Source organism: Acipenser ruthenus, chromosome 3 (assembly GCF_902713425.1).
Source record: "Acipenser ruthenus chromosome 3, fAciRut3.2 maternal haplotype, whole genome shotgun sequence".
NCBI classification, from domain to species: domain Eukaryota; kingdom Metazoa; phylum Chordata; class Actinopteri; order Acipenseriformes; family Acipenseridae; genus Acipenser; species Acipenser ruthenus.
This window is the reverse complement of record NC_081191.1, coordinates 36259680-36364532: the sequence shown is the minus strand read 5'-3', so window position 1 is coordinate 36364532 and position 104853 is coordinate 36259680. Positions and strand designations below refer to the sequence as shown.

The 104853-nt window shown below is 38.2% G+C and overlaps 2 protein-coding genes across 4 annotated transcripts; both read right to left on the bottom strand.

Moving 5' to 3' along the window:
* Positions 1-10314: 10314 nt before the first annotated feature.
* On the bottom strand, positions 10315-18561 carry LOC117394829 (maturin-like). The gene is made up of 3 exons (XM_033993454.3): positions 17955-18561; positions 15544-15666; positions 10315-14994 (listed from the first exon to the last, which is right to left on the bottom strand). Exons 1-3 carry the CDS (start codon positions 18120-18122, stop codon positions 14884-14886), a joined length of 402 nt encoding a protein of 133 aa, XP_033849345.1. The 5' UTR covers positions 18123-18561; the 3' UTR covers positions 10315-14883.
* A 10412-nt stretch (positions 18562-28973) lies between these two features.
* LOC117394294 (endonuclease/exonuclease/phosphatase family domain-containing protein 1-like) lies at positions 28974-81216 on the bottom strand. Of its 3 annotated transcripts, XM_033992417.3 has the most exons (7): positions 79778-81206; positions 49210-49261; positions 41091-41201; positions 37434-37568; positions 31274-31409; positions 30586-30780; positions 28974-30305 (listed from the first exon to the last, which is right to left on the bottom strand). In XM_033992417.3, exons 1-7 carry the CDS (start codon positions 80632-80634, stop codon positions 30109-30111), a joined length of 1683 nt encoding a protein of 560 aa, XP_033848308.3. In that variant the 5' UTR covers positions 80635-81206; the 3' UTR covers positions 28974-30108. The 3 variants fall into 3 exon arrangements, with proteins under 3 accessions (XP_033848308.3, XP_033848311.3, XP_058868821.1); XM_033992420.3 differs by lacking the exon at positions 30586-30780 and having other exon boundaries at positions 79778-81215; XM_059012838.1 differs by lacking the exons at positions 28974-30305; positions 30586-30780 and adding an exon at positions 30802-30907 and having other exon boundaries at positions 79778-81216.
* Between the last annotated feature and the right edge of the window lie 23637 nt (positions 81217-104853).

Genomic DNA, 104853 nt, shown 5'->3' with positions numbered 1-104853 from the left:
CTCCTACCTGTAAAAGTCTGTTGTCCCGTATCATCAACAAGTGGGCCCAAAGAGACATCTCTGTCAGGTACTGCGTGGAAACGACAGCTGCAGTGAGCATTTCTGTCATGACCAGGGCCAGACTTCCAAGGGCACCTTGATGTCATCCAAGTCTGTGAGATCGCACATCCCTTTACAGTAGCAGGATTGGCAAACTCGCTCCTTGACAAGAGCTAATAAAAAAAAAAAAATGGCGCTACGTATGTTGCTTTGGAGTGGATTGCAAGCACTAAAAAAAAAAAATAAAACACTGTTTCTTGGTTATTATTGTGGATGGCAGTAAACAGCTAATTTGCTGCATCACTGGAGGTAAAAGTATTTATGAAAACAGCATGCAGAGTACAATGTGTTTAAGAACTAAGATGATAAATCATAGGTTCTGATCCCTGGCATTAATGCAGTTTAAATAGTTACCATAGCCATATAAAGCATTGGGAGCTCAGAAGCTGTAAATTAATAATTGTAAATTATGATGTGCCACTATAAGTTAAAACAGTGTCTGTCTATCACAAGGAGTTAGAGAATTTTGAATTAGTTAGTTAAATGTACAGAGAGTGAAATATTATCAAGCCCTTGACAGTAGAAACACACACGTTCCTGTGGCCTAAAAACTTTGAGGACCACTGGGTTAAAGTCATGTCGATAAAAAATTTGGAAGAAAAGTCTTTATCAATGTTTTCATTTGACATGCTATCTGAACAGCCCCCTGGTAACCTGCGCTGTCGTGTGTACAATGCTCTTCTGCCTCAAATTCACAGAAAAAAATGCCTTTACCAACCCACAAACTCTTATTTACATATATATATATATATATATATATATATATATATATATATATATATATACAGACGTGCTCAAATTTGTTGGTACCCTTACAGCTCATTGAAATAATGCTTCATTCCTCCTGAAAAGTGATGAAATTAAAAGCTATTTTATCATGTATACTTGCATGCCTTTAGTATGTCATAGAATAAAGCAAAGAAGCTGTGAAAAGAGATGAATTATTGCTTATTCTACAAAGATATTCTAAAATGGCCTGGACACATTTGTTGGTACCCCTTAGAAAAGATAATAAATAATTGGATTATAGTGATATTTCAAACTAATTTGTTTCTTTAATTAGTATCACACATGTCTCCAATCTTGTAATCAGTCATTCAGCCTATTTAAATGGAGAAAAGTAGTCACTGTGCTGTTTGGTATCATTGTGTGCACCACACTGAACATGGACCAGAGAAAGCAAAGGAGAGAGTTGTCTGAGGAGATCAGAAAGAAAATAATAGACAAGCATGGTAAAAGTAAAGGCTACAAGACCATCTCCAAGCAGCTTGATGTTCCTGTGACAACAGTTGCAAATATTATTAAGAAGTTTAAGGTCCATGGAACTGTAGCCAACCTCCCTGGGCACGGCCGCAAGAGGAAAATTGACCCCAGACTGAACAGAAGGATAGTGCGAATGGTAGAAAAAGAACCAAGGATAACTGCCAAAGAGATACAAGCTGAACTCCAAGGTGAAGGTACGTCAGTTTCTGAGCGCACCATCCGTCGCTTTTTGAGCGAAAGTGGGCTCCATGGAAGAAGACCCAGGAGGACTCCACTTTTGAAAGAAAAACATAAAAAAGCCAGACTGGAATTTGCTAAAATGCATATTGACAAGCCACAATCCTTCTGGGAGAATGTCCTTTGGACAGATGAGTTAAAATTGGAGCTTTTCGGCAAGTCATATCAGCTCTATGTTCACAGACGAAAAAATTAAGCTTTCAAAGAAAAGAACACCATACCTACAGTGAAACATGGAGGAGGCTCGGTTATGTTTTGGGGCTGCTTTGCTGCGCCTGGCACAGGGTGCCTTGAATCTGTGCAGGGCACAATGAAATCTCAAGACTATCAAGGCATTCTGGAGCGAAACGTACTGCCCAGTGTCAGAAAGCTGGTCGCAGGTCATGGGTCCTCCAACAGGATAATGACCCAAAACACACAGCTAAAAGCACCCAAGAATGGATAAGAACAAAACATTGGACTATTCTGAAGTGGCCTTCTATGAGTCCTGATCTGGATCCTATTGAACATCTATGGAAAGAGCTGAAACTTGCAGTCTGGAGAAGGCACCCATCAAACCTGTGACAGCTGGATCAGTTTGCTCAGGAAGAGTGGGCCAAACTAGGTGCAGAAGTCTCATTGAGAGCTACAGAAAACGTTTGATTGCAGTGATTGCCTCTAAAGGTTGTGCAACAAAATATTAGGTTAGCGGTCCCATCATTTTTGTCCATGCCATTTTCATTTGTTTTCTTATTTACAATATTATGTTGAATAAAAAATCAAAAGCAAAGTCTGATTTCTATTAAATATGGAATAAACAATGGTGGATGCCAATTACTGTTGTCAGTTTCAAGTTATTTCAGAGAAAATTGTGCATTCTTCGTTTTTTGTGGAGGGGTACCAACAAATTTGAGCACGTCTGTATATATATATATATATATATATATATATATATATATATATATATATATATATATATAAAGCTAATACCTATTGCAGGGTTTTTAGTTTGGAATTTAATATTATCATTTTTTACAGTAATTATATGTGAATAAATATACGAACACATTTATGTCTAATTTTGTTGAATAATACAGCACTTTCTGTGGGCTTGATCTGTCATGACCCCCTTGCAACCGGAGATGTGCTTTTCCCTGGCGGTTTCCAGCAAACATTAGCATTCATAGAACAACGAGGAGACTGCCTCAACACACATTGGTTCAATGCAGCCACTTCATTGATGGATGCACCAACCATCACTGAGATCCTTCTCTTTTATCATTATGGTTGCTGAATTGTTGCACATAACTTTCACCCAAACTGAGCCATAACAGTTTCCATACTGTAGTTCAGAGAGAAGTATTTCTGAACTACATAAGACATGTTATGCCCTACCCAGCAAACTGTGAGATAAACTACTCACTTCACAGAGGAACTGAAAAGGTGCAGCTAGATTAATTTGTTTTTAAAGTTATACGTTACATTAGGCTAAGAGGAAAAGCAGGTGGCTCATGTATCTGCCCTTATCTGATGTCACAATGCAGTTCCTTCCTGCATTGTATTATTTGATTACAACAAAGCTCAATAAGACCTGCATGTGGTTCTCTGAGGGACTAGAACCTCCCTTTGTTGAAACTGCTTTTAACATGTTTCTTCCTTTGTCCTCACAGTTTAAAATGTAAACTCCAGGGGCAGATGGCCCTAAACTTGTCATTTAGAAGGGTATTCGATCCACATATTTTTTTTTCCATGTAATGGTCATACTTTATTCAGTATACTGTTCTCAAACAGATACACCAAGGCAAATACAGAACTTAAGCCACATTGCGATGATACCTTTGTATGAAACAGAGGTAAACAAGGCTTTAAACTGAGACTTTATCAACGGCCTCTGTTTCTTTGCTTTTTCATGGAGTATTCTGGGGTTTTTTTCAAGTTCAATAGTACAGATAAAAAATAAAAAATACAATTAAAAAAAACATTATACTGTTGCTTGCTGGTATTTATTAATTTCCTGTGCCAAAGGCCACATGGTCTGATTGGAGCTAGTCCATTGGATAAAAATGGATATATAGCACAGGAAGCACATAGGGACCAGGAGGAAACCGACATTTATAATCCTATAGTGTTGTCTTTGAAATATATGCACCTACCCAGTTATAGTATAAAACAAAATATATTTAAAAGAAAAAAGATACCAATGATAATGTTGCTTTTGCTTAGTGGTAAGACAATTGATTTTAATTGTGACTGACTGAGAGGAACATACCTACAGGGCACATGTATTACACAGCAAGTATTAAGTAATCAATATAACTATTTTATAAATGTTTTAGTGTTACTTGGTAACAACTTAGTAATTAAGGGATAAGGATAACTTGGTTAATGGGCACATACCAGTAGTTACCATTAATGCTACAATACCTGCACAGATTATATAGTAGTATACAGTGCAATATGTAATACAGTGTGTGCAGTGTCGTTTGAAAGTGTTACTTTTTTATATCAATTACTTTTTTTTTTTCAAATGCTTTGTTTAGTCAAGGAATGTTCTGTGTTGAAGCCATTTTTCTTTTCAACAACTCTGGTGGCTGCGTCTCTCCTGAGTTGTTAGCTGTGAACATGCCTCAATACCTCCAGCTGGCCAGCATTGATAACCTTGGGTTACAGCATAAGCTTTTACCCACTGCAATTAATTACAAAAAAAGGCCTAACATGGAATTACTGAAGAACCTTTGCACATCAGAGACCACCTGGGTTTTCAATCAAGTGAAATGAACAGTGAATAGATGCCATGGTTACTGAAAGGATCTGGGCTTGACTAAGAGACTTCACATTATGAAAATAGGCCCTTAGGGTAAATTCTTCCTTTGTTAAATACAGTGGTTTTGTACACAAGGCTGTGGAGTAAGCAAAAGTCTTACATGTGTTCAGTTAAGGAAAAGACAACAATTTGTATACTTACGTGTCCATATTCTCCAATAAAGGTGTAGTGCCCCAACACTGCTGAAACAATATTTAATTTACATATTTAAGAAAGGTTATTACACTATCATTTGGTTTCACTGACCCCAATTACCACTAATCTTGGGCATGCAGTCTACCTCGTATGATACGTTATATCATCTATATTTCAGAAAATGTAATTTTTTATACGTTCAATATTGGATTATATGTGTTTTCTATAATTCTCTTGTGCTGTTTCTGCTGTTTACTATGTCTTTTTTCAAAGCCAAAATGTTTGTTTACTTAACTTCATTTCTTATAAATTTTACCTTTGAATTTTGATTGAGAATTTTTAAAGATGGCTTATATCTACTTTTTCAACCAGAATTGTTGCTTCAGAAAAGCTGAAGTGAGGTGGTTTTAGAAATATCCACTCAAGGTGTGCAACTATAATGTATGCCCCCTCTGTGAGTTAGTACATGGAAAAGTTCTATACAGAATTACAGTTGGGGACTAAAATGATAGCAGCAGACTCTTAATAATTTTTCAAACCAACAGACTTCAGAAATTCAGAAGCAGACCCAGTTTTTGAAAAAAACATGCTGGAGTAGTACTTCCAAGTGCTCAACAGTGGGCAAAAGGTTTATTATCCCCCACTGGGAAAGAAACACCCTGCAAAGAGTATATGGTGAAGACAGTCACACTTTTAAATATACTGTATCTGGAGAATTGCTTATCCAAGTGTCATGAAACATGGTATTAAGTATCAGATTCTAGGGGGGGTTGGGAGTTTTCTGTCTGTCCATTCATCCATCCGTCTGTATGTCACATTTACATTTTTGCATATATTGAGAATCACTTATCAAAGCGTGATTAAACATTTGATTGCCGATTCTTATTCTATGCCATTGTGCCCATACTGTTTATATATGTCATGATCATCATCATTTTAAATTTACCAGTGTGGCTGGGCATACTTGTTTAATCCATTGCATCCATTCCTGATCAAAAACACTTTCGGAAAGAATAAGAATTAGCAGACAATAAAACGTCTATAATAAAGGGGAGTATTGAATGCAAGTAAGCTTAATACTGTGCAATGACAGCTGAAAAATTGAGAGTAGGTCTACCATTGTACAGCATGCCATGTGAATTCAGATGTGCGTTTCATGTTGATCTTTTTCTTCTATACCAAAATCATTGTGTGCACTTACAATCTTTCAGCTGTCATCATCTGATACAAAGCTTACATGCACATTTCCTTTGTATACTATACAGCATGTTTGCTTTTTACTGTAGACTTATCCTGCATTGCTCTTTCAAAAGGCTGTAAGAATTTCCATCCTTTTTGTATTGAAATTAAAGCAGTTTTTTCATTGACTTGGTCACACAACTAGCGGTTAAATCATGGGACACACCTGTCAAAAAATAAAAGTGTTCTAATGTTCTGATCCAGAGTAAACAAATAGTTGGTGACTGATTCATTAGTCATGATTTTTTTTTATTTTTTATATTAATCAGATGACATGTATTATTGAAGACAGATATAAAAGGGGAAAATGTCTGGTGAAAATAAAATTATGGTTAATATATTACAACAGTATTTGTTTAATTTGTGAGTGAATGTAAACATGAATTTATATTTTGGTTTTGCAAAGTAATTAACACATAAGTTACTGAATTTGGAGAACATCTGTAGCTTGAAATTATTCTATATTTTATAAATAATGATCATTGGTATATCATGTGAATTTTAGTATGCATTACTTATCAGACTGGTTGGCCAAAATAATGTCAGATTGGGTCTGTTTGAGAACTTGTTAAATGTGTCACACAGCAGTGATACATACATTTGCTGCAGTTTACAATGTAAGAAGTTCAGTCTGTTTTTATTAAGTAGATTAACAACAGAAATGTTCACATTAAAATCTGATATCACGCATACTGATTATAGATATGCTGTTCATACAAAAGAAAAAAAAAAAAGAAATTGGATCCGGACTAGGATACCTTATCTTTGGTTTTAAAAATGTAAGATGCAAGGTAAGGTCAATTCTTGAGTCACAGTTAAAATAAGTAAAAAAAAAAGGTGAAAGATGTGAGAATTTGTGGCACACAGTCACTAACCCACCTCTCTATGAACTCCATATGATGTTGCTTGTGTATTATGGAGGGCAGGAGAACACTTTGGTAGCAACAGTTTGTAGAGTAAATACATATTTCATAGAATATACAGAAAAACAAAAGAAATGTCTGAAATCGGCTAAAAAGTTGGAAACTTCCCACCTCTGTATATTCATTCTATGCCAGGAAGCTAACATCCGGACTTGAAATTTGACACTGATTGTGTAGCGCTCACACCAATGGCACAATCACATTATTAGCTGAAACAAAGCCTTGGAATAGAAACAGAATACAGAGCAGCAAGGCATAATGGGACCTGCCAATCATGCAAAGGGCTGCAACAGGTGCTGCTTGGAGCTGCCAGTGGGGAGTAATGTGTTAGGTCTGCCTTTTAAGATTTCAACATTTTGACTCTTGTTCTGTACTAACCATTTCCAGAAAATGAGCAACCTGGAGAATAACCAATGAGACTGCTTGTTTGCTACAAATGTTTCAGGCTGTCGTTTTTTCTATGAGGGAGTTGGGTGTGTTTGTGTTGTGAACTTTGTCCTTTATTTTCTTGTGGCATGTTGTTTTTGAAGACGATTGTGTTGTTGTATACAGTAACACGTCATACAATGGGAATTCCTCACAAGGAATGTCATGTGAACCTACCTGTGTGTCTGTTTCAGCACATTTGAGAGCGAGCTTTCCAATGTGTTTTGAAACATTCGCCAACTTCATAGTTTCATGTGCCTTAGCCAGTAGTTGAGTTTCTGATTCTTGTGACGTGTTGAAAGAAGCATAAATCCAGGCAGGAATTAAATGGTAGTTTCACCCATTAATGATTTCTGGTCAGGTAAACCTTCAGACAAGTCTCAACGTGGTACTCAAATCAGACAGTAAATATGTCAGTGCAACTCAGCATTGTGTTGTACGCAACTATCTGTAAGCAGTATTATGTCTGCAAAGGATTTTTTTTTTGTTGCTGCAAATATTTTTAAGGGGCTATGTCTTAAAAAAACCAAAAAAACATTTGTGATGTGTTTGTTACCAATATTCCTTTGTTCACTGCTGTTGGCAGCACTTTTTGAGCTATTCACTACTGCCCTCTGCTGGTTCAAACTGAACTGCATCAATTAAGTGCTTTATTAAAACCTCACTTTTGATAAACCTGATATAAAATAGAGCCCTTGGGCCTGGCATTATACTGGTAAAATAAAATATTTACAAAATAAATTCATTAAAACAAAAAAACAAAAAGCTGCACCTGCAAGAATAGAGGGAGGATGTGGCTTCCTTCTTAATAAAGTGTCTGTACCTTTTGATCCTACAAACTCAAAGGCAGCACACGAAGAGGAGGCTTGCTACCTGTTTTCTCTAGCTTGTTCATTTTGCCCACGCTGTACATTTCATCCTGAGTTGAATGCTGCCAGTGCTGAGACAGCAGCCTTCATCAGCACTGCAACCTGGGAATTCCAGTACGGCGATACAATGGGCACAAATGAGAGCACATTTTTCTGTTTCAGGCTATTGCACAGGGTGGACCTCGATCTTCAACAGATATATTCCCAGAATGCCCTTGGGATTGAAAAGTAAAGCATCCCATAGGAAAATAATATTGTAGCATACCATAGTTCTACTAAAACCCCCAGATTTAATCATATTTATTAAGGAAAACTTCATGACAGTGATGTTCAAACTTTTATCCCCAGATTTGTTCTAGACTGGATGGCCAAGAGCAGCAACTTCCAAAAATATTTTAATGTATAACCACTATCAATATGTAGATCTATTAAAATATAATTTTTACAAGCAGAGGTAGAACTGAAAATTGGTAGCTGGCATGTGGAAAACCATGTACAGTATGTTGCATTTGTGTAAAATCTATATGTACCATATAAGGGATGTGGATGGGTCAGGCCAAACTGGGGCTCCCTAACTAGAATATTGGGTTTGAGATGTTCACTTATTCAGGTTGGAAATGATTAAGCAGTTTAGGTTACTCAGAGGGGACTATTTTAAAAGGCTTGCTAGTGTCTTCAAGAAGAGCTCCAGACATAGAAGCTGATGAAACTTGATGTGGAAGCATTACTGCCCCTATACACTAGGTAGGGATCCCCTATTTGGGATACCCCATATATCTGCCATCCCTTATACAGCATTTCTACACACCAGTTACCATGTTTGTGCTCTTACCGCTGAGCTGCTCAAATCGTGGTGTACAATTCCCTAGGTTGGGGCTCTGCCTGGTTTAGGAAGTAATCCTGCAGATATCACCTCCTTTGTTTGCTGAGCGTCGCTGTAAGCAGAGTCTGTCATGTACAATAAACAGTTCATTCATTTCAGCTGAGGCAGGCAGCATGACTGAATGTCCAGCGAGTTGAAACATCAAAAAAGTCCCCTGCCTACTCAAAGCCTAGTCTGTAAATGTCAGAAAACCGGTATGAAGATGAATAATAATGGATTTGGAATGGAAGATCAACCCATTTTTAAAGGTACTGTAACTCTGAATCACCACGCTCCTTGCAGCCCAGAGCTGTCAGTATTTGTCGGTAAGAGAATCATCCTTTGCACAGCCTTGATATATGTAGCCTACTCACTCAACCAATCAAAATGTATTTATTTTTTGGCATTGTGACTTAATTCCATTGGATGGGTCTACATGAGAAATGACAACAGATGGCCTCAGTCTAGTTACTTTGATAGTGGATATTATGACTAATAAGCCAGTGCTGTAGATGGTAGTAAGGCATGCCTACCCTTTCATTCTCTCCAGACTGGCAGTTATATTGTGGTTACTTTGTGTCTATACTAAGCAGTTTAAATGTGAATTGCCCCAGTTTTATGATCATCATGTAACAAACTGTTTAGAAGACAGACTAAACAGGTAATACATTACATATTACGAACATGTTTCTATAAAGTACTTCTTTACCAAGCTTTTTGGCCTATCATTGGCATTCTGTAAACCAATCAATATTCAACTTTAAGATCCGATGTGTTTTGTTGATATTTTACAACTATTGATGAAGACAATCAGTCCCTAGACATATTGCCCTCAATCATAAAATCATTCCTGTAGCTTTAGACAGGGCCTCTACAAAGTGTTGAATGTGTTTTTTCACTGTCTTTGAAGCCGCCATGATAACAGATCTTGTCAGGAAGTCTGAATATCCAATTTAGTTGAAGAATCGTCAATGTTCACGCTGACTGGTTGACAGGTTTCAGTGACATCATCTTTTTGTTGACACAGCTGGTGCCATTTTATTATATCAAATGTTTTGCTCATTCATAGTCCCACAAAATAAAACATGAAACATTTCCTTTGAATATGTATTGAAACAATTTTTTTTGTTTTAAAGACCCTTTTTTAAATAGACCCTTTAAAAGTTTAGAATTGTCAATTTTGCACTTTCCCCATGCTCTTATCATGGTTTAATATGCTTTTGGGCTTTACAATGCTTACCTATGCTTTGCCATGCTTTCACTATTATAAATTATAAATACGTTCTTTGTTTAGTAGATCTTTAGTAGTAAGTTCCTTGTCTCTGCTTTCATAAAAATTAACAGCTGTTTTTTTATTCCTTCCAAAAGAAGATAAAACCTGGTGTGAAAAGTATGCCCCCAAGTGGGAAAATGTTCTGTAGAAGCAATGCATATAAAACACACAAAAAAATCCCCAAATCAGAGCCCTGTAGCTGAATTTAATCAAGTTCATAAAAGCCATAAGCAGGTCCAATGTTCAGTACTTTGATCAATATTAAAAACACTAACATGTATACACCGAGGACAGGTAGGCAGTTGCTGTAAAACAAAAAAACACAATAAAAACAAACAAAAAAACCCAGTAAAAACATATCATCACATAGATCTGGGTCACACAGTGAGCACTGCGAGAACCTTCAGGTTGTTGCCTGCAGAACGGATCAGTAAGGTCAGGGGTGGACAATTCAGGTTCTGGAGGGCAGGTGTCCCTCCTGGTGTTTGTTCCAACTGACCAATTAAGCTTATAATAAGCACTTAATTGGTGCAATTAAGTAACTTAGGGCACAGTTGGAACAAAGGACACTGGCCCTCCAGGACCGGAATTACCCACCCCTGAGTTAGGTGCATGAGGCTTTGTTAATGATAGCGGTCTAGCAACAACTGATGAAATTACATCCGACTGAGCTAGCTTACCAGCAACCCACAGTGTTATTTCTTTAATTTACATACTGCGATGTGCAAGTTTACTCTAGTAGCTCAATATGCATAAAACATAGGTTAGAGGTCAAGTTCCCACTATGGAAGAAGTCAGAGTACATTAAGTTTAGCTCATTAAGGCCAGATTAGCATACTTCTAGTTTGTTCTAGTTCAGCATTATCAGAGAAACAATTAGACAAACTCAGCAGGTTGGTTCCATGCATTTCCTTCTTTAAAGTGCTTCACAGGTTTTTGTTTCAACAGGAACCTAATTTAGAAATGTTAGCTCTGTGAAAACACAATCAGCTGGTTTCCTAGATCCTGGTCCACCCTAACCCTAACATTACCCTGGACTACATTAGCCAAGGTAACATTACCCTGGACTACATTAGCCAAGTTAACATTAGGTAATCCAAGACAAGTCTAGGAAAGCAGCTGAAAAAATCCAGCTATTGCTGTTATGAAAATGTTCCACAGTTGTGCTGTACTGGTTAAATAAGAATTTACCTTTAGAATTCTGTCTTCGCTGAAAGATTTTGTTTTATCAAAAAGTTTGGCGTCCCTTCTGGGTTATGATAACAGAATCGCGACGGCATGCAGTCATTTTAAAACAGCCATACTGTAGCCTTATAGTGCACACACATTAATTATCACAGAACAGCTCTAAGAGGGAACACATCGGTAACACAAGTATTGGGTAAACGTGTGTTTTCGTTTTGTAGCATTAGTCTGAGCACTTCTGCGTTTAGATTGCATATCAGTCGTAATTTCCCCTTTAGAGCTCAGGTTTTACAATAATCTTTGTGTTCCTTCACACTCTGTGACTGATAGATCTGTAAATGTGTACACTAACTGTAGTAAACTAAAGTGTACCATTTACACTCAGGGGGATATTTTATAAAACTGGGAAAGATGATTTTGAGTAAATCTACTCCACTCCTGTATTTTATCTTCCATTTATATCATGCTTATCTTAATTAAGTGAAGCTGAATAAAAATATGATTTGCTTTATTGACAGACATTTGCTCCACATAAGTTACCAAGCTTTGAAAATAAGCCCCCTTAAAGAGCTTAATGGTTTTGCCAAATTCACAAAGAAACATAATCTGGACACCAACTGAAGCAATGGAAAAATAACACTGACATTCAGAAATAGCGTAGCTGAACTAGTTCAAACAAAACTTTCCATTGACTGTAGCAATACAGAAGGGTACTACAAACTGTACAAGTACTGTAATAGCACTGCAGATTAGTAATGTACTAAATTAATTTAGTACAAGAGATCTCAGAGTTTAAACTTTTACTAAATGTAACGTAGACTGACACCCCTACTAAAAATGTAAAATGCATCTCCGTTGTGCTCACATAACAACGCGAAGTGAAGTCAAGCGTCTCAGCATGTTTCCCCAAAGTGCCTTTTAGCAAAATACCAATTAAAAAATGTCATGTATTTGTTGTTACTTATATTATATCAAAACTCCAAAACAATCAATCTCATCTCTAAAGGTGCACTGAAAACCTGTCCCTCCACCAGGGTGTCAGAGAAAGCCCCATAACTCCCTGGAAGAACACCACTGTCTGAAAGAAGAGATCCTGTCATCACAAGGGCCAGTAACAGATCCTGTTGTCTCTGAAATACAACGGTTTGAAGGTTTTTTTCATCCATACACAATTACTGATAAAAACCCAGGACTACATGGTTCTATCTGTATGTGAGGAGTGATTAAGACCTTTTAAAAAACAAACAAAAAAAAATACTTAAAGTAATTCATGAAAACATTACATTACATATGCCCCAGCAAAAGGCATACGACAATTTAAAAGCTTTCAGCATTACCAAGAACACATTACATTATTTTAAGTTAGTATCTCCTATGTAGGTTACATTTCTACAGCGTCAGGGGTAAAGTGAAGGTGTCCGTAGGTCAAATTTGTTAATGATAACGATCTGAAAGGATGTTCCTGTGAACATCGGGGTGTCCCTGTGAACGATGTGCTTGCCTTTCAATGGACTAAACCTAAACACATTTAAAAATAAAATTCAAATAAAAAATGCATTTAACTAAAGAACAGCTTTTTATCTTAAGTTCTTAGGAGTATCAGAATCTGCTATATCTAGATAACTACGTTTCCCATTGTGATGAAAACTGATGTGACAAATGGCTATAGAGTATGAATCTGGGGTTATATGGAAGTGCATATCTGTCCATACGTACATAGTCCTAGGAAATGTATGTTACTGGCAAATTTACTATGCCCAGTATTAGGGGTGTGCTGATACTTATACTTGTGATTGCCTTTAAGAAGTATTTATCTGCAGGTATTAAATACATCCGTTCGTTAACGTGTTCTTCCATGAATACTTCTTAAAGGCAATGCCGATAAACTTCTTAAAGGCAATTACGAGTACTGGTATGGGTATTGGCAAACCTCGACCCAGTGTACATAATGACTCCTACATCTAGCAAGCTACATCCAATGTGTCTAGCTTGAACAGTTTTACAACATTGTAACTCTACAAGGAAGGAGTGTACCTTTTACTGTACGTTAGATAACCTTTTTAGTGTACATTTTCAAATTGAATTGCCTTAAACTCGTCTTTAGCTAACTTTGTTTGAGATAGATTGTAACAGTATATTCTCGCATGCAAGGCAAAGCTAGTAACAGACAGCAAATCCCTCACATTAACTACAAGACACACAGATCAACTTCTACACGGAACACTTTGTAAGCTGGTCTTTAGACTGCGTTTTACATTATTGGTGACATCTCGGGTTACTGTCCTGTTCAAGGTTATGTGCACTTCAAATACTCCAACAGTTTATGTTCCAAATCACTGTTAATTGGTAACTTTCTCAACATTACTGTAGGGGTCTAACAAAAACCAAAGATTTAGATGTAAACTGACCACTATACCGAGAAGCAGCAAGCAAAAATTGCCTACAGTACCAATGTTTTAGCTGGTTGACAGTGCACCTTTAAACAAGATAAAAACTTCAGCAGAGTTAGGTGGTGACTATTAGATTTAAATTACCCTATAAGCAAGTGGCAAACACACCTTTTTACAAACAGGCTGTAATGAATGGTCTCCGAGGACACTACATAGTTTTAAATGATGTAGATTTTGAGTTTTTTGGCAACAATATCTTCATTCGTCTAGTTTCTTTCCGTGATGTCCTGAGCAAATTTGCATGATGTTTATTCAAAACGAAAAAAAAAAACAGAGCAACTTCTTTGTGGCCTTAAGACATTTTAAAATAATTACAGATCAAATGATTTTCTATGAAATTGATATACAACTTTTCCTGATTTTTTTTTTTTTAAAGTTGTGCAAAACCTTCTCTTTTTTGTTGTTGTTGCTGTCAACAGTGTTCTAGCTTTGTATAACGTTTTACTTTTCAATGTTGGAGTGAATATTTTGGAATCCATCTCGCATTAAATCAAATCGAACAGCAGAATAACTGGACAAATCACAGCGCTCCAATGCTGCGTTGCTGAGCTTCATCTAAGTAAAATTATTCTCACAATTCACCCATTTAATTTAGGTTTAAACATACTTTCTTTTGTATATATTGTAACAGAAAATAAACAGAATACTCCATGAAATTTCACAGAGTGCCATATGTTTTCCACTCGCTAGGATGGCTGCAAAATAGCCATCTCAACTACAACACTCCATGAATATCCACATTGTAAGCATCCTACAAATTTGCTCAGAATGGTCTTCAGGGAACATACACATTACAGTGCTGCCAAACATTTGGGCAGACCAGGTAGAGTAGATTTTAAGGTGAACCAAATCCAGTTTCAGAAGAAATCTGCCAAATTGTTACTCTGATAATACATATGCACAACTAAAACTTTCAGGACTCCTGGAAAATTAAGCTTATCGATACCATACTACTTGGAAAGCATTGTTGTTGAACATTTAAAGGAAAGGGTGTGTGGAATGCTCCCGATTATCCTCCACCGAATCCCTGCAGAGGTGTGTTCGAGTCAGTGGGTCTGGGAACAGCTTCACAGAGTATTCTTCTCCCCCACCTCTCCCCTTCCCCTCGGCTCGGCTGTGTTACTGCTGACTGACGCCTGTCTGTTGGTGGTCTGCCTCTGGCTCCTCCTCCTCCATGTCAGCTTGGTAGTCCTCAAATGCATCGTCATCTACATCTGGAAGCCCGAGCAGCTGGAAAGAAAAAGAAACACCACACTAAATTCACATCTGAACCTCAGACCAACGCTGACACAAATTGACAAGAGTAAAACAATAAAATAATGATTTGTGGATCCTGTTTTCGGGTGAGGCTACTGCACTAGACAAACTAAGCCAAATGAGTCACAATGCAGGCACCAGAAACATAATATTTCATTAATTAACTGGGACACTGACACAATTAACAACACACAACATAATTAAGTCCTACTTTAATGCTTTCCAAGCAGCCAAAAAACAGAAATGTTTTTTTTAATGCAGAATACACTGTAGTTTATCATTGATTCTTTATTCTCATGAAACACAAGGCAACTTTCAGCAACGTTTCTCTGGAAACTTTTCATACACCCGGCTGATTTCCGGGAATGTTTTGCCCGGCATGAACTGTTTATCAAAAAACATTAAAACTATTTAGATTTGAGCAACTTGGTGACAATTTCTTAAAAGAAATGACATTAATTCATCTTGCTGATTCAACTGTAGCCTGGAAGTTGACTCATATTTCATGCCTTCTGCACTTACAGGCCTAAAGGACTTGAAGACCTTATCCAGTATCTCAAGGAGGGTCTTCTTGCCACAGGAGGAGATGTAGTCCTGAGCCAGCTGGAGAAACGGCAGGCAGTCCTCACTCTCGCTCCACACGTGCTTCAGGAGCGAAACACACAGTCACTTAGATAGACACAGCAATAGAACCAGCCATATGGCACAGTGACCAGTAACAATGTGAATAAGGTGAACCCTTTAGAAATTTTTATTATATATTTTAGGGGTGCGCATATCCAGTCCAGTTTCTTCCAGGTTTTATACGGTAGATGTTATTACATAATGAACTGATTAAGACCTGGAAGGAGGTTACATTTGTTCAATTAAGTAGTTTAGGGTACAGGTGGATCAAAGACCAGGAGGGACTGGACTGGAGTTGTGCCCCACTGGAATGGAGTTTTAAAGGTGCTTGAAACTCACACTGGTCATACACCCAGTCCTGGGAATCAGTACTACCCACAATTAAAGGTTACTGTTCTACGATGCCAATTTGTTACATTGGATAAGTCATGAATATTAAGACTACTGGGAAATCCAAGACTTTCTGAATGACCAAAACTATGTGCATTAGGATAGAGCCATAACCCACAGAGGAATCACTCTTTTCCCAGCTCTTGCAGAGTCTCTGTTTTAAAAATCTCAACTAGAAACGTTCTTGTTCTATTTCACTTTTGAATCACTTTCTCAGAAAAAGAGTGCGTGTTGTCATAGTAGCTGTAACATGCTTATTATGGGTGGTCACCAAGCCTCTACTTGGCACACTGCATCTTGTTTTCATAGATATCCCATTACAGCAAGTCCTAGATGCATTTTAACAGGGTACTGCAGCTGCAATTATCTGCCTACCAAATGCAAGCACTCTTGAACTCTATCATTTGTTTTATCACAATCTTTTACAAGTGTCTATTTTATAAGGCCATTAACTATTCTATGACGTTTTTTTCTGCTATATTGCCTTTTCCTTTTAAAGTAATTTATCAGAATACAAAAACATTATAAACAAGACTGATACAAAATAAATATCATCCATCCTAGTTAGGACTCTGGTTTTATAAAAAAGGTATTATTCTGCATAAGATAAAATGCCATATTATAAAAGAGTACTGACTATGACTGAGATCAGTAAGATGGGAATTTTTGCCTCCTACCTCTCCCTGTGTATTGTTGTTTATTTGATTTGATTTGTACATTTTAAAAGATACTGAATATTTGAGATGAACGGACAGTATTTTATTTCCCTCCAGAATATATTACGCATCTGGAGAGTGTAGAGTGTGGTGCAGCAACACTGAAGAGGTTTCACAATTCTCCCTGACCAGCTGCCATATGGGCATACAACACAAAAATAAGTGCATATTTCTTTGTATTTTATGCTACAGGATACATGTATACCTTCTTCAGCTAGTTGTAGTACACCAGATGGATGCGATCTATAAATGTGTAGTATAAGTATTGTACCTATTTTTCACTATGCTTTATTACATTTTGTTATGTTTTTACAATGGTAAATGTTTAAAAAGGCAGGCATCTTATTCTGGTGTCCATAATACCATAATATAAAATGTAGGAGACCACATGACATACTGTACCGACCTGATCCCTTAACATAGAGACAATATAAAGACTTGCATTTTCCCTGAAACTCTGGTCCAATAAAGCTTGAAAACCACTGACATCCTCCCTCCGAATCTTTGCAATAATAACACTGAAAACTGTCCCCCATTTCAGAGATGTACTGTAAAGTACACCCGATTTATGCCTGATTTACAGCACCACCAATGACTGCACTGACAGACTCCAAGCCCTTTGATAAAACGGGAATGACTGATATTAAATCTCGGACCTGGGCCTGTGCTATTATTACATTCCTACAACTCTTACCTGTCTAATCTGATGTAATCAGCATCAGTGCTTCTGATGCATGTGAAATCAAGAGGTATAGAGCACCCTACGGAAGAAAAAAAAAAAGACTACCCGGTATACTAACGGTATACAACATGAAAAGTGATGTATAGATTGCAAAACGGACAGAACATATTCCACTACCAGCCATACCTGCACACATACACACTTTTCAACATACAATTGCATAAACACACACACACACAGGGTAGAACCCTAATGCAAAACTCCAATTATTAACATAAGAATGTTGTCTGGCTGAAATATCACATTTTCATTCAGATTTTAATGAAGTGCGTGCAAGGTCGTATACAAAAGCAAAATTAGGTTATGATGACATCATTATTTTATGTTACTGTAGCATACGATGCGGAACGGACTCGTTACGAGAGCTAGATCTTATCGGTTATAACCGGAGCCCAGGCACCAACCAAAACCACCCCTTCCCTTCCCCCCACATTCTTCTTCACAAATCGGTATTCACTTACAAAATTATCTGCACCATTACTCAGATCAGGGCACAAGACGTAGAATGAAAGTCCGGGTTCTGCATAGAAATCCAGCCGTCTCTCGTCGCTCTCCTCTGCAGCAATCAGATCGAAGGGGGTACCGGAGCACCACTTCTCTCCAATATCAACTAGCTGTTTGAAATCCATCCTCAGTCTAAACTGGCTTGACAATGTACTCTGTGTACACCTGGAGAAGGAGAGGTCGGAGCTAAGCAGCAGTGGCTTTACAATACAGCCAGTGATATAATTTGCAGACCCTTGAGTTTAATTCACGTCGACAGCTTTTATTTTAGCACCTCGTCCGCATGGCTGTTTATTATTATTATTATTATTATTATTATTATTATTATTAATACTACGCTATTTCGCAGTGTTGCGTGTCGGCGGCTAATTGATACAAAATGACACCTCTGTAACCCACTGTTTCTCCAGGGAAAGAAATACAGCTGATGTGTTGTGCTTCAACACACTCACTGCACACTGATTTGGAACGTAACTCGTCCTTCTCTAACGCGCTGACGAAGGCAGCAATTGGCCAATCGAAACGCAAGGTTGTCTGGCAACCGGTATCCTGAGGATGTGTTGTTGACTTATGGTAGGATGCAAAAGTGTATTGCTGCTGACTGCAGGCTCATCCAGCATACAGCATCAAAGGTACCTCGTATTTGCGAGCGCAGCTTCTAATTACGTCATAATGAAGCCGAGTTCGAGGGTAGCTCATCCAGCACCCCGATCACATGACAATTTCATGCACGAAAGCATCAGGAAAACGAACACATAATTCAAGGGATAATACACACACACACGTATTGAACCTTATTATTATCATTCAACCCAAACGTAAATCCTGAATAGGAATAATGAACATTTATATGTAGGCGGTGTACACACAGAGATGGATGGATACGGCCAGTCCTTACAGATATCTCTATATTTTCAACTCCTGAATGCTTAGAAAGCATTTTCTGCTCCGATCTATACCTGGGGTCTACTACTTCAATCCTCATTGGCCAGGTGGTCATTCTTTTTTATTACATTCTTGCTCTTAATGATTTAATTGAACAAGTTTCTTTATGGAACTAATTTAACATTTTTCTAAGCCTAAGTTTAACCCATATGATAATAATAATAATAGTAATACTGGAAGCACTGCAGAGACATAACTCAGCACACTTACTACTAGAAATCATTAGGATATTTTTTAATGCAAATTAAGCTATTTACAGCATAAAACATTAAATAAAATACATCAAATATAATCCATTATATATACAGAGAGAGAGAGAGAGAGAGAGAGAGAGAGAGAGACAGACACACACACACACACACATATTGCATATTATTTATATATTTAGTTACACAGTTGGCCAACGTGGAATAACCTGTGAGAGTTTATGGAATATTTGTAGGCAATCAGTCTGTAAAGACAACTTTTCAGAGTCTGCTTTTGTAAAATTTAAAATAAAAATGCCAGAATCCTTTGTTCTGAAAACACTTGAAAGAGTTCCCACTTGATCACTATCTCTGTGTGACCTCAAATAAACAAACCTGCAAATTCAAGAACTTTAGCTATTAATTTTAATTCAAAAAATGAAATATAGATATTTAGTATCAATGTTTAAATAGCTAATAAGACAGGGTTCAAACAGAGAGACCTAAAGGAGACCACATCACAAAGAATCATATCAGTAACACAAAGGAGTTGGGGAAAATTAAACAGTGACAAAACAATACAAATAAAAATTCACACGAAAAACAAAAACAAAAACAAAAAGTGCTCACACCAAATTTTTTTTTTATAAATGTTACTACTAAGTTCAAAATATCAAATATAATCAAAGTGATAAAAAAAAACAGTGAGAAAAAAAGAAAGGTGTGTAACACCTCCCTGTCTATGTCAATATTCTCTATTATCATTAACCTATAATGACATCAGGTGTGTTATTCTATTCATTCTTTATTAACTTAACCCCGTTACTTTGATTATTAAGTGGCTTACTTAATAATAAATCAAGGAGTTAACGCCAAATAAACAATTTATTTGTCTGTGTGTGTGTTGGTTCAGAGCAGAAACTGGGAGTCACAGGTTTACACTTAGTTACATTCCATGAGACATTAACCCCATAAAATCCCACTAACCTATTCAGTGCACTGATATCCCCAGTAAGCCTTATCATTGAAAGAGAAATTACATTCAGAGTTTCACTTGTTTAGACTGTTTCCTACTTGCAGCTGCCCCTATGAAACACAATTTTTGTTCCTGGGTAGTAAGTGTTATTTCCTAATTGCTTATGCCTCAGAAGTATAGAAAATAGCTATTATTCCCCACAAACTTTGCTTCTGTGACCAGGACAGTGATATTTTGAAATTTACCTATTTCCAATGAGAAAACGGGCGAATTTGTGTCTTTTCGTTCACATAGTCAGAAAAAAACAACATATGAATCCAAATTAACATGTATTTATACTAAAGTAATATAAAAATGACTACAAAAGATTTAGAAGTGAGTAGTCTTTTTGGTTGGGGTAGTATGGGTTTCTCTCCTCAGCTCCACCTCTGAAATTGTCATCTGGATCTACAACGTCTTCCTCGCTCTCTGACTTGCTGCTCTCTTCTAAAGACGGCTGCTCTCTCTCCGGAGGAGTGGGTACGGGGAGCTCATGGCAGTGTGGCACCGGGGCAATGGATGAAGGAAGGTCCGGATACGTGATAGCAGGTGCATTCTTGCCAGTCCGACGTTTGGAAGGGTCCACTATGCAGAAGTAGCAGTTGCTTGAGTGGTCAGTGGGTTCCCGCCAAATTCTTGGGATAGCGAACTTCATGGCTCTCTTTTCCCCTCTGTACCATCCTACAAAAATATATTTATTTCACCCATGACTAACGTGCAAGAGATTCTCGCAACATTTTTCATATATGATATATTTTTTCAATAACATTGAAAATTGTAAAACATTTTAAAATTAAAAACTTTTACAATTTTAAAAATTAACAAATTTTATAACATAAAATTCCGAGCAACAATTGTCCATCTTACCTTCCAGAGTTTTTTTGCAGTGCTCGCAGGTGAAACGAGGTGCCCAGCGTTTGTCTTGATCCCCGACAGGCATGCCGAAATATGCCTTGTAGGCCTCACACATCTTAGCAGATGCTTCCACTGAGTACTTTTTCGCTCTTGTCTTGATAAATTGTCCGCAGACATAGCAAAATGCATCTGCCGGATGCTTGCAGCCTCTTGATGCCATCTCAGAAAAATGCAGATATGTATCCACTTAGGCAGCTGGAACTAAACTGAACTGATGGGCTTAAGGCCCCTGTATTTATACTACTATTTATATTACTGGAAAGTTCTAGAAGTTACTCCAAGTTTACTCAGCACTGAATCTATCTGGAATGTTCTGGAAAATTAGGTAAATTTCAAAATATCACTGCCCTGGTCACAAAAGCAAAGTTTGTGGGGAATAATAGCCATTTTCTATACTTTTGAGGCATAAGCAATTAGGAAATAACACTTACTACCCAGGAACAAAAAAAAAAAAAAAACAAGGGAATAAAGGAAATGTGAAGGGAATTATTAACTGACAGAATCCATATAACCCATCTCCTCTCAGGAAATCTATTTTTCATTTAGACCTAGCTTTTCTATTTGTTTGATTTATAATAAGTTCATAACCAGTGTGAAGTTTCTTAATGTACAAGACATGTCATCTCACACAAGGACCACAAAGCATAGCTCAACAGTTCAGGCTAAGCAAACAGCGCAATGATATCTCTGTTTCTGTTTTTTTCCTTTCATCTACCAGCAAGTCCATCTCCACCACCCCTGCCTCAGGTGTCTACTGGAAAGATTATTCAGCCATGGTGAACAGCTCCTGCATAGATACAAACAGTCTGCTTCATCCAACAACCAAGCAGCACATATCTAGGTATGTGAAACACCTGGCAAAGATGAAAAACACCAGCTCATCCCTCAACACCAGTCATGAAAAGCTCCAGGAGACTCAGCTGCTGTGGCATAATTTAACTGAAGGCAGTGCCACTGTACAGGTCCCAGTGGTAACCGTGTCTCACCTGCAGCTGTCAACCCACCTGCACTGCTGTTAACACCTACTGCTCCATCCACTGCCTTAACACCCGAGTCAAGTGAAAAAACTGTGCAAGAAATTATGGACAGACAACATCAGCAGCAACAGCAGTTCAAGAAAACCAAAGAAGAGACCATCAGGTGCTTTTACAGCTCTACAAAAGTGTTGATGCCACAAAGCAAAGATTAGAGCAGAAAAAGAGGTCTGTCCGGACCAAACAGAAAAATACCTCTATTGTCCTGCCAGGGTGTTTAACCTTTACAAAGATCAGGGGATGACACAGGAAATGACCTGGTCTGAACTCCAAGCATGGAAAAGCGGAGATGGCAGAGAGAAAAGGGAAAATAAAATTGGTTGGACAAAATAGGACTGCAAATACAGTTGTTGCTTAGAAATATCAAAACACTACTGTAGGCTGTTATTTGGACAACATAAAAAAAAACTACTGTAAATCTAGTTGTTTGGACAACATATCAAAAACAGTACTTCAAGTGTTGCAGGTGTGCTTTTGATTTATTTGTATTATTTTTGTTCACATGTATTATTGCTTATTTTACTTTAATCACGATATGATTTTGTATATTCACTCTGCACTAATTATTTATAGCACTTCTGTGTTCAGCTGACACCTCTCCCTCTAGAAATGTTGCAGCCTGTTTGAGTCCATAATATATTCATTTAAAAGTAAAAGCTTGTGCTCACTCACCCACAGATAGATTTACAAAAAACGTACAAATGGAGATTCTACAGAAGTGACTGGAAAGTTCTTGAATTTGCAGTTTGTTTATTTGAGTTCACACAGGAATAGTGATCAAGTAACTAAGTAACAGAAATATAATTGTAAGTCGCCCTGGATAAGGGTGTCTGCTGAGAAATAAATAAATAATAATAATAATAATAATAATAATAATAATAATAATAATAATAAGCTAAGTATGTCGTGCAGCAAAAGGTTAAATAGTTAACAATAAAGGAGTGTTTATTCCAGTCTCCTAGTGCTAATGATGTGTAATGCCCAGGGACAAAAAAAAAAAAACCCAAAAAACCTGAAAACAGGCTTCTGCCGCTGGATTCTCTGTTACACCTATTCTCGACTGGACCGCGCGAGGCAGACGCCAGTAGGGGTCATTCATTAAGACAACAGGTTATGTTTGATTCATCTTAAACGCGCGCGCGTGTGTGTGTGTGCTCCTTCTGATAACAACAGACAATAATCCACTGTCACGTGGCAGTTACTGCGAGCAGGCATATACTTAAAATTAATACAGTATAGTTTAGCTGTTATTCTGATTTTAGACGTTCTTCGTAGGCCTTAAACTATCAAAACTCCGAAATAACATTTTTGGGTAATACTATATAGAACCAAGCCATTGTTTTTTGTATGTCAGAAAATATGAAAGCAGGGTAGTTCTGTCACAGGTCTTTTTTATTGTACATAGCACTTAAACAATTCAGCCAGCAATACCAACAATGTCCAGAAGATGGTGACAAAGCACCATTCACAATACTTTTTTGGCAAACACGCATTCCTTTATATTGAGCCATAAGCTAGCAGTAGTGCAGTAGGTTTACATTAGACACTTCTCTTTCAAACGAATATAACAGCTACATAGAGGAACCAAAGGAGCAGAAGTACAGCTGGCTTTTATCTACATTGTAAAGGTCAGGGAAACTGGTGTTTAACACATCATTTTCACAGGAAAACAAGTGAAGATTTTGAAATGCTTATTGGAGCTACCTTTTCTTTGTGCTTATAGTCTGACAACTGCTAATAAAGGGGATGTTAGTGGGTCCTACCCTAATCCGGTAAACAGTGATTTCACCAGACCCAGATCTTGGCATTTCTATATTTTAAGTACAGTATACACGCATCTACTGTAGAGGCATATTCTTCCTTACATGGTCACATTCATTAATCAAGTTGGAAAACTGCTGCATGTGCAGACTTGTTCGATGGGCAGCTGGCTAAAAGAACACATTGCTCCACCACTGAATATTGACAAATTGCTAATTATTACATCATAAGCTATTTATATTGCTGGAATGCTACTGTATGGTGTTGTTTATGTTGAACTATTGCCAACTTGTGCAACAACTTCTTACCAGTGTCTTGTGGCTTTACAAGAGTTTTCATAATCGCGCAACAGCCAAAAAACAACTATTACCCCTCAGTATTGAATCAAGTTGTTTTTTCCACTGCAAGATCATTTGGTGCGTAAGTAGGATCAGATAAGTAGGACTAAATAATATATTGAAGCTCACAGTCCATGAAATTTAAACTTAAATGGAGACCATTTTGTTACTGAAAGATTAAACACTGCTGGAACATATCTGAGCTGAGCTGCACCACCATTCACACTTGCCCTTTGACAGTATTTATTAGAAATTGATGGTGATAAAATGTGGGAGGTTTGAATTTATTAAGTATATATTTCTGGATCTACTGTATATATGCAAGTGAAGATTTAAAACGACATGGAAACATAGTTACAAACCTAAGGTTAAGTAAAGGCACTTGATATGTCTTATTTCCTTATTAAGATGTCCCCAGTATCTCTAAGTGTTAAAAGTGAGTGGCCAGGACCAGGTCTGAGAGTACTTGAATGAAACCTGCATACATATTGTACGGTTACATCAGATCTTATTTTAAAGCTTGATTTCTCTAAATTCATGCTGGCGGGGGTAGAGGTGGGGGTTACTATGGAAACCACAGCGGAACAGTGCATGATGTAGCTCCCTAAATAGATCCCCTTTCTGGTCCTTCTTGCTCTACTAAATTAGAACTGCATTTATTAGATGTGTTTTCAGTTTCAATGGTTCTTTCTGTCTTACTTTACATTTGAATTGATGCTGGAATTACTGAATTTGAAATCTATTTTTCTTTACGCAGTCCAGTACTTCTTGTTATACTTTTCACACAATGAAGATCTTACCTTGAGTGCTAAAGAAGTCTGAGATCATTCAAACGTATAGTGTATTGTACTACTCCCTGGTTTCCTACCTCATACAATTTCCTGCTTATGTTAAAATGGAAGTAAATAATATTAAATTGCCCACAACTGACCAATATCTTTTAAATACACTCATTAAGCTTGAACATTAAACTTAAACACTGTTAACATATCAAATGTACCGATTCACTGCACAGACCAATTGATGTTTTCTGGTAACTGGAGACGGTTTCATGACAAGTTGAAAAAATAAAACCCGGTACAAAGTGTTATTCCTCCTCTCCATGGAATTTCATCATATTGTTAGGTCAGCAAGTTCACCAAGACTATGGATCATCAGCATGCTGTTCACTTAGACTGAAGCAGATGGTGGTTGTGCATGAAAAGCAGGAACACTGGCCCCACTGCCCTTGTCAGATGAACCCCATAAAACCCCTTTCCCATCAGTTGGAGAACAAGGACTCTGACAAGGTACATAGGAACACATTGAGGTGAGCCAGTATAAATTAGAGCCTTGCAGAATCTAACAGTGTTGCATGTAACAATGTATATGGGACTATTCATATACTGTATGGAACCTGTGACTATTCATATACTGTATGAGACCTGTTACTATTCACATACCGTATGGAACCTGTGCTGAAGTAGCACAGTCCCTAATATACGATACACCTGGCTTACACAATCCACAATCCTGGCTTTCATACACTTCTATTGTTCTCTGAACCCTTAATATTTGAGTCAATGTTCTTATGCCCATTTTTAACAACGAGAATGTGTGCTTTCTGGTAACTGGAACAGTACGGCATCATACAGTGTCAAAAGCATCTGTTTTTAGGACTTCTATTTGGTATGGAAAGTCTATATATTAGCTTACTGTATATGCTGTGAAAAATATTTCACAAAAATAAATGTATACATGAAAAAAAGACAACATATCATGATTCAGATTGATTAATTTACCAGTTCACAGCATTTCTCACAATCTAACAATAGTGTGCCATGGCATAGACAGTATCCATGGTTATACTCTACATTTTGAAGTTACAATTGTCTGTTGCTTTCCTGGAAATACACACTTGCACGTGTTAGATAAAGCACTTCAGCTATTGCTCCTTGACCCATAAGCCTGTGTAAACTGTAACTAAACCAATAACTATTGCAGTACCTATTTGCTTCAATGCAAAACAACAAAGCAAAAAAACAACATGAAATACTTATTATACATTAAAAAATACTTATATATTAAATCTATAATTTCTATAAAGTCCTCTCTATTAACAGCCCGTGCAAGCATGTGGGGCAAACAGTATTTTTCAAGGTACTTGCTTCCTTGGCCATCGTTCCTGAGGCATGGCTATGTCACACCCAACCACTGTTTTATTGATAGGATGCACCCAATGACCCTTATTAGTCATCAGATTTACTTGGGTCTGGCATTAGTATAATGAATGAGACTTTAATAAAAAATAAATAAAAAAAAAGAATCAATAAAAAAAAAATTGTGACTGACCTCCTCCCTTTAGAGCAGGGGTTCCCTTACTTTTTTTTTCTTTATTTAGAATCACCAATTATTATTTTTTATTTATTTTCCCCCCAATTTGGAATGTCCAATTATGTTTTGTTTTTTCTCCTCACCGCAAGTGAGTCCCCAAACAGCACAGGCGTTCTTAGGGCATCCTCCGATCTCACAAGCCTAAAGCCAGAATCGCTTTTACACCGAGCAATCCAGAGCAGAGGTGGGCAGGCTACCGATCCCAGAGAACAGAGATCAGCCCTGCTTTTTATCCACATCGGAGTCCCCAGCAAAGTTTGGCCTCTTTGCACAGCCTGGATGCAAACCGGCACCATTCAAGCTGTATGACTCATCCTGCGCTCCCAGAGGCAGCGCTTTAACTGGATGAGCCACTCGGGGACCCCCACCCCTACCACTCTTTTTTAAGATGGGAACCAGCTTGGAATTTAGAGATTTTTCCCATGGATCACTAGCCACAAATAACTTAAAAACATGATTATTTATTCTACAAACTAAAAAAAAAAAGAATGTTAGATACTGTTGTTAAAAATTACATCTTTAACAACTGCAAAAACTTTCCTTTGGGAAAGTTGTTTAGAAGTACAGAGCTGAGATGCTGTGTAGGGCAGAAGATTAATGAACTTTTATGAAAATGGGTAGACGAGGAATTATATAATGAACAACAAGTGGTCCCCAAATGAGAATAAATATCAGCCATAATCTTCATATTTTTTGCTAATGAGACAGTGGGCTTTTCATTGGTCATAAAGTGCAGTGAGCCCCAAGCTTGGCCATTCTGACAGTAAATTGTACATTAACTATACTGTATAAGCAACCTTCCATAATTCCCTGTTTTCAACATTTAAAATATGTTTGATGTGCAAGTAAGATAATAACAAGGGAGCACTGTGTGTGCAAGGTATCAACATTGTTTTAGTCTATCATACTCCATTTGCTGTAAGATACTACTAAATGCCAAATAATTAAAAAATATATATTTACAAAGCTCTGGATATGTTCCAGATATGAGAAGGTAATACAATTAAAATGTACAGCTCATGGCATAGCCACAAATAGAAATAATGATAGTTATCTCGAAAAGCAGTTTTCATTTTACTTCAATCGAATTAACTGTCAAGGCTCTATTGATTTCACCGTGTAACAATTATTTTTTTTTTTTTGGTTCCTGGGTAGTAAGTGTTATTTCCTAATTGCTTATGCCTCAAAAGTATAGAAAATGGCTATTATTCCCCACAAACTTTGCTTTTGTGACCAGGACAGTGATATTTTGAAATTTACCTATTTCCAATGAGAAAACGGGCGAATTTGTGTCTTTTCGTTCACATAAAGTCAGAAAAAAACAACATATGAATCCAAATTAACATGTATTTATATTAAAGTAATACAAAAATGACTACAAAAGATTTAGAAGTGAGTGGTTTTTCGAGATACTGTAAATCACTTTCATGAATCAGCCCCCAAATGAAGTCTCCCATCATGTTCTCGTTATACTGTCCTTGGTAGCGGCGTTCAAAGTCCAGTATATCCTGGTGGAAGCGCTCGCCTTGCTCCTCCGAGTACGCTCCCATGTTCTCCTTGAATTTATCAAGATGAGCATCAAGGATATGGACTTTGAGGGACATCCTACAGCCCATTGTGCCGTAGTTCTTCACCAGAGTCTCAACCAGCTCCACATAGTTTTCGGCCTTGTGTTTGCCCAGGAAGCCCGAACCACTGCGACAAAGCTGTTCCAAGCCGCTTTCTCCTTACTAGTGAGCTTCTTGGGGAATTCATTGCACTCCAGGATCTTCTTTATCTGTGGTCCGACGAAGACACCGCCTTTGACCTTTGCCTCAGACAGCTTAGGGAAGAAGTCTTGAAGGTACTTGAAGGCTGCCGACTCCTTATCTAGAGCTCTGACAAATTGTTTCATAAGGCCCAATTTGATGTGCAGTAGTGGCATCAGCACCTTCCGGGGGTCCCAGCCGTACTCATCATACTTCAAGGCGTCCAGCAAGGTCTTGATGCTGTTGTAATCCTCTTTGAGGTGCACCGAGTGAGCCAGGGGAAGAGACGGGTACTTGTTACCATTATGGAGCAGCACGGCTTTGAGGCTCCTGGATGAGCTGTTAATGAAGGACAGTATAACGAGAACATGATGGGAGACTATATTTGGGGGCTGATTCGTGAAAGTGATTTACAGTATAATCGTAAATCTCGAAAAACTACTCACTTCTAAATCTTTTGTAGTCATTTTTGTATTACTTTAGTATAAATACATATTAATTTGGATTCATATGTTGTTTTTTTCTGACTTTATGTGAACGAAAAGACACAAATTCGCCCGTTTTCTCATTGGAAATAGGTACATTTCAAAATATCACTGTCCTGGACAAAAAAGCAAAGTTTGTGGGGAATAATAGCCATTTTCTATACTTTTGAGGCATAAGCAATTAAGAAATAACACTTACTACCCAGGAACAAAAATGGTGTTACATAGTGTTTTCAGTGGATGATGTTCCAATTTAATCAATATAGATATCATTCCACTTTCAGTGTTATTAAAACAAAGCTATAAAAAGTTGATTGAAATAGATCCAACCTTTTTAAACGTTGTGTTCCTCTGGGGAATGGATGAAGGAAGAGCATTTAATCTATGGTAGAATACAATTAGTAACTTAGAGGGAAGTTTAATGTTAAAAAAAGTCTTCGAAATGTAACATGTATTGAATCACTAAGTGTAATAACCTGGGCGGCCTAGCTGGGTCTGTATGCTTAAATAATTACAGCCTTATCAATATAAATACTGTCTCCATGACAGCTGACTTCAACCATTTATAATGAAAGCAGCAAAGGGTCAGGGCCTCAAATACTAGTTCCTGCATTGGAACTCCAGCCTTCTCAAAGAAGAGCACTAGATTCTTGACTGACAGCGATAGGGTCCTCCCTGTCCCAAAGCATCATTAGCTTCCTGAGAAATTCGAAGAGAAGCTTATACAGTTTCAGCGTTTTATTATTAGGCTCAGTTCTAATCAGACCCCCATATTTTTCTTCTTGCCAAGCAATTCCACAGTTCACAAAAAGGGAGAAAAACAGGCGTGAGTTATCATAACTGAAAATGAGAAGCAGCACATAACTGTAATGCTCTGTGTGACAGCAGACAGCTGCAAACTGCCTCCATACGGCATTTTCTTACATGAGTAAATGCATCTTTGTAAATGCATCTTTATTTGATTTTTTTTTAAATTCGAGGGAATACGATGTATATATATATATATATATATATATGTATGTATGTATGTATGTATGTATGTATGTATGTGTATATGTATGTATGTATGTGTATGTATGTATGTATGTATGTATGTATGTATGTATGTATGTATGTATGTATGTATATATATATATCCAAAACAATAAAATAATTGTTATTTAATCTTTGAAGCACAACACCCAAATTGGATTTGAAGACGAAAAAGAAAAAGGCAGACTGCTTTTCACATTCAATGTTGGTACACTTCATTCATGCTACCTTGAATAGAACTCTAAAAGAACAGTATCCCTTTTTTTCAGTCTGAATCTTGTCACCGTTCGTGATTGGGATTCGCTTCGCTGTGTTCAACGACAGTCACTCCATTTCCGTTGCGAACTGGCTCCTTCTTGTGGGAGTCTGCGTAAAATTCAGCAAACACTGGGCAGTGGTCTGAAGCTACTCCACCCCAAGACCAGTTATCTGGGATCCATGGATTGGTAAGGCCTTCCCTCATGACAACCCAGTGACCTATATTCCAGAGAAAAATAAACATTAAGATAGAACTAAATACTTCAAACATTATCCATTCAATGAGGTATACATTGAGTCTTCCTTGGTAATTAAACTGGAATTTTAAGAGAGAATTAAACTTATTCCAGTAGAAATGCAAAGTTTACCAATGATCCTACATTAATCACTATAACGCTATCTGTTTTGGTTGTGGATCTGAACCCGATATATAAAATGCAGAAAACCTGAATACATAGCAACAGTATGAACACACATTCATGCACACATACACACAAACCTGTGTGAGCCTTCTTAAGAGAGCGGCTGACCCAAATGTTGTCAAGGGACTTGGACCCCTGGGGGTTCTTGGTGCTAATGTTAGTGAAAGAGCTTGTGGGGACCAGCGGAGAAAACTTCTCTTTTCTTAACACGTCAAACTCACTGCTATCTGGAGGCAGACTGAAGTCCCCAAGGATGATCAAGTCTTTTTCTCCTGAACAAATCAATATTGTCAGATGTGAATAACTCAGTTCCTTATACAACTACAACTTAAATATCCCTGTTATTACCATATAAATCCTTGCAGAGGCACAATAGTATTCTGAAGAGGGTGACAATCCCTAATGTAAAATAGAGCCAGTTCATCATTATTAGAAAAAATAAATCTAAGCACAAAAGAGTCGTACAACCAACGATTATATATAATAAAACAGGCAACAGATTGAAGTAATTGACATACATTTTCTTAATAATTTAAATTGTAAGTTTTGCAAAGAATTGTTGAATTATGATAAAATGCTTGCAATGACTAGTTGAGATACAGTATCTTCAGTTTTCCTAGTATTGTTTCACAAGTACAGTATTGTGTGTACTGTAGGCAAATTTGCATCCTGAAGCATATGCAGACTCCTTTGTACCAACCATTTTTATTTAGATTTAAAAGGAGCCCAAAACCCCCCAGAACAGAACACAGTAAAGTACTGTACCTTTAAGTGTTTCCTGTAGAGTCTCAGTAAAGAGTGACAGCTTGTGGTTTTCAGTGTGATTCTTGTCATTGGCTTCTCCTCCAGCAGGTGGCAGTGCCAGGTGTATATTTACTAGTGTTACTTCAGACACTCCAATCTGTTAGAGAGCACCATAGAGAACAAACAAACAAACAGAAAAAAATGCTTTAAAACAGTGTAACCAGTTTTATGTAAATGGGCTATAATCCATGCTATGGTATTATGTTTTTTCTACCACACAAGGGAATAGAACATTTTTTAAAATTTTTCGTCTTTAAGGCAAAATAAAGTTTGATATCTAGTGTCACATGATCTCAGATTAAATACACCTTTTTCTGGAAGGCCCCAGAGTTTGTTAGAGAGCATATCTAAACAAACAGCATCATAAAGACCAAGGAGCTATCAAAACAAGTACGGGATAAAGTTGTCACGAAATCCGCGTGTTCATATTCTTTTATGTACTCTTATTATTTGCTCAGCACACACTCTTATCTCAGGGGAGACGTTAGGAGGACAGAGATGTTATTACTCCTAGTGGGATATAGTTCGTGCTCTGGACCCGCAGTATATTCGGATGACCAATATAGTACCCAAGAAATTGACAGACTCATGTATCTAAAGTGTTTTTACGAATCAGAGTATGATCAGTACTCCTTCGGTTTATTAACAGTTAAATATTGGATTGAGTAGCTACAGGCTACTTCATATCCCCAGCTGACAGACGTTCTGGGCAGTCCAGTGTCTTAACAGATATTAACGTTAACACTTTAATACATCTTTATGTATTCGTGCAGCCGGCAGGCCTGGCCACGACCACGACACTAAATACACCCAGTAGCCTCTTTTCAGCACATTCAACAAATGTTCTCCTATCTTCTAAACATAGCGTGAGTCCCTTATAGCAATACATGCAATACATGTGAGATAAAATAATAATTGATTAATGCTTACCCTTTAATATAGATCATAAAAGGATATGACTGTCTTCACCAGGCAAATTAAACTGAGTTAAATCAGTTCAATTGTGTTTTTGGTTTGCAGAAGATGGACCTTACCCTGTCTGGGATGAGTGTGGTACTCCATTGAAATTACTCTGGAGTTTTATAGGTTTTTCGTCTCATTGGAATACATGGGACACCTCAATTAAATCCAATCATTAATCAGGTGGGACAGTTCTTATCCATTTTACAAATAATAGTTTTCTAAAGATCCGGACTAACTTTTCAGAATTAATAGGTGTCATGTACTCAATAAATTCAATACTTCATATTTGTCTAACTCCAAACCTATGATCTAATTTCTTTGCTTTCCTCCGAGCCCCTCCTTTATCTGAAAAGATAAGTGAACCAAGGTTCCCAGGATCTTGGTTTATAACATAATATAAAAACACTACTGCATGCAAAACACAAATTTTATATGTGTTATATATGAGAGATGTTCTTAATATGTGACATAATCTTCTAAGTGATTATATTATGCTAAATTAAAGGTATGTGTTTCTTTTAACTTCATATTGTTTCATCATTTTGTTAATGAGTCAGTTTTGATTCCATATACTATTGTCTAACAGAGTATTTGACAAAAGTTTGTCTCATACAATATTCAAGTCATTTAGTTTCACTAAGTTTAAGTGGTAATAGTTTTCATTACAATTATTTATCCATTAAGAGATGCACTGACCAGGCTCTGACCTGTACCTCTCTGGGAATAGGAAACTGCTAGCAGTTTCCACAGTCTCTTGTTTTTTTCCAAGGTCAGAGTCTGTGCAAAGCACTTTATTAGATATATGACCTGACCATTAAGCCATGATTTGTGCATATTATTTCAAGACATTTACTTATCAATACTAAACCACTAACTCCATAAACCTTAACACTACAAGTCTATGAGATTTGCAATTTTGCTGAAGTGGAATGTAAGATGACCCCCTCCTTTCTCTACAGCCCATATGAGGCCCTTTTTCACTGCAGCAAAGTCATGAACAAGCAATAATACTTGTTAGTTTTAAATAATATGTTTTCTCATTATAGCAAATACTTAAAACATATTATTAATCTTATGAAATCAAATCATTATTTTTAGTTTCAAATATCATGCTGTCTACAAAAGGGGTTAATCATTTATTTTATTAATTTATAATAACTTTGTGTCTAATTATTATTTTTTTTAACTATTATGAACTATAAACAGTACCAATTAGCACTGAACCTGTTTCATTATAAGATAATCTTTCAATTAATTTACCTCTGTTTATCAGTTGCTATATTACTTTGGTGAATCCCTCTTAAGATTTAAATCCAAATATAGGCCAGTATAACTGCATTCAACTAGGCTTGACCCTTCTCTTTGTTCATACAAAATCCAGCCGAGACAGGATTTTTTTCTCAAGACCTCTGGCTTGTTAGTTAATCTTTTGGTCATAAAGAGTCTCTTCTTATCTTGTGTTTTTAAAACATAAATTTGTAGATTAACGTTCACTTTTAGCCGGAATGGTGCTTTTTTATCAAGCGTCATACTTTCTGAAGATAAGATATACTAATGGTAAATCGTTCATTATATATATTTTCTTAGGGATTCTCAGACTACTAAGTATTTAATTGAATACATGGGTAATTCCAAACAAGAGAGGACTGACCTATTTCATGGAGCAAGAGAGCCACCTACTAGTGGTACAAGGATACTCTTTCTTTATCCTTCCTAATATCTTTGACACTTCATTTTATAATACATCCCATATTTGAAATTGCCTAGTCCATGTCCTGCATATCCCAGCGTTCCCAGCAGGATTCAACTTCTGTGACGGGTACAGCTCTGGTTGGTTCCGCAAAAACGACAACAGGCCCCTTTATCCAAAGTTTAGCATCACAGGTGTGAGACGCCATCTTCCTCACTTCGCACCTACAAGATACTTGGACACGTTTAGCTGGGACACCTTCTACACATTCCAATTTACCTAGATGTGCCCATTTCACTAAATGACCTCCTTCACAATTTATGCATTCAATCCTCTTAATATCCTTTGGATCTACATTTATATGAGAGAAAGAAATTCCTTCAGAATCATTACATTCAAACAAGATTCTACAGTGTTTAGCTAAATGACTACAGGCTGGACAAAGTTTGGGCCCAGTCACTGATGTCTTGCTTTGGCACATATTACATGCACACATAATAAGAGGATTATGTTTCAATTTGTGTGTCAGGGTTAATTCTGCACCATGTACAATAGTTCTGGATCTGTACACATTGTTACTATACATTCCCTTCTGTTCGTACAGAGTCACTTTGCGAGGTACGCCTTCCATCCAGAACACTGAAGGAGGCCAAAACTCACTGTTATTCATATTTTCTGGTATCCAATTACTGTTCTGCCTCACATCATCAGTTGGTAGACACAATACAACTGAATCTGATTCAATTGATGAACCAACAGCTGTAGCTACTGAGATCCTCCATGCAAAAGGAGTCAATATTTTACTGACCAGCCTAGCTGATTCAGCGTTACTTGCGACAAAGTTCTGGAGAAGCACCAATCAGGGTTGGGTTATAAAAAAATATCCCAAACTTTGAACATCCCCCGGAGCACCGTTAAATCCATTATTAAAAAATGGAAAGAATATGGCACAACCGCGACTCTGCCTAGAGAAGGCCGTCCACCAAAACTCAGTGACCAGGTAAGGAGAGCATTAGTCAGAAAAGCAACCAAGAAGCCAATGGTAACTCTGAAGGAGCTGGAGAGATCCACAGCTGAGATGGGAGAAACCGTCCATGGGACAACTATAAACCGGACGCTCCACAAAGCTGGGCTTTATGGAAGAGTGGCGAGAAGAAAGTCATTGCTGAAAAAAACCCATATCAAATCCCGTTTGGATTTTGCCAAAAGGCATGTGGGAGACACAGCAAACATGTGGAAAAAGGTTCTCTGGTCTGATGAGACCAAAATTGAACTTTTTGGCCTTAGCGCAAAACGCTATGTGTGGCGCAAAGCCAACACTGCTCATCACCCTGAGAACACCATCCCCACGGTGAAGCATGGTGGTGGCAGCATCATGTTATGGGGATGCTTTTCATCGGCAGGGTCTGGGAAACTGGTCAGGATTGAGGGCAAGATGGATGGAGCCAAATACAGGGAAATTCTAGAGGAAAACCTGTTTCAGTCTGCAAGAGACCTGGGACTGGGGCAGAGGTTCACCTTCCAGCAGGACAATGACCCAAAACACACAGCCAAAGCTACACTGGAGTGGTTTAAAAACAAGAACCTGAATGTCTTAGAATGGCCCAGTCAAAGCCCAGACCTCAATCCGATTGAGAATCTGTGGCAAGACTTGAAAATTGCTGTTCACCAACGGTCCCCATCCAACTTGACAGAGCTTGAGCAATTTTGCCAAGAAGAATGGGCAAAAATTGCAGGATCCAGATGTGCAAAGCTGGACTTACCCAAAAAGACTCACAGCTGTAATTGCTGCCAAAGGTGCTTCTACCAAGTATTGACGACTCAGGGGGGTGAATACTTATACAACCAACAAATGTCTTTTTTTTTGTATAATTAACTTTTGTGTCACAATAAAAAATATTTTGCACCTTCAAAGTGTTAAGTATGTTGTGTAAATCAAATGGTAAAAATCCCAATTAAATCCATTTTAATTCCAGGTTGTAACACTACAAAATGTGGAAAAGTCCAAGGGGGGTGAATACTTATGCAAGGCACTGTACATGCTTCCCTTTGGTCACCTCATCCGCCAACACAGCCTCATGTTTCACTCCTATGCTGATGACACCCAGCTCTACTTAAAACTCAACCCTGGTAGCTCCTCTGCCATGGTCCGGCTCTTGGCTTGCATTCAAGACATCAAGGCCTGGATGTCTGCCAATTTTCTTCAGCTGAACACTAGCAAATCTGAACTCCTTCTAGTAGGATCTAAAACTCAACTTAAGAATCTCAATATAGCTGCCCTGAACCTCAGAAACTGTCTGCTGCTGCCTTCCCCCACAGTATGAAGCCTTGGTGTACTTCTTGACAGCAACCTCTCCTTTGATGCCCACATCTCCTCCGTGGTCAAATCTTTCTTCTACCATCTTCGAAACATCTCCAAAGTCCGTCCCTAGCTTTCCCTCCCGGATGCGGAGATACTCTGTCATGCATTTGTCTCCTCTCTACTTGACTACTGCAACTCTCTATATGGCGGTCTCCCGGCACGCACCATAAACCGACTGCAGCTAGTCCAGAATGCCACTGCCAGGATCCTTACCAGATGCAAGAAACATGATCACATCACACCCCAGCTGCACTGGCTACCTGTAAAGTTCAGGATTATTTTCAAAACTCTCCTGCTCACCTACAATGCCCTTCATCACACAGGTCCCGAGGACCTCCTCAACCTGCTGACCCGCTATGTCCCTGCCCACAAGCTGAGGTCCTCCGACTCTGGCCTGCTTGTTATCCCCAGCATAAGTGCTCCACACTTGGAGAACGCTTGTTTAGCTTCATGGCTCCAGCTCTTTGGAACTCTCTCCCAGCTTTGGTGCTTGTTGCTACCACCGTCGCTCGCTTAAATCAACTCTCAAGACCCACCTGTTCTCTCTTGCTTTCCATGCACTTTAAGCCTGATATCTGGTATTAGCTGCTGTGTTGCTGCAACTATTTATTGTATTATGCTACTATCATGTATTATGCACTTTACACTGTATTTAATGTATTATGCTTTTTTTTTTTTTTACTGTATATCATGTATTATGCATTTCTCTGTATTTAAAAGTATTATGGATTTTCTTATGTGTTACTGCATCTTGTAAAGCACCTTGTGTTGGTGGTCCACTATGAAAGGAGCTATATAAAATAGATTGATTGATTGATAATTACATAATGCAGCACAAGTTTCAATAATGGTGGTCAGGACAATGCTTTTTTTTCAGAGGCAGTTCCACTGAGGTCCAGTTTACTGCAAATTATTTTTTTTGTAATTACGCACATTATGTTATTTGCTAGTTTATTTTTCCACAACAGACCCAGTAGGTTACCAAGGTTTATATCCAGCATAAAGGTGACAGTTATTTAAATAAAGCCTAACCTGAAAACCCCTGTGTTTTGCAGTTTATTGGCATGAAAGTAAAAATGTAATGACTACTGTATGAAGACACTAACCTTAAACTGTGCAAGGTATGGTTTAGGGTAAGTTTGCTTTCCATTGCCATTGGCTTGTGGACTTTCTAGCAGGGTGGAATCCTTCAGCTCAATTCCAAAAGTACTGTCCCACAGGTATCCAGCAAACTCTGAGCCCTGCAGGAAATAGGAGGTCAGGAGTTATTGCTTATCATGCCAGCATCAATGTACATGCCCCTAGGGAAGACTATTGTTACCTCCAGGGTGCAGCCCTCAGCCTGCTGCTTCAGGCACTACAGCCCCCTGTCAGTAACAACAGTCTTTCCTCGGGTCAATAATTTTATACTATAGCCCTCCTCTCCAGTTAATAACTAATATATATTAATAAATATATAAAAAAAAATGAAAATGGCATGGACAAAAATGATGGGACCGCTAACCTAATATTTTGTTGCACAACCTTTAGAGGCAATCACTGCAATCAAACGTTTTCTGTAGCTCTCAATGAGACTTCTGCACCTGTTAATAGGTAGTTCGGCCCACTCTTCCTGAGCAAACTGCTCCAGCTGTCTCAGGTTTGATGGGTGCCTTCTCCAGACTGCAAGTTTCAGCTCTTTTCATAGATGTTCGATAGGATTTAGATCAGGACTCATAGAAGGCCACTTCAGAATAGTCCAATGTTTTGTTCTTATCCATTCTTGGGTGCTTTTAGCTGTGTGTTTTGGGTCATTATCCTGTTGGAGGACCCATGACCTGCGACTGAGACAAAGCTTTCTGACACTGGGCAGTACGTTTCGCTCCAGAATGCCTTGATAGTCTTGAGATTTCATTGTGCCCTGCACAGATTCAAGGCACCCTGTGCCAGGCGCAGCAAAGCAGCCCCAAAACTTAACCGAGCCTCCTCCATGTTTCACTGTAGGTATGGTGTTCTTTTCTTTGAAAGCTTCATTTTTTCGTCTGTGAACATAGAGCTGATGTGACTTGCCAAAAAGCTCCAGTTTTGACTCATCTGTCTAAAGGACATTCTTCCAGAAGGATTGTGGCTTGTCAATATGCATTTTAGCAAATTCAAGTCTGGCTTTTTTATGTTTTTCTGTCAAAAGTGGAGTCCTCTTGGGTCTTCTTCCATGGAGCCCACTTTTGCTCAAAAAGCGACGGATGGTACGATCAGAAACTGACGTACCTTCACCTTGGAGTTCAGCTTGTATCTCTTTGGCAGTTATCCTTGGTTCTTTTTCTACCATTCGCACTATCCTTCTGTTCAATCTGGGGTCGATTTTCCTCTTGCGGCCGCGCCCAGGGAGGTTGTCTACAGTTCCATGGACCTTAAACTTCTTAATAATATTTGCAACTGTTGTCACAGGAACATCAAGCTGCTTGGAGATGGTCTTGTAGCCTTTACCTTTACCATGCTTGTCTATTATTTTCTTTCTGATCTCCTCAGACAACTCTCTCCTTTGCTTTCTCTGGTCCATGTTCAGTGTGGTGCACACAACGATACCAAACAGCACAGTGACTACTTTTCTCCATTTAAATAGGCTGAATGACTGATTACAAGATTGGAGACATGTGTGATACTAATTAAAGAAACAAATTAGTTTGAAATATCACTATAATCCAATTATTTATTATCTTTTCTAAGGGGTACCAACAAATGTGTCCAGGCCATTTTAAAATATCTTTGTAGAATAAGCAATAATTCATCTCTTTTCACAGCTTCTTTGCTTTATTCTACGACATACCAAAGGCATGCAAGTATACATGATAAAATAGCTTTTAATTTCATCACTTTTCAGGAGGAATGAAGCATTATTTCAATGAGCTGTAAGGGTACCAACAAATTTGAGCACGTCTCTATATACACACACACACACACACACACACAGACACAGAGAGAGAGAGATAGAGATAGATAGATTGTTGGGAGCCATAGATTTGTTGGGTTCCGCCTTATAACGAGAATGACTGTGCAGCCGTATACATGTATAGCGAAAAACTACATGGGAGGCAAGATGGCTTATGCTATATTTATGTTGTGCTGTTTTGAGTTGACTTACTTCTGAGAGCAGCCGATGTTTAAGCTTGTTATGTTTACAGCTGCCGTATTGTGCAGCATGACTGTGCTTGGTTGCTAAGATACAGACTGCCTTTGTATCTCAGTTAGTGAAAGCAAAATAAAGCGGTGTTGATTTTTCAGTGAACTCTTTGTTTTGTGTGCTTTCAATACTTAACAGCTTACATGTTCAGGTGGTCAACTCTGGTTTCGACTACACCAGCCGGCATGTCACAGTGGAGTTACACAGCTCCCAAAGAATGGGGTGATGTATTTGGGGGCTGTGTCACTGACCTTAGACGCTGTAGAGTCGCAGGGGGGAAAGGTTGAGAACCACTGCTCTATTTCATTCAGTCACTGAGACCTAGAATCACCTTGACTGTCACTGCTGCTTTAGGACTGCTCGGCTGGAAAATGTGGTCCGAATGACATATTCCTCAAACCTCCATCACTTCGCAATCTACTCAAGCACTGGGAAGTACGAGCTACACTGTTGATCACCACCAGACAAACCCCAGTCTACAGTGACCTTGCAGTTTGATCCCATCATGGTATTTGGGGCCTTGTAATATCGGTGGTCGTTTTGATGAGATGGTAAACCAGATCTCTCTACCCTGGATCTAAATGACCCGTGGCTGTATCAGCAATAATGACATGCAATAAGCCAGTTCTCATACATAAATGAACAAACTTTTTAAACTCAATAAAGATAATTTTATAGGAAATATTTTTTTAGGGAGTTGTTTTGCTGCTGTAGACTCCTGTTCCCTAGGGATTTTTGTATGCAGTATGCTTAGCCTAAGAGCTGAAACACTGTATCAAACTTTCCTAAAACGCAGACGGAGAACTTACTGTTAAAATCATATCCATTATCCAGCTGCTGCATTCTAAGATTTGAGACACCCTGCACCACAGCACAGCTGCATTGTCGAGGATTTAGTTCTGTACATCATGTCTGATTCAATTGTTTTGTTCTCTATTTTGCTTCATTACAATGCTGTCAAACAATAAATTCATCCATTGATATATTTTGGAGGACCCAAACCTGTACATAGCTTCTGTGTTTTAGTATTGTATATATGTGTATTGGTTTAGTTACTCTGTCTAGTAAACCAAGGCAGGTGGAGAGAGGTGGAAGGAATAAAGAAATACATATCATGGTCAATAGGGGGCGGTATATATATATATATATCTATATATATATATATATATATATATATATATATATATATATATATATATATATATATATATATATATACCTGTATATATATAGTATGTAGCTTTTTTGTTTGGTAAAGAGCCTCTGCAATTCATTTTTATTGACAAATAAATATGTTTTAATGTTTACTGGCTTGTAAGAGCAGGTGACAGGTTAGCTCATACAGTTATTATTATTATAAAATTACAAAAATTAAAAGTTAAAGTAAAAAATACCAGTGTTAAAATTATAGGCTGAAAGGGCAACCAATGTGACAACATTACTTTATGTGGCTGAAACTCTGCCAGACAAAGCAAACATTTTTGTATCCCACCCTAAAAAAATAAACAAACATTTTAAAAAAGGAAGTCAGTGTAGCCAAGACAGTGTCCCGGAACGCAGAGTGTATTTTGCTCATGTTTTAGGACTTGCCTAATGACTCTACCTTTTGTGACTGTCCTGCAGGCCTGTCCGAGACGGCACATTTCCAGGATCCTCGGGCGCCCTTCCACTTGCGGACGCTGGGCAGTGTCGACTGGTTCAGTTCTGCACAAAGCTGCAAAGCAGATGTTTCAGTTCAGTTGTTATTCATCCTCACCAAAAGGGCATGAAGGTTCCCGTACAAGTGGACAATATGCTTCATGTAGTCATGCCTCCTGTGAGCACCATGCACTGAAGTAACTCTGCTGTAACTAAGGCTAAAAAAACCCCTTCAGTTTAGTTTTCTGTTACACCGATTTGTATTACCTTGCCATTAACTCAAATGCTGCGTGTTACATCACCGAAACTTAATATATTATTACAGTATGTAATGTAACAATTTACATCTCTTATTAATGAACATTTCCTGAATGAAACGTTACCTAACACTGTCAGTTAATGAAAAGAGACGTTAACCCTAACAAAACTGTCCAGTTGTCTGGCTCAATATTGGTGTTTTTATTTGTGAATATTTGGCTTCCACATGCTTATCCTGTCTAAATGTCTGGGTCAGTTAAATAAGTTCTTCCATCAACAGTATAGTTAACTATCTTCCACATCAAGTGCTGAGTGGTTGGGACTGGAGTCAAGCACAAGCCTTTACAATGCAGATTTCGAGAATGGCAAAAGTGTTTGATAATAGGGACAGGGGCGTTATAATAATCTCCAAAATCAGTGATTTCATTGGTAGGCGTTAAGTCTGTTTAAAAATAGGTACTAGCACACAGAACAAGGCTGTCTGTTCTACAGTACAATATCTGAACATTTAAAACTTAAATATTTGGTTAGAAGAGTAAATTCCATTAAGAGCTAGTAGCAAGTACAATAAATGGATAAGAACGATTTCAAATAAGAGCAATTACAAAAAACATGAATACGGTTACCTTTAAAAGTAAAATGAAGTACAAGATACAGAAAATAACATTATGATTGAGAGCAGTAGTAGAATACAGCAAAGTGTGGAGCAGTTCATTGCAAGTGCAAGCTGATGCAGGTACTGGTAAACTGGGTGCCATATAGTGCAGTACAGTCCAGAGTTGTGAGGTTTATAGATGCTGTCTGATGCTGTCTGGGGCAGAAAGGTCGAGACAGCGATAGGCAAGTACAAGAGTTCTGAATTGAATGCGAGCAGCAATAGGGAGCCAGTGGAGGGAGCGGAGCAGTGGAGTAGCGTGGGAGAAACGAGGAAGGGAAAAAACAAGGCGAGCAGCAGAGTTTTGGAAGAGCTGGAGCGGATGGATAGCGGAAGCAGGGAGGCCGGCCAGGACGGAGTTGCAGTAATCAAGGCAGGACAGTACCATGGCCTGAACTAGGAGCTGAGTGAAGTAGTCGGTGAGGAAGGGGCGAATCTGTGTATGTTGCTGAGGAAACAGCGACAGGCGCGTGTCAGAGTAGAGATATGCTGAGAGTAGGAGAGGGAGGGGTCGAGGGTGACACTGAGATTCTTGATGGATGAGGAGGGAGAGAGGATGGTAGATAGAAATAGAGAGATCAGTGGTGGGGGAGGAAGAAAAGGAGGTCTGATTTGGAGAAGTTGCATTTAAGATGATGCAAGTGCATCCAGGAGGAGATGGCTAAGAGAGAGGTAGAGATATGGGATGAGATGTGGGCATCAGAGGGGGAAAGGAGAGGAAGATCTGGGCATCATCAGCATAGAAATGATACGAGAAGCCATGGGAGAATATGAGGGGACCCAATGAGTAGGTGTAGAGAGAAAACAGGAGGGGTCCCAGGACTGAGCCTTGTGGGACACCTGTAGAAAGAGAGCAAGAGGCAGAGGATGAGCCATGCCAGGACACCTGGTACGAGCGATTGGAGGGGTAGGAGAACCAGGCAAGAGCAGTGCTGCAGAGTCCAGGTCAGTGAGGGAGGACAGGAGAATAGAGTGGTTGACTGTGTCAAAAGCAGGAGAGGTCAAGGAGAATTAGGACAGAGAAGAGGGAGGCAGCACAGGCAGAGAGTAGAGAGTTAGTGATGGAGAGAAGAGCAGTGTCAATGGAGTGTGCCGGGCAAAAACCGGATTGGATATATGTGTATATGGATGTATGACAGGAAAGCAGAGAGCTGGTGCTGTACCGCTCGCTCAAGGGTTTTAGAGAGGAAAGGGAGAAGGGAGACAGGACGATAGTTCTGGAGGGAAGCGGGATCAACGGATGTTTTTTTTTTTTTTTTAAGATGGGGGTGATGCAGGCCTGTTTGAAAGCAGAGGGGAAAGGGCCAGAGAGTAGAGAGGTGTTGAGGAGAGGAAATGAAAGGGAGTAGAGAAGGGGAGCAGCCTGGAAAAGGTGAGTGGGAAGGGGGTCCAGAGCACACATGGTGGGTTTGTGGCCCTGGATCAGGGAGCAAAGATCAGTCAGAGAGAAGCGAGAAGGAGGGTAAATTAGTAGGGTAAATTAGTAGGGTGATGGGGAGTGAGTGAGCAGAGGACAGGGGGTGGGTGTGGAAGGAAGGAGGCAAGGAATTGAAAAGTTTGCGATGTCAGTGATTTTGGAGAAGGAGGCAAAGTCGTCAGCTGAGATAGAGGAAGGTAGAAGAGGGGGGAGGGCTAAGGAGGGAGGAGAAGGTAGAGAAAAGAGATTTTAGTAGAAGACCGAATGATAGAGGGCTCCTGAGTGGCGCATCCAGTAAAGGCGCTCCACGTGGAGTGCAGGATGCGCCCTACAGTTTGGACGTTGCTGGTTCGAGTGCCAGGCTATTCCTTTGCCAACCGAGGACGGGAGCTCCCAGGGGGCGGCGCGCAATTGGCCGAGCACTGCCCAGGGGTAGGGAGGGCTAGGTCGGCCAGGGTGTCCTCGGCTCACTGCGCACCAGCGACCCATGTGGTCTGGCCAGGCACCTGCGGGCTTGCCTGTAAGCTGCCCAGGGTTGCGTTGTCCTCCGACGCTGTAGCTCTGGGTGGCGACATGGTGAGTTTGCTGTGTGTAAAGAAGCGGGAGGCTGACGTCACACGCTTCGGAGGACAGAGTGTGTTCGTCTTCGCCGCTCCTGAGTTAGCGCAGGGGTGGTAGCGGTGGGCAGAGCCTTTAATATCTAAACTGTTGGGGAAAAATAAATCTTACTTTCTCCACGTCATGCAATAATTTTGTTGGGCCAAATGCTATTGTAAGAATAAAAGGTTGTAGGGCTGTAATGGGTTACAGTACTACAGAGAAATTTAAACTTACAGCAACTGTCTGAATAATTACTGGTGCTACTGTTCCTACAGTAAGAAATGTAAGAGCTGAGAGACGCAGTTTGGGTAAGCAGTAATCAATCACAGAGAATACTTGCGACAGCAAAACATTCATTGAGTATGAAGGCAGTGATTTAATCTGAAGGGAAACAATGCTTTAAACTCCCTTTTTATTTGGCATTTCAAATAAAGGTCTTTTCAAACGATTACTCATTTGTGCAGTACACATAACAAATCACTTGAAGCATGAGCAGTTGCCCTTCATGACTTTCATACATACTGTACAGAACCCTCTCCCATACATGCAGCCCCTCTGGTTTACCGCAGCAAGACAACCATTCAGTTACAGGCTCTGTGTTTCTGAAGGTGCCTTCAGGCATACAGCCCCCGAGATGTAATGGATATAAATGAGATACCAATAATCATAACGGAGGGGGAATGAAAGTATAGATCTCTGTCCCACTTGGATGCATGGACACTGCAGGAGAAGGTGTTCATAAGAAAGAACATGCACAGTCAGTTGTGCTCCCTCCTCTCCTCAGATGACTTAAATCTGTCCGATCCTGATAATAAACCTTAGCTAACTTCCTTGCTTCGGTATAGGAAGTGTTGATTTGGATTGGATCAACCGGATTTCAGGGAGGGATTTCATACTGGAAACTACTGCATTTTGAAACAATATGCCATACAATGGGAGTCTTACTTGCATTCCTGCAGCAAAACTAAAATGTAAAAGTACAATTTTACAGCGACTTGAACTAACAATTCACTGCCTCTTACCAGCAAGTAAACTCCATAACAAATTGAAGGTATTCTGACCTCTTTGAATACTATCAGGATATTACTTACAACTCTAAAGAACGTCTCTGAAAATACATCTAAAGTATATTATTTATAAACATAACTATGGTCTAAATATATCATAGTAAACAATATTTCTATAAAAAATGTATACAAATCTAAAACTTAAATCAAACACGTTGCATTTAACGAAACATGTCTTCCAATTAATTTTACATGACCAAGTCTGTCACTGAAACATCTTTCCAGATTGCAGATCCAGGATCCCTCTTGATCCCGGGTTAAAAGAAAGCTAAAGCAGACCATGGGAGGGCTGTGGTACTGAAGCCCAGTAATCCAGAACACAGTGCGTTTCCTTCAAAATGCAGCACGTCCGCTAGAAGCATTAGTCTGGCTGGGAGGCAGAAGAGTTGAACCTCCTAACAATTCTTCATATGGCATTTTTTAAAGGCAAGTTTTTTTTCCAGCAGATGAGTATCACAGTAGACTTTAATGGTGGTTTAGCACAACCAGTCATTGCGGCTATAGTTACCATTTATAGTTACCATTTATATTCATGACTGTTTAGAATGATTAACACTGAAAAGTATGCAGACTGTTTTCCATTAGGGATCAAGTAATTTGTATTGCTGCACCACTAAACTGACAACAAGGTTTTCCTGCATATTTGGTTGTGTAAGATTTTGCTGTCAAAAAAAATAAAATAATAATTGCTTGTTAACAAATTTTCAAAAGAATGTATACAAAAAAGTCTTAAAATCCCCCCCCCCCCCCCTTCTTTGCCCCTCCCCCTCAAGCCCACCCTTGATTTCGCCACTGCAGTCAAATACCGAGTATGTGAAGTAACGTTGTACTGGGAAAACCTGTACTGTCACTTTAGAACTGGCTACTGAGGAGTTTGTCAGAGTTGCTGATATTTTGGAAATGCTCGTCACACCTGACAAATCTGATGGCAGTGACAGCTTGATCTTGAGAAAACTCAACCGCTGGCTACAGCCCCTTTGAAAATACAACAACTGGAGACAGAGATGTAATGCTAGTGATTACATAAGTGTAGCCTGAAGAATCTCATCTGGGCAGAAACTGTAAAATGGTGTTTTATAAAGTGGTGGCGCCCAGATATTATGCAGATATTTCTATAATTGCTATAATGGTTTTTCTCAATAGGTGGATCATGCCACAGCAAAATCACTTTCAAGAGTGTCAAATAATAAAATTAGTAGGGGCTCCCGAGCGTTGCATCCAGTAAAAGCACTCGCGTAGAGTGCAGGATGCGCCCTATAGTCTGGACGTCGCCGGTTCGAGTCCAGGTTATTCCTTTGCTGCCCGAGGACAGGAGCTCCTGTAGTTGGCCAAACTACAAAAAAAACGAATTGGCAACTACTAAATTTAAAAAAAAATAAAATAAAGAAATACAAATAATAAAATTAGAGAACAATTAGATCTGACTGTTGTTCAAGATGTCGGTTATTAAAATGTGAGCCAAGTTAAAGTGTATAAATAGGGCTGTACTTTGTTTACAGTAAATAATGGCTTTTTTCATAGAATTTCACGGTCTAAAACCAGTCATAAAAAAAAATGTATTATACAAAAAATGTTCCTAAATATTTAAATGCTAACCTGAACAGTAAAAGCTAAAAATTGCAGAATATTTAGTTTTTTTATGTCCACTTTTTAACAAAATAAAAACATAACAAAATGTCAAAATAACAGACATATGAAATGTCACTTCTTGTACTGGACAGAACGATCTTTAGCAGAAATATTTCTGATCTTCATTTGATTTAAAAAAAAAGAAATTGTGCAGCTCTGTGCAGTGTGTTTAATCAGTAAATGCAGTGTAATATTGTATTGTGTCAAAAGGCAAACATTTGCTGTATTTATTTTATATGATAAGTGATATGTATATTTACACTAGTCTTTCAGAAATGGGAATTTTCATGGGGAACTACATACCGGTATTACAAGGCAATGGGTACATTTCACAGAAATTGTGAAATCTGTGCTAACCATGAAGAGAATACAGTCTTGGTAATAAAGCATAGTGAAAGCATGGTAAAGCATTGTAAAGACCAGCAAGGTATGGTAAAGCATATTAAGAAACATGACAAACCAGATATATAAATAAATAAAACACAGGATCCACACAGCAGCTCATGAGCCTCTATTTAAAAGTTTGAGACAACAAAAAGTAAACAAACCAGATTATGCGTGCGCACACATAGTGATCTCTATGGAAAGCCATCTGGGACAAAAACGCGTTGTGCTGCTTTAGAGCAAGTCAGAATCTCATGGGACAGAAAAAAGGCAAGCACATCATTCTGAAATTCCTTGCTTAAACAGTACCCAACTTCCTGAAAATGTTGTGCAGTGATTTTTATATTAGTTCTGGGACAAATATCCGAATATTGGAAAAAATATATTTTTACATGTGTTCGGATACAAAAATCTGATGTTCGTATTCGCTAGGAATGACAAAAATACCTTACACTTATTTACCGCCTCACCAGAAGTTGTAAGGTCTTGCTGTAAAATAAAGGCACACAGGCAGGGGCCATGGCCACACCCCCTGCCCCTGCTGCTATGCTGTCTCTGCCTGTGTTCAAAGCAATATAATGGCTTTTATTACTTTTTGAAAAAAACAAATATTGTTACGAATATTTAAATTATGAGCGAATATCCGAACATGAAAATCCTGTGTTGGTCCCAGCACTACAATAAACATGAAACAGATAATGTACATGACAGGAACAGCCTAATCTGCATATGGCAACAAACCTTTTTTTGTGTGTGTGGACTTTTCTAAAGGTCGTAAGATATTGCCGTTTTAATCCTAACAGAACTGTTTTTTGTAATGCTTTTTCTGACTATAGAGTTGAAAACAGCAAGATAAATAGCCGATTCAACATACATTAATTTTGTTTTCCATTAATGTCTGTCTCAAAATGTTCTAATCCCATCTGTTGAGCACCATTGTGCCAATAACTAAGAGATGGTATTAGGAAATCACATTACTGTTTCCATGGAAATCATAAACTATAACTTTTTAAAATGCAAATTGTATTAGCTTGTATAATGGGTGTGCCTTCTGTGGTCTGGTTGAGTCCTTGTTTCAGATGAGGTAGAGTGAGACCCAACCTGTTTAGTGAGTTTGTTAATACTTCCAAGGAAAAGATAATGCATTAACAACAACTTTAACAAAAGATAAATTTGCATGGATATCGTGCAAAGGTTTTTTTTTTTTTTTCACGTGGTGGGCTGATGGTTCCATGAATAGAGGAAAGATAAAAAAAAATTGAAAAGGTTTCCATTCTCGCAAGCCAACACTTGGACATTTTCATTTTTAAATAAAGGATGAACTCCTGAAAAAGGGAGCTGAGTCATCCATGAAATGAAATCTAAAATGCTATGAAATTATACTAGGCCTTTAGACTACAAAATAAAACAGTTGCCTTAGCCACCATAATCACATGTACCTTGAAATGTAATATCTTCTGACAGAGAACATGTCAAATCTACACAGATATAAATTATTGGGGATTATTAATCCCTTTCTGTTTTTAATAAACAGCTCAAGCTGCCTGCTGTGATTGCGTTGGACTGGCAAGGACTGAAACAGACTGTTACATCTAAACTAGCAGTTACACGTAATAGCTTTCTGGGTACATTGCAAGAAAACACTTTTTATTACCTGTAGAAATGTTGGACAGGCAGGTACTTTCAGCATTAAACTACTGCAGGCCAATACTTTTTGGCTTTGGATATATTACCACATTTTACCATATCACACATTACCATGGCTACCAGACAACCAGTTATTAATGACTGATAAATTATTATCAAGTGCTGGTACATACTGTACACGAGTGGTATAATAGACTATACTTGTCTGTGTTGAATCGTTTCCACAGAGTACAAGGAAGCCCTGACTGCCGCAGCTCCAGTTCTTGTGTGCTGATTTAGCTTTAAGTAAAAGACTGTGCTCATCTGAATTGAACATTTTCACTGGCCTTAGATGTTTATTGATGGTTTTGGGAAGCACTGCTTACATGAAAGCTTTATTAGCTGAGCATTGAATATATGATGTACTGAATAAGTGAGAAATCAATACCTTTTCCAATGCGTCTCTGTCAGCCAGCTCCTGAACCGCCAAAAGCTTGATGCTGCAAATGGGGGAAAAGGAGATGTGAAAATGAAACCACTGAACTGAAAGGCATTGCCTTTTTCTGTAAATCCCAACCCCTTAGTTCCACCATCAAAACTAAAAAATGTTCATGCTTTCAACACATTGGGCTGATAATGTCCTAAGAAACAGGATTTACTAAAGCAGTAGTTTAATTTTTAATTAGAATAAGGTTTTCCTCTTAGCTGAAGGAGGCACCAGACAATGGGTAACAGGATTTCAAGACTACAGTAACACCACGGGTCACAGGGGGCGCTGTGTTTGCCATTTGTCTCAAGGAAGACTACAATGGTTGACAGAACATCAAAAACAGTCGAAAGCAGCATTTTCACACCTCTTCCAACTCGTTTAGGATTATTTTGGCCATAAAACCTGCTATTAACTTATATAGTAATGTATTGTGTTGAAACAGTAATACAATATAATTACTGTTCCACGTTCCAGTTTATTCCGAATTTTACAGAACTGGACATCGGTTTTTACCCGATTTTTGTCTAACTCAATATTTTTCTTTACTATTTTCTAGGACATATACAATATTTAGATTGAAATGCTGTTTTATTTTGACTCCAATATTGTAATAAGGAGCCCTACACTGTATCCTAGGATACAGCAGACGTTTAGACGTCAGAGGATCAAATAACGTTCAAATGTGGTTCTCTGTCACTTCACAAACACATTATCACCCGATTATGTTGGTCAATCAAAGTCTGATTATTGTGGCAATTGCTGGGTGTAGTAACTATTAGCTTCATCAAAAACTAAATAGAAATACTTCCACTAAAATATAATATTTTTAGTGGATGAGGAATGGAGAGAAAACATAAATCAGTTCATGAATATTCAAAAGAAAACAAATGTTTCAAAGTATACAAAAAGCAAATATAGCAGAAATGGGTCAGATGAGGCAGAGGATGCATAGCACTGCAAATACTGCTGCATTGAGGTACATGTTCGTGCTGACAATAAAAGAACACACTGAAAAATAAGTGACGTATTAAACTAAAAACAATAAAGTCGACTGACAGACAAGCAATCAATTTATGCAGCTTTTACACGCGCTTTAATGACTATGTTAATGAGTTTGTCTGAGCGCTGTGCTTTGTTGGACAGCCACTGTATTACAGAAAAGTATGTATTGGTGAGTTTGTGCGACAGTACTGTCAGCTAAAACTGCCCAACGCAGATAATCTTTTTTTTTTTTTTTCTCATCAAGGTAGCAGTTGATGATAAGCACTGGTATGCAGCCTTTTGTTTCAAATCAAGACCGACATAATCAAACAAGGGAAATGTGGCAGCCGGGCTTGAGCAGCAATCTGCAGTCTAAAGGGATATTTGAATTGAAATGATCAAGTATCACTATTATATTTGTAAAGGCTGGACATCTACATTAAGGCTTTCTAACTTCTCTCGATTAAATAATATGGTAGCCTGTCAATTCACAGCACACAGTTAAACATCTTTGACTACCGTAGAAAAATGAATTCCCCACATAAATTAATGAATGTCAACTCTTTCTTCTCAAGCTGTCTTTCTAGAAAACTCAGTATCTGGCACTGAACTGCAAAGCAAATTATGTGATATCCAATATACAATCATTTTGATCTTCTACTGTAAGTGATATTTCAGTTCTCTCATCTAGTCATCATGCAGATGGGGTAGTCAGTAGTTTTGTTCTGAAAATACCAAGAAGTTTGAAATTACCCACTGTTATTTCAGACAGCCACTGTAGGAGGATACAAGGCACTACCACAGAGTGGCAGTAGAAAACACATTTCTAGAAAATGATTACAAACCCAATTGGACTTTTGGGTGTTATTTGCTTGCTCATTTCGAAGCACAGTGAACATTTAATTTATCAATCACCAAAGGGACTGATTTTGAATTGCCTGCCATTTTTCCCTCCAATAAAAACAAAATAATAATACAATGTCAGCCTTCCTCCATGTAAATTTTAACTTGTTTGGTGACTCCAACGTCCACACATTCATGGACGATTTAGACTGCAACAGTTTGGTAACGAAACCGACAGCAACATTTTAAAAAAGGTCAGGAAAAAAATGAAACTGTGTACAAGAGACCTCTCTCTCAGTACTGCTGAAATTAATACAATTGAAGCCAATAAAGAAGAGCAGAATACTAAAAAAGTAACCACTTGGGCTGTGTCCGTTTTTAATCATTGGTCAGCACAAACAAAAAACAATATGGACTGGAAAACTGCACCGGAGACTGAAATTAACAGTTTAAAGAAGTTTCTTTGCTGAAGTGAGAACATCAGCTGGCACACAGTATTCAGTTAGCAGCTACACAAGCTTGCGAGCTGGCCTGAATCGTTTTTTTAATTCTCCCACAGTGGGACGGTCTATAAACCTAATTTCAGATACCCACTTTAAAAGAGCAAACAGCGTCTTCATTTTTGTCCTGAAAACTTGCACGTGACAACAAAAAGACAAGTCACAACATCACCCTGCTGTATCCCAAACAGACTTAAGTCATCGGTACTCAGGACGCAGATATCTCCCAACCCATTTTATAAGGTAGTTTAAGAAGCTATTGGGCACCAGCTGAGAAAGGCAGGAAATCCTGGAGTTACATCCTCTCTGCAGTACCATCGTCAACTCGTAAACAAAAGGCAGAAACAAACTCCCCTACTCACCAAACAGTGCCACCTACTGCACAGTCTGTCCAACTGTGTAACCAGAAAACCGCACATTACCTGGTACAGTTAACTCCATGAGACAAATACTGAAAATATTCTGAATTTATTTGAATTTAATTCATTATTAAAAATAATTTGTTTATCCTGGATAAGGGCGTCTGCTAAGAAATAAATAATAATAATAATAATAATAATAATAATAATAATAATAATAATAATAATAATAATAATAATTGGAACTATTACATTTATTGGAACTATTTTTCTTAGCGTAGTAATATATTTAGGAAAAAATAAACCTATATTCACTTTTAAATAAAAATGTGTCTATCTTTATTTCTAAAAACTAGTAGCCCATTTTATAAGCACAATAAGGCACTCCAAAGTGTTGATTGTGCTAGAGGGGTGTAGTAAGGCACTCGGCCTCTGTCGTGTCTTATTGCTTACTTGTGAATGACCAAATCATGAAATATCGAAGGTGTCCTGTCTTTTATCATATTATGTGTGTGTTTTGTATGTTCTCTGTTTTTGTATCTGCCTAGATTATTATTTGCCATGCTTACTAACAATTTAAGCAAAAGTATGTTTCTGAAAAAAACTTCTCCTCCATCAGCTTTAAGAAGCGAGGTGGGGAAGCACATCACTGTTGTATAATATTAAACAGACTAGGAATTTTTTTTAAGAATCCAAACAGAGTATTTGAAACCCAAAACGCTAGTAAGTCTAGTTATTAAAACATATTTTTAAAGATATGAATATTTGAGTAGGCATGTTGGTTTAATTTTTGAAGTACTTTGTACCACATGGTTTGCAGAGTTTTTGCATTTTCAGTGATAGGATCATAAATGCACAAAAGTACCCATATCTGTGCTAACAAAGGGGGTACTATGTCTTTAATTAAATGTGGAACTGCTTACTGCAGTGGCTAGACAGTGCAGACTTGGTAGTGCTGCTGTGTCTGCCTCAGAACTCAGCTTAAGGATAGGGTTGTGGGAGTAACTTAATGAATGGAGGTTCAGCCCTGGTTGTACAAAACCCGGAGCTGGTTTTAATTGATATTACAGTATGTCCCCTGATTGATCTTTTAGCAGCTGGTGTGTGCATAACAACTGGTCTTCCTGAAGCTGATGGATTTAGTTCTTCAGCAAATACTGATAAAGTATATATACATTGTTTTAATCCTATTTAAATATTAGCTTTGCATTGCAACCTTGGAATGCTCTGTAACATTTGTCACCTTGGATAAAGGCATCTGCTAAATAAATAAATAAATAAATAAATAAATAAATAAATAAATAATACACACAACCTGTAGATACTATAGATTCAGTACTGCTGTTAACACATGATTTTATGCGAACGTGCATTGTGTTCACATTATTATAAATGTTACTATGTGAACTATCTTTGAATTTCCTCTTTCTGAAATAAAATTGAGTGTAAATCTGATTAACCTTTATGTTTGCCGTGGCTGAATACTGCAAAAAGGTTCCCAGCACATGGGACAAACTGCTGTAGGGATACTGCACCTTTAAAAACAGAGAATTAGAAAAATGCAGCTCTGATTCTGACCCGACCAATGACACCTTTAGTGTCAGATTAATAATGCTTGTCCTTCAGTTCATATTAATGACCTATGAAGACAGCAAATACATGGATGAAACTGTGCAGCAAACCAATATCTACTGTGCTCACCCAAATGAAATATACTTTAAGGGACACACCTAAAATCCTTTTATACTGTCTATATTCATAGTCTGTGGCTGAATGAAAAAACATTTTAGCCTCTGCAAACACATCTGAGCAATACTATTTTAAACAATCACACCTGTACAAGCTTTTACAAGGTTGTACAGCTCAGTAAACTAATCAATACAACACAATGAAAGATCCAGCACTCTCTACATTCAAATTAATTGTAAGGCAGGTTCAGACTGTACTGTACTGTGTAACTGGCAACAAGGTTAGACCTGAGTAGGCTGAACATCACTCACTGACCTGCCCGGAGGAATTAGAAATATTCTGTGGCGGCTGTGGCTACCCATGTTCAATTCTGTCTGTGCCTTACAGTACTGTTCCACTGTATCTACAACTCTGCAGCAAACTGGACAGCTATGGATAAAAGACAACCGACAACTCTCAAATGTCTTTGGATGTCTTTGTAAATTGCCAATTGTGTGGTACAGTACAGGTGGTTTAAACATAAAACACAATGTTCTTTATGGCTAATGTAAAAATAATGAATGACACTGTATAATACAGTCTCAGTCTAGGGATATTAGTGGTCTGAAAAGCTTGTAATGTGTACAATATATTGCTTTGTTCTCAAGTAGATTATATTCACAGAAGAAATAGGGCATGTTTTTAGGTCATCATATCAGTGTATGCAGTAACTGCTCCATTCTGAGGACTGTTTCTCTCACAAATTTGGAGCTATCTTACTCCCAAACAAAAAATGATTTACTGCTTCATTTTTACAGTACAAATGATGATGTTTTCCCTTTTAAACAATTTTCGGTATATATCTTTTGTTAGAACTTTGTATAGCCAACTGCCATTTAAAAAGTTATCACAAAAATTAATTTGAAGGGTACCAACAACAGTGCTCTTTTGTACATCAACATTAGAAATGCACGCAAGGAGCGACACAGCTTGAAATGGTGGAAGTGACAAATGGCTGCTTCTTAACACAATTTGTAAATGCCCCTACCAGGAAGACTGCTGCCTCAGCCTAGTATTCTCAAGTAACCAAGACAGGGTGAGCAACATAGAAACCATGGAATGTAGTGGAGGATGGCAAAGCAATAACCTACGTATTGGATGACCGCTTTGTATAAGCTTTCACCAGCGAGGACGTCAACAACGTGACCCCTGGACACAGTGTCCTCAAACAATCCTAGACACATTTAGTGTAAATCAAACCAAAGTACTAAGAGGACAGGGGGCTCTCAAGACTAACAAATCCCCTGGTCCAGATGGCACATACCCAAGAGTGCAGAACCAAAGAATGTCATCGCCAAGCTGCTGCCAGATATTTCTGACAAATCAATCACGACAGGAGATGTCGCTGCCTGGCATGTTGCAAATGCAATACCCATATTTTAAACGAGAGAAAAGACAGAACCAGAAAACTACAGACCCATCCGCCTCACCTCCATACATAACATGTAAAAACATGAAATCAAATTATAATAGGGAAAGCAGTTGAGTATATATATACACTGTAGCAATGACATCATAGGAAACAGCTAACACAGATTCAAAAAAGAGCGCTCCTGTCTGACAAACCTCTTTTTTGAAGAAGTCACTGCATATGATGTAAAGAGCCTTTACATCATATACGCAGGCTTCAAAAAAGCCTTTGACAAAGTACAGTGTGAAAGACTATTCCTTAAGTCGTAAACTGTGGGAATACAAGAAAGTACATGCTGGGGCCATGTACTCAGTGGGGTGTCACAGGGATCCATGCTTGGACCCTTATTGTTTCTTATCTTGATCTGGATAACTAACAATCTTGTCAAATTTGCAGTTGACACAAAACTAGAGAAAGACCTTGGTGTTGTAATAGACTCATCGCTCTCAGCAACCAGGCAGCGCGGGGAAGCATTCTGTCAAAAAGGCAAACAGAATGCTTGAGTTATAGCCAAAAAAGTGTAGAGTACAAATCGAAGGAGGTTATGTTGGGGTTGTATAAATGCACTAGTGAGAGTACTGTGGAGTACTGTGTCTAATTCTGGTCACCCTGGAGATGGAGAGCAACCAGACTAATCTCAGGGCTTAAAGGAATGAGCTATGAAGACAGGCTTGAAGAACTGAATCTACTTAGCCTAGAGCAAAGAAGAATTATTAATGATTGTCTTAAAAGGAGTTGACATAACCCTAACCAATACTTTAAGTGCACTACAGAAACCAGGACCAGAGGAGTCAGTTTAAAATTAACTGGAGATATACTTAGGACAAACAGACTTACAGCAGAGAGTGGTGAACTTATGGAATGGGTTACTTAGTCATGCTGTTGAGGCAGAATCACCTGGGCCCTTTAAAGCCCAACTTTGAGCTCAATCAGCTACTAGTAACTGGACCTAATGGCCTCCTCTCGTTCGTAAATTTTGTTATATACTTATGTTCTTATAAAACAGCAGGAACCCAGAATGCCTAGAATGTTTAATTGGCTACAAGAATTGACATGCACCAGCGTTTATTAAAAATAATGATTTTCTGTAACAAAGCATTCAAAGGATTTACTCAAAGCCTGAAAACCAATGTGCTCTCAATCACAACATTTCTTTCCATTCCCTTTTTTGGGTATTTCTGTCTGTTAAATGTTATTCTGTTAAATGTTATGATATAGTTGTAGCTAGGGATGCAAGTCGGTTATGATCGGTTGTGTTTTTTTTTTATCAACTCTTTCAGATGTTTTTGAAGTCCAATCAAATGTTTAAAACCGAAGAACCGGACTGAATTTATGCAGCCAAGGGAATGGGACATAGCATTATTGAACACATGCATTTTTTTATTTTTTTTATTTTAAGTGTTATTGCATCACTCATATTCATGTATTATACAATTATACAAAATGTAGAAAGAATAAAATAATGTATTAAGAGACATTAGCTGTTTTCATTTTTTTTTTTTTACAGGTACCCCCCATTGTTGCAGTGGTCAGATGCAAGTGACAAATCACTTGAAAATCATGCCTGAATAGAACTGCAGCTCCTGGTTTTAAGACAAATGAAACAAATTTCAGTTTGCACAGTAAATGAAGCTACTTTAAAAATAAATAAACTTGCTCACAAAAGCATCTACCAGACTCCCTTCTGTTTTTCGGGTTTTATTAATTGTATTTTTCCGTGCTTATTTTTAGCTATTTTCGAGTTCTATGTAAATCGTTTTTTTCAGGGCTTCGTTTTTGATATACTGTATTAAATTTGTGTTTTTGGTTACTTTACAAAATGCCTGAGTGTTTTTTTCTTCTTCTGTCAAAATATGTATAGTAGTAACTCGACAGTACTTGCTCACTTAAGTTGTACCTTCTTTCCTTTGCCGTCTTCCACAACGAAATCCCTATGGTCACGGGCACATTCTTCTGGGGTTTTTGTGTGGAAGCATTTTTGTACATTTCGCCACAATTCTGTTTTAAGTCCTCCATATCTTAACTGTAATACAGCTTGAAATCCCGCTAACAAGCCTCCATCCTGATTGTAATCTCGTTTTAAATCTTGCAAGCAGAGTCTCCAATAGAAATGTAGGAATGTGCTGTCACTCAGTGGTTGGGGGCGGGTTTAAAGTATTGAGAACGAATCAATGATAGATGCAAGTCAGTAAGGCGGGATGTTGCCCAGCAGCACTGGGAAATGTGTTTATTATTATTTTTGTAGTAGGTTTTATTTTTTAATGGGAATAAGGTAAAGTCAACGTGAATTGATTAACCATTTCCACTGTTTTTACGATGTTTTCCGGTGTTTATTGGCTATCCACCGATTTCATTTTTTTTTTTTGTATCGGGGGTGTTTTATCGGTTAAAACCGAAAATCAGAAGCCCTAGTTATAATGCCCCTTTGCATATTTTTCTAATAGAGCTAGATAGTAAGTACGTATCCCTACTAAGGCCTGTCAGAATCATTCAGGTAAGTCTGGTCATGACTTGATTTACGTTACTATATGAGCTCTCGAAAATGCCACTGGCTTAGTGTACAAAAATGTTGTGTTTTGCTTTTTTTTTGTTAGTTTTTTTTTTCAAAAATGAAGTAGTTGCCAATTATTTGTATTATTTTCTCCCAATTTAGAATATCCAATTATTTTTAGGCTCAGCTCACCACTACCACCCCCGCGCTGACTCTGGAGGGCAAAGACGAACACACGCTGTCCTCCGAAGCGTGTGCTGTCAGCCGACCACTTCTTTTCACACTGCAGACTCACCATGCAGCAACCTCAGAGCTACAGCGTTGAAGGACAACGCAGCTCTGGGCAGCTTACAGGCAAGCCCGCAGGCGCCCGGCCAGACTACGAGGGTCACTGGTGCGCAGTGAGCCGAGGACACCCGAAGGTCAAATTACAAACTTCAGATGTGCCATTTTGTGTTTTATCAATAACTTCCAACACTCAAATTATAATGTAAAAGATTTAAAATTGTACCATAAAAAGGTTCAATAGACAAACTGTACCAGATAGTGCCTTTATTAGTATAATATTTAGTGTAAATAACATACAATACATATACTAAGCAATTACAATAATTAATTAATTCCTCCAGTGTTGAGATCTTTGTGAACAGAATGTTCAATTACTTTAACAAATATCTGTGAATCAAATCTCGACCCAGAAAGGCAAGGATAGTCCAAGGTGGAAAACAAGACATACACTTCCACTTCTTGGAAGAATTGGGTGAGACTTTCTTGCAGCAGCTGGCAGTAAAACTCCTATTGGCAAAGAAGAAGCAACTTTCAACTGGAATGAACTGGCCCAGGATTAATTGTACTTGCACAACTCTTCTATTTTATCCAAGTACTTTGCAGTGGCATATACAGTACAGTGGACGGTGTTTGGACTGGGAAAGACTGCAAATACTTTGAAAGCATTTGCCTAGTAAGAGGCAATATACATACATGAATATTTTCATATGGGGTTGGGCTAATCTCAGTCCCAGAACATTTAGAACAGCTGAGTTGTGTGACTTTGCCCCACAGACCCCCAAACCCCAATTAATAAAATTACAGTATATCAGTGAAATAGGGCAAATGTCTTAGCCATGCGACACACATGGAGGTGATTTTATCATATAGGAATTTGCCATTGACCATTTAGAAAGGTTCACTGTTCTTGTTCATACTGGCCTAGGACTAAATAAACTGCCCTCACCTGACCTGAGCAGAGCATCAGTGAAAACATATGGATGAACAGAAAACTGAATCCATCATTGCTTTGAAGTTACCACTTTTTACCTTCCGAAAGAGATTTAATTTACTTAGCTGGATAATGCTGCCTTCTGCCAATAGTCAGCAGTTGATAAACAAACAGTTTTTTCCCCTGTATGACTGTCTTTAATAAACACGTGAAGAGTCCAGGAGAAATTCCCTGCCAAATAGGATACTTATTTGTTATTGAGAGCTAATTAGCTACTACTGTAGTTTTATAACACTGTATCAACAGGCAGCTGAATGAATAAGGTCATCCTGATCTTCACACATCATCAAATGGAAGAGGAAAAGAAAGACTGTAACACCACAGGATTCTAAGGAAGACAGCTTTACTGTAGGTTGCATAGTCCATTGATTTCTCTGGTAAAACTCTACATAGTTCTAATACACTCCCTGCCTTTTTATTATTATTATTATTATTATTATTATTATTATTATTATTATTATTAAATTGTTCTCAACATTTGTGGTTTCCAATTACAAATTTGTTCACGTTAATAATTACAATTTCATATACACACTGTATATAATCAATGTTAATACTGTATTTTTTATTTTTCACTGTATTATTCTACTTTACTAAAAAATGAATTATAAAATTAATGTCTGTTGCATCATGGAAAAAAAGAACTATAAGGCACAGCAATACCTAATAAAGTATTAATGAGAAGGCAAAGAAATACTGAAAACCTATTCAAGATAACAGCTTTGCAGCTGTCAAGCAAAAAAGCAATTACTGTAAGCCCTACGTAGCATTAGAATCCTTCACAGGGCTTTTTATTTGGGTTACGAGGAATTTGCACATTTGTGGCACATGTGAGATAGTGGGATAGGTACTGCCTGGTCTGCAATAATATTAGTATTTCACTGCAGTTATCAGTTATGACAATATACATTTAACCAGCAGCTATTGTAGTAGGCTTGGTGGTCCAGTGGTTAAAGAAAAGGGCTTCATACCAGGAGGTTCCTGGTTCAAACCAAGGCTCAGCTGTGTGACCCCGAGCAAGTCACTTCGGACAAAATGTAAAACGAAGGTCCTATTGTAAGTGACTCTGCAGCAGCAGCAGTTGTTGATGCATAGTTCACCCCCTAGTCTCTGTAAGTCACTTTGGATAAAAGTGTCTGCTAAATGACTAATTAATTAATAATAAAAGTACTTGTACCTAAAGCAAGATATGCCATTTTAATGTACTGGCTTGGTAAATGACAATTTTAAAATCAAATATCAATAATAATGAAAAAAATCTCCTACATTAACTATCTTTCAAAAAACTATGTTGCATGTTAACACACATAATTGAAATGAGAATTGCCATAACATTTGCTTGCTTGTGCATACTAGATACTTTTCCAGTCTTACTTACTACAACATCACCATGAACATTTCAAAATATTTTTTCCTTATTGTTTGATACAGTAGGCTTAGCTTTATCCATCTACATTACATAGTCTCTTCAACAAACTTGTTACAGAACACCTTAAACAGTTTACAAGAAATGCGTTGTTAAACTGCGTTGGGTCCCGTGTTGTCCGTATCACAGTGTTATATTTTTAAACATACTGTACAGTATTATCGACTCTTTCACTATTTTATCACACAACTGGGCAATACACTTCTCAACATTTACTCTGGAGCGTCCGCCAGGAGAAATACAAACGTCTTCTGAGGACTGCAGTGTAAGATCACGCTCCCTGCTGCAACGTCGTGGATTTTCTGTTCCCACAATAATGGCATTCATTTCAATCAGCATTGTTGCAGGAGGACATTCCCACGTACAAGCCAATTACCTTGTTTATTTACCTGAATTAAATATCACATTGTGAAAAATAAATGTTGCGATATGGACAACACGGCGATGTGTTTCTTGTAAACACTGAAGAGCCTGAGAAAGTGTTGAGGTTCAAGGCAGGCCAAAGCAGTGTGTAATGCACTACACTTTCTTTTAAGATGCAACAAAGAATACACACACACTAACTTGTGTTCAGAAAACAAGTATAACTTTGAACTGTTCAACACAATTGCTGTCGGCATTAATGGAGCCTAATAAGCTGTTATCTATGAATCATAAAAAAAACCCCCAAAACTGGTAAATACAATTTTGAACACTGAACATTTATGCAGAAAGCATTGCATGATTATTTAATAAAACTGAAAAAGTAGCTCTTAAAATACAGAGAGAGAGCGGACAACCTCGATATCCAGGATAATGAAAACAATGTGACAGGGGGCATGAACACATTTTTATTAATTCCTCAGTGGAATGGCTTATGCGAATGAACAAATTAAACAAAATTCAGCTAACCTCACTGAACTCTAATAGCACTTTGCTGGCATGGATCCCAGCAGAGGGTTACCATGATTCAGAACTATTGCAGAAGCATAGCAGTTAAAGGATGTTGAGCCTCTCAAAAACACAGACACAAACCAAAGCAGAAAACAAGCCTAAAACAGGGATGATTTTTTATATATGTGGCACATTTAATGATGAATTCTGAACAGTATAACACCATAAGACAGTCCCATCATCAGTTACAGCTAGTTTGGCTTAAGTATAACACTGTAGATAACCCTATTCATTCTTGGTGGCTAAGGCTTTTGTGGATGAGGGGAAAAAAAGTTACAAGAAATAGATGATAGTATTGTCTACAAGGTGCTAGAAATTTCAATATGATAATGCAGAAACTAATTCTAGAAAAGTCTAGAAAATGCTGGATTGTAGATGAACATTCTTAGAGAGTATAAAAGGGTTAGGCATAGGATGATTGCTGTCATTACCAATAAGTCAATATGGGAAAAAGTAAAGAGCTATCTGAAGACCTTAGGCAGAACATTATTTATTGTCATAAAGCTGGAGAAGGATACAAGAAGATTTCCAAGCATTTGAGTATCCCAATTTCAACTATTGTTTCTAGTATAGAGAAGTGCAATACTCCTTTTGCTGTCACAACGCTCCTTCAGTCTGGAAGAAAGAAGATTCTTTCACCAATCCAAGATTGACTGTCAAAGATATTCAAAGTGAATTGGCTGCAAGTGGGACTGGGGTTTCCATTTCAGCCATAGGTTGATTATTGCATGGTGAAGGTCTCAATGGTCACAGGCCAAGGAAAAAGCCACTCTTAGGAAAATGTCACAAAGACAATTGCTTAAAGTTTGCAAAACGGCATTTGAGTTCTGGTCAAAGGTTTTGTGGACTGATGAAACAAAAATCGAGCTATTTGGTCACGCTGATAGTCGTTACGTTTGGAGAAAGTCTGGTGAGGCGTACAAAAAAAAACAAAAAAAAACACCATACCTACTGTCAAGCATGGAGGTGGTAATATCCTTCTATGGGGCTGTTTTTCCTCTAATGGCACAGGAAATTTAGTTCCAATACACAGTAAAATGGATTCCATAGCATACCAAAAGATATTAGCCAATCATCTGAAACCCTCCGCTACAAAACTTGGTTTAAAAAGCGCAACTGGACATTCCAACACAACAACGATCCAAAGCACACATCAAAATCTACTTCAGAATGGTTAAAGAAGAATAAAATCAAGGTTCTGGAATGGCCTAGTCAAAGTCCCGATCTAAATCCAATTGAGAATGTTTGGTATGAGTTGAAGAAGGCTGTGCACATGAGAAGTCCTCGGAATTTAAATGAACTGGAACAATTTTGCGTTAAAGAATGGTCAAAAATCACTAAAGAATCATGCCAAAAGCTCATTGACAAATATCCTAATCGTTTAAAAGAGGTTATTATTGCTAAAAGGTGCCTCAACTAACTGTTCATTTATTTTTCCTTGTCAGGGTATGAATACTTTCATATCACGACATCACTGCGAGTCTAAGACCGCGCCAACATTACCGCAGGGGCCATTACAGCGCTGACCATTACAGCGACTGCTCATAACAGCGCTACGACATCACCGTGCAGAACTACAATTCAATTCCCAGAAGACTCTGTGAAGTTCACAAACGCGTCACTTACCAGGGACTCCCCCCGCCCCCTCAGTATTCAGGTTTCAATATGACCTAGCAGTGTCAGTAAGACTCGTATTGCACAATTGCAAAGCAGTTGCATTCCAGGTTTTACTACCAGTCCCCATCACCCAAAATTAATGTTGAATACATGTATATAGTACATTCCTATAAACACCCTGTGGCAATGTGCTCCACCCTTGTGTGCATTTCTGTGTTGTATGTTGCGTGTGTTAATGTTGGTGTATAGAGATTGGTACACGGGATATAAACGGGTCTGTGTTTCACGTGGTATTTAAGATGTAACTGTATTTAAGCACGAGGTTGCACGTGTGACCCGTTTATACCCCGTGTACCAATCTCTATACACCAACATTAACACACGCAACATACAACACAGAAATGCACACAGGGGCGGAGCACATTGCCACACACCCCTATTTATTTATGGAAAATATATGTAGATGGTACATTCCTAAAATCTCCCTATTCTTCTGTTTTCTAATACAAAAAAAGTTCCAAAACAAAAAACTGTTAGTTCAGCTTGTTACAGTTACATACTGCTTTGTTTGTGTTGTGCTCTTGTAGCCCTGAATAAATATATTTTCAAAAGAAACAAGAAATCACCATTTAATGTGTGTAACAGAAGCATACATTGGGATACTTCTGACAAACAACTGTGGATATTGGCCAATTGCAATATACGCTGAGCCCTTGAGGGTGGAAGACTCACTCAAACATATGAATGCACAATAATAATAATAATAATAATAATAATAATAATAATAATAATAATAATAATAATAAGCCCAGCAAGTACATAAAGGGGAATTATCGGACTACAATATTTTAATTTCAAACAACAAAAGCAAACTCGCTCTGGATAAAAGCGTCATGCTAGAAAGAAAACAGTGGGTTCAGTAGGGATACTTGCTGTTATTAGGATTGAATACATTGTATTTTGTATCTTGCTCTTAATTGTGCTGTAATTCTTGATATGTATTTTTTGTATACAACTGTAATCGCCCTGGGTAAGTGTGTCTGCTAATTAATAAATAAATAAATAAATAAATAAATAAATAATACGACAGTGCAGAGAAGCAAGGCCAACAAAATAAAGTTAAACAAATCTGTACATAGTATAGATTTTAAAAAAAAATAATTCAAACACGTCATGTCCTTATATCGTTCCCCAATCCCGGATGTCCTGTGGAGGAGTAATCGTATACTAATATACATATATATCAAAACACATGCTGAATATCATTCTGCAACAAGTGAAAAAAAAAAAAAAACTACATAAAAGATGCTTGTGGAAACACGCTTTTATTGCACAGAGGTTTTACTATTTACCAGTCTAATTATGATGGAGCTGTATGGGAACAGTGAAAAAAAACAAAAAACTATCGTCTTCTGCAATCAGAAAATCAATCAAGTCGGTCTCCATGTTTGCTCATTTGACTGTGCTGGGAAACCTCCCACAGCTGTCCTAGCTCCGTCTACGCAGACTGCGACGTCAGGCGCAGACTCCCGACTGCAATGCAGACTTTATAGGAGTAAGCACTCATCGCCTTTTACACCGCTCTGACTGTCGTGTGTCCGAGTTCCTGGTAAGTGATGCTTTAGTCTTCTGGGAACTGTATTTCGGCACTGTGATGTCATAGCGCTGTTATGGGCAGTCGCTGTAATGGTTGGATAGATTGCTGGCGAAGGTTGGCCGATCACAGTTGTCTCCTGTGGATGGCACTGTCGATTTGGTCCCACAGATGTTCTACTGGACTCGGGTCAGGAGAAAAAGCTTGCCACGGCAAGACCTCAACATTGTTTCTTGAAGTCGTGCAACTGTAATCCTAGCGCTGTGCAGTCTTGCATTGTCCTGCTGGAAAATCGATACTTCCGGATTGGCTTGCAGGAATGGAAAAACTGTTGCCTCAAGGACTTTGTCAATGTATCACTGAGCAGTGAGGTTGCCCTCAATCTGCACCCAAGGTGTTCTTGTGTTAAAGGAGATTCCTCCCCACATCACCACACTTCCACCGCCTCACCGACTGGCTTAAACAAAGCAACAGTCAGCCTTCCAGGACGTGGCCTATCCCTCACAGAGCCAGTTTCCTGGTTTCTCTGGACTAGTCTGCTGATTGTTGAAGAAGAACATCTCATTCTCCAGGCAACTTCTCTCACAGACAGGCCGCCTTCAATCATGCTGATAGCAACCAGTTGATCTTCATTACTCAAACGGGGCATGGTCATATCTTTCACTGTTCTTGCGTTAATTAAAATCATGTCTTTTCGAATGGCTATTTATAGAGATTCATAAATCAACTAATATTTGGCAATTTGAACTCAACTCAAATACCAAATACTGAGAACCTGGCGTTTTTATGACTTGAGCTCAGTGTTTTGTTATCCCAAGGAACAATTCTACTCAAACAAATCAACAAACCTATATGCTAACTATTTAAAATGTAAAAAACATTATGTATATGCCCAAAGAGCTATTGATGTAAAAATTGTGCATCAGTATATATTGTGGCAAGGTGAAGGAATGGAGAGAAGTGTGTGTGTGTGTGTGTGCACGGGTGTGAGTGGTGGTTGGCAGGGAGAAAGAGATCCTGCCTTAATGAGTACTTGCCTGGAATGTGGCCGAGGCATAATTGGGTAATTGCCTATCAAATAAACCTCAGCCACATGGCATACAAGCAGGCTTTTGTTCTCAGTAGGGGGTGGACTGACAGGGAGCTGGGAACAGAGAGGAGTGCTGTGTGTAGAGCAAGAAAGGCACTGTGGCCATAGAGAAGAAAACCAGTGAAGGCTTTGCCCAGCCTTGTTAAAATAGAAAGAGCAGTTTCGTTGGGAAAACGGCTTAACCGTCCGAACCCTTTAGTTAAGGAGCTTGTGTTTAGTCTAGGCCTCCAAGTGGAGACAGGCTTTTGTTTTGTTTTCATTATTTTGAAGAGCTTGTGTGGAGGGTTATCGTTCACACTTATTTTGCTCCTGTGTTGTGTGAATAATAAAAGTGCTAAAATACAGTTTCTGTGTCTGGGTCACATATCTGAAGGGTGCAAGCCAAACCTTGGCCGAAGGCCTTTGCTACAATTATATATATATATATATATATATATATATATATATATATATATATATATATATATATATATATATAATAGCAGCAGTGTGGCGTAGTGGTTAGGGCTCTGGACCGGAGGGTTGTGGGTTCAATCCCTGGTATGGGACACTGCTGCTGTACCCTTGAGCAAGGTACTTTACCTAAATTGCTCAAGTAAAAACCCAACTGTATAAATGGGTAATTGTATGTAAAAATAATGTGATATCTTGTAACAATTGTAAGTCGCCCTGTATAAGGGCGTCTGCTAAGAAATAAATAATAATAATAATAATAATAATAATAATAATAAATGGATAGATAGAGAGAGAGAGAGAGAGAGAAAAAATTAGGGCTGCTCCGATTAATTGATTAAATCGGACCGATTAATCAACTAAAGAGTTGATCGCAGATTTTTTCTGTATATAAAATAAAATCAACCACTAGAAGATCTGCAGCAGTCCAATCATAAGTTAACCTATGGGAGAGTCAAAGATCTGCCCCTTGTTATACAGGTGTCTAATCATGCGTGAGCAGAGGCGGGACAATCATGTATGAGCACAGCTGAATTTCGCGTGATATTGCTTATTATAGAGAATTATATATAAATAAGAGAACTGAGACATTGTAGTCGATTGGGTTACAAATCAAGAACTTTCTCAGAAAGGCTCTCGGTGGAGGTAAAAAAAATATATGTCTGACAGACCATGCAGCACATATCCAAATAAACTGCTTTCCCGTGATTGCCTCAATTACTGTGCAAAGGTCACATTGACATAATAGTTTGTCTTCTGACAGCTGAGAAAGTCAGTGGGGATACAAACCCTACTGCTTATCCCGTGTTCCTTGTGTGATATCTTCTTAGTACTCTGTCATGCCCCACAGCCATTCAAGTATGAAATTATTTTTATTTCTTTTTTATAATTTTTCATTTTATTTCGTTTTATTACAGATACACATTGATAAAAACAACTCAAATAGATGTACAGTATATCAATAATAGTATACATCATGTTTTAACTACATACATCAATTTTATTAAACATTTTCTGCTTTTTTATAACATTATGACAAACAGATTATGACATAAACAGACCTCACACAGGAAAATAAATTTAGTTAGCATAATTTCTCATTAGCGGCAGCAATGGTAACGTACAGTCTCCAGGGCCGGATTAGCATAGGGCCTCCATGAGCCCGCCGCTTGTTTGGGACATTTTACAAAAAGTGCATGCGGGCGAACAGGCCCACACACATAGGTAGAGAGGTGCACAGAAGCTTGCTTTCAGTTAATTGTGTTCTTTGATGAAGGCTAGGCATTTCTTTCTCAATTACAGCATACCTGGTCTTTGAGTCTCTCACGCAAGCAGTCTGCAGGATAACATGTATGAAATCAGGCTCAATTTAGGTATTCATTTATTTCAGTTTTAGGGCCAATTTAAAAACCGGTCCTGCCTTAAATGTGCACAGTATGCCTCTTTTAAATTTTAGAAACTTTTTCATTTGGGGGTCGGAATTTTAGAAAAAAAAGGTGGGTAAAGGTAAATGTGTACAATGCGGGAGGCTGAAGGAAATTCAAAAGTGGATGTCTGCAGCCGGCAACAATGGTTTAAGTCCATAGTGTTTGTTTCTCTCACTACAGAAAAACCCAGAAAGAAGTAAAGGACAGAAAAATAATTTCCTTTTTTTGTTAAACTACAGTGTTTTGTTCTTTTGAATGCAATGCTGCTACTGGTCCGTAGAAGAAATCTAGGAACAGGTTTGGGAAAAAAAACACACACACATTATATATATATATATATATATATATATATATATATATATATATATATATATATATATATACATACATACATACATACATATATATATATACACACAGTACTGTGCAAAAGCTTTAGGCAGGTGTGAAAAAATGCTGTAAAGTAAGAATGCTTTCAGAAATAGACATGTTAATAGATTATATTTATCAATCAACTAAATGCAAAGTGAGTGAACAGAAGAAAAATCTAAATCAAATCCATATTTGGTGTGACCACCCTTTGCCTTCAAAACAGCATCAATTCTTCTAGGTACACTTGCACAAAGTCAGGGATTTTGTAGGCATATAGTCAGGTGTATGATTAAACAATTATACCAAACAGGTGCTAATGATCATCAATTCAATATGTAGGTTGAAACACAATCATTAACTGAAACAGAAACAGCTGTGTAGGAGGAATAAAACTGGGTGAGGAACAGCCAAACTCAGCTAACAAGGTGAGGTTGCTGAAGACAGTTTACTGTCAAAAGTCATACACCATGGCAAGACTGAGCACAGCAACAAGACACAAGGTAGTTATACTGCATCAGCAAGGTCTCTCCCAGGCAGAAAATTCAAGGCAGACAGGGGTTTCCAGATGTGCTGTCCAAGCTCTTTTGAAGAAGCACAAAGAAATGGGCAACGTTGAGGACCGTAGACGCAGTGGTCGACCAAGGAAACTTACTGCAGCAGATGAAAGACACATCATGCTTACTTCCCTTCGCAATCGGAAGATGTCCAGCAGTGCCATCAGCTCAGAATTGGCAGAAAACAGTGGGACCCTGGTACACCCATCTACTGTCCGGAGAAGTCTGGTCAGAAGTGGCCTTCACGGAAGACTTGCGGCCAAAAAGCCATACCTCCGACGTGGAAACAAGGCCAAGCGACTCAACTATGCACAAAAACACAGGAACTGGGGTGCAGAAAAATGGCAGCAGGTGCTCTGGACTGATGAGTCAAAATTTGAAATATTTGGCTGTAGCAGAAGGCAGTTTGTTCACCGAAGGGCTGGAGAGCGGTACACGAATGAGTGTCTGCAGGCAACAGTGAAGCATGGTGTAGGTTCCTTGCAAGTTTGGGGCTGCATTTCTGCAAATGGAGTTGGGGATTTGGTCAGAATTAATGGTCTCCTCAATGCTGAGAAGTACAGGCAGATACTTATCCATCATGCAATACCATCAGGGAGGCATCTGATTGGCCCCAAATTTATTCTGCAGCATGACAACGACCCCAAACATACAGCGAAAGTCATTAAGAACTATCTTCAGCGTAAAGAAGAACAAGGAGTCCTGGAAGTGATGGTATGGCCCCCAAGGGTACAAGGCAATAAAGACATACACAGTTTAACAAGCCTCATGCCCAGCTGTGACCAGCAAAGAAAAAAGCCCACATAAAGTGCTCAGACAAGTTATCCAATTCAATTCGAAGTCGCTTTCTCATTATTATTGATTGGTACTAGAAAAATGCATATGATTCGCATCAAATTAGCTTTATACTGGGGTTGTTTGTATCTGAATATCTCATAGGGAGCTCAAAGCAACCCACAAACACATATGAGTGAGTCTCAACAGGACTGACGGACCACCCTGTAGTGTATGAACTAGTGCAGAAAATATAAACCATGTTAACAGCGCTGTATCGGGGCATAACTGTAGAACTGTATAAGAACAATATAGGCTATGCAATTATCGCAGACAGATGGACACACTGATGATGTTTCTCGCATTTTTATATGGCCGCTCCACAATCAGGAGAATGTATATTTTCCCCTCCATAATGAATTATAAAGTGCAACGCTAATCACACTGAATAATCTTAAGTCTGCAAAAAATAAAAGTGCCTAATTTTGATTTGAAACTGGAAAATTAATGGTTACCATGCACAGGCATGATGGCAAATACTCTTCTCTTCCATCACAATTTTAATTCCCAAACGACTCGCTCCAAATTATACATCTGCGCAAGTGCTAGTCAGAGCATCCGTTTCCCTTCAGACCGTGTCTATGGTAACGGCTGAGCCTTGACAACTACGATTGCAAGTATTTATTTAAAGTATTTTTTGTATAAACCTCCCAATTTAAAAATGTAATTCTATTGTAGCGATCGGTGCAGTTGTGTTTGTGTACTGTAATTCCCGCTGTAATTGTGTTCCCCTCCCGTCTGTATTTCCCGCCGCTGGTTTGGTTTACCTGTCTATGTAATCCTAGCCCACGTGTGGGCTTGTAACCTGAGTAGCTGACAGAGCTGTGGTCTCTGTGTGCGAGAGAAAGGCGTGCTGAATAAAAGCCCTTCAGAAAGAAACAAGCGTCTCTCGTTTTCTGCCTCCTGCTGAAACGCTACACTGTTTGCTTTATAATGATTTTTTTATTTTATTTTTGCATTTAGTTTTATTTCATTTTATAGGTTGCATTTTGTTTTATTTTGTGCGATTTCATATTTGTGAAAAACATGGGGCTCTACAAATAAAGATTCCCTCTTTTTAAACTGGTTAACAGGACATGTTCTGACTAGGGGGCCATTCATCTTCAGTTCTATGGCTACCAGTCAAAAACGTTTTAACAGGTTTCTCATAGTCCCTCATATACACTCTCTGCAAATGCTGTACATGTTTTCTATTAGATTGCATCAACAATCTGATATTATTTGGTTGTAGAATTGCTTAAACAATGTTTTTTTATTAGAACATTTTTACTGTGGCAGGATATAATGCGTCAGTTTTACTGGGTTCAGATAGGCACTGCTTTATGTTCCTTCTTACACATTTCTGAATGGCAGTAGTACTTGTGTATTAAAACACAAATCTAATAAAATAAGACAAACTAGCCCACCTTGCTGTTACGAATGTATTTATGCACCCAAACATCTGCATAATGCCACACTGCTATGTGCAAAATCACTGTTCTCGAGCACCTCTTCCGAGCCAAAAAACATGACTTCCGCATGTACCCTCACATGTGCTCTGAAACATACTGGCGCATGCCCAGTGACGTGTTGTATAAGCTACATTACCTCCGTGTGGAAACACACTGTGTGACAAACATGTCTAATTTTCCATAAGGAAGGAACGTGTACATGCTTTCGTTTTGCGTAGTAGACATCTTTCACACTGTACATGCTTCCTTCACATGTTGTATTTTGATGTATTATTATGATTAATGTTGCATTCAATAAAAAAAATAAAAAATAAACCCATCTGTGCGGTGTAAGCGGGGAAAAGAACACCTCATTTCCAACTAATGAACGGACCTACCCACAATTATAGCAGCACTGTGTTATTTCAATATACACCCACAAAGTCTTAGCTATAGCTCCAGCTGATTCGGAATGTTTGCAGAATGGACACGTATCAAATAAACTAGCAAATGAGATTCGGAAATGATGTATTTCCTTTTAGAACAAGGTCTTTGAGGAAGATCCGACCTAAAAAAATAAATATTGCATTTTTTCATCCTTCGTATTTGGTTTTCATTTCCATTTCCTGACACAACACATGCATAATCATCTACACACCGTTGAGTGGGAAAGTTGAATTCGGCCACAAATTCCATCTCCCTATCAGTTTCTGAACAATCTGATGATGAAATATTATTTTGGACATTCCCTGTGTACAGTCACACTGGGTTGCTGATGAAAATTTGAATTTAAAATGCAACATTAATCATAATACATCAAAATACAACATGTGAAGGAAACACGTACAGTGTGAAAGATGTCTACTACACAAAACGAAAGCAGGTACAAGTTCCTTCCTTATGGAAAATCAGACATATTTGTCACACAGACTAGTGTGTTTCCACACGGAGGTAATATAGCTTATACAACGCTTCATTGGGCATGTACATGTTTCAGAGTACATGTGAGGGTACATGCAGAAGTCATGTTTTTTGGCTCAGAAGAGATGCTCGAGAACAGTGATTTTGGACATAGCAGTGCGGCATTATGCAGATGTTTGGGCGCATACGGATTATTATACAATGACCAAATACATTCAGAACAGCAAGGTGGGATAGTTTATGTTTTATCTTTCATGTAGTGCTGACACCCTTTAAGAGTTAAAATAATCCTAAGGTATCTGTTTTCCAGTAATATATAGGCTTTGAATGAATCCAAAGATACCGTCAGCAGCAGCTATGGGTTTGAAACAGCCAGGGGAAATCAGGCTGCACAAACAGTGACTCAGAGCATTAGGACCCATGTTTAATACTGTGATGTATGAGAAGGTTGCAGAATTTGAATCTCAGCCCATTGAATGGAAAGGCCTATGCTGGACATAAACCGCTAATCATGCTGTTCAAAGAAGAATGTGTTACCATGCAACTGAAGAGCAAGCTCTGTAACCGAGAGGGAAGTTCGGGTCTGCTGATGTCAGTATTATTAACTCAACAGCCGCTAGGAGGAGATTCATTACACTGTTTAGCCGAAGACCAGAATACGACGACAGGAGAGGCCGTACAATATTATTACCTATTATAATATTATTGTACTGGTAATTGTGGAGTGGTGAAGCAGCTACCGCAGGTTACCATACATGCGTTGTATGATGTATAACAACATCAAGTGATCATTAAATCATGGACTATTTTGTTAAAAGACCAAACTTAAAATTATGTGGAGATATGCAATGTATTCACCTAATATAAATAACATTTATCATTCAAGAACCACTACAAGTACAGTAGCTTTGCAGTGTTTTGGTCACGACTCATCAGGAGTGTGCAGTTTGTATCGCCCAACTCACGGGACAACACGTTTTTCAGTTATACTTTTCCCCATCGGAGAAGTAGGTTTTTTTTTGTTTTTTTACGTTTGTTCAGTTGCTAGAAAAGAAAATTTTACTGTTTAGAAGCATTTCAAGACAAACTTTCCCTGGCAAAAAATGTAATGATTTTCTTTCGATTCTAGTGTTGCTAACCTAGTTTGCTATTTACCATATTTACATATTTTTTTAGATTTAAATGCTAGATTTGAACACAAGCAATATTAGTTATTTATTGGACATGCACAATCCATCAATTTGTGAAATTATTAAAATATGAAGATTGACAAATATGTTTATAATGCTAGAAATGAAATGCTTATATAGGAGATTATCTGTACAATATTTTATTATTTTAAAATAAAATACAGACTGTAAATCTCATGGCTATGTTTATGTATTAATTCATGTATGTATTTATTTTTCAGTGAGAGTAGTGCAGGGAAATTTTTTTTTTTTTAAAAAGCCATCAGGGTATGAAACCAGGATCACCCTGCTGCAGCAGTGTTCCAGTTAGCCATCATGGAACAAGATGTTGGATGAGGAAAAATAGCTGTAAAATGCTGTGAACGGTTTTTTTTTAAAAAAAAGGTATATAATAGAAATAAATAAAAGAAAAAAACATTGTCTTTCCAGAATTGGATTGAGCCTACTGTAAATATTGCGTGCATGTTGGTAGAAAAACTGTACAAAATGCAGAGAAACTTGACAGGTTATACACAAGTCCTTTAAAAATCTGGGGTTCAGCAGTTACAAAACTGAAAGAACGTCAAGAAAAATCAGAATTCCACAAAGCAGCAGTAATAGCTGGCAATGATTCCGTATCTGTGATGTAACAAATGAAAACACCTGTACATCAGCTTATAGAGAAAGGGGAAAAAAACAGGCAGAAGCTATTTTTATATTTGAATAACTCCCAAGTATTGCTTATTATAGTTGTACTCTTAGTATGTTACTTAAATGTACTAGCAAATGTGTTCCAAACTGCACTAAACAGAACATTTCCTTAAAGTATATTATAGATTTGTTGAGGTGAGGTGGGGTCACAGGGAACCTTTTGTGTATTCATTGAATCCGTCAAGCTACAAGGCTAGAGCCGCCATTGATCACTAATTTATTGATTGTGTTCACTGTTAAATAAAACCAAAATCCTACAAGTTATAATCTGCGTTTTTGTTTGTGTTTTGTGCGACGGGGAGGAGGCAAGTAGATTTTTCTAGCATTTTTTTCAAATCTTTTAAAAGAATTGCACACCCCTGATTCATGATACACCAATATAAAGAATGTATTACATGTGTGAGTCATCAATACGCAACTAATCGTTACACTCCTAATTAAGCCACAGTTTGGAATTTAATAAATGTGTGCATTTGTCATGCTTAAATATAAAATTCATATTCTACACACTGGTATGAGAAAATAATCAAACTCTAACATCACAAACAGGTTAAAATAAACGTGTTTTAAATGTAGTTTTAAATTAAATTATCAAATTAAATTTACCAGTTATATTTCAAAATTACATTGCTGTTTCTACACAAGAAATCGAAGGCAAATGGTTGAGTCAGCTTGGTGCAAGGTTCCATAGCTCAGAGCCAACCAGGAGCAGCTTGTCACAGATTGTTAATGAAAAAAGAAAGAGTGAGGGAGCCTCTGGAGTGATGCAGACATGCGACAACTAACCCTTTTCTTTGCCAATTAACCTCTTTCACATTATTCCACTGCACTAACTGTTCACACGTCAATTCTTCAGCTGCATACTTCAGTATGGTGAGAACTGGGTCATTCTGATAACAAATTATCTAGTTAGAATCCCGCTCATCTACTGCCAACAGTGTTCAACACTAGACAGTACCATGAAGAAAAAGGAAAAAAAAAGAAAATAAATGTGTACTAAAAGTATAAGGACTACAAAACTCCCAACAGAGAATTGAGAAAATCTAAAAAAACAACAAATGTAACTATTGTGTAAAGTAAATGTTTAATGTACATATTGTGTATGAATACCACCTGTCTCTCACCACAATAGTAAAAAAAAAAAAAAAAAAAACACTCAACATACATTACAATTAGTGTTCCGCATTTTTGGGTTTTATCTTTAAAAAAAAATTCCGGGAAGTTGTCGGCATTTATTTTACATATATTAAAATAGGGATAAAATCGGTAAAAAAAAAATAGTTTCAAATAGTTACAAATTTCAGTATACACACTTTACATGTGGAATACGATGCATGTATGCTCTGGTTTATTTTTGCTTATTAATAAACCTATTTTTATGCCACTTGGATAATCAGAAAGAAAATGTCTCGGTGCTGTTAAATGCACCACCTGCAAGCCACACATGCATTGTCTTTCTTCTGGATGTCTTTGTAGTCGTTCAATTTACAGTCATAATAATGGATACTGTTGCACCTCATAAATTAACCTGTCATTGTCCATGATTAACTTGTTTTGAGGCGTGTGTTAAGGATGTTAACCTTGCTTCCGATCGGTTAGTTTCATTCCAGTCGCGCGATGAAAAATAAAATAAAATAGAAACATGTTCTAGTTTAGCAACGCAAAATTCTCAAAGGGACGTCGCTCGCGTCTCTCGCTGCTGGTGTGGATACTCCCGTTTGACTGCAGTGACTTTTAAATTATTCACTCGCATCCAGTGTGGATACGGCTTTCGCTATACACGATGTAAAATCACAAGTACCGTATGAACATCCAATTAATTTGAGCCGCTCAAGTGCAAGTCTCTAACCTATTTTCACGGATAGTAATACTAAAATAAATAATTCAGATTCTTTGGCAAACTAGGAGTCAATTGAAGAGATTGAGAAATACTTCAAATCATGTGTCAAACAAATGTAATAGCTTATTTTAGTATTACTATAGAGTAGTATCACTATATATAATACTTTCATGAATTTTATAGGTATGGTTGAAACGATTTTCATGAATAGCCTAATGACTAAGAAGGTTTAGGATAACATGTAGTCTGTTTCATTAAATACGTTTTTGTCAATTTAATAATTAAAATGGATACTGTAGAGTTAGCTTTTGCTCAAATGTTGCACCTTTTGTCACATAACTAGTTAGAAACAACCAATGAGTGAGCTGTTAAATTACATTCTGAGTAGTGTAACTGTTGTTTAGAAAAATTGAAAAACTACATTTGAACAAAATCATAGTAAGCCTTGCCAAAAAATCTTTGATAAAAAATGATCAAAGAAAAATCAGCTAACTGGACTAAAGGTTAACTTCTGCCTTCTAGGTGTGCAGAACATAGTGTCAAATGACATCCAATTTCCAAATAACTTTCTCCATATTTCTGAACTTTGTTTTTTAAATGATGATGCCGCTGCACAAGTCACTATTACCACAAAAAAAGCTCTTCAAGATGGCCAGTGCTTTTTCTTGCACATTTTCGTAAATTAGCAAGAATATTACATGAGAACTTATAGTGTTTAATTCTACTAAATGTTATCCAAATCAGATCATGGTTCAACTCCTACTGTGAGAAGATCAAAAAAAGAAAATCTGTTTTTTGCGACCTTCATCTTTCCCACAATTCTTGTGCCTTAGTCTACATATTGTGACAATAACCTATTTTTTGTGAGTTATGGAATTTGAAAGACAGATGGACAGCAAGCATCATTTTTGTATACAGTAGTGCGCCCCGCAGAATGCCAACTTGTTTGGCTCCCAGGACCTGTAGAATGTAGCAAACTTTCTTACAGGCCTGCACTAGAAGACTGGCTCTACCTCCGCTACGCTCCCCTGCCTCCCGAGCCCGCTCCTTCTCCACCCTTGCTCCGCAGTGGTGGAACGACCTTCCTACAGATGTCAGGACTGCCCAGTCCCTGACCACATTCCGGCGCCTCCTTAAGACTCACCTCTTCAAACAGCACCTGCAGAACTCCTCTGTTGTATCTTGGGACACTATCACCCTTCATTTAAATATGCTTTATTTTGCTCTTATCTGCCCCCTATTTTACTGCATTTAATCCTGTACTTCAGAATATTGTAATCTGCCAAGTGTTTAACCTGTAGTATTTTGTACTTAATCATATCCTGATGTAACTATCACTATTTAATCATATCCTGCTGTAACTTTCACTATTATCTGCTGTATTATTGAATTGTGGTTTGTCACACTTGAAAAAATTATTGTATTTCTTGCTCTTATTGTATGACTTGTATTGTAACACTTGAATGTATTTGTATTTGCTTGTGATTGTAAGTCGCCCTGGATAAGGGCGTCTGCTAAGAAATAAATAATAATAATAATGTTCAAAACAGTACAGTTCCATTTTATCGGTTATCCACCAATAAAAAAAAAGCAGAATGGCTAAATTCCAGGAGATGACAAAGTCCTTTAGAGAATCCTCTACTGGCTGCTGTTTCACCCTGGTGTCTCCACACAGACACGATAGAACTGTCTCAACTGGGAAGTTAAGGAGCTGGCTTATGGCCAGCAACAGGCAGTGGCAGTTAACAATGATTAAACAATGGACACTACTGTTGACTGAAAAGAGTGCTATCTGTTAAACAAAACCATTAAAATTGTGGGATCAATTAAAACAACACACACATAATTATCTTATCTTCATTCGTAAAATACTATTGCACTGAGATTCAACAACAATTTATACTGTATTATGCCTTCCACCTACTGTAGCAATATTTGTTTTAGTCACCAGCTCCATCCCAACAAAAACTCACGTTGCTTAGCTGGCATAGGCTGCAGGTTTTTAAAACAGAATGGCAAGTATAAAACAAATAAGAGAAAGTACTGTACAGCATTGGAATACTAAACACCTGACGTGGTTCCTTTATAGTTTTCCATCACAGTTTGCTAGGACTCTTTTTATCACTGGTCCAGTCATATGGTACCAAAATTAATAAATTCAAAGCCATCAAAATCAGCAGCAGATGCAATTTTGTATTATACGCAGGATTTTAAACACAACACCACTCATAACTTTTTTTAAAATTTATTTTTAACCCCATTTTGGCAAAATATCTCATACTAAACAAATATATGGTAACGAAGGCCTCAGACGAAGAGGGTTCACGTGGAAGGCAACCTTACACAAATGTGAAAGCAGAGCCATACACAGCATGCTGAATTTGGTAGTTGATAAATACAGTGTCAAGGTGCTCTAGTGATATACTGGAGTAGAGTTATAAAATAAAAATAAAAATAAAAATAAAAACACATGATATCAAAACAGCCAATGATCCCATCTTAGTCACAGATGGTACAGTTTCTAGAGCCGCCAAAAGAAAAATAAATATTTACATTTTTTTTGTGGACGTTGGAGTTCAGACCCTCCCCCAATAACTAAGCAAATCAATATTTCATTCCAGAAGGAAAAATATGGCTTATTTTGGAACCTCATCCCTACCTTTCTTTACAAAAGGGTACTGCAAGTACCCTGGTGCATTACTTCTGCTGCATCTAAACACAAACTACCACAGTAAAAGGTCATGCCTAAAAATTGAACTGCCATACCTTCATAATGAGGGACAAACCAGTGAGAATCTGCACCCTTACCTTCAAACAGTCCTGTGTGCTTAAAGGGTACATAAGGACCTTTTTTATTTTATTGTGGTACATGTTCCCATGTGTTGCTACAACTGTTTACGTAAGGTGTGTATTGTTTACATTTTTTTTTTTACATTTTGACCACTTTTTTAAAACTTTTAAATTGCAGTCACTGCCTCAAGATGGCTTCCCATGTACCTGCATGGACCTCTCTGAACTACATTTCCCATCATCCTCCTGCTCACTGGTAAATCCATCTCAGTTATATATGTGAGTAGGAGAGAATCAGAATGCTTTATATGGCTATAACATGGCGAATAAGGAACACAATATTAGAAATTCTTTATTTGCATTAGTGCAGTATCGGTACAGTTTTTTTTTTTAATATTCCTTGAGTCATTGAGATCCTTTAGGAAACAGCTAGACTAGAAGTGCTGGGAAAATGCTTTACTCGGTCTGTATTATTCAGCATTTCTTTATGAACAAATGCCAGAATCACACAAGTCAAATTCAATGGATAGTAAGCCTACACCTACAATAAAACGTCCAACATACATTATACCTTCTAAATCATGGTAACTTACTAATCTGCATGCTTTAAATACTGTATTATTTTCAATGTTTGCATAGATATTACATGTACAGTACAGTATACTGTAGTACTGGGTTGATATGAGAATCTAACCTTTTGGCTACAGTACCTGGATCCGGTTGTTTGGAAAAGATGACAGGATAAGATGAGCTAAACTAATATATGCCTTCTCATAAACAGCAAAATCTGAAGAATCCCTGGCTGCTGACCTTAAGTAACTGTAGCACTGAGAGGTTTATTGACCTCATGTTGCTTTGCCTTGAATATGAAATTGAGCCAACCAGAACTGCCTTTATCAACTGACTTCCATTTGAACCTAATCGTGCATAAACAAGTAATTGATCATTCTTGTTCTATACTATTCTGAACAGACTGTTGTTAAACATCATCCCCTTTTTCATCACGCTGATAGCTTACTGTGATGCATGTTACTGACATACTGCTTTTTTCAGGGAAGTTGAGGACAGAGACGAGTCTCTTCATTAAAATGATCGACAGTGTGACTGCTCTTGTGGAACGTCTAACTTATTAAAATGTGTATCTGTTTTAAAGAAAGATACCAAGAGGTTTTGTAAACTGAATGTCTGACTTGGATAAAAAGGCAGCAAATGTACAATGCCAAAGAACCACAAACCTGGGGGTGTGGATAAAGACTTCTGGGTTACTTCACACATATTTGTGAATGTAAATGCCTTGCAATTTTAAGTATGTTCCTCATGAAACATCAGTTATTTGTGCAGAAACACTTGCCATCAGTTACTGCTACCAGCCCTTTATCAAAGTCTGTCCTATCTACTGTTCTGTCCATCCTGGCTGAAACTGACTTAACTGGGAGATGCAGCTTTAATATTTGAAAACTAGGTGACAGTGATTCCAATTTATTAATTATGTGAGAGACCTCAATTTTTTTGATAATGACTCTAGGTGTGTCTGTTTTTTTTGTCCGACACCTAAAAGTCCTATTTTAAACTGGATTTTGTTTTCACATCTGTTGCCAATTTACTATTGCTGTATCGACAGTGTTGTACTGCACAGAGCAATTCTGATTCATTTACGATTTCATAACTTTGTGCGTGTAGTCTAATTTAGAGCAATTTGCCATGTCTATTTATACCTGATTATAAAAAGTGTTATACTACCTGAATACTGTAAAACGTCACAATCGGGCTTACCCGTTCTCTAGAAGCGTCATGCACACCACCTCCCGCACTCCGGGGTTGTTTGCCTTTTCAGACGAGCAGCACTGCAGGTTCCAGGTTGCTAACCTCAGGACCGGTTTGCCGTCACGTAGACCAGAGAACGTTTCTACATTCTGCCGGACCGAGATTATTTGTGTCGGTCCACCCGGTGGAAAGTCCAGATCCTCACTCTGAAGGCTCAGAGAAGTCGGGCTGGGATGCGACTTGGAAGTAAAAGTTACCCCACCATTGGTGTTTGCTGACGGCGGTCGGGAACGCTCTGCAAATATTTGAAACCTGATTTTATCCAGAAATGAGGAGTTGATATAAGCGACTTTAACCAGGTCCTCTATGCTTTTGAAAGTTCCGTGCTGCTGGCGGTAGACTACGATATTCTTGGCGATCTTTTCGGTGATGCCACGGATGCTCATCAGCTGAGCCGACGTGGCTGTATTGATGTTGATCCTGGTGTAAGCCAGGTGCTCCTGGTTCAGGTCTTTGCGCATGGAGCTCGGTGAATGCTGGGTGGAGCCCGTCCTGTTGCTCACACAGATCTCTAGCTTGATCTGCTCCAGTTTGGCAGCACCGACCCCGCTCACCAAAGCCAAGTCCTCCACTTTCTTGAAGCCCCCTATACACTCGCGGTACTCTACTATGTTCTGGGCGACCATGCGGTTTACCCCAGGCAGTGTCATCATCTCCTCTTCAGTGGCTGTGTTGATGTTCAGCCTCTCCTGGTTCACCAAAATGTTGCTAAAGTTGCACGCTGCGCTGAATTTGCGCTTGTTCTTGTGACACAAGTCCGCTGGATCTTTCGGGATTGAGCGGTGACAACCCAAATTGCCTCCCATTTTTGTTCACCTGTGGATAAACTGCACTTCCACAAGTGCAATAACTGAATTTTTAACTGAGCTATCCAGTTACATGATCCGCATAAAATGAGAGGTCTGTCTTTCATAAATAAATTAATGCAATAGTCTACTGCCACTATTTGCAATCCTTTTTACATTGAGCTTCTGTGTTGTTAATCTTCCGACAGCTTGCTGATAGTTTGGCAGCTATGTCTGTAAGGATGTGCAGCAAAAATAATTCCACTGTCCGTTTCTCTTTAACTCTAATCGCTTGACGGTTTATCTTTTATAATTATTTTTTTGTTCTTCTATAATCTGCCTTACTTGAGTTCCAGCTGCATTCAGACGAGTATTTGTACAAGCACTCTGCCTCCACCTTTTCACTCAGTCAAATCACCACACAGCGTTAGCATCAGACGTCATACATTCTCTCGCCAAAGTACGAGGGAGGTGCCTGTAACGAGATGTGACTAATCAAGTCACTTTATTCCGAAACCCGTGCTGGAGCTGCACGGGTTATCTCCGCCTGTCAGGGACGAGCAGATCCGAAACAGTGTAAAGGTGCAATATGCATACTGGAACCTTTCCAGGAAAATCTATTGAAACTGCTACATAGTTATTCTCCTTGTTTAGAGTGGAAGTTTGCACATCCGTTTCTAGTTTTAATTCAGATTGTGTAGTTAAAATACTTGTGGTACAAATGCAACAATGCACTGTACTGAACACCGCAAAATGATGATGTTCGTCTTCGCCCTCCCCAGTCAGCGCAGGGGTGGTAGCGGTGAGCTGAGCATCATAAAATAATTGGCCATTCCAAATTGGGAGAAAATAATAAAAAGTAATTGGCAACGACTAAATTAAAATAAAAAAAGAACATGCTTACAAGGTACCGAATGCTATTTGCATGCTACATTAAGCACTATTGGGATTATTGTGAGATATGCGCATGCGTCAGTGTGGTTCATTTAATTTTTTCCCTGCGATTACTTACACTATTATTAATGCATTTTTAAAATGTGAACTTTAGGTATTATAAATGAGATGTACTTTTAAAACATCAAAACACAGCTTAAAATAATGCAACATTCAGCATGACACCATACTTAATACTTTTAGAGGTGTTGTGCATTTATACACAGAGAAGATTAAATTACGTACAGATTGGCTAGGCTGCGCAGTGAACGATAGAAATGTCAGTTTTGATGATGGCATGGAATAGTAAAACACAATAACAAGACCTTGTTTTTCTCCATGAATATTGTGAAGCAAAGCACCACTAAGTTAAAGTAAGGTATTGATTTTCTAATGTAAATATCTGTATGTTTCATGTTGCATTTGTGTTATTATATTTTTGTGTGTTTTGCAAGGCTTCGATATTATCAATATCGAAATACGTGCACGTTATCGATATACAATTTTCATATCGATGCCCACCCCTAATATATATATATATATATATATATATATATATATATATATATATATATATATATATATAATACAAGGTACAGAGCTGTGTTCCTGATTTGTGCTGCTGCTCAGGATACAAGGTCCAAAATGATGGCACCTTCACCACCTCCAAGCACACCACCTAGAATAAGTGCAGGAATAATATCCAATCAAGACAGGAGCCCATCCCTTCCAATTGTGTCCTCGGCTCACCGCGCACCAGCGACCCCTGTAGTCTGGCCGGGCGCCTGTGGGCTTGTCTGTAAGCTGCCCAGGGCTGTGTTGTCCTCCGATGCTGTAGCTCTGGTTGGCTGCATGGTGAGTCTGCAGTGTGTAAAAAAGTGGTCGGCTGACGGCACACGCTTCAGAGGACAGCGTGTGCTCGTCTTCGCCGCTCCCGAGTCAGCGCAGGGGTGGTAGCGGTGGGCTGAGCCTAAAAAGAACACTGGAGTTATCATTTACGAACTTTTGAAAATCCTGCCCTAGGAGTCATGTAAGGATAGGTGTAGTGCAAACAACTGCGGCTGCAAAATCCAAATTGCCTAGTGGCCAGGCAATTATTTTGCACTGCGGGCTATGTAAGCTTAAGAGCAATAAAAATTACTCAACACACACAAATAATGAGCTGCAATCATGATAATGAGAGTAGCAATGAGTGCCGCCTGTGTATTGGGCTATTTAGCGGCCACAGCCCAGAGGTGAGGTGAGTTAGGGGTTCAGAGAGCAGTAGGCGCTTGTGACAGAAATATAATGATACTTGGTTGTAAATTTCCCTCCCGACCTGTGAGGGCACTAAGCAGCGAGAACCAAGTTCTTTGGACTGGCTGGTCTGACAGTTCTTTCTCAGGGTCGGGAAGTCGGTCAGTCTGGATGAAGGCGAGACTCCGTTGCAAGAACGCATTGACCCGGAAGGTAAACGATGTGGCAGCCACAGATTGGAGACGTGGTTGCACTTGTTTACCAAGGGGTCATGTGTGACAGCATAAAAAGGGGATGGAGAATTGTAATTGGTTCCTTCGCTTGGGTAAATGTATGTGGATACTGGAAGGACCCGTGTTAAGTGTATTGTGAGTGTTTGTCTTCGTTTGTCTAACCTGTTGCTTGTTGTATTGTCAAACGGCTAAGACACAAAGTTCGGGAGCTGTCGCCAGAGGCCAGCACACACCCGGAACATCACTGTACTAGAGCACCACTGTTAAATTCACCACTCGCACTACTGCACTCACTAAAGGACTGGTGACTGTGTACGTTTTGTCTGTGTGTGTTTATTTACTGTGTATATGTTTATTCAATCGGGACTTCCCTGTATATTATTTATACAGAGCAGTATCCAGTATTTGGTACTGCCTGTGTCTCATTATTGTTTTTTGTTGGTCAGTTTCGACCTTTGGGTTATAAATAAAAAGAAACCATCATATCACCAGTACTGTGTTTGTCATTGTTTGGAGCACTGCATTACCTCTACACCTGTGCACTATAAACCACTTTGCCACAGCGCTATATATGAAATTTGTGGAGCACAAAAATCAAACCAAACCAAAAAAATATGTCAGCGGAAGGGCAACAAAGTCATCTTGGTACACAGAAAAGAAAAGTTTACTGAGGAGGAACTGTGAGTCCTTACAGCTGAGGTCACTCAGCATGAAATTGAGTTATTTGGAAAAACCTCAGCCAACATCAGTTATGCTACCAAAGAGGCCATGTGGTCCTCTATAGTAGAGAAAGTCAATGCTGCTGGTGTTACCAGGAGGACAATCAACCAGGTGATGAAAAGGTGAAATTCAGCTATTATGTCTAGGATGACCTGCGCAGTGAAACGATAACATCTTACCACCACATCCTCCGGCATCCCAAACAAAGGGGCCCTGGGTTTGAATATGCAATGTCTTCTCTGTCTTGCCCTTCTCTTTCAAAGGTTTCCTGCCTGTCCTCGCCGCATAAGGAAGTGTACCGAAGCAACCCTCCTGAGGCCAATGACAGGTCTCTGAAAGTGTGTGGTTTTATACAGCTCTTAATTATTTGCCTCTACAATGGTTTGCACCTTGTAAGTTTTTGGAGGGTCAGCAATTGCCCAAGTGCAAGGCAAAATCCTTACATCTCATCACAATGTTGCGCCTGCTTAGTATTTCAGATCTCCGCCCAATTCCATGTTCTTTTCTTCATTTGAATACATTTCAATATCTTTTAAATGGATTAATGATGGCAAAGTACTAATCTGATAGCGGGTGCAGAATGGCAGGTGAAAACCATTCTTTGCATACGCCACATTTTTAGTGGCTGCTAAAGTACCATTTTACAGCCGCTAAACACGTTTGGGCATGCAAAACACAGATTTTGGCTGCAATATGGGGGTTTCGCAGCTGCAAATCACTGCATGTATCCTTACAACAGCTCCAAATTGAGGTACTGACTTCTCACTTACAGGGTTATTTTAACGCTCTGAGAGGCGTAAAAAGAGAATAATTCCGGAAAACACTGACCATGCACCGAAGATGCAAGAAGTTGGCGTGACGTCACTAGAGGAAAACATGCCATGAAGAGATACCAGTATACAATGGCCTCAGAGTGTGAAAACGATCATTCCGATTTCTCCGACAAATTGGACAATCTTTATGACAGTCAGGACAGCGAGAGGGAGGGTTCAAATGGACTATAATGTGGGGAAGAAGAAGAAATGGCTGGAGGCCCGATTCCTTACCAATTTGAACCTCCAGCAATGGAAAATAGCGATCCTGGAAGCAGGAATGCGAGGGATATGCCCCCGTGTCAGCGGGTTGGCAATGCTGATTGGTATGATGATATATTCTGTACAGCTCCCCCCGACTATTGCAGTTAACTATGTGTATTTTGAAAAATAAGTATATTATAAGTAAGTTGGCTAAATAATTTAATAATAAGTACAATATATACCTCTAGAAGTTTGTCAAACAAGCTTGGTACAGCACCATATTGTGTGTACGTTTTTGCTTTGTTTTCCTCTAGTGACGTCACAGGTATCAAAATTCGGATTCAGACTTTTTTGGCGGAAGCACTCAAAACAGGCTTTAACATTGTAATTTTCTCACAGTTAAAGCACAAAAGTATAAATTATATATATATATATATATATATATATATATATATATATATACACTATTATAGTATAGTTTAATACAATATTAAACGTTGATTTAGTATTATGAAATAGGTGACATATGGGCTTCAAACTATATTCAATATTAATTTTAATCTAAAAAGATAATAAAAGCTTATTTGAGCATACAGTACTTCACAATTATTTACATGTCAAGTGTGTGGTGTTACCATATGTACAGCTACCCTCCATGACTTAACTGTGAACTGTGTTGTTTCAAATAATTCCTGAACCACTCTGCCACAGTCTCCTGTACTGCTGCCTGTCTGTGCCTGTTTCAAAGTACCCTCTGAGCCATGTGTTAATAAATGATAAGAGACTTACATGTTTACATTCAGGAAGGAAATGAGAAAAACACATCCTTAACAGCTGTTTTTCAAATGGACTTCTGAAGGAACTTTAAAAAAAAAAAAAAGGTGTTGAAGAAAACATATAGTAGCTGCAGAAACATACTATATATCCCACCTGCTCAAGAATAGGCTCCATGGGAAAGAAAGTTTCAAATGAAATGTCTGATGTGAGGGAAGTTTAACTCATGATGAAGACGTCTTTCATTGAGAATATGCAAACAAAATGAAGTGTGGAAAGATGAAGTCACTGCTGCCAGTGCCATAGTTCTGATTTATGATTAACCTAAATAATCAATATTTAGCCTTTTTGAAGTGTGTTTCAGATGCCTTGTCAGTTGTTGTGATTCACTCATTTAAAATACCATAGCAGCAAAACAGAAGTTTGGTGCACTATTGACTTTGCTATAGGCAAACACCAGTAAATTTGCATATGGAATTCTAGGAAAAGAAGTGAATTCACTCGACATGACCTGGCAGACACCTTACTGCCTTGCAACACCTTCATGGAGCCTGACATTAATTTAAAATCCATAGCCCAATTAATATATGATTCAGCTTCTTTTAATAGAATCAGGGGGATAGACATGCACAGAAATAGCCAATTGTTAATTAAACTGGATTTGTACTGTAGCTGGTGAATGGAAAATTGAGCAGTTTATTCTCAGCACTGACGTATTATTAGGAAATCCACTGGCTCACAGATCCTTAGTGACTGATACATTCTGTATTTATCTATACTATTAGAAGGAATTAGTTGTTAATTTTAGCTCCACAGACAGGCTGCTTCGTACAAAATGAAATCAGTTAATGTGTTACAAGCCGCAGGGTGCCTTAAAGTAAGTTAATTAAGAAATAATCAAAAAGACGTGTTTCTTTCGTGGCTGATTTAAATTAAGGCTAAGACTCCAGGGGCCAGGACTAAAGATCGCTTTCCTAACTCATTAAGCCAATCAGTCAATGCATTTAAAACTTTGCCACTGACACATAATTAGGGCTTCTAGTTTTCCGGTTTTATTTTCCATCTCTCTCCCTCCCTTTAAACCTTAATTAATAGTTGTTAAACCTTAAATGAATACCAGATTGTTTAAATGAGTGACGCACTACTAGAAACTTACGCAGTGGAAATTAAAGCTGAATTCGGCAATCAGAGCCAGAACGAAATGCAGGTTCAAATAGAATCAGGTGAGATCAATGCACATCGTTTGTTAACGCAATCAAGATATGAGGGTAAAAAGAAACAACTTCCTTTGGTAATTAGTGTTCGATTAAGAAAGTGAATCGGCTCAATCACGTGATCAAAAATAGAACCGGAAAATTAGAAGCCCTACACATAATGCTTCCATTTTGAGTGTAAATTACTAGCAATTCAGCATTGTATAGCAATATGGATTTTCCTAATTGTGATTGGGATAAGTGCACTGACTTGAGTACACATATTTATGGGTAATGTTAGATCAACCGGCTTACCCTAAAAGATATATATTTGTTCTGAGTACATACTCCTGGAGTGTTGGGTCTAAGTATCTCCTATACATGAGTAGTTTGTCTGGCTTGATGTTACTGATATTTGTAGAACCAACAACACATGCAAAATCGCTAGTGAAGGTCTTGTACATCTTCATCACAGCAGTCAATGAGAAGTGGATATCCTCTGTGATAGAGGAGCAGACAATGGCTTGGCTCATTGTCTATTTCATGTACCTGCCATCTTTCAGCACGTTGCATGACCTGGATGTTGTGAGGTTAATGGTTATGGCTGATTGTCTACAAATGATAAACTCAGGTACAAAATAATCAGGTACAAAAGTAAAATAGAAACTGCTTTGGACTTTCACAGACCCCAGTTTCCACATCGACAAGACTTTGAGTAGCCCAAATGTAGTGCTAATAGGGGTATTGGAAACCTTCCATATTTTTTGCTCAGGGGATTCTGTTCCCTGAAAGGTCCTTTCTACAGTACTTCAACTGAAAAACAAAGTTACTTGTTTTATGTGAGTCTTGGGATACAGGATTGCAAAAAAAAACCAAAAAACAGCAACATTTTTTAAATATACAATTAAATGTTAAAAAACACATATTTCAGCCTCCTAAGGATCAAGGACTGGTTCAGGAGTAACTAAACAATATGTCTGTTTAGTGCACATCCTGAGCTACAGCTATGGTCAGAAGTTTTGCATCACCCCAAAAATTGAAAAACATGAAATACTGTACTACTATTATGGCTTTGTGACAGAGAGCGAATGAATCTGAGTCAACAATCTCCATCCCGACCTGTGAGGGCGCTTGTGGCAGGATGACAGAGGTTTGAGGCTCAGAGACAGTGGAAGGGGCAAAATAATGATCTTTATTAAACAAGAATAATCAAATAAAGAGGCACAAGGGCCCAAACAAAAGGTTTAAACAAAATACAGAAATGTAGGCTGGGCATTAGCCTTCACTACAGTTTCTTTCTCAAAAAAACTAAACAGCACAGCACACCAACAAACAAACTCACCCAAAAACTCTCCACACAAAGGGTTTCACCTGCCTTTTATAGTCTGTGGCTGGAGCCCAATTAACTAATAATTAACAATTAAACACTTAAGGCTCCAGCCACATTCTCACATGTATTTTACAGGGAGGAATTTAACCCCCTCCCTGCCAATCCAAAACAAACAAGAATTCTAAGAAAAACAACAGTAATAAACACAAATTATTGGAGCGAGCTGGCACCCCACCACAGCGCTGTATATGGATGGTTTGGCAGTTCATTCCAGAGTCAGTCGGAAGCCGGCCATCCAAAAAAGGGGGCAAAGCCACAATACTAGAAGTCAGCACTTTACTGCAGTAGGCGATGTATCAGTCATGGATTGGAGGAGACGTGATTGCACTCACTTCCAAAGGAGGCATGACTGAAGGTATATCAGGGGATGTGGTCGAGCGATCTGTTCCTTTGTGTTATGGTTACGGACGGACTTGTAAAAGAAGTACAGATATAAAATAACTGTGAGTGTTTTGTTTGTTTTGTTGTTCTAACTATCATTGTTTGTCATTGTGAGATGGCTAACGGCCAGCACCGAACCCGGACTACACTGTTTCACAGTTGTTGTATAGCACCACCTGCACAAAGAGCACTCACTGTTTGGATAAGTGATCGTGTCTGGGTTGTGTGCTATTATTACTGCATTATTATTTCGGGACTGAACCCCGTGGTTTAACTGAGCGATACATGTAGGTGTGTGGAGCCAGTTATTATTTACCAGCAAATAAAGAGCAGTTTAACCGTGAACTGAGTTGTTTCAAATCATTCCTGAGCACTGCAAACCACTTTGCCACAGGCTTCCAGTAGACTTTTGTGATATTCTGTAGTTTCATTGATTACATGATATGATATTAATTAAAAGATAAAAAAAATGATGTTGATGTCTCAATCCTAAAATTCTAGGTGACGCAAAACTTTTGGCCATCATTTTATAACATTTCCACTTGTTATTAATTTTGTTGCACATTAGTTAACATGAGTCATTTCAATAACTCCTTCCCACACAGAGAATATATGTTCTTATGTGTGCTGTACCATATACAAGCAAAGACTAGGAATGTGACCCTAACTTATACTTCTACTGTGTTGTAGGGGTGTCACCTGAAGTGGAGCAGTGTAAAAATAATTAACTATGAGAATGGAAAGGGAACTACGTAGAGGTCAGAATGGGCTTGTAAGTATACCTTTACTGACTGCTTTTAAAGATAAATGCCCATGGCAGGTGTAATACCAGTACAGCTCATGTTTCAGCCTCACTGGCTCACCCATACCAGTCATACCAGTCATAGCCGTATAGCGCTCATGGTGTCTTCCATTACAATATTGCTTTCTGGTTCTCATCATTCTGATGAGGTTTACAGATTACAACCCCGTGACCACAGAGTATTAGAAAAAAACAGCCATTTGCACTTTCTTGAAAAAGCAACAACATTATAACTAGGTTTTTATTTTAAGATAGCTACAGCTCATATGTTGTTTGCAAATGCATCAGAGTAGCCTAATTATGTAGTAATTTTAAGGTGCAAATCTTCTATCCTGTTCTTTATCAATATAGTGAGCTTGTTGTCAATGTTCATGAAAGCTGAGTAAAATGGAATTTAAGACTCATTTGTGTTGGGTCATGCCATTGGCAGCTTTCTGGATCAAATCCTAGCGGCTTGGCATTGGTGAACAGGGAGCGCTGCATTGGCCTTTTGTGCTCACACAGGTTAGGGAGTAAAAGCAGGCTCACCTCACAGAGGCTCATAGAAACTTAATCACAAGTGTCTTACTGCATTGTAATTAAAATATATGTAAGTGCTTCTTGACTGGATGTGCTTTCATCTTTTAGAAACAAATGTTACTTCTAAGAACAAAGTATATGTTTAATTTAAGGCTCATGGCATGTTCCCTGGATGCACTGTAATCCTGGTCCCAGAGAGGCCTTTGAAGGAATCGTTAAACATTAGTCGAGACATCAGCCAGAGTTCAAGACCGTGACTGTTGGACAGCAAGTCAACAAGTTCATTTGGGTTCATTTTCTACTTGAACCCAGTGTATCCTGGTAACGTACAAATAAACAGTACAAAGGCTGTAGGATACAATTCATGTTGGCTTTCTGCTTTTTACAAGTTATAACATCTTTCTTCCGCCTAAGACTAAGACTGCTGATTTTGATAAAACTACAATTGGTTTCAATGTTAGTATTCTGTAAGAAGTGCAGCTAAAGTTTAGGAGCACACATTTTGTCAGGGTCTTGGATCACTGTACTTAACTACACATGTGCAGGATTCTAAAGAAAATATTTATTTGGCTGTGACATTCCAACATTTAGCAACAAACACCAGACACATTAACCTGCATGTTTCTTTTGAACTTATTTTGTATTGAATATTAACATTGGAAAGTAAAACAATTATCACATTCAGTAAACCAAAAAAAACCAAAAAAAAAACAATGCTGCAGCATGTATCCTTATTGTTGTGCACAACAGTCCTAAAAGTCCATAATTGTCCAAATATATATATATATATATATATATATATATATATATATATATATATATATATATATATATATATATATATATATATATATATATATATATATATATATATATATATATATATATATATATATATAATTTATTTATTATTATTATTTATTTCTTAGCAGACGCCCTTATCCAGGGCGACTTACAATCGTAAGCAAATACATTTCAAGTGTTACAATACAAGTAATACAATAAGAGCAAGAAATACAATAACTTTGTTCATATAGTATATATATACTCCAATGAGACGTTTAATCCGTATCTCCTTAATTAAGAGATGTTCCACAATGGCATAGTCTTGAACAGGTGTAGAAGCATCCACAAATAAAAGTCGGCCAGGGTGTCCTCGGCTCACCGCGCACCAGCGACCCCTGTAGTCTGGCCGGGCGCCTGCGGGCATGCCTGTAAGCTGCCCGAGAGCTGCGTTGCCCTCCGATGCTGTAGCTCTTGGATGGCTGCATGGTGAGTCCGTAGTGTGAAAAAAAGCGGTCGGCTGACGGCACACGCTTCGGAGGACAGCGTGTGTTCGTCTTCACCCTCCTGAGTCAGCGCAGGGGTGGTAGCGGTGAGCTGAGCCTAAAAATAATTGGCCATTCCAAATTGGGGAGAAAATAATAAAAAATAATTGGCAACGACTAAATTAAAAAAAAAAAGTTTATCTTAACTCAAGTAACTGTATGAACTGTTCTGTTTGATTTTGTGTCACTTGGCTCTGCTGTTGCATCATCGCAACAAGCTGACAGAGGTAAATGTTTTCAGAGTACAGTCACACTTTGTTGATGACATTTTGTACTACACCCAACCTCATAATCATTTAGCTTAGTGGGAGGCCGACAATCACGCTTTGGCCTGCATTGACATTGGCACTGGCAAATCTTTCTTTATACGTCTTGGATTCTCGTCAGAGCTTTGAGTCCTGTGTTCAATCCCAGAGTCACTAGAACCTTCAGAGATGGGCATTTGTTGATCAGACTGGCTAATTTCCTGGCTTAATATTCTGTCCATAGCTTCAGAAAGCATCAGACTATCATGTACACTGTTTTCTGCAGAATCGGCCATTCCCACAAGAAACTCTGGTTCTTCTGGATTAAGCTCACTTTCAGTCTGATCAGTACCAGGGTCCAACTCACACTGAATGGCTCCTGACGATTCTTCAAGAACTTCTTGTACTGATTCAGATCCCTCTGTTTCAAGGCAGTGTGATTTAAAATGTCTGGTAAATGGATGCACTGCTCACTATAGTGTTTGCTGGTGTTCAAGAACCACAGAAAAGGATCCACATTTTCTTATTCATTAACTATCTCTTCTCAGCTGTCTCTGTGGCAAGGTCATAGGCATACATCAGCTTGTTTTTCAAATCCCTCAGATACTGGGAATGGGTCTTGGGATTATGTCCAGCCGGACTGATTCCAAAGCAAAGATCGATTGGAGTCGAAGTTGTCTGCCAAGCATTAAAGAGAACGGTGACTCTCCAGTGGCATCATTCTTGGTGCAATTATATGCATGTACTACTGGACACACATATTTCCTCCAGTTCTCATTTTTATCACTGAGGGTGCCCAATAGGTCCAGGAGGGTTCTATTGAACCTTTCCACTGTGTTTCATATGGGATGATATGGTGTGGTTATTGACTTCACTCCAGCAATTTTACATAATTCTTCCAGCAGTTCAGACTCAAAATTGGCCACATGATGTCCATAATGACAGATTACATTTTCCCACAAAACATTGGCCACCATTATTGCAATCTGGTCCCTGGTTGGGAATGCCTAGGCATATTTTGTGAAGTGATCAGTTAAGACTAACATGTTCCTAATGTCTTTAGAATCAGGTTCCAATACGAAGTCTATACAAACCAATTCCAGTGGAGCATTAGCTTTAATATTTACAAGTTTTGCTGCTCTCTCACCTTGGGCCTTCCTTTCAAACATCTTTCACAAGATTTGCACTTATTTTCTTCATCAGTAGACAGTTTCACCTAGTAAAATCTTGCACGTGCCAAATCCAATGTTCTTTCATACCCCATGTGACCAGTCTCATCGTGGACTCCTTCAATTGCTCTAGCATGACAACTGCTGGCTATACTGTTAACCCTGATGATTTGTTACTTGTCGTTAAAGAACCTAATCAATTAAAGTAAGCCTAGGCCATTCCCTCAACAGCAGACAAACTTCCGAGGTCTCCTGATTTCGATCTCTATCACTTAAATTCTTCTCCATCTCAATTAGGTCATGATAGGTGCACATCAGCCGTAGCACCGGAGGCACTGGAGACAGCTGGGCTTGAGCACTGTTGGTGGTTGTTCTCTCTAGTCATCAAAATGGTAAGAGCAACAGTTCTTCAGGTATTTCCATCCCCCTATCTTATATTCTGTTAACATGTCTATGTACAGTATCAGATACATTTCCTCTCAAGTGCTTCCCCAATTTCACAGTGAATGTAGTAAATAGATCTCATAATCAGTCTTCTAGGTTCACTGTTTCTGCAAAGGTGGTATGGAATTACTGCCCTGAATTGCTGTAACTACCTCCGCATTTCATATTGCTGAACTGACTGTATAATGCACTGAAGACCCCAACAATATTGTGAAACATTCACGAGAGGCTTTAGTAGTCTTTGCAACCACACAGCAGCAACATGAGAATGCCATCGGCATACTGTAACCCTCTAAATACAGATCACAACCTTGTTTTTTTTTTAATGGCAGGCCAAGTGTTGTCTCATTATATCAGCCTTAGGGACTTGCATCGTCAGGGGGAAAGCCGTCACCCGTGCTGTACATAAAAAACATCTGAGACCCCCCCCCCCAAGTGGTATGACTGGGATCTTTTTACTCCCTGTGGCTTAGCCTGGGGAATCCGTAATGCAGGAATGTCTCAGATACAGATCCAGGGAATGCTTACCATCTGCACTCTGCTCTTTTAAAATGACCTTTTGCTGTGGAGAGTCCCATCTTTGCATGGCTCCCATAACATTCTCAAAAACATGCTTTGAGTAACCAACCAGCTGTATCCCCTAATGATTAATTGGTCAGAATGCAGCCACGAAGACACCATACATAACTTGATTAGAATTGATTTTTATTAGGGGTGGGCAATGATATGAAAATTGTATATCGATACTGTGCACGTGTTTCGATACTGATAATATCAAATCTTCCAAAACACAGAAAAATATAGTAACACATTTGCAATATCAAACATATATACATACCGTATATACCTTAATAGATATTTACATATGAAAAGCAATAACTTACTTTAACTTAGTGGTGCTTTTGCTTCACAATATCCATGGAGAAAAACAAGGTCTTGTTATATTGTTTTACTATTCTATCATCAGCCACCTCAAAACCGAAATATTTCTATACTTCACTGCGCACAGACTTCGGAGTTGTTAATTTTCTAGCCAATCTGGAAGTAATTGAATCTTCAGTTGCTGTGCATATAAATGCTGACTCACGACACTTCGGCCTTGTACACACACAGGTTAAATGCGGTTGTGAGTTCACTGTTTGCGCTTAATACGGTTTGTATACACACACAGTGTGGTTACAAAGGGCAGCGACAACCGCACTAGTTATTCCTGTTCAGAACAAGTATCGAGTGTGGTTATTAATTCAGTTTGGTTAGTTAATGCACACTAACTGTGTGTGTATTACAACCAGACTAACACAGTTGGTGCTCAGTGGAATTCTGTGCAACTAATGATGTCATTGTTTATCAGACATTTCCGTGTCATAAATTATATATAGGTGCCTGATGAGCCAAGTTGATTTTGTAATATTGATGAATAGTAAAATCATAACAATGCTAAATAGCGCATACATATAATACACTTTTTTAAATTTAATTAAAGTACAGTTGTATAATATTTTGTTGTAAGAAAAAAAATTGTATTTTTGGTTTTGCAACTTAAATAAAACAATATGGGTCAATTCGTATCCCCAAACGCCACAGTGCGACCACAACTCGTTTTTCCGCCGATACCGAACATCTCATCTGTGTGTTTACTCCAGGAAATGTCTCAGTAAATGACAAAGACGTACATTTTTAATCCAGTCATTTGGAAACCGCTCAAGTCTTTCCCACCAGCCTTCCTGCTGGTTTTGCAGAAAATAGCACAGCTGTGCTTGACGAGCTCTCCATTGATTACGTACTGTACTTTGTTCCAAAAGCATAAACAAAAACACAGCCTACATGTTTTCATGCAAGACCTCAGGATCGGCATGTGATGATGGCCAGAGTTCAGTGGTTTGTTTAAACAGGAAGTGCACTCACTTCAGTAATGAAAGGTGTGTGTGTACAACAAACAACTGCAGCGACTGCCGTTTGTAAATACGGTTGTCGAGCCAACTGCAGTGTGTGTGTACGTAGCCTAACAGTATTAACTACGATGTTATGCCGAATTTTGCATTATTTTGAGATGTGTTTTAATGTTTTATAATACCAAAAGTTCACATTTTAAAAATACATTAATAATAGTAAGTAATCACACGGACAAAATGCAATGAACCACTGACACGTGCGCATATCTCAAAATAATGTAAAACCAATAATAGTGCTTAATGACGCTTTAAAAAGCGTTTGGTACCTACGTTTAGTGTGTGTATGGTTGTGTCTTAACCTTCTATCTAACAAGGAGTATAGCACCATCTACTGGATATTTTACATATAGGAACGTGGGGCTGCGTCAGAGGAGCAGTTGGATAAATGGCTGCCTTACAGCTTATACAACTTCGAGTTGCTTGTTTTCTTTTGATAAAGTGTTTGCTGCTGTCTTTTATGGAAATACATCACAGTGACAGTGATTGGTATGTATAGGGTTTGTTGTATCTTAATATAAAATAAAACTGATTATACTGGGTATTAGCAATAAAAATATGTCTCAACGAGCGAACTTGAATTTTTTAATACTACGTTATCGCGATATGGAAATTATTATCGATATCAAACGACATTGATATCATATCAAAATATCGATATTGGTGCATCACAATTTTGTATCAACAACAACATGAACCCCTGAAACTACAAGTCTTGCATAATTCCAAGGAAGGGAAGGGAATCTGTGAACTTACGTTACGGCCCCCCATCGCCATTTAATATTGGAAATCAATTGTTGGGAGAAACTGGCAGTGGATGTGGAAAAATAAAACACAAACTGTATTGCTTTCTGGGCTTCTGTTGGCACCCGTATTCAAGCGGAAATAATCTTATTCAGGCTTTTGCAATCCTCTTTAAGCCATTTTGCACATTGAAAAATATTCAGCACCATAGGGACCCACTGCAAATTAGCTTTCAGAGCTGTGTGAGACAAAGCATGCCAGGACCAACTGTGCTGTGATTATGCTGTGTAGCCTAATCATAAACAGCTGATGGAAAATGAGAAAATGTAAGACCTTTTTCAGCAGAATTCCTCCAAACACACACACACAATGGGGTAACTTGTTCCACCAGGCTCAGATCTTCATTAAGGTAACTACAGCATGGTCTACTTTTACATCACATACAGTGTTACAGGACCTTTTCTGCTATCATTACTTTAAAATCCACATTCATGTTGGGAACAGGTTGGTAAGTCCCTTTTTATTGTTAATGATGCTCACCAATATATATATATATATATATATATATTGAAATGTAAAAATTCAACTGTCTTAGCAACACTGCTGACCACCATTCAAAACACATGGCTATTTGTGCTGTGTATGCGGCACAGTAAATCATATTATATCTGTGGTGTGTCTAGATCCATTTAGAAACTTAACAACAATGGCATTGCATATATGAATGCAATAGCCTAGATTTCCCATGAAGTGTGATCTCCACATGTATGGTGGATGTCGCTAGCATCACTATATCAGTGGCTCCCAACCTGTTCCATTAAATGACCCCTTTTGTGTTTCCATGGATCACCACCAGCTTCAGCTTAAAATGTATACTACAAATGAAATTTATAATTAAAGTTCAGGAGGAGGGTCAGACACCAATCTCCGCGTCACCAAATTGAATCATTCAATTTACACATTAGCTGATTAAGATTGTTAGCACTATAAATACCCTCTTCACTTCTCAGTTGCATTTCGATTTCATCGTAACCCACCACCTCCCCATCTCTTAAAAACAATTTCTATGTTTTGTCAATGGGGGTCCGCCTTGTCCAGTAGGCCAGGCAGCGAGCCCTCAAACCAAGTTATTATTATTTATTTCTTAGGAGACGCCCTTATCCAGGGTGACTTACAATTGTTACAAGATATCACATTATTTTTACATACAATTACCCATTTATACAGTTGGGTTTTTACTGGAGCAATCTAGGTAAAGTACCTTGCTCAAGGGTACAACAGCAGTGTCCCTGACCGGGGATTGAATCCACGACCCTCCGGTCAAGAGTCCAGAGCCCTAACCACTACTCCACACTGCTGTTAGGTTTGCTGTTAGTTAAGTTTGATGCCAAATTAATGTGTATATACAACATACTTCTCTGTAAAATCGCATACTCCGCATTCTCCACAATAAATATTTGTACTAAAACATTTTGTGATTGGTGTTTGTCCCGAACTACTGAAACTATATTAGCATCAATAGATTAGATATTGAAAATGCTATTGAAAATGTATGTGAATAGGTCACGCCTTTGGCTTCTTACTAATTTAATATAGACAAGCTACTGTATCTATGATTTCAAAATGCTTGAGCCATTCATATGAAGGTCAAAACAAGCCAAATAATGTTTGTATTTTAATTCAGATTACAAAAAAATATGCTTTAACTGCTTAGTACATAAAGTTGTAAAGAAATTAAAAAAAAAAAATTAAAAAAATACATAAATGTATTATTAAAATTCAGGACGTTTCACAGTATACACAGTATGCCCTTCTTCAATTGAATGTAGTGCTTTGGGTGTTCATTTTCGGTTTATGTACATTTTAAGCTTCTCTTTTTAAAAAAAATGAATTTCAGTATTCCCTGTTTGTCAGATGTGTTCTGTACATGTGTTATATGAGGCTGTCGATTGTTGTGAGGGTGCTGTGGAGTATGTTCAGTTCATACTGTTGTTTGTGCTTCCAGTGGAAAAACTGATGTTATATACAGAGTGTGTCAAAAGCCATACAACACCTAGGGATTGCTGCAAATTGTCAAATCATGGTCTGTGTTCTTGCAAACCCATCTGGGCGCGCCTGAGACATAACTGTTGAACCCTTTATAACCTTGCAGGTGTTCAAAATGCACCTTTGGAACGAGCATTACCTAAACAAAATGTAAGAACATGAGTGTTAATGGTGATTACTACATGAATGTTAATGGTGATTACTAAGGTCCTAGGATAGCAATTGGTTGTTGATATGACTCGACAGTGGCCCACAATAGTGCCGTCCACTACACTGTACACGTTTCAGGATAAGGGTTAAACTTCGTTCGATAATCTACTGAAGAGAGGATTTTTTAGAATGAAACAAAAAACATGCACTTCCTGCTATCCAGACAAATTCACCACTAGTATAAGTGTGTCTGACCTGTGAAACAGACAAGCGTGATGTCAAGTGCTTGGCACACAGGAAAAATAAACAAGCCTCTTTTCTAATACTGTGTAAGTCCGAGCAGGAAACTAAAAAGGTAAATTAACTTTGTGAACAAAAACTAAGCATTCCCGGTAACATAATCTAAGAGTTATGTCATATCAGATCAAATGGTTTTAACGCATTAAACAATAACAACGTGGCAGTGAAAAGGATACAGTAATTTCTACTTGACACCACTTGTAATTTAACTTTATTGAGAGAGTCATAGAATACAATTTGTAAAGACACAGCCTGAAAGTGAGTGGTCTGTATCAATTAGGCCTGTATCATCTGAATTGGAACTTTATTGAGAGGTGACAGTAGGCTTGCACAATAGTAATGCTGCTACTATTACTACTATACTTCTACTAATAATAATAATAATAGGCATGGATTTTTTTATTTTTTCCCTCCATACACAGTAACGTATTGCTCAGCAAAATGATAAAATACACATACTATCCTGTGTATTCAATCAAAAAGGTTTGTGTCTGGGTGCATTTTGTATTTTAAAAAACAGTTTTCTCTTCTTAGTAATTTCTGGGACAAAGTACTAATAAAATACAGCTTAGCTGGAAGCAAAGCTAATGTAAAACAGCTGAGTTTCCTCACTGATAGAGCTGTTTGTCAGGTATCAGAGTCCAGCAGAAGCAACAGCACTGGGTTCATGAACTCTTCCTATGATAATGCTGTTTAATTGGACTCAAACAGGCTGATGTGGCAGATCAGAAGGTTGAGTTCTTCACTGTTCCATAGGTCCTTAGTTTGAATCCAGTGTTTATTCATTTAAGTAGTTCCCATATATGATGTCCAGTAAAAACCTTGAAACCAAGCTGTAAAATCTAAATATAAACCACATCTCTTAATTAATATCTCTTTGTTACAGCTTGAGATCTGAAACAGTGGAAACTATTACCATATTTTCAAAGTGTTTATTTGTACTTTTTTTTTTAAAAGAGAAAATTCCCACATCTATATTACAAAAAAATATTCAAACTGTCTTGATAGTGTGTTTTAACTAGTCAGGCTCTCCAACCAAGTTATATTATTCAGTAGCTTAGTTACTAAGAAATCAGTAACAATATGGATGCTTTTAGCATGCCAGGAATGTCACAATAACCATGGGTTTGACAGCTCATTTGGGACCCTGTAAGTTAAGTGTAGAAATAATACCTAGAAATCCAGATGTCTGGTGACCATGTGGTTATGTTTGGACCATGTAGTGTGGAATGATGTTTTTCTGCGTATCCAGTTCTGCGAATGAAAACATTTGATTAACATTTCTCCTAAACACAGTGGAGCTTGACTAATAGCCAGCAAAGAATATCAAATAAAAACTAGGACAATCGTGCCTTGCTTTGCCAATCAGTTCCATTCACGCTAATTGGGATGTGTTAGTTAAATGCATGCATGACCTTTCAAGGAAGATTAGACTTTTTCACACAGTGCATTTAATAATTAATAAGAAAAAAAACAGGGGCATGTAATATTATTAACATAATCAAATGATAAACATCTGGTACTAGTTTAGAACCAAGCTGCACTGATGGATTTATATATATTTTGTAAAGAGTTTGAAATAATGTCTGCAATATAATTCTTATTCAGTACAGTTTCATCCTTTGGTCCTTTGTTAGTCAAAGTTTGAAACAAAAGAAGATTGACATGGTGTGAACAGGATGGCTTGTGGTGACGTCAGACCATGAAGAGACAAACACAGTACTACGGGGATGAAGCGCTGCTGCGCGTATTTATTGAAAATAAATATTTTTTACGGAAACAAAACGCTTACACAAAATAAACGGCACGATGGCCAAAAGAAACAGACACACAAAACAAACAAGTACCGTGCTGGTCGAAATCCAACACGAGTAGCAATTGTATTCATCTTTCTTTGTATATTCACTGATGTCTCATTCCTACTCCCTGAACAAACCACCCCGACCAGCAAAAGCTGCTGGGTTTTATACATGTGAACATCTCCGGATTAGCAATAAATTAAACAATCCGGAGATGGTCACATTCTTTACAGGAGTTTTTATTCTGCGTGGCCCACAGCCAATTTATCAATAATCACCAGCTGCCGACCACGCATTTTCGCGACATGTCTGGCAGAGACAAGCTGCGAATAATCGCCCCTGCCAGACCACGTTTAACTATACAATAATTCACCCCAAAATAAACACCAAACAATACATTTCAATACACCCACAATAGTACATTCATCAGCAGGGCTCTTCTGCCCTGCCACACATGGTCATACATATTGTAAAGGGTGTGGTGAAAAAGATTTGGAAGTACATTAAGCCTAGAGCCCCAGATAATAGGAACTAAAGAAAACAAAGTTTCTATCAAATTACTTTTTCTGGGAAAGCCTTAATATTGCTATCACTTAGCCATATGCTGCTGAGCCTATAATGTGATTGTGCTTTAGACTGCATTTAGGAGCTGAAGTATGCAAAACATATAAACACCTTTAAAACTTGCCTTTAGCAATAAGTTAACGGAACATTTGGAAAATTAATATAATCATATGCCCTGCAGTATGTTTAATTATTTAAAACTGCTATTATGAGGTGGAAGATACAGATTTAAAAAAAAAAAAAAAAAAAACTATTACAAAATCTTTAAATATAGCCTCTTAAAATGTAAAAATACAAACCTTTTAGATACAAAAAACTCTGCCAGACAAAATAGTTGAAAATATTGCTAATCCACTGGTAAACCTAATTAGAAATTAGTTTTTTTCCCCCTATTGTGGTCGAGTTAGTGCTAATAATTAATAACCATTAAAATACATTCTGATGGGACTCTCCACCATGTAGCCAGGATGACCCACTATTCAACCTGGTTGGTAAATGTCTGCTAACAAAACTAATCACTGGCGTGTGTAATATATAGAATCCTTAATGCTGTTCATTAAGGATTCTATATAAGATGGAATGCACATGCAGACCTCTGCAGAATTCTTATCAAGGTCCCAAAGCTTTTTGTGGCAGTGCAAAACCCAAATCTGTCAAGCTAATTCCAGTGATGTTCAATGATAAATTAGCTAAAAGGATATAGAGAATGTGCTCTCAAAAGAAAACTAAAGGAAAAAAGAGTCACGCACATCCAAGAATGACTCATAGTGGTTGTATTTATTTTTTATCTGGCACTTCACCTCCCACATCTGATTTAAAGTATTTTACCTGTGTTTTCAGTGATATAATGAATTTTGAAATCATGCACGGTGAGTAAATCATTTCCAACATGCTTGCTGATTGGTTGATCAAGTCAGCTTACTCAGTGTTGCCAGTTGAGGTAACGATCTGGGACTGGTGAACAGTGCTCGCTTCAAGGACATCCCAAGATAAACACGTTTCAGGCTGTTCACGCATGATGTTACTAGTCTTGTGACACTCAAGTTAAATACTTAGCTAGAATCTTCATGTTTGAGTCCTTTATGGTTTAAAAAAAATAAAATAAATGACCCCTTCAGCATACAAGTTGGTATGTCTGTCTGTCATCCATTTGGAAATATCACTTGAATGACTCAAGCTAGGTTCACAATTGTTTTCTTTAATTCAAAATTCCCTATTCTTCTATAGACTGCTATATTTCCCTTTATATAGTTAACTGTTTTTTAACAGATGATTGCCAATGTTTCACCAGCAGAGGGTTTGGAAATTCCATATTTGTGCCAATTAGTGTACATAACATTTTTAACTATTCATATATGCTGAGAGCTCCTCTCAAACAGAAACTCTGTTTCTGGTTCCTCAGCGTATGCACGCCGCTATGTAAGCAGCTGAGATGCGCAACAAGAGATGCATTGCCAGCAACTGATTGGGCAGCTAGGCTTGGCTGATTGGAGGTGCTGCTGTGGGAGAAACTGGAGGCGTGGTCAAGGCACCCAGAGAGGCAGGAGCTGGCATCCTTGAAGGCCATAGTAAGAGTAGCTGCTGTCCGGAGAGCCAGAGATGGAACTGCGTCCTAGAGTAGGATTAGTTGCTGTCCCGCGGGCTGAAGGAGGAGCTACTGTCCCAACAGCCAGTGAGGAGGAGACTGCCCCAACCACCACCCAGATTTGTGCAAACTGAGTCACGGCATGTTTAACCGGGACTTGTTATTACTAATGAGAGAAAATCTGGGTCACTGTGTGTTTAAACTACAAACCAGAAAGAGTTTGTGAACCCTGACAATCTGTGCAACGAAGTAGTCGCTGTGTGAATAACCAGGACTATTTATTGTTCGAGATTTGGGTTCGTTTAGGGGATTTTAGGAATCCTGCCGAAGTATAGAGGGTGTAGCACACAAATTCAGTAGACCGTCTTTGTAGTAGAGGTACCGCTGGCCGTATTGACACCACCTTTAATTTATTAGCTGTGTTTTCATTGTTTGTTTTGAATGTTTTTGTGCATATCCATTATTTATTTCTTAGCAGACACCCTTATCCAGGGGACTTACAATTGTTACAAGATATCACATTATACATTATTTTACATTATACAGATATCACATTATTTATACATATAATTACCTATTTATACAGTTGGGTTTTTACTGGAGCAATCTAGGTAAAGTACCTTGCTCAAGGGTACAACAGCAGTGTCCCCCACCCAGGATTGAACCCATGACCCTCCGGTCAAGGGTCCAGAGCCCTAACCACTACTCCACACTGCTGCCCTGCTTCACCTTGTAATAGGCTACCATTGTTGGTATCCTAGTGGCGGCACCATATATCTGCAATAATTATTTAATGAACTTAAATTGCGTTTGAATAAAACCTACGTGCCCACCTGTGACGCGTGTCAAACACAATGCTCTGTCTCCTGACTTTTAATCCAGGGATCACCCATACACGTAACACATCCCCTTGTTACACTACCCCACTTTTAATAACTGCATTATTATATTAAAAAATGTCATTAAAAACAAATGTGCTTGTGAGTTGTGAGTGATTGCTTCAACAGAAAACAATTATCTGTTCCTGGGTTGGCCAGGTAAAAACTGTAATGTTAGCACACCCAAGTTTGGTATCTGCCACGACTTTCTAAACATTCCTTGACCTACAGTAGTGCAGTTAAACCAGCAAGGATCAGGCAGTGTATACCATGACAAGCGGGAACAGGTTTGAGGGACACCATAGAGTGCAACTGATTCATCACACAGGAATGCAAGCAATCCCCAGTATTATGCAACAGCAGTCTCAGCTCCAGCATTGAAACTTAGTAACACCTAGACCAACCTCAATTTATCGTTTCGTTCCAGACTCCTTTTAACACCCTCTGTAATTGCAGAAACCATGAATTAGCACCCTTTTTTGAACTGTAGAAATTACACAAAAACTTGTTTTTAAATGGTGTTTTTAATGACAGTCATGATGTCATATATATATATATATATATATATATATATATATATATATATAACATAAAGCATTCGTTTTACTGTAACAAACTGTATACTTGCAAGCTGGAAATTAACATGTAATTGACACAGAGAAGCTTAGCACATCATCCCCAAGTAAGCTTCCGTTTCAGAAAACACTGACCACCGCTGGCGAGAACCGTTAATGTGGTATGTAGTTATTACATGTGCAAAGTACCCTTGGCCCTTTTGCACAGTGGTTAAGATGCTTACTTGGGTGAGGTAACTAACTGGTTCTCAGTTCCACACCCAATTCAAGAAGTAACAGAGGTGCAAATGTTACTGGTTTGCTGCCCTTTTCTATTAATACGCAGCAATCCTCCCTTTTGAACTGGTAATCACAAGAATATTTTACAGTGCCTCCTTTAGGTTAACATGTTCAAACAACTCTTAGGATTGGAAATTAACTGTACAAGTTGGCCAAGAAATAAAATTATTTGTGTCTGAGTATAAATGCATACCACTTAGTCTGAGACCTTGAAGATATCACTTGGATCAACAGTACTCAAGGTTCTCATGTTGATAGAATTACTTGAAAACCTGTGTGCCAAGTGCCAGGAGGCGATTTGATGCATTCTATTTTGATTTATTGATATATTGTTAACCTTGATATACAAATGTGTTAAGAAAACCCAAACAATTCAGATCTTCCTCACCTTGCATTATTGATTTGTTTTGCAGAAACAAGTAAATGTTTGAAGTGTGTTTCTAAGCCATCATTTTAATTGGAAAGATCCTAATCTTTTTTTTTATTTCTATCAAGGTAACAGGATTGAGTTGATGGAAAATCGCCAGCACAGCAAACAAGGTGCAGAGTAAAAGAGTACTAAATCACCTGTGAAAACCCCAGCATGGAGAGAAAGAGCTAAACATGATTTATTAGCTTCTCCACAGATTTGTGTGCAGCTGAAAGCTTGGAAGTGTGTGGTGCTTCAGACTAACACAGCATGTTGACACCTGAAAATGCGAAGCCATCTTCTGCTTGAACAAAAACTGAAATTTATGTGGCCTGACTTTGTCACATGTTCCTAATAAGAGTTTACTGAGGTATACCGTGGTGGTTAATCATAGTGATGGAAAAGTATGGTCAAGAACAGTAAAATAGAGTTAACTGTAGTAATGCATAGTATAACTATGGAAAAGCATGGCAAACTAAAAATATAACATGGTAACTATTATCACTGGAGTAAAGGTCAACAAGCCAGAGAGAGCAGAACGTGACTCTGTACACACAGGCGCACAGCACCAGACCACCT

Coding starts and splice junctions, on each gene's coding strand:
- LOC117394829 (XM_033993454.3), bottom strand. CDS start 18,122: ATGGATTTCAAACAGCTAGTTGATATTGGAGAGAAGTGGTGCTCCGGT. Junction 15,667..17,954: donor GTAATGGTGCAGATAATTTT/GTAAGTGAATAC, acceptor TCGCTCCTGAAG/CACGTGTGGAGCGAGAGTGA. Junction 14,995..15,543: donor TCTTCAAGTCCTTTAGGCCT/GTAAGTGCAGAA, acceptor TTTTCTTTCCAG/CTGCTCGGGCTTCCAGATGT.
- LOC117394294 (XM_033992417.3), bottom strand. CDS start 80,634: ATGGGAGGCAATTTGGGTTGTCACCGCTCAATCCCGAAAGATCCAGCG. Junction 41,202..49,209: donor ACAGAGACGCATTGGAAAAG/GTATTGATTTCT, acceptor TCTGCTTTGCAG/CTTTGTGCAGAACTGAACCA. Junction 31,410..37,433: donor CATACCTTGCACAGTTTAAG/GTTAGTGTCTTC, acceptor GCTCTCTAACAG/ATTGGAGTGTCTGAAGTAAC.